Genomic DNA, 144,179 nt, shown 5'->3' on the forward strand with positions numbered 1-144,179 from the left:
ATTATGCATTCTAGTGAAACCCTGACTAAACATTTACACATCGAGTTGTGTGTTTTATCAATTACTTCCAGTTTATTTACTATAGTAAAGTAATAAACACAAAATGTTTATCATTGAAAGAAAAGGGAGGTATTAGATCTGTAGAGCTGGCTGGGCCCAGTGGTTCACACCTGTAATCCTAGTACTTCAGGAGGCCGAGACAGGTGGATCACTTGAGGTCAAGAGTTCAAGATTAGCCTGGCCAACATGGTGAAACCTCGTCTCTACTAAAAATACAAAAATTAGCTGGGCGTGGTGGTGCATACTTGTAATCCAAGCTACTCGGGAGGCTGAGGCAAGAGAATAGCTTGAACCCAAAAGGTGGAGGTTGCAGTGAGCTGAGATCGAGCCACGGCACTCCAGCCTGGGTGATAGAGCAAGACTCCGTCTCAAAGAAAAAAACAAAGATCTGTAGAGTCGAGACCCACTGGCCTAGAGTAACAATTTTTCACTTTGGGACCAATAGACCCCTTTCAGGATAGAATGAAAATTACTAACAATCCCATCTACACATAAGCATAAACCTTTGCATAAACAGTCTGTGCTGTATTTTATGCAAATAAGCCCACTCTTGGGGATAGTTGGAAGATGGGGTAATGAAGGAAGGCATGTAAATAGTTTAATAGCAGAAAACTGTTTTACTCTTTCTCAGTTTGTACATTTAAATCTTTTCTCTATAATTTTGTCCCGTCCCAGGACAAAATCTTAGGCATGTTTTGTAGTTTTTTTTTGCTGTCACTTTTAGATAAGAAAAAGGCCAGCCCAGTTGAATAATCCACATTCTAAACTGTCACCAATTCAAGTTCTCCTTCCCTCAAGCTCAAATATATTTCATGTTTTATTGGTTGGAAGGGAGGAAGCATAAATAAAGAACAGAAAGGTCTTACACAGTTATAATCTGGTATTGGTGTCCTCTAGATTGAGCGGATTTTAAATGCTGATTTTTTCCCCATAGAGAGCTTTTCTAGATACTGTCCCACTTTGAGAATTTCTTTGTAGAGATGAAGTCTCACTATGTTACCTAGTCTGGAGTGTAGTGGCTATTCAGAGATGGGATCCTGGTGTTCTACAGCCTCGAATTCCTGGGCTCAAGGTATACTCCTGCCTCAACCTCCCAAGTAGCTGGAATCTTCCTGCCTCAACCTCCCAAGTAGCTGGAATCCTCCTGCCTTAACCTCCCAAGTGGCTGTGGTGTCCTGGGTGTAGGACACCACACCCAGCCACTTTGAGAATTTCTAATGTTAAAAGCCTTTTTTTAGGCCAACGTGGTGGCTCACACCTGTAATCCCAGCACTTGGGAGGCCAAGGTGGGCGGATCACGAGGTCAACAGATTGAGACTATCCTGGCCAACATGGTGAAGCCCCGTGTCTACTAAAAATACAAAAATTAGCTGGGCACGCTAGTGCACGCCTGTAGTCCCACCTACTCAGGAGGCTGAGGCAGGAGAATCGCTTGAACCGGGGAGATGGGGGTTGCGGTGAGCTGAGATCATGCCATTGCACTTCAGCCTGGGCAACAAGAGCAAAACTCCATCTCAAAAACAAACAAACAAAGAAAAAACCTCTTTTTTATGTAAAGCAATGATTCTTCCAGCTGGCCATGTGTGGTCTTCCCTTGGCCCCTGGTTTCCAGGAGTTTCTAGTGATCCACCTCTCTGCTGGAGTTACCACATCCTTACAAGTGGTCTTCTTGGTACAAATCCATCTGCCTTACCCAAGTCCATATCTGGCTTTGGCTTATGAGTAACTCATGCATCCTCTACCCCACCAACCACTGGGTGCAGACCGTTTCCAACACAGTCCTCTCCCTTAGCTCTTTTGTCAGAAAAGCAGGTCAACACAGCCTTGCTGAGTCAGGTGCTGTGTGGCTTCCAAGCTTCAGGGGAAAATGTGAACCTAGCTCACTTGTTCTTCTAAAGCCCTTTAAACAGGAGGCTTAGCTTGAGAAGGGGCTAAGCTCTAGCCTCCCCTTGCCCATTGCCCAGGGCATTTGGCTAGTGGGGAGAAAGAACATCACCACACTAATATAGTGTGTGTCTGAGATTCATTTATTTCCTACTTAAAACCAAATTTTGACTTTTATAAACAGAGATAAGGCCATGGGTATCTTGCTCCTTGTTGCATCCTCAGCATTTAGCCCAGTTCCTAAGTCAGAGGAGGTTGTATGTGACTAATTGTTTAATGGACGAATTACTATGCCATTAGTAACTAAGTTTTCTGCATGTAAGTTAAAGCAAAAAACAACACACAAAATCTTAAGTAATTTTTCTGTTTTCATTTTCTTTTTCTGATCCTCCAATTTTACTTTTTCATTCCAATTCCACTTTTCTGTCAACCTTTGATTCACCAACTTTTTTTCCTCAAATTGATTGTCTTTTTTCACTTATTCATTTTACACTTCTAGAAGTTTGGCTGGATTCATCTTTTGCAGTAGAAAAGAATGCTGGCCGGGCGCGGTGGCTCAAGCCTGTAATCCCAGCACTTTGGGAGGCCGAGACGGGCGGATCACGAGGTCAGGAGATCGAGACCATCCTGGCTAACACGGTGAAACCCCATCTCTACTAAAAAATACAAAAAACTAGCCGGGCGAAGTGGCGGGCGCCTGTGGTCCCAGCTACTCGGGAGGCTGAGGCAGGAGAATGGCATAAACCCGGGAGGTGGAGCTTGCAGTGAGCTGAGATCCGGCCACTGCACTCCAGCCTGGGCGACAGAGCCAGACTCAGTCTCAAAAAAAAAAAAAAAGAAAAAAAAAAAGAAAAGAATGCTAACTGCAAGGAGACCTCCCAGAGTCTTTCTCAGATTGCCTTTCATTATGCTGATGTGAAAAGAGCCTCTGCTTTGGGTGATAGAGGAAAATTGGATAGGATAAATTGCTTCCTTTTCAATTATACTCCACAAAAGGGATCCTGCTTTTAAGGGAAACTTATTTATAGACAGAGCCAGTGAATCTGATTCTTCTTTGGGCTAGCCATGCTGTTGACACAAAAAGAAAGAAAAATACCACAATTGGGTTGTTTATGGGTTGTTTCAGATGGCCAGTTTATTTACCAAAAGCTGAAGGTCTTCCTCAATAGACTGGAGATCATGGATGAAAGAAAACACTGCATTGTATCAGTCACCTTACAGGACAAAGACCTTGAATTCATAGGTACTCCTTAGAATGAAAATGACAGAAATCCCATACAAACTGGTAAAGAAGTAAAGAAAATGTGTTTGCTTCCATTACTGTGAAGTCCAGAGATTGATCACTGCTTCAGAAAGGAAAGACTAGATTCAAGGACTAAAAAAAAATGTCAGGGCTCTGATTGTAATTGTTTCTGAGAGCTACATGGCAGACAGAATAGAAATCCCAGATTTTGTCCACTGGCAATCCCAGATTTACATCCTCTCAGTTTTAGTAACCCCAGTAGAAAGAGAATGTCTTTATGATAGCGTCTGTGGCAAAGTCCCAGACAAGGTTATAATTGGTTAAGCTTGAGTCACATCCTCAAATCGACACTTTGGCCCTGAAGACGGAATTTGTTTTTTGAGACGGAGTTTTACTCTGTCTCCCAGGCTGCAGTGCAGTGGTGCAATCTCAGCTCCCTGCAACATCCGCCTCCTGGGTTCAAGCAATTCTCCTGCCTCAGCCTCCCCAGTAGCTGGGATTACAGGTGTGAACCACCATATCCGGCTAATTTTTTTGTATTTTTAGTAGAGATGGGGTTTCACCATGCTGGCCAGGCTGGTCTCGAACTCCTGACCTCGTGATCCACTCACATCAGCCTCCCAAAATGCTCTTGTAACAGGCATGTGCCACGATGCCCAGTCGAAGATGGTATATTTTCATTAGGCAGGTCGAATACACACCTCAACATCTTGAATTGGAGTGGAAGTGGGAGAAATTGGTAGTCAGGTGGGGTCAGTCCCACTAATACACAGAATGGGTTCCCTCAGCATTCTGTTTTCAGAAGAAGCAAAGATGTACTGGTCAGTGCCCCCAATTTTTTTTTTTTTTTTTTTTTTTTGGTAAAGTCTCCACTTTAAACTTCTTCCAAGTTTGAGGATTTAAAAGATAGCAATTCCTCAGACTACTCTGGTACCCATTTTATTTTATTTTTATTTTTTATTTTTGAGATGGACTTTCGCTCTTGTTGCCCAGGCTGGAGTGCAATGGTGTGATATCGGGTCACTGCAACCTCCGCCTTCTGGATTCAAGCGATTCTCCTGCTTCAGCCTCCCAAGTAGCTGAGATTACAGGCATGTGCCACCACGCCCAGCTAAATTTATATATATATTTTTTTAGTAGAGACGGGGTTTCTCTATGTTGGTCAGGCTTGTCTCAGACTCCTGACCTCAAGTGATCCACCCGCCTTGGCCTCCCAAAGTGCTAGGATTACAGGCATGAGCCACTGCACCCAGCCTTATTTTAATATTTAATAAATTCCACTCTCTGTGGAGGTCTAGACCTTTGAGATGGCAAAAAAAAAAAAAAAGAAAAGAAAAAAAGAAAGGCAGGGCACAGTGGCTCATGCCTGTAATCCTAGCTATTCAGGAAGCTGAGGCAGGAGAATCACTTGAACTCAGGAGGCAGAGGTTGCAGTGAACTGAGATGGTGCCACTGCACTCCAGCCCAGGCGACAGAGTGACTCCGTCTCAAAAAATCAAAAAAAAAGGAAAAAAAATTTAAAAAATTCCCTTCTATCAGAAATCATCTCTGGGCCAGGCACGATGGCCCACATCTATAATCCCAGCACTTTGAGAGGAAGAATCACTTGATTCTTCCGTTTTGAGATGGACTCTCACTCTGTCATGCAGACTGGAGTACAGTGGCATGATAGTGGCTCACTGCAACCTCCACCTCCCAGGCTCAAGCAATCCTCCCACCTCAGCCTCCCAAGTAGCTGGGGCCACAGGCAAGCACCACCACACCCGGCTAACTTTTGTATTTTTCAGGGGTAGAGACAGGGTTTCACCATGTTGTCCAGACTGGTCTTGAACTCCTGAACTCAAGTGATCTGCCCACCTTGCCTCCCAAAGTGCTGGGATTACAGGTGTAAGTCACAGTGCCCCACCTAATTCTTCCATTTTTAAGGTGGAAGAATCACTTGGGCCAGGAGTTTGAGACCATCCTGGGCAACTTAGAAAGACCTCACCTCTACTAAAAATTGTTTTTAAAAAATTAGCTGGGCATGATGGTGTGCACCTGTAGTCCCAGACACTCAAGGGACTGAGGAAGGAGGATTGCTTGAACCTAGGAGCTCCAGGCTGCAGTAAGCTGTGATGGAAATACTGTACTCTTGAGACTCTGAATCAAAAAAGAAAGAAAGAGAGAGAGAAAGAAAAAAAGAAGAAAGAAAAAAAGCCAGCAAGAAAGATAATTTTTTTTTTTTTTCAAATTTTGAGATGGAATTTCACTCTTGTTGCCCAGGCTGGAGTACAATGGCACGATCTTGGCTCACCGCAACCTCCACCACCCGGGTTCAAGCAATTCTCCTGTGTCAGCCTCCCAAGTAGCTGGGATCACAGGCGCTTGCCACAAAACCCAGTTAATTTTTTGTATTTTTTAGTAGAGACGGGGTTTCACCATATTGGCCAGTCTGGTCTCGAACTCATGACCTCAGGTGATTCACCTGCCTTGGCCTCCCAAAGTGCTGGGATTACAGGCGTGAGCCACCGCACCCAGCCTAAAATTATCTTTTTATTTCTAGTAAAAATTACTAATACTCTGATTTGCAAGCACTTTTCAACTTTTTTATTTTTATTTTATTTTATTTTTTGAGATAGGATCTTGCTCTGTTGCCCAGGCTGGAGTGCAGTGGCAAGATCTCAGCTCACTTGTAGCCTCCACCTCCCAGATTCAAATGATTCTCCTGTCTCAGCCTCCCAAGTAGCTGGGACTACTTGGCACGTGCCACCACACCCGACTAACTTTTATATTTTTAGTAGAGACAGGGTTTCACCGTGTTGCCCAAGCTGGTCTTGAACGTCTGACCTCAAGTGATCCACCTGTGTTGGCCCCCCAAAATACTGGGATTACAGGTATCAGCCACCAAACCAGGCCTTATTTCTTTATTTCAGAGACAGTCTGTTTTGTTGCTTCGGTTGGAGTGCAGCAGTGGCATGATCTTGGCTCACTACAACCTCTACCTCCTGGGTTCAAGCAATTTTTTTTTGCCTCAACCTCTGGAGTAGCTGGGATTAAAGGCATGCACCACCATGCCCGGCTAATTTTTGTTTGTTTGTTTGTATTTTTAGTAGAAACGGGGTTTCAGCATGTTAGCCAGGCTGGTCTCGAACTCTCGACCTCAAGTGATCTGCCTGCCTCAGCTTCCCAAAATGCTGGGATTACAGGTGTGAATCACTGCACCCAGCTTACAAACACTTTTAAACATTTCCTTTTTTTGGAATTTTTTTTTTTTTTCTTTTTAGCTCAAGTGATTTTCCTACTTTGAGTCTCCCAAAGTGTTGGGATTACAGGCGTGAGTCACCATGCCCAGTCTGGAATCTTGATGGAGCTATCACACGGTTGTGACAAACTTTAGTAACTTTATGACTTGGAAAGACAGAAAACTAGAAAGCAAAAAGAAACAGGGAAGACACACAAATAAATCAGATACCAAGTAGCTGCAAAAATGAAGAAGTGACAATCGGTAGCCTTAGTTATCATTAGAGTAAGTGCCAGCAATGTAGGACGAAGACTTCCATAGTAACACTGAATAATACTGATGAGCAAAGGAAGCAATCCTTAATTACTCACTGGAACACCAAACCAGGAGTAGGAAATCCACAGATAATCCAAGCATTTCACTTTAATCATGCTTCCAGCTTTTTTCCCAAGTCTTTAATCAAAATTTTGATAAGCACTAAAAAAATTATATTTGAGTTTCAATTCCTGTTTTTTCCCTGCCAATTTTGAGACATAAGTGCTAATAAAAATTGAAATGTCTCAAATTAGGGTAGTATAAGACAAAACAAAGAAAAGCTAAGAACCTTTACTGTTCACTAAATGGATTGCTGCTGAAAAAAGAATAGGGCATATAGCTGGGGGAGGGTGAGATGACTATAAAAAGCTTTGAATAAAGTGGAGGTTTAGTGATCTATAGGTTATTTTATATATAATTAGGTAGTAGTGTTACATACAAGTTTTACTTTATTCTTTTTCTCTTCTTTTTCTTTTTTTTTTTTTTTTTTTTGAGATGGAGTTTCGCTCTTGTTGCCCAGGCTGGAGAGTAATCTCAGCTCACCACAACCTCCACTTCCTGGATTCAAGTGATTCTCATGCCTCAGCCTCTCAAGTAACTGGGATTTAACAGGCACGCACCATCACGCCTGGCTAATTTTTTTTTTTTTTTTTAAGACGGAGTCTCGCTCTGTCGCCCAGGCTGGAGTGCAGTGGCACGATCTCGGCTCACTGCAAGCTCCACCTCCTGGGTTCACGCCATTCTCCTGCCTCAGCCTCCCGAGTAGCTAGGACTACAGGCGTCCACCACTACATCCAGCTAATTTTTTGTATTTTTAGTAGAGACAGGGTTTCTCCATGTTGGTCAGGCTGGTCGTGAACTCCCGACCTCAGGTGATCTGCCCACCTATGCCTCCCAAAGTGCTGGGATTACAGGTGTGATTCACTGTGCCTGGCTTATTTTTCTTTTTTTGTAAAAGATTTAGGTATAAGGATATTCATCACAGTTTTAGCTTTAATTGCAAAAAATTAAAAACAACCTAAATGTCCATTGATATGAGATCAATTATTTAAATCAATATTGATGCAACTGTACCATTACAAGTAATAATGTAGATTTACAATTTTTTTTTTTTTTTTTTTTTTTGAGAAGGAGTCTCGCTCTGTCACCCAGGCTGGAGTACAGTGGTGCTATCTCGGCTCACTGCAACCTCCGCCTCCTGAGTTCAAGCGATTCTCCTGCCTCAGCCTCCCAAGTAGCTGAGATTACAGGTGTGTGCCACCACGACTAGGTAATTTTTGCATTTTTAGTAGAGATGGGGTTTCATCATGTTGGCCAAGCTAGTCTTGAACTCCTGACCTCAAGTGATCTGCCCAGCTCGGCCTCCCAAAGTGCTGGGATTACAGGTGTGAACCACCATGCCCTGCTTTATTTATTTATTTATTTTTTTATTTTTTTAGCCGGAGTCTAGCTCTGTTGCCTAGGCTAGGGTGTAGTGGTGCAATCTCGGCTCACTGCAACCTCTGCCTCCCAGGTTCAAGTGATTCTCCTGCCTCAGTCTCTTGAGTAGCTGGGATTACAGAGCATGCCACCATGCCTAGCAAATTTTTGAATTTTTAATAGAGATGGAGTTTCGTCATATTGGCTAGGCTGGTCTTGAATGCCTGGTCCCAAGTGATCCTCCCACCTCAGCCTCCCAAAGTGTTGGGATTACAGGTGTGAGCCACTATGCCTGGCCAGATTTACAATCATTAACCTGAAAAGATGGTAACAGTGTATTGCTAAGCAAAAAAAAAAATATATATATATATATATATATATGTAAAATTATTAGACCATAATCCCAATTTTATATCACCCATCTAGATGAGGGTTTCTTAATCTTACGCTACAGAACGTTTGGGATGAACAATTATCTGTTGTGCTGAACATTGTAGGATGTTTAGCAGTATCACTGGTGTCTACTCACCAGCATCCACCCAGTTGGCCAACCGAAAATGCCTCTAGACATCACCAAATACCCTCTGGGGGTCAAAATTGCCCAGGTTGACACCACTCATGTAGATGGATATATTTGTTAAGAAAGGAATCCCTGACTGGACTCTTATTTTTATTTATTTATTTATTATTATTTTTTAGACAGTCTTGCTGTGTCACCCAGGCTGGAGTGTAGTGGGATCTCGGCTCACTATGACCTCTGCCTCCCGGGTTCAAGCGATTCTCCTGCCTCAGTCCCCCGAGCAGCTGGGATTACAGGTGCACGCCACTATGCCCGGCTGATTTTTGTATTTTTAGTAAAGACTGGGTTTCACCATGTTGGCCAGTCTGGTCTCTAACTGCTGGCCTCAAGTGATCCGCCCACCTCAGCCTCCCGAAATACTGGGATTACAGGCATTAGCCACCGCACCCAGCCAGCTAGACTCTTTTGATAACCTTGTAAGCAGTCTCCCAGATTCCAGCCTCAGTTTTTTTCAATTCATCCTCCAATTTATTTCCAGAGTATTTTTATTAAATGTAAATCTGATCATGTCACTTTTCCATCTAAATTAACCAAAGGCATCTATCTGGGCACGGTGGCTCACACCTGTAATCCCAGCACTTTGGGAGGCCAAGGCGGGCAGATCACCTGAGGTCAGGAGTTCGAGACCATCTTGGTCAACATGGTGAAACCCCGTCTCTACTAAAAATATAAAAATTAGCTGGGCGCAGTGGTGGGCACCTGTAATCCCAGCTACTCAGGAGGCTGAGGCAGGAGAATTGCTTGAACCCAGGAGACAGAGGTTGCAGTGAGCCAAGATCGTGCCATTGCTCTCCAGCCTGGGCAATAAGAGCAAAACTCCTTCTCAAAAAAAAAAAAAAAAATTAATTTAATAACAATAAAAAAAATAAACAAAGGCAGACCAGGCTTGGTGGCTCCTGCCTAAAATCCTACCACTTTGGGAGGCCAAGGCAGGCAGATCACCTGAATTCAGGAGTTCAAGACCACTGGATAATACGGTGAAACCCTGTCTCTACTAAAAATACAAAAATTAGCTGGGCATGGTGGCACACACCTGTAATCCCAGCAACTCGGGAGGCTGAGGCAGGAGAATCGCTTGAACCCGGGAGGTGGAGGTTGCAGTGAGCTGAGATCAGGCCACTGAACCCCAGCCTGGACGATAGCGTGAGACTCTGCCTCAAAAAAGAAAAAAAATAATTAATTAACCAAAGGCTCCTTCTCTTATATAGAAAAAAGTCAAAATTACTTCTAATAGCATAAAGATCTGTTAAGACCAGGAGTCTCACCCACTCTGTTTTACCTTCCTATCTTTTATCCCCATCCATGTTGTAAGCTATTACTAATTGTGTCTCTCCTGTGTTCTTTCTCTCTGGATTCAACCTCTTATTGCTGTTCTCTCTTCCAAATTTTTCCATTGTATGTTATTGGAATCTTAATTTCCTGGGCCATTACGAAGGGAAGACTCAAGAGTGGAACTTTTTTGAGCCAATGATCAGCATTAATTCAGCATAAAGATCAGGTGCGGTGGCTGATGCCTGTAATCCCAGCACTTTGGGAGGCAGAAGTGGGTGGATCACTTGAGGTTGGGAGTTCAAGACCAGCCTGATCAACATGGAGAAACCCCATCTCTACTAAATATACAAAATTAGCCAGGTGTGGTGGCACATGCCTGTATTCCTAGCTACTCGGGAGGCTGAGGCAGGAGAATCATTTGAACCTGGGAGGTGGAGGTTGCAGTGAGCTGAGATCACACCATCGCACTCCAGTCTGGGCAACAAGAGTGAAACTTTGTCTCAGATAAATATGTATTCAGCATAAAGGTCTCTCAGCAGAAAAAAAAAAAAAAAAATCTCTCAGCAGATTCCAACGTTGACTCCCAGGTGACATGAAACCCTATCCTTCCCTGAATTATTAGCATACATAAGTTATCCATCTCCAAATAAGACAACTGGAGGCAAAGGGGAAACCTCCTAAATTGACTGAGGTTAATGCTAGATAGGGCTTATTGTGAAAATTTCACTGAGTTTCATTTCTTGCCAACTTGAGTTTGTGGTTTGAGATTCATACTACGTGTCTCCATAGATACAGAAAAAAAAGGTGTTTTTTCTGTTTTCTCACTCAACATTGACTAAAAACTTCTGTGACCTCTGATCATCAAGAAGTGTGTGGGGATTTCTCCCTACCAACAACCAATCAGTTCTGTGGTGGAATCTTCAGGGGACACCAGCATCCTTCAATTCAATTCGGATGCTATCTACCTGGTTGTTTTATCTGTGCTTCTGACTTCCTGGCTGGCTATAAATCTGAGTCCCCATGGCTCTCTCCTTGAGTTTGATTAATTTGCCAGAGTGGTTCACAGAACTCAGGGAAACACTTACGTTTACTGGTTTATTATAAAGGATATTACATGGGAATCAGTAACGGGGAAGAAGCTTCAGGGTCCTCTTTGTACATACCACCCTTCAGGAGCCTCTACATGTTAAGCTGTCCAGAAGCTTTTCCAAACTTGTCCTTTTGGATAAAACAAATAAAAACAGACAAACAAACAACAAAAAAACCCCTTGTCTTTTGGGTTTTTATGGAGGCCTCACTACACAGGCAATAATTAAATCATTGACTTTCGGGCCAGGTGCAGTGGCTCACGCCTGTAATGCCAGCACTTTGGAAGGTCGAGGCGGACTGGCTCACGCCTGTAATGCCAGCACTTTGGAAGGTCGAGGCGGACAGATCATCTGAGGTTGGGAGTTCAAGACCAGTCTGACCAATGTAAAAAGTAAAGTGGAGGTTCCTCTTCAAAGTCTTTCCTCCCCATCTAATTAGGAATAAATAGTAACTTCTCTTAGAAGAAAAATTTATTCAAAGACCTGTGCTAACATTCTTAGATATGTGCTAACTGTAATAAAGAAATCAATGTACTTTATGTTCTTAGCTCCCACAATTTAGCCTAAATATTTGCCCCGGCATGCTTATACTGGTCCAAGCAAGCATTAGGTCATAGCCTGTTTCTCTTCCTTATTTGAAGGTGTTTTTACCTTTCTCAGCATTCCACAAGTTATTTCCTTCTTCCTTTGTTCTTCTCTGCCTTTGCCTCTTTTAAAAAGTTCTTGGTGGCGGGTGCCTGTAGTTCCAACTACTCGGGAGGCTGAGGCAGGAGAATGGCGTGAACCCGGAAGGCGGAGCTTGCAGTGAGGCAAGATCGCGCCACTGCACTCCAGCCTGGGTGACAGAGCGAGACTCCATCTCGGAAAAAAAAAAAGAAAAAAAAAAAGTTCTAAATTGCTAGCCAATCAGGACAAATACAGAATGTAAGGTCCCGTTCCAGCCAATGGAAACTGGACACAGCAGTAGGGTGAACACATCAGGTTATAAATGACTCTGTCTCCTTTGTTGGAGAGTGGCAACTGCTGGAGAGTGTACCCTTTCTGCAGAAAGTGAAAAATGGCCTTGCTGAGGAAATTATATTTATGTTCAAGTGCTATTTCTTTACGGCACCAGGGAACAAGCATTTCTAACACCAACATGGAGAAACCCCGTCTCTACTAAAAATACAAAATTAGCCAGGCGTGGTAGTGCACGCCTGTAATCCCAGTTACTTGGGAGGCTGAGGCAGGGGAATCGCTTGAATTCACCAGGTGGAGGTTGTGGTAAGCCGAGATCAGGCCATTGCACTCCAGCCCGGGCAACAAGAGCGAAACTCCGTCTCACTGCTTTGGTGATCAACTTGACCTCTAGCCTCCCTGGAGGTTGGTGGGTGAGGCTGGAAAATCTCAACCTTCTAATCACAAGATTGGTTCTCCAGGCAACCAACCCTATCCTAAGGCTATCCAGGAATCCCCAGCCATCAGTCAATTTACTAGCATACAAAAAGACACTTATCAGTTTAGAGATGTCAAGGATTTTAAGAGTTGCATGCCAGGAAGCTGGGACAAGACCAAATATGTATTTCATAATATCACAAGGTCCCAAACTGAACTCATGATTTCCATCTTCCATCTAACTTGTTTTTGGGCCTCAGTTAACTCAGGGAATGCCATTAACAGCCACCCAAGTGCCTAAATTAGAAACTGGGTGTCATCGCTGACTTTTTTTTCTGCCTTGTCTACACAAACATTGAAACATCACATTTTCTGAGTTTTATATCCTATTCTTGAATCTGTTTATGTTGCTCCACCACTCTCTGCTCATTCATTTATTCACTCATTCAATTCCCCATGAAACTTAGAGTGCAGTGGGTGAGGCAGATATTGAATAATCTTATTTTTTAATTTTTTTTTTTTTTTTTTTTTTTTTTTGCGGCGGAGCTTCCTCTTGTTGCTCAAGCTGGAGTGTAATGGCTCAATCCGCCTCCCAGGTTCAAGCAATTCTCCTGCCTCAGTCTCCTGAGTAGCTGGGATTACAGGCACCCACAACCACACCCAGCTATATTTTGTATTTTTAGTAGAGACAGGGTTTCATCATGTTGGCCAGGCTGGTCTCTACTGGCCTCCGGTTATCTGCCCGCCTCGGCCTCCCAAAGTGCTGGGATTACAGGCGTGAGCCACTGCGCTAGGCGAAAAAAAAAATTTTTTTTTTGAGACAGGGTCTCGCTATGTTGAGCAAGCTGGTCTCTACTCCTGGCCTTGAGCAATCCTCCCGCCATGACCTCCCAAAGTGCCGGGTTACAGGCGTGAACCACCATGCCCAGCTAAATAAATTTATAAATTATTAATACCTTTAATTTATAATTATTAGTACCTTTAAATTATAATTAATTTTTAATTTAAATAATTATTTATAATTAAAAATTATAATTATGCAATAAGGGAGAGTAGGGAAACTAGGTAGGTAGTCAGTGCAGCTGTCTATAAAAGTAACATTTAGGCTGAGACTTAAAAGCTTGTAAGAGCTGGTAACAGAAAGTGGGAGAGCACACATGTTCCAGGCAGAAGAAACAGTTTGCGTAATGATTTTCATCAGGGAGAATCATAGTGTGTGGGAGAAATTGAAAGGAGGCCAGCGGAGTCCCAGCCACCATCATCTTTCTCCTATTTTACCGCAATAGGTTCATAGCTTCTTTATCTTCCTGTAGCCTCATTTCCTTATCTCTTTTTCACGGGATCACAAGAAGGCTCTTTTGAAAGCATGAATCCAATCATGCCTCTCTCCTGCTTAAAAGACTTTCCAAAGCCTCCAGGATAAACATCTAATCTTCCTAGCACAGTGCTGAGGCCCTTGTGATGCAATCTCAACCCTCTCTGGGTTCCCAGCAGCCTGGGTGGTAACAGTCATTTCTCTTTGCATCTTTGGAAATGCCTTGATGTGACTTTTTTTTTTTTTTTGACAGAGTCTCATTCTGTCGCCCAGGCTGGAGTGCAGTGGCATGATCTTGGCTCACTGTAACCTCCACCTCCTGGGTTCAAGTGATTCTCCTGACTCAGCCTCCAGAGTAGCTGGACTTATAGGAGTGCGTCACCATGACCAGCTAATTTTTGTATTTTTAGTGGAGATGGGGTTTTACCATGTTGGCCAGGTTGGTCTCCAACTCCTGACCTCAGGTGATCTGCCTGCCTCGGCCTCCCAAAGTGCTGGCATTTCAGGTGTGAGCCACCGCGCCTGGCCCCTTTGTGGCTTATTTTCATCCTTGTGCTTTTCTAGTTGTGCAACAGCATCTACCTGGAAGGCCCCTGCCTCCTGGAATTCTGTCCAATTTGCCAGACTCAGCTTTTAAAGCTTTTTCTTGAAAAGCCATCCCTCAGCACCCTGTACATGCTTCTAACATAGCACCCAGCAAAACGTTTTGAAATGTTTTCACTTGACAAATATTTATTGAATGGCTACTATTGCTAGGTACCGTAGGGTAGAGCAGTAAGTGTAGATATTATGTCAGTTTTATCCCTCAGATGGTAGGAATTTGGAGGCAGAAACTATATCCTAATCATTTCTGTATCTGCAACAGATAGCACAGCAACAGCACCTAATATGAAATAAATCTGAATTGAGCTAGGGTTCAAGCCTAGGTCTGTCTAACTCCAAAGCCCATGCTCTTTCCACTGCTATGTGAAAACCAGATGAATCTAAGTCTATTAAAGTGAAAATAGTAGCATTCTTAAGACAAACGGTAGGGTAGCATGGATCATATCTAATTTATTAAGCGGTGGGTCGCTTGAGCCCAGGAGTTTGAGACCAGCCTGGGCAACATGGTGAAACCCAGTCTTTATAAAAAATACAAAAATCACTCACAGCCTGGGTAAGAGTGAGACCCTGTCTCAAAATAATAATAATAATAATAATAAAGTTTAATTTTGAAGTAGAGTAGGACCTTACTTCTAACATATACTTTTGCTTGCATTTTTTTTTTTTTTTTGAGACAGGGTCTCGCTTTGTCACCCAAGCCGGAGTGCAGAGGCATGATTTCCACTCACTGCAGCTTCCTTGACCTCCAAAAGTTCAAGCAATCCTGCCTCTGTCCCCCAAGTAGCTGGGACTACAGGCATAGGCCACCACGCCATGTTAATTTTTGTATTTTGTGTAAAGACAGGGTTTCGCCATGTTGCCCAGGCTGGTCTCGAACTCCTGAGCTGAAGCCATCCGCCAGCCTCGGCCTCCCAAAGTGCTGGGATTACAGGCCTGAGCCACCACTCCTGGACTGGAGTTTTTAAAAAGCTGATTAGTGTGAAAACAGGTCCTAGTTTCACTAAAGCTGAAGTGATCTATGACTACTCTAGTTGTGAAATTTAAAAGCTCAATACTAGACACCAAAATGAGAAGTCTTTTTAAAAAAATGTTTATTAGAATAGAGATGGTATCTTATTATGTTGCCCAGGCTGGTCTCAAACTCCTAGGCTCAAGGGATTCTCCTGCCTCAGCCTCCCAAAGTGCTGGGATTATAGGTGTGAGCCACCCAGCCTAGCCCAAATGAGAAATCTTTAGTTTTACTTCTATCTCCATTTCCTTTGATTAGCTTTTGACCATGTCATTTAGCTTATCTGCATCCCTATATGCTCATTAGACAATTAGACTCAATATTATGAGAAATATTAATTCATTCAAGTAGAGTGTTTGGGAGGGTTGCCACTTAGTTACACTGGGAAACTACAGATTCAATCAAGTTTCGGAAAAATGTGATGGATTTCCTTTCCTAAAATGGGTAACCAGAGTTAAAAGTGGAGGATGCTATGCAAAAATGAACTTGGAAACAAACCTAAGAGGATAAATAATAGGGAAATTCCACGACCTGTGTTTGCCCTTCTCTTCGACCATTCATTGGCCATACTTCATTCCTTTCACTCCAGAGCATATTAGACAGGAACAGGAAGTTGGGTTTGCAGCATGTTACCATACCTAGAGGACATAACAAACAGAATACTCCTAACCACGGTCCCATCTGTTCATTGTACATAAGAATCAGGAAGGAGCAAAGTAGCCCAGCGCTGGACTGGGTTCCTTCTTGTGTCACCCAGTCTTTGACAAGGTTGCAGAGAATTGTAGTTGCAGGGAGTCAACTACACCTCCAGGGTTCCCTATATTCTTTTCCATTTCTAGAGACACAGGATACAACCTATTGAAACAGATCACTCTTTTGAAACACTACAAAATACATTCTTCACCTTACCTACAAGAATTTACATGTTTACATTCTTGCTGTAGGTTTAAAATAATAAATGCCATTTATAGAGGCAGCATTTTGAAAGTCACTTATTAGAAAGAAAAATTTAAAAATTTTGCTGTTAATTGTGATCATGTTGTATGTTCTTGTATACCTCCTAGTACAGAGGGAGAGGCAGAGAGGTGGAAGTGCCAATTAGGGAAACTGGGCCACCCATAACTGGAGCAGGGAGGAATATTTGTCAACCCATGCATCTCTTTGGATTAAGAAGCATGTAGTAAGTCTGGGTGTGGTGAGTCACGCCTTTAATCCTAGGATTTTGGGAGGCTGAGGCAGGAGGATTACTTGAGCTCAGGAGTTTGAGACCAGTCTGGGCAACAAGACCCTGTCTCTACAAAAATAAATAAATAAATAAATAAATAAATAAATAAATTAAATTAAATTAAAGGAAGCATGTAGTAAATTCTCCAGCAGTTAATATAAAAACTCCTAAAGGGATGGATGCAGTGGCTCACACCTATTATCCAAGCCCTTTGGGAGGCCAAGGCAGGAGGACAGCATGAGGCCAGGAGTTCCAGACCAGCCTGGCTAACAGAGAGAGACCTACATCTCTAAAAGAAAGAAAGAATTTGGCCAGACATGGTGGCTCATGACTGTAATTCCAGCACTTTGGGAGGCTGAGGTGGGTGGATTGCTTGAGCTCAGGAGTTTGAGACCAGCATGGGAAATATGGAAAAACTCATCTCTACCAAAAATACAAAAAAAATTTGCTGAGTGTGGTGGCATGTGTCTGTAGGCCCAGATAATCAGGAGACTGAGATAGGACGATCCCTTGAGCCTGGGAGGTGATGATTGCAGTGAGCTGAGATCACAACACTGCACTCCAGCCTGGGCAACAGAGTAAGACCCTATCTCAAAATAATAAATAAATAAAAATAAAAAGATAAAAATTTCAAAACTAAGCAGAACATGGTGACATCAACCCCTCAGCCCCCACCTGTTTTTGTTTGTTTTTTGTGTATTTTTAGACAAAGTCTCCCTCTGTAACCCAGACTGGAGTGCAGTGGCATGATCTCGGTTCCCTGAAACCTCCGCCTCCTGGGTTCGAGAGATTCTCCTGCCTCAGCCTGAGTAGCTGGGATTACAGGTGCACGCCACCATGCCCAGCTAATTTTTGTATTTTTATTAGAGACTGAGTTTCGCCATGTTGGTCAGGCTGGTCTCGAATTCCTGACTTTGTGATCTGCTCACCTCAGGCTCCCAAAGTGCTGGGATTATAGGCATGAGCCACCATGCCCTGCTGTAGTTTTTTTTCTTAAAATTTTTCTTAAAATTTTTTTTAAGTCCCCTCAGAGTGGGCACAGATGTAGCTTTTTTTTTTTTTTTCTTTTATAATTAGAAAAGTAGGCCGGGCACGGTGGCTTACGCCTGTAATCCCAGCACTTTGATAGGACGTGGTGGGTGGATCACCTGAGGTCAGGAGTTCAAGACCAGCCTGGCCAACACGGTGAAACCTGGTCTTTACCAAAAATACAAAAATTAGCCGGGCGTGGTGGTAGATGCCTGTAATCCCCACTACTCAGGAGTCTGAGGCAGGAGAATCTCTTGAATCCAGGAGGCAGAGGTTGCAGTGAGCTGAGATCCTGCCCCTGCACTCCAGCCTGGGTGATAGAAAGACTCCATCTCAAAGAAAAGTAATATATGCTCTTAGCAAGTATGAAGAATTAAGATCCTCTATTTGTCTGCCATGTAGAAATAAACATTGTTAACATTTTGTTTCTAGTCTGTCAAAACTTTTCATTTGATTATACTTTTTTATTTGACAAAAATGGGATATTACATATACATTTTTGTAATCTGCCTCTCATTTTCCTTTTCTTTTTTCTTTTTTTGAGACTGAGTCTCACTCTGTCACCCAGGCCGGAGTGCAGTGGCTCAATCTTGGCTCACTGCAACCTCTGCCTCCTGGGTTTAAGCTATTCTCCTCCCTCAGCCTGCTGAGTAGCTGGTATTACAGGTGCACACCACCACACCTGGTTAATTTTTGTATTTTCAGTAGAGATGGAGGTTCACTATATTGGTTAGGCTGGTCTCGAACTCCTGACCTTGTGATCCGCCTGCCTTGGCCTCCCAAAGTGCCCGGATTACAGGCATGAGCCACGGCGCCCAGCCCATTTTTCTTAACAGTATGCTGTGAGCATCTTTTCATGTGACCATCTTTTAATAAATATCATTGTTAATGGTTTCATATTCCACTCTATGGTTGTAATATAATTTACTTTGTCAATTTCTTTATTGTAGACATTTAGGTTGTTTCTCTTTTTTTGTGTGTGGTTTTCTTCTTTCATTTTCTTTTTTTTTTTTTTTAAGGCTAGTCAAGTGAAGCACTGGGGGTGGAGAAGGAACAAAGAAATCTGTAACCAGTTGTCATCAATTAGTTGAAAACATCACTGCATTTGGACCACCCTATTTTTTTTTTTTTTTTTTTTGAGACGGAGTCTCGCTCTGTCTCCCAGACTGGAGTGCAGTGGCATGATCTTGGCTCACTGCAACCTCCTCCTCCCAGGTTCACGCCATTCTCCTGCCTCAACCTCTCGAGTAGCTGGGACTACAAGCGCCCGCCACCATGCCCAGCTAATTTTTTATATTTTCAGTAGAGACGGGGTTTCACCGTGTTAGCCAGGATGGTCCCGATCTCCTCACCTCGTGATCCGCCCGCCTCGGCCTCCCAAAGTGCTGGGATTACAGGCGTCAGTCACCATGCCCGGCCTTTGGGCCAGCCTATTTTTTTGTGGGGGATTTTAAACAAGTTATCAATGAACAGCTTCATAAATTGTTGGATGCCTCTCCTATTATTATTATTTAAACACACCACTGCACTCGGACCAACCTATTTTTTGTGCGGAGTTTTAAACAAGTTATCAATGAACAGCTTCATAAATTGTTGGACACCTTTCCTATTATTATTATTATTATCTATTTTTCTTTGAGATGGAGACTTGCTCTGTCGCCCAGGCTGGAGTGCAGTGGCGTGATATCGACTCACTGCAACCTCTGCTGCCTGGGTTCAAGCGATTTGATTCACCTGCCTCAGCCTCCCAAGTAGCTGGGATTACAGGCGCCCACCACCACGCCTGGTTAATTTTTGTAGTTTATTTTTATGTTGTTTGTTTGTTTATTTATGTTTGTTTGTTTTTTGAGACAGTGTCTTGCTCTTGTTGCCCAGGCTGGAGTGCAATGGCTTGATCTCGGCTCACTGCAACCTCCACCTCCAGGGTTCAAGCGATTCTCCTGCCTCAGCCTCCCGAGCAGCTGGGATGACAGATGCCCACCACCACACCCGGCTAATTTTTTGTATTTTTAGTAGAGACGGGGTTTCACCATGTTGGCCAAGCTGGTCTTGAACTCCTGACCTAAGGTGATCCACCTGGCTCGGCCTCCCAAAGTGCTGGTATTACAGGCGTGAGCCACCGCCCCCGCGCTAATTTTTGTGGTTTTAGTAGAGATAGGGTTTCACCATCTTGGTCAGGCTGGTCTCCAACTCCCGACCTCGTGATCCACCCACCTTGGCCTCCCAAAGTGCTGGGATCACAGGCGTGAGCCACTGCTCCTGGCCTCCTATTATTTTATTAAAATAAATTCTAAGACATAAAATAACTGCTTAAAGGGTATCTTAAAGGCTTTTACATTTTTATGAAAGCCAAACTATCTTCCAGAAAGGCTTGCACATATGAAGTTTCATTCTTGATATGGTTAATGCAAATAAATGCCTATTCCTTATATCCTTTTTCTTTCTTTCTTTTTTTTTTGAGTCAGCGTTTCACTGCTGTTGCCCAGGCTAGAGTGCAGCGGCCCAGTCTCGGCTCACTGCAACCTTCGCCTCCTGGGTTCAAGCGATTCTCCTGCCTCAACCTCCGGAGTAGCTAGGATTACAGGTACCCGCCACCACGCCTGGCTAATTTTGTATTTTCAGTAGAGATGGTGTTTCACCATGCTGGTCAGGCTGGTCTCCAACTTCTGTCCTCAAATGATTCACTCACCTCGGCCTCCCCAAAGTGCTGGGATTATAGGTGTGAGCCACTACACCTGGCCGATTCCTTATATCCTCATCTAGGTTTTTGGTCTTTTTAAAATCTTTGTCAGTCTGCTATGTGAAACTGGTATATCACTGTTAATTTTATTTTCAGTTTTTCCGATTTCTAGTGAGGTGGGACATTTTTTCATAAAATTATTAAATCCCCCCATATGTTATGTATGTATACACACACACATGACTAGCTTGTCCATGCCCTCGACTTTTATTTATTTATTTTATTTGAGACAGAGTCTTGCTCTGCTGCCCAGGCTGGAGTGCAGTGACGCGATCTCGGCTCACTGCAACCTTCACCTTCGCTTCTCAGGTTCAAGCATTTCTCCTGCCTCAGCCTCCCAAATATCTGGGATTACAGGCACCCACCTCCATGCCCAGCTAATTTTTTGTATTTCTTTTTTTTTCCTCTGTCACCCAGGCTGGAGTGCAATTCCAGGATGGAGTACAATGGCGTGATTTCAGCTCACTGCAACCTCCATCTTCTGGGTTCAAGTGATTCTCCTGCGTCAGCCTCCCAAGTAGCTGGGATTATAGGCGCTCACCACCAAGCCTGGTAAATTTTGTATTTTTAGTAGAGACAGGGTTTCGCCAATGTTATGCAGGCTGATCTCGAACTCCTGACCTCAGGTGATCCATCTGCCTAGGCCTCTCAAAGTGCTGGGATTACACGCATGAGCCACCGCATCTGACCTAATTTTCTGTATTGTAGAGCCGGGGTTTCACCATGTTGGCCAGGCTGGTCTCAAACTCCTGACCTCAAGTGATCCGCCCGCCTCAGTCTCCCAAAGTGCTGGGATTACAGGCGTACACCACCAAGCCCAGCTATTTTTTGTATTTTTAGTAGCTATGGGGTTTCACCATGTTGGTCAAGCTGGTTTTGAACTCCTCACTTCAGGTGATGTGCCCGCCTGGGCCTCCCAAAGTGCTGGGACTAGAGGCCTGAGCCAGAGCCACCGCGCCCGGCCTTATTTATTTGAAATGGAGTTTCTGTCGCCCCGGCTGGAGTGCAGTGGCACGATCTCGGCTCACGGCAAGCTCCGCCTCCCGGGTTCACGCCTTTCTCCGGCCTCAGCCTCTCGAGTAGCTGGGACCACAGACTCCGCCACCACGCCCCGCTAATTTTTTTTGGATTTTTAGTAGGGACGGGGTTTCACCGTGTTAAACAGGATGGTCTCGATCTCCTGACCTTATGATCCGCCCGCCTCGGCCTCCCAAAGTGCTGGGATTACAGGTGTGAGCCACCGCACCCGGGTGATTTTTAATTTTTTTTGAGACAGGGTCTCACGCTGTCGCCCAGGCTTGAGTGCAGTGGCGCGATCTTGGCTCGCTGCAACTTCTCCCTCCTGGGTTCAAGCGATTCTCATACCTCACCCTCCCTAGTAGCTGGTACTAGGGATGCCCGCCACCACGCCCAGCTAATATTTGTATTTTTAGTAGAGAGGGGGTTTCCGCTGTGTTCATCCGACATCAGGTGATCCTCCAGCCTCAGCCTCCTGAAGTGTTGGGATTACAAGCATGAGTCACCACAGTCGGTCCGTCCTTAACTTTTTAAAAGAGTGGGTGTTATCTTTTTCTTAATAATTTGTAGAGCTCTTTATATTTTATTATGCAAATAAAACATACGCTAAAGATAGTAACCGAATATATATAAATATCAACTTGCTTGTAATTTATTACAATTGTTTCTCTGTTTCACTACTAGTTCTTCGACTTTATAGTGTCTTCTGTCACATGAAAGGCCCACATTGTGTTTCCAAGTTATCAGTTTTATCTTTTTTTTGTTTACTTTTTCTTCGTTTGATATCATGCTTACAAATAAAAGCACGAGCAGGTCCTCTCCCAATACATAAGTCGCTTATACGGAAACAACGTGGTGTAGAGAAAACAAAGTGGATCAAGCCCCTAATAGACTTGTTTAAATGTGGTACAGCCAAGTCGTGGTGCCCAACTTCCATATTCCGTACTGTTAAACACGTCAATCTCAACCTGTTTCCTTATCTGCAAAATGAGCACAATAGTACCCACCCCAAAGGGTGATACAAGCATTAAAATGCCTGGCAAGAGCAAGGCATCCAGCAAGTGTTAATTCCCTTTCCTTTGCCCCGCAGAGGGCCATTATTAATTGCTCAAAGTGGCCAATTCCCGATAAAGATTAAAACAAAAGGTTGGCGACGGTAAATTTTGGTGAGTTTACACTCCATCCGTTTTTCAGGTATCTTTTAGAAACATTCCATTAAACTAAAAACCCAGTAATGCATATACAAGTACCATAAAGTTTCTACGTTATGAAGTCCTTGTGGCTTAGGGGAGGGCGAAAAGCCAAATATTTTTATTTTCCAGACTTTCCCTTTTTGAGACAACCTCCCCCCACCCTCCCTCTAAACAAATGTGACTTTTTCCCCTGGAATGCCAACCTCCCAGGTGTTAAAGTGAGGCTACGATTATAAGGCGAAAAGGTGTCACAATTAGATAAACGACTGTGAACACCATAATACTGATTTTTTAAAATCTCGAATGGGCTCTGTGGTTCTGATACTCTGACTGTTGGAATAATTCACCTACTGTAAATTTAGTAGAAAGAAAAATAATTAGCACAATTATATCTAGTAGCCATTTCTACCCTCCGAGAGTCTGGGCTTGGCTCCCAGCACGTCTGCTTTCCTCCGCCGTAGGGCTCCCGTGTGCTCCTCTCACGCCCGACACAGTCCGCGTTCGCACGCCACGGTGGAGCATCCCCTCAGTCCACCCTATCGCTCCGGCGCCGGCTCGGCAGACGTTCCGCCTGCGCAGGGCTGGGCATAGGCGCGGTGTGAGCGCCGCTTCACCCAGGCCCGAGCGCGAAGCCCGAGCGGGGTACCCGGCGAAAGGCGCGCGCCGCGGCGTCTTCCGCAGCTTGAAGCTCGGAGAAGCTGCGGCGCGGCTTCGGGAGCTTAGAACTGGAGAAGACGCCGCGCCGCGCGCCACTCGAGCCTGCGCGGCCGCCTCCGGGCGCAGCACTCCTCTCTCGCCCTCCCCGCGGCCCCAACAGCCCGGACTCCGAAGCAGCCCAGGGCGGGGGAGTGCGGGAGGAGGGGCGCCTCACAGAGCGGCGGGGAATTCCCCCTTCCACCGAACGTTCCCGATTGTTCACCGTCCTCACGTCAGCAGCAGGGGGTAATCCCCGACTCCAGCTGCTCCTGACGTCACCGCGTGGAGCCACCGCCCCCCGCGCGCCCCTGCTCCGGGGCCTCCTCAAAGCCCCGCCCCCAGGCTTAGCCACGCCTTCTTCCCCCTCCCCCCAGGCGCCCGACGTAGAGGGCGGAGCTTTTTTGACCGCGGCGTGAGCGGTTGCTTGGGCCAGAAGGTTCTCTGGTGGAGGCGCTCTTCCTGGTGTCCCGCCCAGTAGGTTCGTTCGCACCGTTTCTTCCACACCCTTTCTCCCTCCTTCTCCTCGCCCCGCCTTCCCCTCTTCTCAACCCCTCTAGTTCCTTCCCCGCCTCGCCACTGTCCACGATCTCGCGAGACTTGGCCCAGAACATTGCGGATCGGGTCGGCGCCATTTTGGGACTGAGACTGGTTGTGGGGGAGGGAAAAGCGGCAAAAGGGGATTATTCAAAGTACCGAAAACCTTCTCCCGGGATCAGGCGCGTCGACACCCCCAGGCCAGGGGCACCTCTGGTGGGGCAGAAGGTAACACCGTCCTCTAGGCTCCACGCTCGAGTCCGGGGGAGAAGGGGAGTGCCCGTGTCCGTGTTGGGGTTTGAGGGGTCGGGAGCGGCGTTGGCGGCGCGAGGTGAGAGGCTGCCCGCGGACGGAGGGGCGGCGAGGGGCAAGGAGTGAGAGGGGAGGGAGGCGCGGATAGGCCCCTGTAGCTATTGACTCGGCCCGGGTGGAGCGGAGGTGGCGGTTGTGAGGAGGGGGTGGGTGGTTTAGCCCCGGCAGCTTGGTTGGGGGGTGTTTGCCGTTTGGCGGAGGCTGGGAGCGGGTCCGACGCCTTCCGTGCTCGGCCTTCCCCCGGCCTCTCGCACACACCCGCCTGCTTTTGCACCACTACCCCTCTCAGGGCTGAGGGAGTCGAGGCCGATTTGTGGCCTTCGGCGGTTTCTTCAGCAGCGCCTCAGCTTTCCCCGCCTCTCCCAGGTCCGTGGCACTTGCCGTGGACTGGGGCGAAGGCTACTTTGTTCCTCCGAGTCTTGTGGGGTCTGAGGGGACATGTGCTTTTTTGGGAGAGAACCATTCTCCCTGTGGTTTACGAAAAGGGCCCTGTACCTTCCACCCCCTCAGTTTTGGGAGAAAGCTGTTTTCTTAATTCGAGGAAGTGGAAACCTACACCTTCTAGCCCTCTGCTCCCTCAGAAGTGGGGAAGTCTCCTCGGGAGAATTTAAGGAGCGGGTTTGCCCTACTTCTAGTTCACCTTTCTGGCCTTACTGGGGGAATATGCTTCCTCTGGTAGACGTTCTAATTTGGAGGGAGCCTTCTTTTCTTTACATTTGTTATTCTCTGAGTTACATTTGCTAATGCTCCGTGGCAACACACCTGTCTTCGTTTTCCTTGGTACATCGAAGAGGGTTGGAGAAGATCTTTTGTAAGATTAAGTGACGGTTTCATAGTTTCAAATGTATTCAAGAAGTATAAGAGGGTTTGCTTATATAATTCCCCAATATTGGATCTGCACCCCTTCCCAGGTGAAATCTGCCCTTGCCCTCCATAATACCGTCACCTACCGTTTTTACCTCCCTCTACTCCGATGTCTTTTTCATTCAGTAGACTTTTATCGGGTGCTTGCTTGGGTAAAGCCGTTTTCCAGGCTCCTGTAAGGTTATACAGAAGTGATTTTCTCTCCAGAGGTTGACTTTTTAAGTTGGGGATTGATTTTTTTAGCTCAAAATCAAAACTCAGTATATAATTTTTTTTTTATAACTTTTACAGGTGAATGAATTACTCAGATATGAAGATCATCTTCTAGGTTTTGTGTAGAAGGCCCCGGATATTTTAAGTGGCCATTTTGGATTTACAATGTTTTTGGATAATTTTGCCCCAGAAGTTTATTAAAATTGGCAAGAATCGTCTATGAAGTGAATTGATAGTAGTGAACAATTCAGCAAGCTACTTAAAAAGAGACCCAGGCAGCATTTCTTCAGTATTTTGGTTCAAACGGATTATATAACTGGTTACAGTATTTCAGCTGGTGGTAATTTTTGCCTTCCCCCTCCCCCACCCCGTTGTTGGGGTTCTTCAGCCGAAACTGAGAGACGTTGATTTGTGTACTGAGTAGTTTCAGCAGTTTCAAATGACTGAGTATTGCTGAAGTTTCATGGCAGTTTATTTTTACCTTTATTGAAAGTTTTAGGAATTTTTGACTTCAGCTCTTTCGTGTTACAATGGGACACTTTTTCTAAATGAAGACATTGAAAGAATACCGAATTTTTTTCCTTTTATCTTTTATTTACGTAGAAATTTAAGATGTTGCAGTTTCCCGGCAGCATGGTAGTGTTGAGATAGCTATGTGTGTCTCTGTATATGCTGATATTTAGGAATGCTCTTCAGATGTGAAATTTTCTTTTTGTTTTTGCTTTTTGGCTCGTAAATTGGATATTTCATCTGGAGTGGACAAGTACAACAGTGGCAAGTACATGGAATAATAAAGAAGACTTTGATCTTAAATCTAAAGAACTTGGCTAATTCGGGAGATAGCCATATGAAAACTTTAAAACAGAAGTATGGGTAGCTGACTTGAAGTAACTCTATGTCAAATAGTCATAGGTTAAGTATCTTCAAAGAACTTCGATATTATTTCAGAGGATACAAAATAAAAATACAAACTGGAAAACAAAGATTACAAAGAAAAAACCAACACCTTCCTGTGCAGTCCTGTTGGAATTTGTAAGTACTTTTATGGTGAGCAAATCAAATGTTCGTTTGTAAACTGTAATGGGAGTCGAGTTTATCCTATGTTATTCTTGGAAGCCTTTCAGTTTCTTGCAGTAATAGTGCTTGGTTTCAGTTTCCTTGACAGTCTGAAAACAGCTATTAACCATTGTCTGAGTAAACTGAAATTCAGAAAAAACCTTTAAAGCTTAGGAATTTTTCAGATTCAAACAGTCCTGAGCTACAGGTTTTTGTGCTTTTTAAGTAAAAAGCTAAATTCGTCTGGCCAGTATGTATTGCTTTAGGCTTTGAGGATTCATTCATAGTGGTAGAAAGGTAGGAAAAAATGCAACAAATAATTCACCACGTGCCTTTTTAGCCAGTTTGCATTCTAAATGCATGTGCCTTGATAGCCAGTTTACTTTTCAAATGTGAGTTTAGACTGCATTCGAACTGCAGTTTAGTGTTGCATTTGGGGTTACATAGTTTGGTTATATTACAGGTAGTAGTTTTTAATGTATTTCATGAACGAGCTTGTTTTAAGGCATAACTGTTCCTAACATATTAATCCGTTATAGAAATTAAGTTTTTGAAATAGTTTTGTTGAAATGGTTTTGTATTTCAGATTATTTCTTAATTAAGACTTTACTTTCAAAAAAGGAGGGTATTACCAGGACCAGCAGCTCAGAGGAACTGAGCAAGCTGAATTAAGAATCTTTAAGTAACTTAAGAAAATATGAGTATACTTTTTTTTTTCACTCGATGTTATGCTGGCCTAAGTTTATAAATAAAGCTTTTTTTAAAAAAAATGTTGTGAATATTAATTGCTATAATAGAAATTGTTTTGACAGGTGGGAGAGTTATCTTTTAATGTTTGTATTTTTCAGGATTAAATGGTGTTTTTAGTTACCATTAGTTACTACGTTTAATTTTTCAGTGAATCACAGGCATTTAGTGTTTTTTAAAGAGATACACTAAAATTTAATTTTTTTCCTCTTTGACTACTGACAAAATTTAATTTTTAGGCAATTAATATTAGTGAACACATAAGTATAACTCAAATTAGAGGGTTATTTCAATTGTCTTTCTGAGACGAAAGACTAATTTTTTTTTTTTTTTTTTTTTTTTGAGACGGAGTCTCGCTTTGTGGTCCAGGCTGGAGTGCAGTGGCCGGATCTCAGCTCACTGCAAGCTCCGCCTCCCGGGTTTACGCCATTCTCCTGCCTCAGCCTCCCGAGTAGCTGGGACTACAGGCACCCGCCACCTCGCCCGGCTAGTTTTTTGTATTTTTTTTTTTTTTTTTTAGTAGAGACGGGGTTTCACCGTGTTCGCCAGGATGGTCTCGATCTCCTGACCTCGTGATCCGCCCGTCTCGGCCTCCCAAAGTGCTGGGATTACAGGCTTGAGCCACCGCGCCCGGCCAATTTTTTTTTTTTTTTTGAGACCGAGTTTTGCTCTTGTTGCCAAGGATGGAGTGCAATGGCATGGTCTTGGCTCACCGCAGCCTCCGCTTCCCGGGTTCAAGCGATTCTCCTGCCTCAGCCTCTCAAGTAGCTGGGATTATTCTGACACTACTGCTTAGGAATAACAATATCAGTAACGGCAATTTAGAAGCCCGCCACCAGGCTCGACTAATTTTTTGTTTTTGTTTTTATAGAGACGGGTTTTCACCATGTTGGTCAGGCTGGCCTCGAACCCCTGACCTCAGGTGATCCTTGTGCCTTGGCCTCCCAAAGTGCTGGGATTACAGGCCTGAGCCCATGTGCCAGGCCGAAATTGTAATTTTTGAACCCTTTACCAGAATGGCCTAACCTAATAACTTGTCAGTTGCTTATTTTGAACGAATTTTTTTTTTTTTTTTTTTTGCTTGAACTGTTGAATCCTGCTAGTCCCCATGGAGCAAAAGTGGTAGTAAAAAATACACAGTTTTTTTTTTCCCTGAAATTGATGTTAGAGAGTTCAGTAATTCCCTTTGTCATAGTAGATTAGGTTATATGTGTTTTCGGTCAGACCTGTGTGTAGTAGTTCTAATTGTCTACCTTGATTTATAAAATTGGTGAGAACATTCCACACCTTTTCACTTGGGAGAGCCTGTATTTTGTTCATTCCTCAATTCAGTGACTTCTCAAGTTACTTAAGAATATACATCTTAAATATGATTAAGAAGTTGAGCTGGAGTCAGACGATCATTATTCCTAGAAAACTGTATAATATTTATTCGTGATTATTTTTTTCTTTTTTTTTTTTTTTTTTGAGACAGTCTTGCTCTGTCATGTGCCCAGGCTGGAGTGCAGTGGCACAATCTCAGCTCACTGCAACCTCCGCTCCTGGGTTCAAGCGATTCTGCCTCAGCCTCCCAAGTAGCTTGGATTACAGGCGCCCACCACCACGCCCGGCTAATTTTTTGTATTTTTAGTAGGGACAGGGTTTCACCATGTTGGTCAGGCTGGCCTTGAACTCCTGCTGGAATTACAGGCATGAACCACTGCGTCCAGCCTTGTTTTCTTCTAAATTGCCGTTATTGGTATTGTTACCCCTAAGCAGTAGTGTCAGAATAAAGATTACTCCAGAGATCAGAGTTTTTAACAATTAACTTTAATCTGTGAATAGTCTTAACATTTGTGAACTTAGCTTACAGCAGTTCTTCAAGGATAGATTTACTTGAACATTTTGACAGATATTTTCAGTATTTTATTTTCTGGAGATTGAAATAAGTAATTCCACCCGTTGGTAATTGGAACTATTGCTGGACTGCTGATTTTCCCCAGAAGTTACACCACTTTTCCTTTTCTTTCTTACTCTTTATATTTTCCTTTTTTCTCCCTTTGTAAACTGTAGTTCTAAAAATAATAATCATAGTGGCTAACATTTATAGATGATGATGGTGTCATATGTTTTGCTGTGTAATTTATGTGGCATATTTTAGTTAATTCTTAATCCCGTAAGGAAAGTACTATTATAGTCACTGTGGTACTGATGAGAAAATTAGGATTTAGGGAGGCTGAGACTGGGAGAAAGTTACTTTGTTAGAATTGTAATCTTGACCAAATAAATGTTCAAGCAGTCTGACTCCAGAGCACATACTCAGCACTATGCCATACTTACACTGCTTTCTTGGGGATTTTACTTTGCTAATTCATTTATTTGAACATTATCTTTGATATTTTTGTTTTTCTTTTCATGTACTGCTTCTCTCTGGTTGATGTCGATTACAGACTACTGATGGAGTTTGGTAATAAACTAAGAGATACTACTGTTTTGCTATTTGCTAGTAACTATTTGAGTGATATCTTTGGTTAGCTAAAATTAAATTGTGTGTGTGTGTTTGAGACAGGGTCTTGCTCTCTCACCCAGATTGGAGTGTAATGGCGGGATTGTAGCTCAGGCAACCTCGAACTCCTGGGGTCAAGGGTTCCTCCTGTCTTGGCCTCCCAAAGTGCTGGGATTATAGGCGTGAGCCACAAGTGCCTGGCCTTGTATTTTTCTTTCACCCGTAACCTCTTTCCACAGGCATGGAGCTAAATGCATAGCTTTGTTTTACCTAGTCTTTTGTTTTTGTTTTTTGGGTATTTTTGAGACAGAGTTTTGTACTTGTTGCCCAGGCAGGAGTGCAATGGCATGAACTCGGCTCACTGCAACCTCTGCCTCCCCAGTTCAAGCGATTCTCCTGCCTCAGCCTCCTGAGTAGCTGGGATAACAGGCATGTGCCACCAGGCCTGGCTGATACTGTATTTTTAGAAGACAGGATTTCACCATGTTGGTCAGACTGTTCTCGAACTCCTGACCTCAGATGTCTGCTCGCCTCCCCCTCCCAAAGTGCTAGGATTATGGGAGTGAGCCACTGGGCCCAGCCCCTTGTCTTTGTTTTTGAATTAAAATAGTTACATGAATTTTTATGGTAGAAGCTGCTGATACATTAAAATTGAGGAAGGGAGAAGAGTAATGGAGAAAGAACAGGAAGAGTGAACAGAAAAAAAAATGGGGAGAGTTTCAAGAAAGGGATAATTGAGGAGGACTTCTAATCTGAAAGTAAAATAAGCAAGTGAGGATAGATCTTAAAACCAGACCAGATTATTTAACTTCTTTTTTTTTGAGAGAGAGTCTTGCTGTCACCCAGGCTGGAATGCAGTGGCACAATCTCTGCTCACTGTGACATCCACATCCCAGGTTCAAGTGATTCTTATGCCTCAGCCTCCCGAGTAACTGGGATTACAGGTCCCCACCGCAACGTCCAGCTAATTTTTTGTATTTTTAGTAGAGATGGGGTTTCGTCATGTTGGCCAGTCTGGTCTCGAACTCCTGACCTCAGGTGATCACCTGCCTCAGCCTTGGGAAGTGCTGGGATTATAGGCGTGAGCCACTGCACCTGGTCAGATTATTTAATTTTGTTTAACCAAACCATCTTTTTTGTTTCTTTTTTGATAAAAATGTTTAGATAACAGTTTTTAGATCTATCAATGTTTAGGTAACAATTTAGATCCAGGTAAGGTGGTGATGTAGAAAAAGGGTCATGGCTGAGACTTTGGAAGGGAACTTGGTTTAGGTTATGGAATATCTAGAAAAATGCCTGTGTGACTGTATGTTCACCTAACTTTTTTTGGCCATAGTTTCTTCATTAAACTGATGGAAATGTGTACGGAGGGTTTTTGTAATTTGTGAAGTGTAATACAGATGTAAAGATTTTTTTGTTTTTTTTTTTTTTTTGAGACAGTCTCGCTCTGTCGCTCATGCTGGAATGCAATGGCGCAGTCTTAGCTCACTGCAATCTCCGCTTCCTGGGTCCAAGCGATTCTCCTGCCTCTGCCTCTCAAGTAGCTGGGATTACAGGTGCCCACCACCATGCCCAGCTAATTTTTGTGTTTTTATTGGAGATGGGGTTTCCCCATGTTGGTCAGTGTGGTCTGCAAGGCTCCTGACCTCAGGTGATCCACCTACCTCGACAGAAATTTAAATATGGCTTTAAAGTATAATTTGAAAACTGAATTAAGAATTAAAGGGGGAGGCCGCAGTGTCTCATGCCTGTAATCCCAACAGTTTGGGAGGCCAAGGCAGGAGGAACATTTGAGACTAGGAGTTCGAGACTAGCCTGGGAAACGTAACAAGACTCTCTCTACAAAACATAAAAAAAATTAGCCAAGCATGGTGACATGTGCCTGTAGTCCCAGCTACTTGGGAGGCTGAGGCGGGAGGACCGCTTGAGCCCAGGAGGTCGAGATGCCAGAGAGCCGTGATTACACCACTGCACTCCAGCCTGGGTGGCAGAGTGACACCCTGTCTCTTAAATGAATAAGAATTAAAGAGAAGAGGCCAGGCGCCTCGGTGTTTTTCCTCGCCACTGCACTCCAGCCCGGGGCGACAGAACAAGACTATCTCAAAAAAACAAAAACCAAAAAAAACCTCTGACATATAAAATACTGTTTAAAAAAGGGGTGAGGGGGCAGGGCATGGTAGCTCATGCCTGTTATCCTAACACTTTGGGAGCCTGAGGCACAAGGCTCGCTGGAGCCCAGGAGTTTGAAACCAGCCTAGGGAACATAAAGAAAAAAAAAAAAATAAAAAGTTGGGGGTTGGGGGGGCCAGGGAATACATCTCTTTTCAAAATCCTGACCTCAGGTGAACCACCCACCTTGGCCTCCCAAAGTGCTGGAATTACAGATGTGAGCCACCATGCCAGGCCGAGACGGTGGTTTCTGAGAATTCTCAGAAATTGATACTTTTGTGGGCATTTCAGTGCATTTTTCTGGAAAGTAGGTCCATTACCTTCAACAGAAATGTTGAAAAACAAGATGTTCATAGTTACTGGTAAACTGTTTTGTGGTTGTGACTCTGTATTTCAGTTTTACCTGCTTGCTTTTCCCATTTTGTCAGCTGTCCCACCCATCAGAATAGTTAACAGATTTGCCGTATAACCCTGCAAATAATTGCTAGTTTCTGCATCTTTCTATGTACAAGGTATGTCATTTAGTTTCTTGTTCTTTAGTTATTCTTTTGTTCACAGCTTGGTGGGTGCAGTGTTTTTGGTCTTTCCATTTTCTTCCCTTTAATTATTTTATTTTTTGAAATGGAGTCTCCCTCTTGCCCAGGCTGGAGTGCAGTGGCTTGATATCAGCTCACTGCAACCTCTGCCTCCCAAGTTCAAGCGCTTCTTCTGCCTCAGCCTCCCTAGTAGCTGAGATTAGAGGCAACTGCCATCAGGCCTGGCCAAGTTTTGTATTTTTGTAGAGATGGGGTTTTACCATGTTGGCCAGGCTGGTCTCGAACTCCTGACCTGAAGCTGTCTGCCTGCTTCAGCCTCCCAAAGTGCTGGGATAACAGCCATGAGCCTCTGTGCCTGGCCTTTTTTTTTTTTTTTTTTTTTTTTTGGTGAGATGGAGTCTCACACTGTTGCCCAGGCTGGGGTGCAGTGGCTCCATCTCGGCTCACTGCAACCTCCAACTCCCAGGTTCGAGTGATTCTTCTGCCTCAGCCTCCCGAGTAGGTGGGATTACAGGTGCCCGGCACCATACCCAGCTGATTTTTGTATTTTTAGTAGAGATGAGGTTTTACCATGTTGGCCAGGCTGGTCTGAAACCCCTGACCTTGTGATCCACCCTCCTTGGCCTCCCAAAGTGCTGGGATTACAGGCATGAGCCACCGCATCCGGCTTCTTCTTTTTAATTCTTATTTTTGATACGGGGTGTGTGGACTTAAGTTTTAATTTCTCATATGAAAATCTCTAGCAGAACTGCCCGGGTCATGTGAATTGTGTGCCTTCCCACTAGCAATGGATGTTGTTATCACCAGCACTCTTTAAAATTTGTTTTGGCAACCATCTTTGGTCTTTTTTTTTTTTTTTTTTTTATGACAAGAGTCTTGCTCTTGTTACGCAGGCTGGAATGCAATGGCACGATCTCGGCTCACCGCAGCCTCCACCTACCGGGTTCAAGTGATTCTTCTGTCTCAGCGTCTGAGTAGCTCAGATTACAGGCACATGCCACCATGCCTGGCTAATTTTTGTATTTTTAGTAGAAACGGAGTTTCATCATATTGGTCAGGCTGGTCTGGGACTCCTGACCTCAGGTGATCCGCCCACCTCAGCCTCCCAAAGTGTTTAAATTACAGGCATGAGCCACTACGCCCGGCTGGTTATGTCTTTTAAATTTTAACCATTGTGTATAGTTGGAATTAGTATTGTGTCTTTAATTTGCATTTCCCTAATAATGATAGCATCTTTTCGTGTGTTTTGGTGAAGTGTCTGTTCAAATATTTTGCCTGTTTAAACAAAAACGGGGGCCCAAGCGCGGTCCTCATGCCTGTAATGCCAGCACTTTGGGAGGCCAAGGTGGGTGAATCGCTTGAGCCCAGGGATTTGAGACCAGCTTGGGCAACATGGTGGCACTACAAAAAGTGTTTCCAAAATCATAGAAGTAATATACTATAAAAAGTATAAAAGTAAGCCTGGCACAGTGGCATGCCCCCTGCAGTCCCAGCTACTCTGGAGGCTTGAGCCCAGGAGGTAGAGGTTGCAGTGAGTGGAGATGAAGCCATTACACTCCAGCCTGGGCAATGAGAGTGAACTTTGTCTTAAAAAAAAAAAAAAAAAAAATTGGGTTGTTTTAATGAATTGTAAGAATTCTTTATGTATTTTGGATCCATGTTTTGCAAATAATTTCTCTCAGACTGTGGTTTGTTTTCATTTTCTTAATACAGTGTCTTCTGAAGAGCAAAAATTTTAAATACTGAAATAAAATGCCTGGTAGCTCATGCCTTTAGTCTCAGTACTTCAGGAGGCTGAGACTGAAGAATCCTTTTATGCTGGAAGTTCAAGACCAGCCTGGGCAACATACTAAGATGCTTATTCTCCAAACAATTTAAATCAAGTGGGCATGGTGGCATACCTCAGCTACTTGAGAGACCGAGGTGGCAGGTTTGCTTGAGCCCAGGAGTTCAAGGCTGTAGTGAGCTATGATTGCGGCATTGTACCCTGGTCTGGGTGACAGAGCGGGACCTTGCCTCTTAAAAAAAAAAAAAAAATTTTTTTTTTTCTTTCATGGTTTGTGCTTTTGTGTCCTAAGAAATCATTGCCTAACCCAAGGTCATAGGGTTTTCTCCTATCTTGTAGAAGTTTTGTAATTTCGTTCTTAACGTTTTAGGTCTTTGATTCATTTTGAATTTTTTGCATGTGGTGTGATTAAAAAAATGTCCAATTTTTGGGGGGTGGGGTACACAGGATCTTGCTCTGTCGCCCAGACTGGAGTGCAGTGGCGTAATTACAGCTCCCTGCAACCTTGACTTCCTGGACTGGAACAATCCTCCTGCCTCAACGTCCTGAGTAGTTGAGACTACAGGTGTGTGCCACCACACCTGGCTAATTTTTAAATTTTTTTGTGGAAACGGAGTCGCACTGTGTTGCCCAGACTGGTCTCAAATTCCTGGACTCATGGGATCCTCCTGCATTGGCCTCCCGAAGTATTGGGATTACAGGCGAGAGCTACGGTGACCACCCCCCATTTTTTTTCCATATAAATGTCCAGTTGTGCAAGTTTCATTTGTTGAAAAGATTTTGTTTCCCATTGAATCACCTTGAAATTTCTATGATGAAAATCAAATTATGTGTGTCTATTTCTGGACTCATTGAGAGGGAGATGTGTGCGTGTGTGTGTGTATGTATTATGCTAATTCCATGGAATACTAGTCCATAAATAAAATAGTATTTGATTTTTCTTTCTGTTTTAACATTGGATGTCTTACATTTTTAAAAATCTTTTATAGGAAATTTAGAGTAATGAGGAAATTGTTTTTGTGGGTGTGTGAAGTAAAACCTGTTGCAAAATAATGACATCTTGAATTCGTGTATCAATCTTTTAAGTGGCTTGAAATGTTAGGTATCTAATTCATACTTGAGCATACTTAGAAAATGACAACATTTCTATACTGGAAATAAGAAAGTAGGATGTAAAAGTATCAACTTATTTACTATAATATATTATCTCAACAGTGGATTTGGGACTCTTCTCTCTTGAGTGCTAATTATGTGCTGGAGATTTCCTTTGCCTCAGGAAATGTTTGAATGCCTATGGTATCATTGGTGCTGGGATTTTCTAGTGAACAAGGCAAAAATGTAAGATTCCTCTGTCCATGTAGTTTGCTGTGAAGTTCTGTGAATACGGGATAAAAAGAGTCCTTGAATTTGAATTACGGTTTCATGCCATCTGTTACATTATATAATACCTATGTGATATTGACCAACATAGTCTTTATGACCTAATTCTTGCTGTATAAAATAGTGCCTCACAGAGTTGTTGCTATTAGTCAAGTGAAAAAATGAATGCTAAATGCTTTGAAATTGTAAAATATAGACAATGGTGGTGTGGCTGGTCACAGGTGGTAGTGGTTGAAGACCGTATGATCAACCAGGAGGGAGAGATTGTGAATTGGAGGACATAGGTAAGTATACATTGAAGGGACAGAAGAAGCAGAAATGAGATACACATATATATACACACAACAAAGATATATATGTATCTATGTACATATAATGTATTTGTGTGTATGTAATACATATGTGTATATATGACATTTAAAATTATTGAGGCTGGGCTCGGTGGCTCACGCCTGTAATCTCAGCACTTTGGGAGGCTGAGGCGGCTGGATCACTTGAGGTCAGGAGTTTGAAACCAGCCTGGTCAACATAGTGAAACCCCGTCTCTACCAAAAAGTACAAAAATTAGCCGGGCATGATTGTGCATGCCTGTAGTCCCAGCTACTCAGGAGGCTAAGGTGTGAGAGTCGCATGAACTCAGGAAGTGGACGTTGCAGTGAGCTGAGATTGCACCACTGCTCCAGCCTGGGCCACAGAGCGAGACTGTGTCTCAAAAAAAAAAAAAAAAAAAAAAAAAAAATTGTTGAAGCACATGCATTCCACTCTCGGGATAATATTTGTGTAATTTGTGATACGATATCATAGCTTTAAAAGGTATATTTATGCAAATGATCCCAAGTTTAAATTTCCAGTTCAGATCTTCTCCCGGTATTCTAGGCTTATAACTTAACTGCCACCTTGACTTCTCTACATGTCAAGTTTAACGTTCAAAGCTACACTCAGGCTGGACATGGAGGCACATGCCTGTAATCCAAGCACTTTGGAAAGCTGAGGCAGGTGGATGGCTTGGGAGTTTGAGACCAGCCTGGGCAGCATGGCAAAATTCTGTCTCTACTAAAAGAAATACAGAAATTAGCCGGGCATGGTGGTAGGTGCTTGTAATCCCCAGCTACTCAGGAGGCTGAGGCATGAGAATCGCTTAAACACGGCAGGCGGAGGTTGTAGTGAGCCAAGATTGTGGTACTGCACTCCAACCTGGGCAACTGAGCGAGACTCCGTCTCAAAAAATAAAAGGCAAACTGCAGTCTTACTTCCTAGCCTCATACTCTCTCTCTTTCTCATTTCAATATGGCTCCACCAGCTACCTATTTATTCAAGCTAAAATAATTTGTTATATGAGATTTTTGTCCACTAGATTCAAGACTGGCTTTGGATTTGCTATTAGCCTTTTTTTTCCCGAGACAAGGTCTTGCTCTGTCACCCAGGCTAGAGTGTGGTCCGTGATTACAGCTCACTGCAGCCTTGACCTCCTGGGCTCAAGCAGTCTTCCCGCTTCAGCCTTCCGAGTAGCTGGGACTACAGGTGCGTACCCCATCTCTGGCTAATTTTTGTATTTTTTTGGTAGAGACAGGGTTTTGCCATGTTGCCTAGACTGGTCTCGAACTCTGGGCTTCAAGTGATCTGCCCGCCTTGGCCTCCCCAAGTGCTGGGGTTACAGGTGTGAGCCATTGTGCCTGGCTGGTCTTAGCTGTTTTTTCTTTTTTTCTTTTCTTTTCTTTGTTTTTTTTTTTTTTTTGTGGCATTCTCACTTCGTCACCCAGGCTGGAGTGCAATGGCACGACCTTGGCTTACTGCAACCTCTGCCTTCTTGGTTCAAGTGATTCTTGTACCTCAACCTCCCAAGTAGCTGGAATTACAGGCACTTGCTGTCGTGACCAGCTAATTGAGCTAATTTTTGTATTTTTAGTAGAGGTGGGTTTCTCCATGTTGGCCAGGCTGGTCTCGAACTCTAGACCTCAAGTGGTCCGCCTGCTTCTGCTGTCCAAAGTGCTTAAATTACATGTGTGAGCTGCCGCGCCCACCCTTGCTCTTAGCTTTTTGAAGGGACTGCCTCATCTCATCAAGATTTGTTTACTATGACCCTTGCCTTTAAAAATTTCCCCAATTTTGAACTGTTGAGTCCGAAGGCTTGAAACCTAGGTTATTTTTGCTCTCAGGTTCAAAGAAACAAAATACATTTATCTTTAGGGGTTTATTTGTTTGAGACCGAGTGTCTCTCTGTCACCAGCCTGGAGTGCAGTAGTGTGATCTCGGCTCACTGCATCCTCCGGCTCCTGGGTTCAAGCGATTGAGCAGGCGCACACCACCACACCCAGCTAATTTTTGTATTTTTAGTAGAGATGGGGTTTCACCGTGTTGGCCAGGATGGTCTCAATCTCTTGACCTCGCGATCCGCCCGCCTCTGCCTCCCAAAGTGCTGGGATTACAGGTGTGAGCCACCACACCAGCCTATCTAGGTTTTAAGGAGTGGCTTTGAAATTTATGAGCAGAATTTAAGACTTCTCATTTTCAGAAATCAGGCCATGATAGTTCATTTGTAGTGTCTTTATTTGAGGAGGAAACTAATGCAGATAAATATCCACAGAACTTAAATTATTTTTGTCGGTACAAAGTTTACCTGTGTGATCTTGTTTTCGTTCTGTGTAAGAAAAGCATGTTAATAGATCCCTTGCAAGGACCTTGTTTACTAAAGCTCTTAGAAGGATGCTAAACTTGAGGCTGTTACAGGTGAGTATCCTCAGGAGAGTGATGAAATTGTTTCTGGAACACTGGCTTGAAAACTACTTGAAAAATGCACTCTTACCTGAGCAGGGTTCCTTAATTTTTTTCTTTTAACTTGACTGGTGGTTTCACATTTTTTACATGAATTATTCTTGTGTCTCTGGTTGAAATGAGTTCCTTTTGTAAGGACAAATGGAAATGGTGAAAAGTGAATGAAAATGTTTTCACTTTGGTTCTTCCTGTTCAGTACTTCGAGTACTTAATTTGCTGAGAGGACAGTAGTCTAGGGATAGCGCTAGATTGCAGTGATAGCTCAAACTGCTCATCTTTTACTTGTCTATGTGATCGAGATCTGTATTTTGTACTTTTTGACATAGCAGTAGTAAGACAGTGCCTGAGTAAAACTTAAAATTTAGGAGTTGGCTGGGCGTGGTGGCTCATGCCTGTAATCCCAGCACTTCGGGAGGTTGAGGTAGGTGGATCACCTAAGGTCGGGAGTTCAAGACCAGCTTGACCACCATGGGAAAGCTCCATCTCTACTAAAAATACAAAATTAGCCCAGCGTGATGGTGAATGCCTGTAAGCCCAGCTACTCAGGAGGCTGAGGCAGGAGAATCGCTTGAACCCAGGAGGCAGAGGTTGCGGTGAGCTGAGATCATGCCATAGCACTCCAGTCTGGGCAACAAGAGCGAAACTCCATCTCAAAAAAAAAAAAAAAAAAAAAAAAGGAGTTACTTATGTCTATTGTGAAGGCTAATGTTTTGTATTAGGTAAGATCTCTGCTTGATGTATCCTATGTTACTTATAGTATGTATGCGTATCCAGAGTGGTTAATTCAGCTACTACTGTCTAGTACTTGACCTTGGGAACTTTAAAATGGACTTCTCATCTATATGAACACTTATTTTTCTTGTTTTGAGAAGAAGGTAACACCAGCCTTCTGGGGATGGGATGAGGACTAAATGAGATGAAATCTAAAGAAACTGCTGGCCAGGCACGGTGTCTCATGGCCTGTAATCCCAGCACTTTGGGAGGTTAAAGCGGGTGGATCACCTAAGGTCAGGAGTTCAAGACCAGCCTGGCCAACATGGTGAAACCCTGTCTCGACTAAAAATACAAAAATTAGCTGGGCTTGGTGACGGGTGCCTGTAATCCCAGATACTCAGGAGGCTGAGGCAGGAGAATTGCTTGAACTGGGAGGCTGAGGTTGCAGTGAGCTGAGATCGAGCCATTGTGCTCTAGCCTGGGTGACAAGGGTGAAACTCCGCCTCAAAAAGAAACAGCCTGGGCCGAGTGCCATGGCTCACTCTGTAATCCAGCATTTTGGGAGGTCGAGGTAGGAGATCACTTGAGTTCAGGAATTTGAGACCAGCTTGGGCAACATGGTGAAACCCCATCTCCACAAAAAAATAGAAAAACTACCTGGGCATGGTGGCTTGCACCTGTAGTTCCACCTATTTGGGGGACTGAGGTGGGAAGATCGCTTGAGCCCAGGAGGTAGATGTTGCAGTAAGCCAAGATCATGCCACTGCACTCAAGCCTGGGCAATAGAGTGAGACCCTGTCTCAAAAAATATATATATATGGAAAGTATTCTTTGTTAGTGCTATCTGGTTCATAGGTTGGGCTCATTTAAAAAATTAATTTGTTGGAACTTGTTTCCTGTGCTTGGGATGATTGGTCTTCAGCCTAACTCAGTTTCAGGAAAAAAAAAAAAAAAATGGGTTAAGAGTTTAAGGATTTTTTTAAAAAAAAGTTTATTCAGGAAACAGTAAAATTGAGTCAGACTAAAAAAGATTTAAAATTGTTTTGAATTTATGCACACAAATTACAAAAGGTGTGTACCACAAGAGGTTTAGAGGAAAGTCACCCCTTTAATCCTGTTTCTCAGCAGTTCCCCTCTGGGGAAACCGCTGTTAGTTTCTTATGTATTTTAGAGATGTGTATAAAACCACATTCTTTTGCTTTCTAATACAAGGAGTAGCATCATGTCTACCCTGCTGTGCAGTCTTTTTTTACTTAATGAACTTAGAACATTATTGCATGTTAATATGTGTAAAGTTACCTCATTCTTTTTATTGGCTGCATGGTAGTATAACTAGACCTCTATTAATGTACATTAGGCTGTTTCTTGTTTTTGTTTCTTTTTTGCTATTATGAGTAGCACTAGTGAATAGTTCTCGTAAATATAAGGCAAATTCCTGTAAGTGAATTTCTGAGTGTAATTTGGGATAATGCCTAGTTGTTCTCCATATAGGTGTACCAATGTAAATTTCTAGTGTTAATGAGGTGTATCAGACTTTTTTCTTGGGCATTTTTGCCTTGTGTAAAAAAAATATATATTTCTGCTTATGGATACATAATAGTTACACTTATTTAAGGAGCTCATGATATTTTGGTACATACAGTGTGTAATGATCAAATCAGGGTAGTGGGAATATCACTTCAAGCATTTGTAATTTTTTGTCTTAGGAACATTCCAACTCCATTTTAGTTACTTTGAAATATATAATTATTGTTAACTGTGGTTGTGGTTGCCCTATTGTGCTACCAAATACTGGATTTTACTCCTCCTGTTTTTGTACCCACTAACTATCAGCTCTTTATCTCCCCAACCTTCCCACTCCCCAGCCTCTAGTAACCATCATTCTCCTTTATCTCTGTGAATTCATTTTAACCTCCCACACAAGAGAATGTGGCAGTATTTATTTTTCTGTTATTTCATTTAACATACTGTCCTCCGGTTCCATCCTTGTTGCAAACGACGGGATTTTGTTCTTTTTTTATGGCTGAATAATATTCCATAGCCATGTACATACCATGTTTTCTGTATCCATTCATCCATTGATTGACAGTAAGGTTGATTCCGTATCTTGGCTGTTGTGAATATTACTGCAGTAAACATACGAATACAGATATCTTTTCCATATACTGATTTCCTTTCTTTTGGATACATCCCCAGCAGTGGGCTTGCTGAATCATATGGTAGTTCTGGTTTTAGGTTTTTGAGGATGGGGTTTTTTTTTTTTTTTTTTTTTGCAATGAGAATAAAAATTTTCCATGTATAAGATTAGTTTCTTTGAACTTTGTTTATATCCTTTGCTGATTTTTCTATTGAGTTCTTTTTTCTTTTTGAGACAGAGTTTATTGCCCAGGCTAGAGTGCAGTGGCACAATCATAGCTCACTGCAGCTTTGACCTCCCGGGCCCAAGTGATCCTCCCATGTCAGCCTCTTAAGTAGCTGGGACTACAGGCACATGCCACCATGCCTGTATATTTTGTGGAGATGGGGTCTTCCTGTGTTGCCCAGGCTGGTCTCCAACTGGGGCGTAAATGGTCTTTCTGCCTTGACTTCCCAAAGTGTACCACGTCTGACCTAGAAATTTTATTCTTAACATTTTGTTTAATTATTTACTTTCTAATTCTAGGAAGTTGATTAGCCTGAAACATGCAAATTATAAAGCCTATTTTGTTGTAGTTACCGAAGTTACAGTTTTGAAACTGAATTCTGTACCATAATGTAGATGAAAAAACATTGGAGTAAGATGTATTTGCTTGTATTTGAAGCTCATTAGGAGCTAGCTGTGATGACTTAGGGACAACCTTTTTAAGCCCAAAGGTTTTTTATTTGTGAAATGAATATTAAAATAAGTTTTTTGGTTGGGTGCAGTGGCTCATGAGGACCTGTAATCCCAACACTTGGGGAGGCCGAGGCGGGCGAATCACCTGAGGTCAGGAGTTTGTGACCCTCCTGGCCAATGTGGTGAAATCTCGTCTCTACTAAAAATACAAAAATTAGCTGGGTATGGTGGCGTGCACCTGTAGTCCCAGCTACTTGGGAAGCTGAGGCAGAAGAGTCTCTTGAACCGGAGAGGTGGAGGTTGTAGTGAGCTGAGATTGCGCCAGTGCACTCCAGCCTGGGTGACAGAGCGAAACTCTATCTATTGCAGTGGTTAAGATATGTAAAAGTCAGTATGATATCTGCACATAGTCTCTCAGTATTTCCTTTTCCTTCTATATGATGGTTACTTTTTGTCAGCGTTTTCTATCTCTGCCTAGTTACTTTCAGTTTTTAAAGTCAAGATTTATTTTTTTATTTTCTTAATATTTTGTAGAGCCAAGGACTAGATTCTATTTGCCCAGGCTGGTCTGGAACTCCTGGCCTCAAGTGATCCTCCCATCTTGAGTTCCCCAAAAGTGTTGAGATTACAGGTGTAAGCCACCATGTGTGGCCTCAGAGTCAAGACTTCTTTTGACTGTTCTTTACTGATGTGGAGTTTCAACACAAAGTAACCAGATATGAAATTAATTTGTTATCAAATTAATAGTAGAGAAATTTAGTCTGGTGGATTTCACATTTGGTAATTTCAGGATAAGCATTACCTTAGTGCACCTTTGTTTTCCACCTATTTTGTGTTGTATAGCATCAGATGCTATAAATGGCAAATAACCACTGAACAAATTTGCTTTCATGGTGCTAGAAGAACTAGGATTTAAATGCAATTGTCATAATCTTTTTATTTATTTTTATTTTTGGAGACAAGGTCTCGCTCTGTTGCCCAGGCTGGAGTGGTACAGTGGAACAATCAGGGCTCACTGCAACCTCGACTTGCTGGGCTCAAGCCATTGTCCTGCCTCAGCCCACCCCCCCCCCCACCCCCCCCCCCCCCCCCGCAAGTAGCCGGTACCACAGGCATGTGCCACCAAGCCTGGCTAATTGTTTTGAATTTTATTTTATTATTTTATATATTTTTTTGAGACGGAATCTTGCTGTGTTGCCCATGCTGGAGTGCAGTGGCATGACATTGGCTCACTGCAACCTCTGCCTCCTGGGTTCATCCAGTTCTCCTGCCTCAGCTTCCCAAGTAGCTGGGATTACAGGTGTGCGCCACCACACCTGGCTAATTTTTTTTATTTTTAGTGGAGATGGGATTTCACCACGTTGGCTAGGCTAGTCTCAAGCTCCTGGCCTCAAGTGATTCACCTGCCTCAGCCTCCCACAGTGCTGGGATATAGGCGTGAACCACCACGTCTGGCCTGTTTTGAATTTTAGTAGAGACGGGGTTTCTCTATGTTGCCCGGGCTGATCTTAAATTCCTGACCTCAAGTGATCCTCCTGCCTGGCCATCACGCCTAGCCCGTTTTTTTTTTTTTTAAAGTAATTTATATAGTAGTTTACAGTTTACAAGACTTTCTTACATATTCTCCTCCTCCATTTGAGGAGAAGAATTGTTATAGAATCTTTATTTCCATGCTCAGAGCAGGAACTCTCCTGAAGCAGTCCCTAGGCTTCCCAGAATTGTAAAAGAAAATCTTTTGCTTCTTTTTTTTTTTTGACAGAGTCTTGCTCTGTCGCTCATGCTGGAGTGCAGTGGCACGACCTCAGCTCACTGCAACCTCCACCTCCTGGTTTAAGCAATTCTCCTGCCTCAGCCTCCCAAGTAACTGGGATTACAGTCGCCCACCACCATGCCCAGCTGTTTTTGTATTTTTAGTAGAGATGGGGTTGCCATGTTGGCCAGGCTGGTCTAGAACTCCTGACCTCAGGTGATCCACCCATGTCAGCCTCTCAAAGTCCTGGGATTACAGGCGTGAGCCATCACGCCCGGCCTGCTTCAGTTTTTTTTGCTTTAAAAATTTTTTTGCTTAATGTCTCATTTTTTTCTTCATTTGCAGGCAGGTATTGTTTTCCTTCTAGAAGTTGTTGTTTGTCCTTGGTTCTGAAAAATTCATTTATCTTGCTAGTTATTTCTTAAATTCTTTGTTTCCTTTTTGTTGATAGTTTTTTTAAATGATCTCTTTCACTTGCTACTTTGCTTAAAATGTTTGATGATTATTAGTTCATATTTAAGAATGAGGCAATAAAAAGTTGTTTGAGAGTTAATGTGTATGTTAGCAGTGCTTATTGAACAGCTGTCAATGTTGTAGGACCCTGAAAAGCCAAATATCTTTTGGTGCCAGAACCCATATTAGCTCCTTATTTGTGTTTGAGAGAATCTACCTTTCCTTTTTGTTTCGGTGTCATCGTTATGTTATTGTGTTTGCTTATATTCATGTAGACAATTGTGCATTCAGGTTTTTCAGCTACTTCTTTACAGTCCCATTTCCCGCTCTGCTCTCCTTTGTATCTGCAGTTTTGTAATCCTAAATCATTTCAGCATTCTGGGGAGCAGATCAGCTTCCCACTGTATTCTACCTTCCACATGTCTTCTAGGCCTTGGCTTTCATTGTCTTGTTTCATCAGTTATTATGCTTGCATTTATGTCATTCCAAAAATTTCATGAAGTGGCTCATGGCCTTTTCATTATCACAGTTTTATTCCTTTATTGTTCTTTAACTCCTTTGTTCTTTTTTGCCTTTTAAATAGGATCTTTGAAGTCATGATGCCATCATGAATTTGAAATTCTGTTGTATTTGTAATGGGTACTAATGAACAGAATAAACAAGTTCAGTATCTTGTTTAAATTGAGTATTTTTATATTTCTGTTATGGTAGTGATTATCATAGTTTCTTAGTTTTCTATTTAAATATTTAAGGCCGGGCGCGGTGGCTCAAGCCTGTAATCCCAGCACTTTGGGAGGCCGAGACGGGCGGATCACGAGGTCAGGAGATCGAGACCATCCTGGCGAACACGGTGAAACCCCGTCTCTACTAAAAAATACAAAAAAACTAGCCGGGCAAGGTGGCGGGCGCCTGTAGTCCCAGCTACTCCGGAGGCTGAGGCAGGAGAATGGCGTAAACCCGGGAGGCGGAGCTTGCAGTGAGCTGAGATCCGACCACTGCACTCCAGCCTGGGCGACAGAGCCAGACTCCATCTCAAAAAAAAAAAATAAATAAATAAATAAATAAATATTTATTAGGCCGGCCGTGGTCATGCCTGTATTCTCAGCACTTTGGGAGGCTGAGACAGGCAGTTTGCTTGAGGTCAGGAGTTCGAGACCAGCTGGCCAACATGGTACAACCTTTGTCTCTATTAAAAATACAAATATTAACCAGGTATGGTGGCACATGCCTGTAATCCAGCTACTCGAGAGGCTGAGGCAGGAGAATTGCTTGAACCTGGGAGGCGGAGGTTGCAGCCTGGGTGAAAGAGTGAGACTATCTCTAAATAAATGTTTATTAGTAATTATTTAACTTTTTGGTACTCCAAATGTCATTTGCTTCACATTTTGTTTTTTTCCAGTTATGAATATATTGTTTGGCTTTGCAGTTGCAATAATTTTATGCTTAAAATTATTTGTTTCTTTAGGTAATAGGCATCTGTTAAACAGGAAAAATCTTACTATATCTCATGATAAAGTGGGATTTAATATGAATTAATCATGATTTGGACTCCAATAAATATTTCTCAAACAAAATCAAAGAGTACATTTACAATGGCAGGGTACGCTTAGTACAGTTCTTTTCTGTGTTCTTTCAGAATACTATATCAATTCCACAATATTTATGTTCTTTTAACATACAAAATACTTGTATGTAATCATACTCCTGTGAAGTAAAACTAGTGATATTCCTGTTTGGTAGATACAACAAAAGTCAGCAGTGTCATAGTATTTAGTTTCTGACTTTTTTTTTTATAGTTTTTAACTTTCAGTTTTATATTACTAATATTAGAACTAGGGCTAGACATTGGGATATATGAACATTAGGGATGGGTGGAACCTGATGAGACTCAGGAGGAGTAGCCATAGGAATACAGGGGAAACCAGTAATGTGGTGTATTGGGTTAGCCCTGGAAAGGAAGGTGGCTGAAGGAGATAAGAATTGAAAGGTGACTCTTCCCCTTCCTTTTACACGTTGCTACGAGATTTATTTTCTGAAAGCATACTTCCAGACGTGTAATTGTCACTTTAAAACTTGCTTTTAATACTTCCCTTACCTGCTGGATTAAGTGCCGATTTCTCATACTGCTGTGTGCTGTTCAAGACCTCCTACTGTCCCCATACTACTTGAATTTAGGTGTACCTGGAATATATTAAGTGGTGTTTGGTCGACTAGACCTGGTGGTTCCAGATGTATTTGTAACAATTTTTTTTTTTTTTCTTTCTTTTGGAACTCTTGACTTCAAGTGATCTACCCACCGCAAAGTGCTGAGATTACAGGAGTGAGCCACTGCTCTCAGCCCTTACTTGAAATTCTTAAAGTGACTTTGTTGCCTTGCCTCCCCCTCACCCCACTTCCTTCCCTTTCCTTCCTCTCCTTCCTTTTCTTTCTTTCGTTTTAGAATTATGCTGCTGGCCAAGGCATGGATGCAGGCAGGGAGAAACTGATAAATTCCATGTTCTTTCTATGTTAGTGCTTGAGAAGGTAATTTCATTTTCTACGTAATTAAAACAAAATATAAAGCATTGTAGTGTTTGTGTCTTGAGTAAATAAGTTTTTTTTTTTTTTTTTTAAAGACAGAGTATCATACTGTCTCCCAGACTGGAGTGCAGTGGCACAATCTATGCTCACTGCCACCTCTGCCTCCTGGGTTCAAGTGATTCTCCTGCCTCAGCCTCCCGAGTAGCTGGGATTACAGGCATGCGCCACCATGACTGGCTAATTTTTTGTATCTTTAGTAGAGACGGGGTTTCACCAAGTTGGCCAGGCTGGCCTTGAACTCCTGACCTTGTGATTCGCCCACCTCGGCCTCCCAAAGTGCTGAGATTACAGGCGTGAGCCAGTGCGCCTGGCCCGAAAACTTTAAATAACAAAACCTACCTTTGTATTTTAAGGTATGGTACATTAGCAGCTCCTTGATAATTATTGATTCTAGTGTATGAAGCCTGTTTTTTGTTTTGTGTTTTTGAGACAGAGTCTCACTCTTGTTGCCCAACTGGAGTGCAGTGGCGTGATCTCGGCTCACTGCAGTCTCCACCCCCTGGGCTCAGGCTATTCTTCTCAACTTCCTGAGTAGCTGGGATTACAGGTGGCCACCACTGTTCCTGGCTAAGTTTTGTATTTTTAGTAGAGACGGGGTTTCACCATCTTGGCCAGGCTGGTCTCGAACTCCTGATCTCGGGTAATATTCCCTCCTTGGCTTCCCAAAGTGCTGGGATTACAGGCATGAGCCACTGCGCTTGGCCATGAACCTTATTTTTTTTTTTTTTTTTGAGACGGAGTCTAGCTCTGTCGCCCGGGCTGCAGTGCAGCGGCCAGATCTCAGCTCACTGCAAGCTCCGCCTCCCGGGTTTACGCCATTCTCCTGCCTCAGCCTCCTGAGTAGCTGGGACTACAGGCGCCCGCCACCTCGCCCGGCTAGCTTTTTGTATTTTTTAGTAGAGACGGGGTTTCACCGTGTTAGCCAGGATGGTCTCGATCTCCTGACCTCGTGATCCGCCCGTCTCGGCCTCCCAAAGTGCTGGGATTACAGGCTTGAGCCTCCGCGCCCGGCCGAACCTTATTTTTTAAAAAGTTAAATTCTGTATCATATGAGGTAATTGTCAGGTATTTCTCTCTTTTTTTGAGTCAGGGCCTTGTTCTGTTGCTCAGGCTCGCGATCCTTCTGCCTCAGCCCCCTGAGAAACTGGGACTACAAGTGTGTGCTACCATGTGCAGCTAATTTTTTCCCAGTAAAGACAGACTTTAATTGATGCATTGCTGCCCATGCCACGTGGGAGATGGAGTTATTACTCAAATCGATCTCCTAATTTAAAAAACTTTTTAGTAGAGATGATGTTTCACTGTGTCACCCAGGCTGGTCTTGAACTCCTAAGTGCTGGGATTACAGGCGTGAGCCACTGCATCTGGCCAGATAGTTCTTTTTGATAATACTGTAGTCATGTAGCCTTGTTTTTGTTCATGTTGGACTAAGCCATCTCTAGGATTTTACATAGTTCAGCAGTGTTTTTAAATATAAATTGCTTAAGAAACACCTAGGGTAGCCGACACCTAAGGTAGCCGCTTGCTGTAAGGTTATTTTACTTGACAGTAAACATTCTTTTTTATATTAAAACACATGGATATTGTAGTGCAATGCAGACCTTTCATTAACTTGTTAAACAGGTCTTGAAGACAGGTTATTTGGTTACTTTCTAAAAAATGTCTTAGGAGAATGGGTTTGTTAACATTCAATAATTGCTGTGGGAAAGTTAGCGATACTGTAGTGAAAGAGTGGGCTTTTGAGGCAGGGGCACCTGGGTTCACATTGCTTAGCTTCTGTCATTTATTGGCTCTTGTAGCCTAGGGGCAAATTACTTAAATCTTTTATAATTCTGCCTTTTTTTTCATGTAAGATAATCTGGCCTTTTTTTTTTTTTTTTTTTCTTTTTTTGAGATGGAGTGTCGGTTGCTTAGACTAGGGTGTAGTGGAGCGATCATTGCTCACTGTAGCCTTGACTTCCCAGGCTCAGGTGATCTTGCCACCTCAGCCTCCCTAGTAGCTGGGACTACTGGTGCATGCCACTACACTTGGCTAGTTTTTGTAGAGGCGAGGTTTCACCATGTTAACCAGGCTGATCTCAAACTTCTGGGCCTAAGCAGTCGGTCTGCCTTGGCCTCCCAAAGGGCGTGAACCACTGGGCCTGGCTCCAGCGTTGTTTTTGTTTTTGTTTTTTGAGTTGGAATTTCACTCTTGTCACCAGGCTGGAGTGCAAATGGCCTGATCTTGGCTCACTGCAACCTTCACCTCCCAGGTTGAAGTGATTCACCTGCCTCAGTGTCCTGAGTATAGCTGGGATTATAGGCGCATGCCACCACACTTGGCTAATTTTTATATTTTTAGTAGAGATGGGGTTTCACCATGTTGGCCAGGCTGGTCTCGAACTCCTGACCTGCAGTGATCAGCCTCCTCGGCCTCCCAAAGTGCTGAGATTGCAGGCGTGAGCCACCATGCCCAGCAGCATATTTTTTTTAAAAAAGCTTAGGCCGGGCGCGGTGGCTTAAGCCTGTAATCCCAGCACTTTGGGAGGCCGAGGCGGGCGGATCACAAGGTCAGGAGATCGAGACCACAGTGAAACCCCGTCTCTACTAAAAATACAAAAAATTAGCCGGGCGCGGTGGCGGGCGCCTGTAGTCCTAGCTACTCAGGAGGCTGAGGCAGGAGAATGGCGTGAACCCAGGAGGCGGAGCTTGCAGTGAGCCGAGATCGCGCCACCGCACTCCAGCCTGGGCAACAGCGTGAGACTCCGTCTCAAAAAAAAAAAAAAAAAAAAAAAAAAAGCTTATCTATCATTTGAACACTTGAAGTGATGACACTTTTTGGTAAATATTTCAGAGAAAAAATTGCTTGTGTCTACACTTCTAAGAGGATTTTGAGGCAGCAGCCTTGTATTACAGTTATTTGTTAATGCTATTAGATTGTAAGCTGTTAGAGGCAGGACTGCCCTCTCTTATGCCTCATATCTTCCAGTGCTTAGGCCATATTGCTCATATTATTAATAGCTGTTCAATAAATGAGTTGATTTAAATTAAATTTTATCCCAATGAGTTCATACTGTTTGCAATATATTTATAAATTAAAACTTGCCAATCTTTAAAACAAAAAAGGATTCCATAGGCTGTTAGAATAAATTTCAGTGATTACTCAGTTGGTTTCAGTTTGTGAGGAAAGAGAAGCTCAGTAAGTAGAAATTTGTTTACCTTATGGAGAGTAAAGCTTATTTTCTTGTGGTAGTGAAGTTTATATAAAAGTTCTTTGTAAGTTTTCAAGTTCAATTATATTTTGTGTGTTGCGTCTTTAATACGTCTCAAAAATTGAGAATTAAAAGCATCTTGTTTCCAGAATATAATGCTTTTTTCACCTTGTTTTTAGGAGGCTGAACGCACCATATTTATGTATATGTATGTACTTAAATACATGTATAGCAATTTTCATATGGAATAATTTAACAAATATAATTTTTATAACTTCCTGTTTTGATTTTTATGATAAAAATGCAAGTAAAGCATAGAAAGGGTCTGGCGCTGTGGCTCCCACCTGTACTCCTTGTACTTTGGGAGGCTGAGGCGGGCAGATCACTTGAGGGCAGAAGTTCGAGACCAGCCTGGGCAACATGGCAAAACCCTGTCTTTACTAAAAATACCAAAAAAAAAAAAAAAAAAAAAAAATTATCCAGGCCCACGTGGTGGTACACACCTGTAATCCCAGCTACTTGGGAGGCTGAGACATGAGAACTGCTTGAACCCAAGAGGGGGATGTTGCAGTGACCCAAGATTGTACCACTGTACTCCAGCCTAGGTGACAGAGCAAGATTCTGTCTCAACAACAACAAAAAAGAAAAAGCATTGAAAGGTGCTGACAGCTTAAGAGGTAAACTGAAGAGGATGGAGTCTAACAAATTTCAGATAAGAGGAACATTAAAATGGAAGTTTTCAAATGTTGGGACTTTCTAATCCAGATTTCTTAAAAATTTATGAATGCAGTTTCATGTTTCAGATCATCTGATCTGATCTGTAAACAGATAGCTTGATAACAGATAAGACATTGGATACTTCTTTCGGGACCAAACATCTAAAAAATAGGGAAGCGGCAATTTTTGCTACCTGTAGAGGCCATGTTCCTTAGGTGTTTTCTTCTTTGAGTAGTAGGGCATTTACCATCCTTATCTGATGACCCGTAACTCTTAGTATTTATTTAAAAGAGTTCTGTGCAATGCTTAAGTACCACTGAATGAGAATCAACAAGGGAAGTCTGTAGATGACTGTGCTTGCAGTAGATGTCTACTAAATATTAATAAAGTTTCGTTATGTTAAAACCTAAGCAAACAGTTCAGTGGAATAAAAATGTCATAGTTTTTTAAAGTTAAAACCATGACTCAAAAATATAATAAATATGTTTTACACCTTTTTTTTTTTTTTTTTTTTGGTCAGTCTGGCTCTGTTGCCCAGGCTGAAGTACAGTGGTTGAATCTTGAATCTTGGCTCACTGCAACTTCCACTTCCCAGGCCCAAACCATCCTCCCGCCTCAGCCTCCTGAGTAGCTGGGGCAACAGGCCTGCACCACCACACCTGGCTAATTTTTGTATTTTTTTGGTAGAGATTGGATTTTGCCACGTTGACCAGGCTGGTCTCACACTCCTGAGCTCAGGCGATCCCCCGACCTGGGCCTCCCAAAGTGCTGGGATTGTAGGCATGAGCCACTTTGCCTGACTTGATTGGTTTTTAAAAATTATTTTCCTTGAATTTAAACCTGACACTTTTGAAAATTTGGGGGCAGTTTTATTAGTATGTCTCTCAGGTTTGGCTTTTCTTGTGTTTAGATTCAGGTTATTTGGTCTAGAATATTACAGAAGTAAGTGGCGCTTGTTCAGGCATACAATATCAGTTCGTTCTGTCACTGATGTTGATGTGTCAATTAAGGGCACATTTGCCAGGCTATTTCACTGCAAAGCTGCAGTTAATTTTTTGGGGGGATGAGGTACTTAGGAATTATAGAAAAGCCTGTTTCTTAAATTTACATTCGTTTATTTGTATTTATCTGGACTTACGATTTTTTAATTTATTCAAGAGATTATAATATAGTACTCTACTTATTTTTATTAAAGTAAAAATAACATCACATAAAGTTAATCATTTAAAGTATACAATTCATTGGCATTTAGTACATTCATAGTGTTTTCAAACCTCCACCTCTGTCAAGTTCTGGAATGTTTTCATCAACCCGAAAGAGAACTGTCTCTAAGCAGTCACCCCCATTCCACTCTCCCAACAGTCTCTGGTAACACTAATCTGCTTTTTGCCTCTATGAATTTACCTGTTATGGATACTTCTTACAACTTGAGGCATACAACGTGATCTTTTGTGTCTGGCTTCTCTTTGTTTTTGATGTTTATACTCAGCATGTATTAGTAATTCATTCCTTTTTATCGTTACGATTTCATTGTATATGCCACATTTTGTTCATTTTCTATTGATGGACGTTTGGGGTGTTTCTTCCTTTTGGCTACTGTGAGTAGTGCTGTTTTGAACACTGGTGTACAAGAATTTGAGCACCCTTTTTCAGTTCTTCTGTATATATACCTAGTAATGGTATTGCTGAGTCATGTGGTAATCGTGTGTTTGACTTTTTAAGGAATTGCCAAACTTTTATAGTTGTTGAACCCTTTTACCTTCACGCCAACAATATACAGGGGTTCTAGTTTTTCCATGTCTTTGGTAACATTTATTTTCTGTTTTTTTCTTTTTTTGAGTATAGCCATTCTAGTGGGAGCAAAGTAGTATTTCATTGTGGTTTTGGTTTGCATTTCCCTAATGATATTCAGTATATTTTATGTGCTTATTGGTCATTTGTTTATCTTGGGAAAATATTCAAGTACTTTGCCCATTTTTATTTTGTTATTTATTTTATTTATTTATTTTTGAGACAGGATCTTGTTCTGCTCCCCAGGCTATAGTGCACTGGCACTATCAAGGCTCACTGTAGTCCTCACCTCCTGGTCACAGGCAGTCCTCCAATCTCAGCCTCTTGAGTGGCTGGGAATACAGGTGTGCCCCACCACACCTGGCTAAGTTTTAAAAAATTTTTTGTAGAGATGAGGACTCTGTTGCCCAGGTTAGTCTGAAACTCCTGGGTCAAGTGATCCTCCTGCCTTGGCCTCCCAAAGTGCTGGGATTACAGGCACAAGCCACTGCATTTGGTCCTTTGTACATTTTAAAATTGAGTTGTCTTTTTGTTGTTGAGTTGGAAGAATTCTTTATATATTCTGGATACTAGACCTTATTAGATATGAGGTGCATATATTTTCTTCTATTCTGTCAGTTGTCTTTTTACTTTATAGATAATATTCTTTGCACGTGTTTTAAATGTTCATGAAGTTTTTGTTTTTTTGTTTTTTTTTAATACTCTTGGTTTTGGTGTCATATTTAAGAATTCATTGCTAAATCCAAGGTCAAGAAGCTGTATCTCCCTGTTCTAAGAGTTTTATAGTTTTTGCTTTTATATTTAGGTATTTGATTTATTTTGAGTTTATTTTATTTATTTTTGAGACAGAGTCTTGCTCTGTTACCCAGGCTGGAGTGTAGTGGTGCGATTCCAGCTCATTGCAACCTCCGCCTCCTGGGTTCAAGCTATTGTCCTGCCTCAGCCTCCCAAGGAGCTGGGATTACAGGCACCTACCACCGTGCCATGTTGGATTTTGCCGTGTTGGCCAGGCTGGTCTTGAACTCCTGACCTCAAGCGATCCACTTGCTTTGGCCTCCCAAAGTGCTGAGATTACAGACGTGAGCTACTGCACCCAGCTGAGTTTATTTTTGTATGTGGTTTGGGTGGGGGGGTCCAGTGGGTATTTAGTTGTCCCAGTCTGTTTTTTGAAAAGACAGTTCCGTATTGAATGATCTTAGCAGTGTTGTTGAAAATAACTTGGGTATAGATGTGTGGGCTTATTTTTGGTTTATATGTCTGTTCTTAGGCCGTAGTACACTGCTTTGATCACTATGGCCGAGGTGGGAGGATTGTTTGATTCCAGGAGTTGGATACCAACCTGGGCAACATAGTGAGACCCCATCTCTATGAAAAATATTTTTAAAATTAGTTGGGTGTGTTGGGGCATGCCTATATTCCGAGCCACTTGGGAGGCTGAGGTGGTAGGGTTGTTTGCACCCAGGCGGTGGAGGCTGCATTGAGTCATGGTAGTGCCACTGTACTCCAGCCTGGGTGATAGAGTGAGACTTCGTCTCAAAAAATAAATAATCAGAATGGGCAAAGGACTTGAATATTTTTCCTAAGAAGATCTACAAATGGCCAGCTCACTATTACTTTGCAGTAAGTTTCGAAATAGGGAAGTGTGAGTTCTGTAACTTTATTCTTTTTTTTTTTTTTTTTTTTGAGACGGAGTCTCGCTCTCTGGCCCAGGCTGGAGTGCAGTGGCCGGATCTCAGCTCACTGCAAGCTCCGCCTCCTGGGTTCACGCCATTCTCCTGCCTCAGCCTCCCGAGTAGCTGGGACTATAGGCGCCCGCCACCTCGCCCGGCTAGTTTTTTGTATTTTTTAGTAGAGACGGGGTTTCACCATGTTAGCCAGGATGGTCTCGATCCCCTGACCTCGTGATCCGCCCGTCTCGGCCTCCCAAAGTGCTGGGATTACAGGCGTGAGCCACCGCGCCCGGCACTTTATTCTTTTTCTGCATTGTTTTTGGATGTTTAGGGCCCCTTGCACTTCCAAAGGAAATTGAGAATGGTCTTTTCTATTTCTGCACGAAAGAGTGTGTTGGACTTTTTCTTTTTTGAAATAGTGAAACTTATGGAAAAGTTCTCTTATCCCCCTTGCAGGGCGTGTGATAGGGGTGTGGCTTGCTGCTTTGGCACCCCGCTGCTCAAATCTCTATGCAGAGCATGCAGACAGGGCAGGCTGTGGGACTCCGACCCCACTACAGCACCTGGGGTGAATGTTTACAGTTCCTGAAGCCTCAGTGGGCATGTGTTACAGGGTGCCCTTTCAGTCTAGCCATCCGTAGGCGGCTTGTATTAGCTCAGTTAGATGCCCTGCTTTATCGCAAGGACAGAGGGCTTTCTTGCCTTGCTGTATGGGAAGAATCGAATCACACTTGGGCTTGGAGAATGAGTGCAAGGTTTTATTGAGTGGAAGTTTTCAGCAGATGGATGGGAAGCCAGGAGGGAGATGGAGTGGGAGGGTGGTTTTCCCCTGGAGTCCTGCAGCTCAGCGACCTGGGCTCTCCTCTGACTGCACCTGCCAAACTCAGCGAAACTTCGAGCCCTTCCACTGGTCGATGGCCTGCCAGCCCGCTCTCTGTCAGTGTGGTCTTCCACCGGCATGTGGTCTTCCACCGGCATGTGGTCTTCCACTGACGTGTGGTCTTCCACTGACGTGTGGTCTTCCACTGGCATGCTCCCCTCGACGTCCAGCTGTTTGTGTGTTCTTTTGCCGATATGTCTCTCTTAATGACGTCCAGCCACTTGTATGTCTGCCTACTAGTCTCGGAGGGTTTTATAGGCACACGTTGGGGGTGTGACTGGCAGAGTGGTCTTGGGAAATGCAGCATTTGGGCAGGAAAACAGAAGTGCCGTGGGCACAGACCCGGGGATGGAGCCCTAGCAAGGGACCATGCCCTTCCCTTTCCAGCACTTGTCTGCCCACTTCCATATCAATGTGGTCTTACTCTTTCTCAGGGGGGTGAAGCCCTAGCCAGGGATCTCATGGAGGTGGAGCCCTAGCCAGGGATCATGCCCTTTTCTTCCCAGCACTTCCTTTCCTCCTTCCGTATCAATAGGGTCTCACTTTGTCGCTCAGGCTGGAGTGCAGTGGTGTGATCTTGGCTCACTGCATCCTCTGCTTCCGGGCTCAAGCGATCCTTCCGCCTCATTGTCCGAAGTAGCTGGGACCACAGGTACGAGCCACCATGCCTGGCTAATTTTTTTATTTTTGGTAGAGACGAGGTTCGCCATGTTGCCCAGGCTAGTTCTGAGCCACTGAGCTCAAGCAGTCTCCTCCCCTCGTCCTCCCAAAGTGCTGGGATTATAGGCGTGAACCACTGTGCCTGGCTGAGTGTTGGAATTTTAATAGAGATTGCGTTGAATCTGTAGATGATGATTGGGTAGTATTGCTCTCTTAACAATGTTAAGTTTCCCATTCCTCAGGGCTGTCTGTCTTGTCTTTTTCTTTTTCTTTTTTTTTTGAGACGCAGAGTCTCGCTCTGTCTCCCAGGCTGGAGTGCAATGGCGTGATCTCGGCTCACTGCAACCGCCGCCTCCTGGGTTCTAGCGATTCTCCTACCTCAGCCTTCCAAGTAGCTGGGATTACAGGCGCCTGCGTCCACACCCAGCTAATTTTTTTGTTTGTTTGTTTTTTTTAGTAGAGATGGGGTTTCACCATGTTGGTCAGCCTTGTCTCAAACTCCTGATCTCACGTGACCCACCTGCCTCAGCCTCCCAAAGTGCTGGGATTACAGGCTTGAGCCACTGTGCCCGGCCAGGAATGTCTTTCTGTTTAGGTCTTTTAACATTTCTTTCAGCATTGTCTTAATAGTTTTTGGTGTACAAGTGTTACATTTTCTTCATTATGTTTATTATAGGTATTTTATGCTTTTGGATTTTACTGCAAATTGAGTTTTCTTAATTTCTTTTTTGGATTGTTAATAGTGTATATACACACAGCTGTTTTTGTGTGTTGGTCTTGTATCTTGCAGGTTTTCTGAATTTAATTAGCTCTAATACATATTTTTTGGACTCTTTAGAATTTGTATAAGATCATGTAATGTGTGAATAGGAATAATTTTACTTCTTCCTTCCAATTTGGATGCTTTTAAAAAAATTTGCACTGTCTCACTGTGTTCCCCAGGCTGCAGTGTAGTGCTTTTCACAGGTGCCGTTATAGCACTCTACAGCCTCGAACTGCGGGGCTCTAGCACTTCTCCTGTCCCAGGCTCCCACGTATCTGGGACTAAAGGTGCTTTGCACTGTGCTGGCTCAGGATGGCTTTCATTTCTCTTCTTGCCTAGTTACTATGGTTAGAACATCTGCTACAGTGTTGAATAGAGCTTGTGAAAGCAGGGCATTCTTGTCTTGTTCCTGATCTTAAGGGGAAAGCTTTCAGTCTTTCACAGTTGAGGATGCTTTGCTGTGGGTTTTTTTTTAATAGATGCTGTTTATCAGGTTGAGCAAGTTTCCTTCTTGTTTCCAGTTTGTTGAGTATTTTTATAATTAAAGGGTGCTAGATTTTGTCAAATGCTTTTTCTGCATCAATTAAGATGATCATTTGGTATTTTTCTTTCATGTTATTAGTGTGGTGTATTTTTGATTGATTTTTGTATGTTGAGTCACTCTTGCATTCCTGGGAAAATACTACTTTGTACGGTGTTTGATCCTTTTTATATGCTGCTAGATTTGGTTTACTGGTATTTTGTTGAGGATTTTTACTCTACTCTGGTTGTAGTTAGAATTCCTTAGCTATTGGTTGATTTTGGGTGTTTTTGATGGTCTTTGTGATTTTAAAGCTTAAAGTTTTCTGAAATCATTTTAAAGACTAAGTTTGTTATTCTGACGGAATCAATTTGAGTAAGTTTTTCTTTGGAAACAGCACAAATTTGGTAGGGTCAGAAATAAAACATAAAAAAGAGAAAAAGTTTCATCTATTTGTGTATTTTTTGCCAAAGTGTATTATTTTTCAGTCTGAAGAATAATCTTTTTTTAAAAAATTAAAGTCAGGCATGTGCACTTAAAGATGTACACTTAGGTTTTATTTTTTTCAGAACCAGCTTTCTCCTGGGGAAATTTGTATTCTACATGGATGTCGTGAATAAATTGTAAATTTGGTGACAGAGAAAAAAAAATTAGGATTTTCATACTAGCAGTGTTTGTGTATCTTTTTTTTTTTTTTTTTTTTTTTTTTGGAGACGGAGTCTTGCTCTGTAGCCCCGCTCTGTAGCCCAGGCTGGAGTGCAGTGGCGCAATCTCGGTTCACTGCAAGCTCCGCCTCCCAGGTTCACTCCATTCTCCTGCCTCGGCCGCTGGAGTAGCTGGGACTACGGGCGCTCACCACCACGCCCGGCTAATTTTTTTGTATTTTTAGTAGAGATGGGGTTTCACCATGTTAGCCAGGATGGTCTTGATATCCTGACCTCATGATCTGCCCGTCTCGGCCTCCCAAAGTGCTGGTATTACAGGCGGGATCTACCGTGCCAGACCTGTTTGTGTATCTTAAACTCTTTATGTCCACGTGGGACCTTCACATATAACAGAATCCAGTAGATTTCTTAAAAAATAGTTTTTTCTTAAGCCAGTCAAATTTACCAGTGGGGGGCCAGTGGAAGATTTCTAATGAGTTGTGGAATGCTGACTCCTGGATTGTTAGTAGGACTGTTGATTTGCCTTTTTTGTGGGGGAGGGTAGTTGTCTTCTGTATGTACTTGGTGGTTGTGTATGTGTAAAGGAAATAATACATAAACATTTTAGTTGGTCTATTTCTAAAGTTGTTTGTATTAGTTTACTACGGCTGCCATTAGTTTACTAGGGCATACTGCAGACTGGGTGGCTTAAACAACAGAAAATTATTTTCTCAGTTTTGGGAGTTCTAAGTTCAGGATAGAGGCATCAGCAGAGGGTTGATTGCTTCTGAGACCTCTCTCCTTGGTTTGCAAATGACTGTCTGCTTGCTGCCTCTTCACATGGTCCTTTTATCTGTGCATGTGTCCAAATTTCTTATAAGGGCACAGTCTTGTAGGAATAGAACCCACTCTAATTGCCTCATTTGCAGTTAGTCACTTCTTTAAAGACCTTATCTTCAAATATTGCTACATTTAAGGTATTGGGGGCTATGACTTCAACATACGTCTTATTGGTTGGGGGGACACAGTTCAACCCATAACATACACAGGGAAAAGAAGATGAGACAAAATCAGATGGCACAATGCAGTTAAGATGAGTGGTGTGGAACTTGTGAAACTTTAATTAACCTTTATATACTTGTGTAACTGCCATAACAATACTGCTTTTTTTTTTTTTTTTTAAAGCTTTTTTCAGAACATGAGTTAACTTCTATTTTTTAAGATAGGATCTTCTCTGTCACCTGGGCTGAAGTACAGTGGCATGATCATAGCTCACTGCAGCCTCAAACTTCTGGTCTCAAGCAATCCTCTTCCCTCAGGCTCCCTAGTAGCTGAAACTACAGGCATAGACCACCACACTCAGCTATTTTTAAAATTTTTTTGTAGGCGTGAGCCCTGCCAGTTTTTGGTTCAGTTCTCTGAAGTTTCTTACGAATTTTTATTTGGTACAAGCTTTTCATTCCCACTGAGTTACTGAAACTACAATTTTAAGAGTTTTCAACAGAGTTGTTGGAAAAGTGTGTATCACAAAGCACCATTTAGCATTTAACTTCATGTTAAAAGAAAAAATCTTTTATAAATTTTAAAACGTTAGTTTTCATTGTTATTCCACAAGACTTTGAAATTTAATGCAAATAGAAATAAATAGGATTCTGAATACCTGGATTTTTGTGATGTGCACTATATTTTGGTTAGACAGTCTCAAAACCTGTATTTTGTTTCATGAGTGTTTTATTGGAATTCCTCTTAAGGTTTTCAAGTTGTATCAGAGTTTTTCTCCCTCAGCCAATATGAGCATTTAAACATTTTCACTTACATTGTCAGTTTTAACTAGTTGTATTTGCTTTTTATATCTGGTTACTCTTAACCTTTCTTTTCTTTTCTTTTTTGAGACAGTTTTGCTTTTGTTGCACAGGCTGGAGTGCAGTGACTGTCTCGGCTCACTGCAATCTCTATCTCCCGGGCCAGGTTCAAGCAATTCTCTTGCCTCAGCCTCCTGAGCAGCTGGGATTACAGGCGCATGCCACCACACCTGGCTAATTTTTTTTTTGTATTTTTGGTAGAGACAGGTTTCTCTATGCTGGCCAGGCTGGTCTTGAACTCCTGACCTCAAGTGATCCACCTGCCCACCTCAGCACCACAAAGTGGTGGGATTATAGACGTGAGCCACTGTGCCAGGCCCATTCCCTGGTTTAAAAACAGTCCAGATGTATCATCAATTTAGTTGTAAAGATTTGAGTATATGTCTTTTTTATTTATTATTATTTTGAGAGGGAGCCTTGCTCTGTTGCCCGGGCTGGAGTGCAGTGGCGTGATCTCAGCTCACTGCAACCTCTGCCTCCCAGGTTCAAGTGATTTTTCCGCCTCAGCCTCTCAAGTAGCTGGGATTACAGGCACCCGCCATCATGCCCAGCTAATTTTTTATTTTAGTAGAGATGGGGTTTCACCATGTTGTCTAGGCTGGTTCCAAACTCCTGACTTCAGGTGATCTCCCACCTTGGCTTCCCAGAGTGCTGGGATGACAGGCATGAGCCACTGCGCCTGGCCTGTCTTCCTTCTAAAACATAACCACCATACCATTATCACATCTAAAGTGATTATTCGTTAGTGCCATTTAATAATATCCAGCTTGTGTTCAAAGTTTTGATTGTTTCATAATTTTCTTTCTTTCTTTTTTTTTAAGGTTGATTTGTTCACATAAAGGATTCTTAGTTCATCTGCCCATTAAAAGCCACTGTTTGTTGTAGAAACCAGCTCATTTAACCTTTAAATTATCCCATGATCTGGATTTGACTTATTACTTCCCCCAGATGTCCTTTAACTTGTTCTCCATCTTGAATGTCCTGCTAATTGGTAGTTAAATCAGATTTCTAATTTTATTTTAGGTGGGCACAAGACTGTGTCATAGATGGTACTCCGTATTTCATTTTGGGTTATGTCAGGAAACACTTGATGTCTAGTTATCTATTTGATTTTTTTTTAAAAAGCTATACTGAGGTATACTTTATGAAAAAATCAGTTTTAAGTTTATAATTTGAGGTTTGACAAATGTGTACTGTAGTAATAACCACCGTAATCAAGATAATACTCAGTTACCCAGAAAATTCCCTCTTGTTTCTTGCAGTCATCCCCCTTCCAAGTTGATCTATTTTCTATCACCGTAGTTTTGTCTTTTCTGGATTTTCATTATAAATAGAATCCTATAGTAGTAAGTAGTAAGATCATTGTAATATAAAGGCGATAAATTTTGGCCAGGAGCTGCAGGTCTAATTCCTTCCATTTTTATATGACAGGGACTTGCCATGAGGTGTTGAAGCCTTGTTTCACTGAGTTGGAGAGACTGGACCTAAATGGCGCAGCATGACTTTGCTCCAGCCTGGCTTAATTTCCCTACTCCACCATCATCAACAAAGGTATTCTTTCTGCATCTCTCTTTCTGTCTGCTTCTCTTGCATTCGTTTTTTACACAAATGTAATTAAGTCATGGAGAAGTAATAATATCTTTGCAGAGAAGTACATTTGTGGCCGGGCATGGTGGCTCACCCCTTGTAATCTCAGCACTTTGGGAGGCCGAGGTGGGTGGATCACCTGAGGTCGGGAGTTCGAGACCAGCCTGACCAACATGGAGAAACCCTGTCTCTACTGAAAATACAAAATTAGCTAGGCGTGGTAGTGCATGCCTGTAATCCCATTTACTCAAGAGACTGTGGCAGGAGAATTGCTTGAATCCACAATGCAATCCACAATTGCATTGTGGCAGGAGGTTGTGGTGAGCCAAGATCGCACCATTGCATTCCAGCCTGGGCAACAAGAGCAAAACTGTCTCAAAACTAAACAAAAACAAAAACCCAAAACATTTATATTACCATCTAAGTTATCTAATTTGTTGGCTGTATTAATTTTTTTTTTTTTTTTTTTTTGAGACGGAGCGTTGCTCTGTCACCCAGGCTGGATTGCAGTGGCATGATCTTGGCTTATTGTAGCCTACGCTTCCTGGGTTCAAGCGATTCTTCTGCCTCAGCCTCCTGAGTATTTGGGATTACAGGGGTGGGTCACTATGACTGACTAATTTCTATATTTTTATTAATAGTAGAGGTGAGGTTTTTGCCATGTTCGCTAGGATGGTCTCTAATGCCTGACGTCAAGTGATCTGCCTGCCTCGGTCTCCCAAATTGCTGGGATTACAGGCATGCGCCACCATGCCCTGCCTGTTCTATTAGTTAACAAGTCAGTTTTTATTATACCATCAGCGCACTAAGCCATTTATTTCAAAGTTGTCTTTTGTAGTAATCAGTTTCAAAAATTTTAATTCTTACTAGTCAGATATGTTGAACAGAGCATCTTTTTCTATACTGTTTTTTACTGTTACATAGGTTGACTTGTTCATAATGATACCCACCAGACATGGTATACTTCAGTTTGCAAAGTGCTTTTCTGAACATTATGTAATTTGTTCATAATTCCATGAATGTGGTGATTTAGAATTATTCTTAGTCCCTGCTGTACTCATTTTAAATATTGATCTCCTTTTTCTATGAGGGAAAGTAAAATCATTGAGGTGCAGAGAAAAGCGTTTGTGCACAGTCACTTTGGGATGAGGACGATTTATCTGAGTTCTCTGTGTCTTTCCCCATCTTTCTGTAAAACTGTTTGTCTCATTTGGTATCAAACCCATCTGTCAGGCTCCATTAATTCCCAGCTAATTGCTCTATTGTTTTCATTAATGCCTGTGGGGGCCTACATTATGATCCATGCTCTGATCCAATTTAGTTATGGCAGGTGTAGTTTTGAGGCCCAGCCTCCTGAGGTTGGTTCTGACCGTAGTAGGGCTCTCCTTAACGTATCTCTTTCTCAGATTCATTCAGAACTAACTGGCCTGTGATTCAGCTTATTGCTCTTCATGGAGAGGAGCTACCAGCCTCTTATTACTACCAGTATCTCCATTGTTTCTGAGAGGGCTGTTAGTGTTGAATAAAGTTAGTTCCTTTGAGAGATTGCTTCTTACCCTTGGCAAAATCTTTGAGTCATTACTCCTCATGCTAGGTGGAGCAATAGCCTGAATCTTCTCAATTTGTTTTTCCAGAGTGAAACTACTGCCCTGTTAGATAGCTGGAGCAAGAGCAATTAGGGCTCAGTTTTCTTGGGCTGATGAACCTGGGTTAGAGCCTTCATTCTGTGAGTGGGGGTTGGGTGGAATAAAGGAGCCTCAGATTTCTTGACTGGAGTTATCAGGAATTTAACTTCTTCAATTCGAGTTGGAGCGGGTGAGAAATGTTGGCAGTCTGCCTCTCCCAGTAAGGTGTACCCCTTGTTTAGGAGATGAGACGGGGGAAGAAACCTGTCTTCTCTTGATTATAGCTGCCCAGATTGGATGCAGGAGGGGTAGTTGGTTGCAGCTCAAGTGCTGCGGACTCTTAAATAATTGAGTTTTAGTTTGAACAAGTATAACTGGGAAAAACAATTAAAAAACAAAACACTGTGGCTGGGTGTGGTGGCTCACACCTGTAATCCCAGCACTTTGGGAGGCACAGGCGGGCAGATCACTTGAGGTCAAGAATTCAAGACCAGCCTAGCCAACATGGCCAAACCCCGTCTCTACTAAAAATACAAAAATTAGCCAGGTGGGGTGGCATGAGGTTGCAGGGAGCTGAGATCGCGCCACTGCAGTCCAGCCTGGGTGAAGGAGCGAGACTCTGTCTTAAAAACAAAACAAAACAAAACACTAAAAGTGTGAAAATTATTCTAAGGGCACATAGCAAATGAAGAAACATTTATTCAAGAAAATCTGAAAACTTTGTGTTTCTGTACTATTCTTCTGATAACCTGCTTTTTCCTTATAAACATTTTTTCAAAGCCTTTTCGTATATCTGGAACCCTTTTTTCCCCCACATAAATACGACTTTCGAATGGCTCATGACTAAAATTTCAGGAATAATGTGAACTTTGCAATATCATTATACATTAGGACTCACTAAGGAATGTTCATTTAACTTATATAAATAAAAATAGAATAGTTTTTTACAGATACATTTACAGACATTCAAGGAGATTGCAAATTATTAAAATTGTCTGTTTTTAAGATGTGCTAAGAATAAATTTTTGAAGCAGATGCTAGAAATGGGCTTTTTTGATAGATTATGTAAAAAAAAGATAGTGATTTAATAGTCTGCAAAGCGGAAAATAGCGGCATATTCTGACAAAAAGTCATAATACAATTTTTTTGGTCAAGTTATTTTGTTAGGGGAGCTTTTTGATGGGCCTTTCTTCCAGCACGATCTAGTGTGTAGACATAAAACAACTACGGCCCGGGTGCAGTGGCTCACGCCTACAATCCCAGCACTTTGGGAGGCTGAGGCAGGTGGATCCCCTGAGGTCAGGAGTTTGAGAGCAATCTGACCAACATGGAGAAACCCCGTCTTTACTAAAAATACAAAATTAGCAGGGTTTGGTGTTGCATGCCTTAATCCAGGCTGAGAATCGCTTGAACTGGGAGACGGAGGTTGTGCCGTTGCACTCCAGCCTGGGCAAGAACAGTGAAATGCTGTCTCAAAACACACACACACACACACAAAACTGTAAGTGGTCAAAGATCCACCTGTAACTGTCTAAATACTTGCCTCTAAATAATGAGACAATGCAAATGCAAAGAGCTGGTATAATTAAGAATATAACCATTTTCAGAAAAAGCACGTTGATTCTCTTGGGCCAGACGTGGTGGCTCACACCTGTAATCCCAGCACTATGGGGGCGCTGAGGCTGGAGAATCTCTTGAGGCCAGGAGTTTGAGAGCAGCCTGGGCAACATGGTGAAACCCTGCCTCTCTACAAAAGTAAATAAATAAATGAAAATTTTCACACAGATTTAAGAGTTTATTTAAAAATATCTTTCTCATGAATACTAGTTAATTTCTTATCACTTATGAAATTTTTTATAGTAATGTATACTTTTGGTTCAGCCAAGTTGTGTTCATTTTGATGGAAAGTAATTCCTTTAGGTGTTATGGCTTTTCTAGACTATAAGATCTGTGTAAAAGAAAACAAAACAAAACAAAAAACTATTTTTCCTTTCTACTCTCAACACAGAACACTTCTATAACCACATATTTTGGATTCTCCCCCTCAAAGCAGTTTTCTAGCAGACACTACCTGGGTATCCTATAATGCATTTCAGTTCTGACACTGTCTGCTTGGGATAGTGTCAGATCCCACAGGTTGAGTGTTCAGTCCCACAAGACTGCCTTCACTTCAGATGCCAATAGCCAGTCCCAGTCACCAGTACTTCTCACTGGTTACAAAGCAGGGTTTCTGCAACCACCCCCGTCGGGTCTGAACCATTTCCTAGGATGGCTCAAAGAATTCAGGGGAACACATTTGCTGATTTATTATAAAGGATACAGGTGAATAGATTGATAATGGTGAGGTATGGAGAGGTGGTGTGTGGAGCTTCGATGTCCTGTCTGGGTATACTACCCTCCCAGCAGTTTCATGTGTTCAGCAATTGTTGGTCTGTGGGTGGGGCTGAAAGTTCATACTCTCTAATCACTTGATTTTTGCTGTTGCCCTATGCTGAGACTGTTGGGGGTCCCCAGTCTAAGTGACCATTAACATAAACTTGAGTTATCACAGGGACCTGATAACTTGGTTTCACCTCAAGCGATCCGCCTGCCTCTACCTTCCAGAGTGCTGGGTAACAGGCATGAGCCACCACACTCGGCCCGGAAACAATTTTATAATTTGGAATTTTCTTCTCCCATAAGGACTTACCAGGTCTTAATAAATTTGCCATATGTGTTGAAAAAGATACATTGAAATTACAGAATTTTCCTATAGATTGTAATTTTGGGGTTTGAAGATGGATCTTAGTGATCATTTAAACCTTATACAGATTTTGGAAGGTTAGTTGAATTGCCTTCACATTGCTGATTAGTGTGAGCCTAGATTGGAATCCAGGATGCATCTGCTATTCTGCGGTCTTTCTATAGGACTCATTTTGGAATTCTGTAAAATGAGTAAAAATTTCATTGACTGTAAAAAAGGGACTTGAGGCCGGGTGTGGTGGCTCACGCCTATAATCTCAGCATTTTAGGAGGCCAAGGCTAGTGGTTCACCTGAGGTCAGGAGTTCGAGACCAGCCTGGCCAACATGGTGAAACCCCGTCTCTACTAAAAATACAAAAATTGGCCGAGTGTGGTAGCACGTACCTGTAGTCCCAGCTACTCAGGAGGCTGAGGGAGGAGAATCACTTGAACCCGGGAGGCAGAGGTTGCAGTGAGCCCAGATCCCACCACTACACTCCAGCCTGGGTGACAGAGTGAGACTCTGTCTCAAACAAACAAACAAACAAGGATGACAGAGTGAGACTCTGTCTCAAACACACACACACATACACACACAAAACAAATAATTAAAATAAAAAAAAAGGTACTTGAAATTGTTGGGGAATGGAGACCTCTATTGATTAAGCCACTGAAATCACTAGTTGTTACTGACTGCCACCTTCTCATTCTTGTGTGGGTCCCTGGAATTCATCCCAGCCGAGCTGCTCTCATTTGTCTTTTAAGTCAGCATTTTCCCCAGTCCTGCCTGGATGCATATGGGTTTCCTGCTTTTGTCTTTGTTTACTTTTCCTTTTTTTGTCATTTTCTCTGAAATAAATGTAAGACTTCTTGTAATTTTTAAGCGATTTCATAGCTAACATAAAGCACAGTAATAAAAATTAGCATCTGGGCCGGGTGCGGTGGCTCATGCCTGTAATCCCAGCACTTTGGGAGGCCGAAGCAGGCGGATCACCTGAGGTCAATTTGAGACCAGCCTGACTATTGTGGAAAAACCCCATCTCTACTAAAAATACAAAATTAGCTGGGCTTGGTGGCGCATGCCTGTAATCCTAGCTACTTGGGAGGCTTCAGGCAGAAGAATCGCTGGAAGGTGGAGGTTGTGGTGAGCTGAGATCGTGCCATTGCACTCCAGCCTGGGCAACAAGAGTGAGACCCTGTTTCAAAAAAAAAAAAAATCTGGAATAAACAAAACATTAAAAAAAAAAACTTGTAAATATTTTTTGTCTTCATTTAAATGTTAACTTGAAGTTAAGATTGGTACTTTAAAAAATTAAAAAAATAGAGACAGGGTCTCACTATCTCGCCCAGGCTGGTCTTGAACTGCTGAACTCAGGAGATCCTTCCGTCTTAGCCTCCCAAAATGTGATTACAGATGTGAGCCATTGAGCCTGGCTGATAATTGTTATCATGCATTGAAATTCTTAATGCTTTTTGGGACGTGACTCTGGATTAATTTGTATAGGCCCTCATAATGATGATGATTTTGATTTTTAGAATTTGGAATGCCAATTCTAAATTCTGAATTCTTCTAATTGAAAATTAGCTTTAGAAAATAGTTGACAATTTAAACTTTTTTTTTTTTTTTTTTTTTTTTGAGATGGAGTCTCACTCTGTCACCCAAGCTGGAATGCAGTCGTGTGATCTCTGCTCACTGCAACCCCCGCCTCCCGGGTTCAAACGATTCTCCTGCCTCAGCCTCCTGAGTAGTTGGGATTATAGGTTCCTGCCAACACACCCACCTGATTTTTGTATTTTTAGTGGAGATGGGGTTTCACCATATTGTCCAGGCTGGCCTCAAACTCCTGACCTCAGGTGATCCACCTGACTTGGCCTCCCAAAGTGCTGGGATTACAGGCATGAGCCACTGCACCCCACCCAATTTAAACTCTCACCTAGCAGTATTTGAGATTTGTTTCTTTGCCTATAGTGGTTTTGACAAACAAAATACCTTCTAGTGATACTTTTATTATACCTTCTCTGTCTTATTCTTCCCTCTGTCAGATCCTCATTTATGAATTCTATTTGTAATTAACCTCTTGTTTTCTGCCATTGTCTTTTGTTCACCCACATCATTTTTCTCTTTTTAATATTGTTCTGAGTAAGTGGAACATACATTTAGTATTGCATTCTCTATTTAAATTAAATGACAGTATTTATTTTTTGTTTGAAAAGATGACATGAAGATTTGAATTAAGGGTAAAAATGTTTTCAGAACTGTGTGGCAGTAGTTTTGAAATGTGTAGAACTTTAGCCCCATCATGTGGTAAAAATTTAAACTGCATGTGGCTGAGTATAACTCTCTTATTTAGGGCAGTGACTTTTGGAGTGTTAGTTGTGACCTGTAGTGAGAAGGATATTTTACACACTCTTTTCATTTCCACGTAGATATAACAAATAAATTTCATATATCTATGGTACACTAATGTTTTCTTCTGTAGTTTTCTGGTTTTTTAAAAATTCCATTTAAAAATGCTAATTGTGACTGATCTCATCATTTGTTAATAGGTCCTGACCAGCAGTTTGAAAGTATTACTGAATGAATGTTGAACAGATACTGAAAAATTTAGATAACTAGCAAATTCTGTTTGTTATGCTAGGAAGGATGACAAAATAATCCCTGTAAATAGGATGCTGTATTTTCGTAATTGTTTGATGAAAGATTTCAGGGCTGTGGTATTAAAAGGGTAGATGAATGGTATGAAATAGAAACAAAGTTGGAGAATTTTTTTCTTTTTAAACAAAATAAATGTGTTATGGTGGAACTTTACTATGATGAATACATTTTCATATCTGTATTCAATAATCTGTAGTTATCTCTATAACTAGTGTATAATAGTAATATTTTTTGATTCTTTTATGGCAGTGTTAAAAAGATTAGTATTACTGTACCAAAACTTTCCTTTGACAACGTAAGCAATGTCGGCTTGCGATGAAAATGTAGGCTATTTATACTTTTAGGCTGAAAGGATCAGAAAATTCAATCAGACTGCTAGTCGAGTTCATTGAAACTTTTATTTTGATTTTTGCTGTTCTGAAGGCACATAGGCAGAGTTCATTGAAACTTCTATGGAGAAGGTTTACTGTGTAGATTTTTTGGTTTATTGTTTATTTAGGTATTCTGGGATTTAGAGAAAATTTTAAATGAAACTTTTTAAAAAATTTTTTATTTTTATTTTTTTAATTTTTCTAGAGACAGGGTCTCACTATGTTGCCCAGGCTGGTCTTGAAATCAGTGCTGGGATTATAGGCTTGAGCGACTGTACCTGGCCTTAAAACTATTTTTAAAAACAGTCCAGAAAGAAAGGCAGTGTAAGAGGAAATGGATGGAGATGGGCTCTGCTTTACTTGTTGTAATAAAACACTTTATATAAAGGTAACAAAAATCTTAAGATGGTAGACACTCTTATCTCCCCCTGCCCCACCATTTACAGATGAGGGAACTCAGGTTGAGATTAATTTGCTGAGACGTACTAGAGCTGGAATAGGAAGCCGTATGTATCAGACTTTAAAATTCATCCATTTAATAACTTTCTTTTCGTGATTATTAGGATAGTAGACTAGGTTTCAGAAGAGAAATACTAGGATACTTTTATGCATACACCAAAATATATTTTTATCCCAGTTTGGAGAAACATGAAATAATTGTTTTTTCCCTTTTTTTCAAGGATACCATCTCTAGTATCTTTCTATAGTCAGTCATAGGAAATTCATCTCTTTTGGCTGTATAAACTTTTGTTGAGTGGATCTACGTGAATTATGTAATTACCTATTAATGGATTAGACTGTAGAAATACCTGGGCATTTCTTGAATATAATGGTAAGGTAAATTTCTAGCAGAATTGCTGGGTCAGAAGGTGTGTACATTTTGGTAGATAATGCCTAACTCCTCTCCAAAAAGTTCTCATCTACTTATAATCCCGTTACAGTTTTATGGGAAGGGAGGCAGCTTTTCAGTCTCGGAGATACTGGATGTTTTCATTTTTACGTTTTTGTGAAATTAGATGAAAAGATAATACTTTGTTTTGATTTGCATCACTTAATTACGATTGAGCATATTTTTATGTTAGAAATTTTTTCTCAGAATTGCTTATGTAGTCTATTTCTTAGTGACTTATAGCTCCTTTCATATTGGGTTATGTTTGACTATATTTTTTATTTAAAATTTTTTTTCGTATGGCACCCCAGAACTAAGCAGATGCCATTTATATTGCAAATGTTTTTCTACAGCTTGTTTGATATTTTAAAAATTTCCTTAAAATTTTTCCCCCTTAGAGACAGGGTCTCACTGTGTTGGCTGGTCTTGAACTCCTGGCCTCGAGTGATGCTCCTGCCTCAGCTTCCTGAGTAGCTGGGACTATAGGTGCACACTACTGTACCCAGTTGTACATAGTTCTACACTATGTAGAAGGTTTTAATGAAGTATTTAAATGTACAAAGAAGTAAGTAAACACTTACTAACCACCCTGGTAATTAAGTAGGCCAGGTGCAATGGTTCGCTTCTGTAATCTCAGTGCTTTGGGAGGCTGAGGTAGGAGGATCGCTTGAGGGTAGAAATTCAAGACCAGTCTTGGCAACCTGATGAGATCTCGTCTATACAAAATAATTAAAAATGATTTGCCAGGCATGGTGGCTTGCACCTGTAGTCCCAGCTACTCTGGAGGCTAAGGCAGTAGGATCACTTGAGCCCAGAAGTTGTTTGAGGCTGCATTGAGCTATGAGTGTGCTAGTAGAGCTGGACAACAGAGTAAAACCCTGTCTCAAACAAACAAACAAAAAAATTTAGGCCAGGTATGGTAGGTAGCTCATGCCTGTAATCCCAGCACTTTGGGAGGCTGAGGCAGGCGGATCAGCTGAGGTCAGGAGTTCAAGAGCAGCCTGGCCAACATGGTGAAACCCTGTCTCTACTAAAAATACAAAAATTAGCTGGGCATGATGGTACGTGCCTGTAAATCCCAGCTACTCAGGAGGCTGAGGCAGGAGAATCACTCAAACCCGGGAGGAAGAGATTGCAGTGAGCCAGAATCGTACCACTGCACTCCAGTCTGGGCAACAGAGCGAGACTCCGTCTCAAAAAAAAAAAATTTTACCACTCAACATAGTTATATCTTAAACATTTCACTATATTTGCTTTATATTTCTTTTTGGAAATAAGAGTATTACATATACAGAGTCCACTATTCACAATCCTGTTTCCATTTTAATTTTTTTCCCACGGGAATTCTCAATGCATATTCTTATTACTATATGTGTAAATGCCAATAGATAGTATTATATGTTTTAAAATTTACATAAATGATTATTTAAATGTCTACATGTTTTATATTCATTATGTCTGAAATTTTTTTCATGTTGATATCTATAGGTTTAGTGTAGTTATCTTGAACGTTGACTAATATTCTATTTTGTGTCCACTCACCACATTTTGTTTGTCTATTTAGCCTTAGATTGTTTATAACTTTTGGCTATGACAGTACTGCATTGAATGCTTTTGTAATTTCTCCTTGTCCATATGTGTAAGAATTTTTAAGGCTACTGCTTCTCAAAACTTTTTATAGGTATTAAGACAACCTGAGATTTTGTTAAAATTAAGTTTCTGATTCAGTAGGTCTTTGGTAGGGTCCCAAATTCTAATAAACCTCCAAGTGATGCTGATGCTGCCTGCCTGTGGACTACGTTATTAATAGCAGTACTCTAAGCTATAGTTGGAAGTAAAATTGCTGGGACTTGATTAGATATTGCCACATTCTTTCCCTTGTGGTGGTCTAATTTTTACTCCATATGCTATCTGTAACTATTTTCTTTTTTTCTTTTTCTTTTTTTTGAGACGGAGTCTCACTCTGTCGCCCAGGCTGGAGTGCAGTGGCACGATCTTGGCTCACTGCAACCTCTGCCTCCCAGGTTCAAGTGATTTTCCTGCCTTGGCTTCCTGAGTAGCCAGGACTACACTCGTGTGCCACCATGCCCAGCTAATTTTTTGTGTTTTTAGTAGAGACAGGTTTCACTGTGTTAGCCAGGATGGTCTCTGTCTCCTGACCTCCTGATCCTCCCACCTCGGCCTCCCAAAGTGCTGGGATTACAGGTGTGAGCCAACATGCCCGGCCTCTATAACTATTTTCTTTATACTCTTGCCAGAAGTTTGTCAGATGAGCTCCAATTCTTGGTGCTATCAATGGTACCTTACTATGATTGAAACTTTTTCAAGAATGCCTTGCAGGGTCAATATTCAGTATAATCAGTGGACATTCCATCCTCTCTACCATCCATAGACATCTGGTATTGTGAAGTACTAGAAGAACATCCTCAAAATTCAGCTCAAAACAAGTTAAAACTCTACCTTCCTTACCTCCTCACACCTCCATGAGGCTGTTTGGTCATTGAATACAGCATAACTAAAACCTCTTCATAGTCACTTCCTGGGTATAATTGGTATAAAATAAATGAGAAATTGTGAGAATGTAGACATTTTAATTATATATATATTTTTAAAATTACATTTTTAATTAAAATTTTTTTTTCTAGAGACAGGGTCTCAGACTATGGCCCAGGCTGGAGTACAGTGGCGTGATCATAGCTTGGTGCAACCTGGAACTCCTGGGCACAAGTGATCCTCTTTTTTTTTATTTTTGTTTTTTTTTTGAGACTAAGTCTCTCTCTCTTGCCCAGGCTGGAGTGCAGTGGCACAATCTCGGCTCACTGCAACCTTTGCCTCCCAGGTTCAAGCATTTCTGTTCCAACCTCCCAAGTAGCTGGGACTACAGTCACACGCCACCACGCCCCACTAATTTTTGTATTTTTAGTAGAGACGGGATTTCACCATATTGGTCAGGCTGATCTTGAGCTCCTGACCTCAGAGGATCCACCTGCCTCAGCCTCCCAAAGTGCTGGGATTACAGACATGAGCCACCGTGCCCGTCCTCAAGTGATCATCTCTAGTCAGCCTTCCAAGTAGCTGGGACTAAAGGTGCACACCACCATGCCCAGCTAGTTTTTTTGTAGAGATGGGGTCTTGCTATGTTGCCAAGACTGGTCTTGAACTCCTGGCCTCCCAAAGCACTGGGATTATAGGCAAGAGCCACCGTACCCAGTTTATAGTTTTAAAATTTGGGATTATGACCTGACCATCCTTGGACATGGCATTGCTTTCCTCTAAGAGTAAAGTCCGGGCCATACCCCAGGGTGATAACGTGGCCAAAATGGAATCTAAGTAATTCTAAATTATTAGATTCTCTTGGGTTGACATCCTAGATCATGCCAATAGATGCCAATGACCATTTGCTTGAGTAAACTGCTCACCTAGTCTCCCCCTACAGAATCCATTGAGGACCAAGGTAGGGGACACAGTGGATCACTACAAATTACATAAAAATGCCCCCATCTCATTAACATCTTACCCCCCCAGGTGAAAAGTCTAGGTTCAAGTAGGAGATTTTCTTTTTTTCTTAAGTGAAGTCACAGCTCTTGTACTTTAAAGACTGACATATAGCCAGCACGGTAAAATATGAGTAAGAAATACAGTAGTACTAAAAAGGAAGATAGAAAACTGGTATTATTTGGCCGGGAGCAGTGGCTTACACCTGTAATCCCAGCACTTTAGGAGGCTGAGGCAGATGGATCACGAGGTCAGGAGATCGAGACCATCCTGGCTAACATGGTGAAACCCTGTCTCTACTAAAAATACAAAAAATTAGCCAGGCGTGGTGGCGGGCGCCTGTACTCCCAGCTACTCAGGAGGCTGAGGCAGGAGAATGGCGTGAAGCCGGGAGGCGGAGCTTGCAGTGAGCAGAGATCGCTCCACTGCACTCCAGCCTGGGAGACAGCGAGACTCCGTCTCAAAAAAAAAAAAGGAAAGAAAACTGATGTCTGTGAACAATTAACTGTCCATAAAAAAAAAAAAAAACAAAAAAAAAACCCAACAGATCCTACAAAGTAAGAATTAAGATTGCTTAGACACAAGACTAACCAATTTCATGGCGGTGGAGGAGAGCAAACATACCCCAACACTTGAGGAACATGTTACCCAAGGAGGTGCAGAAAGGTGAACAATTAATGCCCTCTCTGTACGCTGAACCAGCATCATTGCCTGAGTCAAACAGTAGCTGGAGGCGTTGACACTGACACACTGCTAGATTTGCCACCTCTGTCCACATACTTTGAACTTGGAAAAATTCATGTGGACGTGGGCAGTCAACTATCCTGCTATTCCTGATGCCATCAATGGCAGCTCCTGAATCTGCATTTGAACACTCAGATCCATACAACCTTGTTTCATTATGATCGATAACAATTCATATGCTTATCCAGATACCTGAATAGTTATGACATGTGTAGCAACTGAGGCTGCAGTTACTTTGAGACATTGTTCATGTTTCTGAACTAAGCTATTAACAGTAATCCAAATCAAGTTTAACAGCAGATCTTGGAGTGACCTGTGTCCCTTGGGGTGGCTAGTTTTTATGTGAGAGAGAATGAGATACAGGAGGTCTCTATTGACAATGAGGGGTAACTTTTGGCCCATTTGTTGTCCCTGTAATTGTTAGAGTGACACCAACAATCAGGTCAGTTTAAATTCCTGTTAATGAACTGTAATGCATAATCATGGCCATAGACCATATTCTGGCAAAATTATTTATTGGTGGTCCCCAACATTCACCAGCGTTCCTTCTTCCAGGGTTTATTCAGTTGGCTGGGTCCTGACCTCACTTGAGATGTTGATAATAGACTTCATGAAATGCTGTATAAGACCAGTTAAATTAATTTGCTTCTAGTCTCTGTCAGGAAGATTAATATGAGTTACTGACAGTGGAATAATGATGGGAAAATTCAGATTCAGCCAAGAATGTATAGGGCTGATGTGTAGATCATTGAGAGAGGCAATTCATCCTGGGCTCTGAGCATTTTTGCTTTTTTTTTTTTTTTTTTTTTTTTTGGAGATTGAGTCTTGCTCTGTCAGGCCAGAGTGCAGTGGCGCGATCTCAGGTCACTGCAGCCTCTGCCTCCCGGGTTCAGGCAATTCTTATGCTTCAGCCTCCCAAATCACTGGGATTACAGGTGTGCACCACCACGCCTGGCTAATATATGTATATATTTTTTTGAGACAGAGTTTTGCTCTGTCGCCCACGCTAGAGTGCGGTGGCGCAATCTCTGCTCACTGCAAGTTCCGCCTCCTGGGTTCACGCCATTGTCCTGCCTCAACCTCCCAAGTAGCTGGGACTACAGGCGCCCACCACTGCACCCGGCTCATTTTTTGTATTTTTAGTAGAGACAGGGTTTTACCGTGTCAGCCAGGATGGTCTTGATCTCTTGACCTCGTGATCCTCCCGCCTTGGCCTCCCAAAATCCCAAAGTGCTGGGATTACAGGCGTGAGCCACCGCGCCTGGCCTGTATTCTTCTGAAATTATTCTTTAACTTTTGGAGATGGAGTCTCGTTCTGTTGCCCAGACTGGAGTCAGTGGTGCGATCTTGGCTCACCACAACCTCCACCTCCCAGGTTTAAGCAGTTCTCCTACCTCAGCCTCCTGAGTAGCTGGGATTACAGGCACCCGCCACCACACCCTGCTAATTTTTGTACTTTTAGTGAATTTAGTGTATTTAGTGAGCTATTTCACCATTTTGGCCAGGCTGATCTCGAACTCCTGACCTCAGGTGATCTGCCCACCTCACCCTCTCAAAGTACTGGGATTACAGGCGTAAACTGCCACGCCTGGACTAATTTTTGTATTTTTCGTAGAGTCGGAGTTTCACTGTATTGACCAGGCTGGTTTCGAGCTCCTGACCTCAAGTGATCCACCTGCCTCAACCTCCCAAAGTGCTGGGATTATGGCCATGAGCCACTGTACCCAGCCCCCTGCACCTTCTTGCTTGTATGCAAGATCTTGACTATGCTTTGCATGGGCCATTTCTTGATTGGTTGTAGTAAGCAACATTGAGGGACAAAGACCAAGCTCTTTATAAATGTGGTTGATTTGCCAAACTCAGTGCAAGGGCAGCATCCACCTAGGCCCCCTCCATGTCAAGCCCCAGAGGTCTTTGGGAGCTGTACAGAACCAGTGCTAACATCATGCTTATGCTGCTTGCTGTGCCATGAGTAGTAAAGTCTTTTTGTCTCATTTCTTTTGCCAGCATACATAAAACAGTATCCAGGCTAGCTCATAACTTGCAGAGATGATAAAATCCCAGACTCTTGAAAGACTCTGACATATAGCCAGCACAGTAAAGTACGAGTAAGAAATACAGGTAACAGGACTAAAGAGCAAGATAGAAAATTGGTATTATTTATGAACAGTAACTGTCCATATAAAATCCCAACAGATATGCTACAAAGTAAGAATTAAGGTTACTAGAAATAAAGTTGCTAGATAAAAGACTAAAACAAGATAGAATTGTAAGTGCAACAAAGACTTAAGAAGGCTTTAAAAAATATAATTTAAAATAGTAACAAGCACTTGGCCTGTTTATTTCTTTGTATGTTTAAATACTTCATTAAAACCACCAATATAGTCTTTTTAAGAATATCAAAGCTGGTTTGGTGCAGTGGCTCACGCCTGTAATCCCAGCACTTTGAGAACCCAAGGCGGGCAGATCACAAGGTTGGGAGTTCGAGACCAGCCTGGCCAATATGGTGAAAACCTGTCTCTACTGAAAATACAAAAATTAGCCAGGTGTGGTGGCGGGTGCCTGTAGTCCCAGCTACTCGGGAGGCTGAGGCAGGAGAATCACTTGAACCTTGGAGACAGAGGTTGCAGTGAGCTGAGATTGCACCATTGCACTCCAGCCTGGGTGACAGAGTGAGACTCTGTCTCAAAAAAAAAAAAAAAAAAACCAACTATATCTATATCTGTATCTCAAAGCTGGGCACAGTGGTGAACAGTCTCAGCTACTCAGGAGGCTGAGGCAGGAGCTTCATTTGAGGCCAGGAGTTCGAGTCTGGCTTGGGCAACATAGATCCTGTCTCTAAGGGGGAAAAAGATCCCCCCATTCTTTATTTTACCCAGATTTCAGTGGGGGAAATTTTTTTTTAAGGAAATTAAAAAAAAAATCAAGCTGTGGAAAAATATTTGCAGTATAAATGGCATCTGCTCAGTTCTGGGGCATAATACAAAAAAAGTTTAAAATACTGTAAGGTGCTGGAATAAATCTATTGAAATACATGCAAGACTAAAAAAAACTATAAAGACTTTAAAGATGACAAATATAAGTACAGATATACATGTGCATTTCTCTCCCTACTGAGATAAATAAGTAAGCATATATGTATGTGTATGTTTTCTAACCCAGTAATAAATAATTGTCTGGGCCAGGTGCAGTGGCTCACGCCTGTAATCTCAGCACTTTGGGAGGCCAAGGCAGGTGGATCACTTGAAGTCAGGAATTGAAAACCAGCCTGGCCAATATGGCCAAACCCTGTTTCTACTAAAATTATAAAAATTAACCGGGCATGGTGGTGGGTGCCTGTAATCCCAGCTGCTCACGAGGCTGAGGCAGGATAATCACTGGAACCCAGGAGGTGAAGGTTGCAGTGAGCCAGGATCGTGCCACTGCACTCCAGCCTGAGCAACAGAACGAGACTCCATCTCAAAAGAAAAAAGAAAAAAAAAAAGAGTTGTCTGTCTTCTCAACCCTTACTGTCATTATATTTTGGCCAATGGGCAAGAAGTGTCAACTTCATTCTAATCTTCCATTTTGATTACAAGAGAACCTGGCTGTGTTTTCATGTGATTTGTGGCTCTTCATGTTTTTGAGAACTGGCTTTTTGCTCATTTTTCCCCCATTGGGTTGTCCTTATTTATATTGACTTACAGAGCTCTATTTCTTTTTCTTTTTTCTTTTCTTTTTTTTTTTTTGAGACGCAGTCTCACTCTGTCTCGTCCAGGCTGGAGTACAGTTGTGTGATCTCAGCTCACTGCAACTGCAACCTCTGCCTCCCGAGTTCAAACAATTATCCTGACTCAGTCTCCCAAGTAGCTGGGACTACAGGCGTGTGCCACCACACACGGCTAATTTTGTATTTTTTGTAGAGATGGAGTTTCACTATATTGGCCAGGCTGGTCTCGAACTCCTGACCTCAGGTGATCTGCTCACCTCGGTACCCCAAAGTTCTGGGATTACAGGTGTGAACCACCATGCCTGGCCTTTTTCACCAAACATTTTTTGATAATTTTCATGCATTTTCTTTTTAGATTACTGAGACCACCTGTTAAAATTCTCTCCCCTCTCCCCTCTCCCCTCTCCCCTCTCCCCTCTCCCCTCTCCCCTCTCCCCTCTCCCCTCTCCCCTCTCCCCTCTCCCCTCTCCCCTCTCCCCTCTCCCCTCTCCCCTCTCTGCAGCCTTCACCTCCTGGGTTCAAGCGATTCTCTTACCTCAGCCTCCCGAATAGCTGGGATTACAAGCATGCGCCACCATGCCCGGCTAATTTTTTTGTATTTTTAGTAGAGACGGGGGTTTCTCCATGTTGGTCAGGCTGGTCTCGAACTCCCAACCTTAGATGATCCGCTTGCCTCAGCCTCTGAAAGTGCTGGAGATTACGGGTGTGAGCCACCACGCCTGGCCCAAAATTAAATTCTTTAAAAAAAACTGTTGGAAGTTTTGATTGTGGTTTTATCCGATTAGTAGATTAATATATTTGGGGCTAGTGACTTTTATACATTGTTAGAACTTTTCTGTGTTTCTAATTTTTTGGAATAGTTATTGTACATTCTTTTATTTTGATCTTTTAAAAAAACACTTGGTTTGGGGAAGAGGAATATGGAAATAAATTTAAGGGACTTAAAACTGAAGATTCATTTGACAGTTTTTCTCTGATGTAGAAGGAAACTTTGAGCTGTAGTGAAAACGTTTATATCAGGTAATGTATGATACAGACTTAATGTTTCATTATACAAGAAACATATCATATTTTAACTTGTTTTCCATACAATAGCACTTTACCTTTTATATTTTTTGGAAAAAAAGATGTTGAACTCTAAGAACGTGTGCTTGTTTCCATTAGATAGAAGAAAATGGACCATTGGTGAATCCATTATACATAGAGTTACCCAATTATCAAATACCTTGAAAAACCTTGAAAATAACTGCAATATGTGTTTCTTAACCATTTAAAATTATTGGGAATAAGTTGGAGTATTACTAGTTTTTAAGTTATATTTAGGTTTCATAAATATTTACCTGTATTTTTATAATTTGTTTCAGTCGTCATTGAATTTTGAGAAGCATTCTGAAACCTTTGCATGGACAGAGAATCGTTATGATGTGAATCGTCGACGACACAACTCTTCAGATGGCTTTGATTCTGCTATTGGACGTCCTAATGGAGGTAAAATTTGCTAAGGAATGGTGTTATGACTAATTTTCTTTATGATTTTTAAAGAATGTTTTGATGTGATTCGATTTTTAAGCCTAACTCTCTTCTTTTAATTTATATTACTTTACTATTATCAAATAAAGGTAACTTTGGAAGGAAAGAAAAAAATGGATGGCGTACGCATGGAAGAAATGGTACAGAAAACATAAATCATCGAGGTGGATACCATGGTGGAAGTTCCCGTTCTCGTAGCAGTATCTTCCATTCTGGAAAAAGCCAAGGACTACATGAAAACAACATACCTGACAATGAAACCGGGAGGAAAGAGGACAAGAGAGAACGTAAACAGTTTGAAGCTGAGGATTTTGTAAGTTTTTTATAACTTTTATACAAATGAAGCTTCTATAAGTGCTATTTTAAGTGATTCTCCTGCCTCAGCCTTCCCAGTAGCTGGGATTACAGGCACCCACCACCAGGCCCGGCTAATTTTTATATTTTTGTAGAGACTGGGTTTCACCACGTTGGCCAGGCTGGTTTGAACTCTTGACCTCAGGTAATCCGCCTGCCTCAGCCTCCCAAAGTGCTGGGATTACAGGTGTGAGCCACTGCGCCCGGCCAAAATACTGTATTTCTTAAATTACAGAAAAACTGACCTAGTGTACAGTCACATTTATCTAGTTCTTTTGATTCATTCTTGATAATTTAAAAGCTAGGTAGAATTTGTACTTTACTTTTTTATATATTCATTGTCAATTCTTATTCAGTATATATGAGTCACTGAGTCAGCTGGTGTTCTTGGCACACACAATACGTACTGGATTGAGATAGGCAAAGCCCTTACTCTTACCAAGTTTGTGTTCTCTAAGCAAGTAATATTTTGTAGTGAATTTAGATAGGAAGTGACATTTAATTTGGGACATACTTGATAAGGAGCGAACTTTTGTTAAGACTGAAAGGAAGAGAGGGAGAGCTCATGCCAAGATGCGATCATCCTTGGTTTATCTTATTTTTTTCATGTTCATGTGTATCAGGGTGGGGGTTGGTGGTGGTATTGAGACAGGGCCTCACTCTTTTGCCTAGACTGGAGTGCAGTTGCCCAATCATATCTCACTGCATCTTCAAACTTCTGGGCTCAGGCAGTCCTCTTTTGTCTCAGCCTCTTGAGTAGCTAGCTCTAGGACTACAGATGCACACCACCACACCCAGCTTACTATGTTGGCCTGGTTGGTCTTGAACTTCTGGCCTCAAGTAATCCTCCGACCTCAGCCTCCCGAAGGGCTGGGATTATAGGTGTAAAAAGTAAAGTAGAGGTTCTTCAAAGAGACTTTCTTCCTTGTCTAATTAAGAATAATTAGTAACTTCTCTTAGAAGCAGAATTTATTCAAACACTTGTGCTAACATTCTTAATTTATCTGCTAGCCGTAATAAATCAATGTACTTTATGTTCTTAGCTCCTACAATTTAGCCTAAATATTTGCCTTGGCATGCTTATACTAGTCCAAGCAGGCGTTAAGTCATAGCCTGTTCTTCCTTATTTGGAGGTGTTTTTACCTTTCTCAGCATTCCAGAAGTTACTTCCTCCTTCCTTTGTTCTCCTCTGCCTTTGCCTCTTTTAAAAAGTTTAAAAACTTTTAAAAAGTTTTAAGTTGCTAGCCAATCAGGACAAATACAGAATATGAAGTCCTGTTTCAGCCAGTAGAAACTGGACACAGCAGTAAAGTAGATGTGTCAAGTTATAAATGACTCTGTCTCCTTTGTTCAGTGTACTCTCGTGGCAAAACTGCTGGCGAGTGTACCCTTTCTGCAGAAAGTAAAAATTTCCTTGCTGAGGAAATTAAATTTATGTTCAAGTGCTATTTCTTTATGGCACCAAAGAACAAGCATTTCTAACATAGGCATGAGTCATCATACCCAACCAATCTTGTTATGTTTAAGGGATAAAAGTTAGGCTAGTATGGGTAAAGAGTAGTTAGTATTAGACAAGGTTAGAGAGAGAGGAAAGGATTTAAATCAAATGGAATTTTTGCAGGTCAAGTACAGAATTTTGGTTTAATTACAAGGTTAATGAGAAGCTTGTTTAGAGAGGAGTCATGTGATGCGATGTTAGTTTTTACACTTCTTAGGTCTTGAACGGGTTATAGCAAAAGAGAATAGTTCAGGAGAAAATGATGGCTTGAACTGGGTAGTTGAGATAAATGAAAATAGTTTTTGGATATCATATGGAAGTATTTTGGATGGAAGGTTTCAGTAAGAGGAAAACTTTGATAGATTGAATTTAGGGCAGGGAGTGGTGAGGGAAATAGAAAAATAAAAGATTACTCTTAGGTCCTGTTACCAAGTAACTTTGTAATTACTCTGTATTCTCATGTTGGTGATCTGTTTTTTCCACTTAATAATCATAACATTGAAATTTTACAGTATAGTTGACCCTTGAATAACACAGAGGTTAGTAGTACTGATCCCCCCTTGATGTCAAATTTGCTTATAACTTTTGACTCCCCCAAAAACTTAACTACTAGTAGCCTACTGCTGACCAAACTCTTGATGATAATATAAACAGTTAACACATATTTTGTATATGTATTGTATACTGTATTCTTACAATAAGCTAGAGAAAAACTGCTACTAAAGTCATAAGAGGAAATATATTTACTATTGATTAAGTGGAAGTGGGTCATCATAAAGGTCTTGATTCTTGTCTTCATGTTGAGTTGGCTGAAGAGGAAGAGAAGGAGTTGGTCTTGCTGTCTCAGGTGGCACAGATGGAAGAAAATCTAGATATAAGTGGATTTGCATAGTTGAAACCTGTGTTGTTCAAGGATCAACTGTATAAACAAACTCTGGGAATGGTAATAGTACTGTCATATCCCACCCCCATTCTCAAGATGTGGTTGTCATTGACTATGATAATCCTAGATTTGGCAGAGTATTATTTCTAATAGTATACTTTAAAGATGCTATGCACACGTAATCACTGCCAAAATCTTAATTCTGCTTAGTTTGTATCTCTGAAGGAATCATGGTGATATGCATGCATATTTGCTTTACAGTAATCTCAGTACAATGTTTTTTTTTTTTTTTTTGAGGCGGAGTCTCCCTCTGTCGGCCAGGCTGGAGTGCAGTGGCGCGATCTCGGCTCACTGCAAGCTCCGCCTCCCGGGTTCCCGCCATTCTCCTGCCTCAGCCTCCCGAGTAGCTGGGACTACAGGCGCCGCCACCACGCCTGGCTAATTTTTTTGTATTTTTAGTGGAGACGGGGTTTCATTGTGTTAGCCAGGATGGTCTCAATCTCCTGACCTCGTGATCCGCCCGTCTCGGCCTCCCAAAGTGCTGGGATTACAGGCTTGAGCCACCGCGCCCGGCCTACAATGTTAGTAATCATTCATTTTTTTAGGTGATTAAAATATTTATATTAAAATTCATTTTATTTAATATATATTAAGTACCTTCTTTAAATAAGGCAGTTTGTGTGCTAGGAATATGGAAAATACCTGAAAGAATACTGGAAATTTAGGATTTTAGAGGATAAATGCATCTACCAACATTAGCTTTAGAGTACTCATTCAATGCTTATCTCACTTTTGTTTTTAATAATCCTGAACATCACTTGTTGAAATACAGATTTGAACTTGGCTTTGATAGTGAGTGTGTTAACTAGTGATGACAACTTTAAGAATTGGAGGCTGGGTTCAGTGGCTTATGCCTGTTTTCCCAGCACTTTGGGAGGCTGAAGTGGGAGGTTCAAGTGAGGCCACGAATTTTGAGACCAACCTGGGCAACATAGCAAGACCCATTATTTACAGAGTTTTTATTAAAAAGTTAAAATTATTATTAGTCCAGATGTGATGTCTCACTCCTGTAATCCCAGCACTTTGGGAGGCTGAGGCAGGTGGATCACTTGAGGCCAAGAGTTCGAGATCAGCCAACATGGTGAAACTCCATCTCTACTAAAAATACAAAAATTAGCTGGTCATGGTGCTGCTCACCTGGAATCCCAGCTACTTGGGAGACTGAGACAGGAGAATCACTTGAACCCTGGAGACGGAGGTTCCAGTGAGCTGAGATCATACCACTTCACTCCAGCCTGGGTGATAGAGCAACACTGTATCTCAAAAAACAAAACAACAACAACAAAAAAGATTAAATTATTTTTTAAAAAATTAGTCTGATTTTCCTCTTCTCTGATCTCAACCTTATGCTAAGGAGGGATTATTTCTTAGATTGATGCAAAGACATTCTCTTGAGTTTTTCTTTGTTTTGTTTTAAATGAAAGCAAGTTTATTAAGAAAGTAAAGGAATAAGAGAATGACTACTCCATAGGCAGAGTAGCCTGTTTTTTAATCCTGATTTTTTTCTTAGTTATGGATAATGAAACTTAAACACACTCTTGTTTTCTCTGACCAGCAATTAGTATAGATAGTAACTATTTTAATGGCTAGCAGAGTAAGCTGAGAGTAAGGTTTATGAGTAATTCATCTTTAATACAGGCTCAATGTCCTTTATCTGAAATGCTTGGGACCAGAAGTGTTTTGGATTTTGGATTTTTCGGATTTTACATTTAGTAGTTCAGCATCCTTTTTCTGAAAATCCAAAATCCAAGTGCTTCAATGAGTAGACAGAGCGTTACACTGGCACTCAAAAAGTTTCAGATTTTATAGCTTTTCAGATTAGGGTTATTCAACCTGTAGCTAAGAGTTGGTCATATTTGATTCATCAGTTACAACATGTATGATTCTGAGATTGCTTTCAAAGGATTTATTTTTAAAATGTGAAATGTTTATTCCAACTTTCTTCCAGCCATCTTTAAATCCTGAATATGAGAGAGAACCAAACCACAATAAATCTTTAGCTGCAGGTGTGTGGGGTAAGTAATTTTTTATCTATATTTGAGGGGCACAAAAATGTTGATATTTATAGGTTTCACTTTTTGCGTTTTTTAAAATAGAGAGCAGGCTAGAATAAAACTTTCTTTTTAAAATATTTGTATTTGATGTACTTAGCTACAAAAAAGGTAACATTCATCTTTAAAAAGGAGTTTTGGAATAGAAGAGTTTGATTTGAAGTAGTTGATTTGCACATGCTAGTATCATTAAACATACTCAACTTGAATATGACTTAAATGGTAATAGTGTAATGAATTGAAACAATTTTGAGAGCAGCTGGATAATGTAAAGAAACAAAAACTGAGTTTAAATTAATTTTTAGTTGTTCAAAGTTAACTGTGAAAGTACTTCTGATCATAGTGTGACATGAAGTTAATATTTTTACCTATGAAAATGGTTATATATATATATACACACATATATGTGTAGACTGTCACAGATAATTGTATAAATTTGCTTGTGGAGCTAGTCTATATTTGAAATTACTTGTCTCTGATTTCTGATTTTCAAAGCTTAATGAGAGTTCTTCTAGTAATAACCCAGCCCCCATTTTTTTTTAAAAGACTGCTGACAGTTCAATTTGATAGAATTTTACAGAAGATTAAACTGAACTCATATAGTACAATTTAGACAGCTTTTTAAAGATTCAAGTGAAGTTTAAAATAATGGAAAATTTTATAATACTAAGATTTGACATCTGAAAAATAAATTTAATTATTTGATACTAAATTCAGAGGTGCTCAATCCATGTTGGAACTTAAACACATGTTCATTTGTATTTTTCTATTGAAAATCAACTCACTAAAACAAAAGGATTGTGGCTTATGACAGCATACTAGTCCTAACAGTAAAGGCATTATTTTAAACTTTGCCACTTCCTGTGCTGTATTGTATGTATGAGGTGAAATTCGGGAATTATTTTGTTTTCTTTTGATCTCCCTCTTTATTTAAGGGCTTTTTGAGGGTGGGGGTGGGGGTGGTCAGACACTTTTGTTAGAACCATGTGAATGGCATTGTTTTTTCTGTATTGCAAATTAGTATTTCTACCACTCTCCCCAGGCCTACACGCCCAGACACACACATACCCAACCAAAAAAATCTCCCAAGCTCCTCTCTTAGGTATGTTTCCTTATTATTCAGTTTTTCTGGGAACAACTGATTGCATAAGAATATAGAACCACCTGGAAGGTGTTAAATAGAATCTCTAAGAAGTTAGGAATAATTTGGATTTGATTAGAATGAAAGTAAATTTAAAAAGTCAAGAATGCCAGTGAGCGTTTGTCATATAAAACTATAGATACTATTGGTACTGATCCTGGGTTGATTTAATAATCTTAGAAATGATTTAGAGACAAAGACATATTTGAAAATAATGAGAGTAAAATGTATTAATATAAAGATTTTGGTTCTACTGTTTCAGGGTTGGTCTAAGGATTTTGAGTACTAGTTGAAAAGATGTTCAAAAGGAAGATGTACTCTTTACTGTGTTTAGGTAAACTAAGAAAATGTGTCTGCATAAACAAAAAAAGAAAATGGTTAATTGTGGAATGGTTAATTGTTAAATTCCCAGTACTTCCCATAGGAATACAATGAAACTCTCATTGTATCACACTTTACTATTCCTCTCTCACTTTCCCCCCTGGGTTCCCAAGTATTGTTTTCCCTATTGCAACACTTAAAATAGCTATGTTCCTGAGGAAGACAAGAGAATTTTAGGAAAGACTTCAATAGAACTTTTCTAGTGCTACTTCCTTCCAGGTAAGTAAAAATTTACTAACAAAAATATAATATTTATAAAAAGAAAAAGCAATTTGTCCCTGAAACTATAATTTTGTAGATCAAAAACTGGCAGACTTAAACATGATGCCCCAATTTGAGGGATACCCTGCGGGGAAGGTAATTAAGCCATTTGTAATATAACTACATAAATTGAATTCTGCTTAGAACCTAGTTGGCTTTACTGGAAACACCTTCTTGCAGCTTATATCTGTGACTTCAGTAGTGTTTTTATCTTAACCAGGATTGTAGCGGTTTGTTACGTGAAATTAATGGTTATTAAATATTCCATCTCCATGCTCTTAATAATTTAAAAGTAAAACAGGAATTCAAGCTGCCTGTGAGAATTTAAAAATAATACAATTGTTTGATTTCTTTGGTGAGTGAGGAAGAAAGAGTGGTGTATGTTCAAGTGTTAGTGTGCAATTGAGTTGAGTTGCATTAATAATTAGTGGCGACCAGGCACAATGGCTCATTCCTGTAATCCTAGCACTTTGGGAGGCCAGGGCGGGCGTATCACCTGAGGTTGGTAGTTCGAGACCAACCTGACCAACATGGAGAAACCCTGTCTCTACTAAATATAAAGAATTAGCCGGATGTGGTGGCGCATGGCTGTAATCCAGCTACTCGGGAGGCTGAGGCAGGAGAATTGCAGTGAGCCGAGGTCACGCCATTGCACTCTAGCCTGAGCAACAAAGAGTGAAACTCCGTCTCAAAAAATAAAAATAATAAAAAAGTTAGTGGCTACTGATCGTGTGTTTTCAGAAGTTCTAGGGAGGACTGTTTTTGTGTCAGTGACTATGTCAGCAACATATTATTGGCAGGGCTTAACATTTACTTAAGATATTAAATAATGAGAAATTTCAGTGACTAGTAATTAGCTTAAGCATGGTCTTCTTCCAACTCAGCATTTATATATTTTTTTCAGCTCCTTGGTATTTGATGAGCTTTCTTGATTTTAGCTCATAGTTGATATGCTACTTAAGAACATAAAGGTTCATTGCTCAGAGTTCTTTTGGTTCGTTGAGCATTCTAAATCGAAGCAAATTAGTGACCAGTTAATATAAATGGGTTGTTTTCTAGATAATTCCAATATTTGCCACAAGCATACAGGTTGACATCTTTGCATTCAGTGAGGTAAATTATGATGAAAGCCAACGGGATTGATTTTATTAATAGGAACTTTGATAAACAGAATTAAGGGAAGAGAAAATTCTTCATTGAATTTTTTTGACAGTATTCTGTTGATGAATTGCTTTGTATGTTGAAATGACTTTTGAGTATCTGTCTTACATGAAAACAGTTGTTAAAATTATAGTGTTTTAAGAAAAAAGTAGTGCGACATGTGTTCAAGGTTGAAAAGGGAAAATTAATAGGATTCGAGTAGACAGCTTGATACAGCTTGACCCAAGTACATTTTATTTGGTCTGAATTACTTGTTCACCATGGAAATTGTTGATATTTGTGAAGTGCGTATCTTTAAGCATGTTCTTTATATGAACAATGTTGAGAGCCCCCATTAAAGGGAAATACCATATCGATTGGTGTTGATATAAGTTATCACAGTTAGTGAAACTCATTTGACTAAAACTCGTAGTATTATAAACCGAAATAGATTTGTTAATAAAGATGTTAATCAGCTGGGTGTGGTTGCTCGTGCCTGTAATCCCAGCACTTTGGGAGGCCAAGGTGGGCTGATCATCAGAAGTCAGGAGTTCAAGACCAGCCTGGCCAACATGGTGAAACCTGTTTCTACTAAAAATACAAAAATTAGCTGGTCATGGTGCTGTGTGCCTGTAATCCCAGCTACTTGGGAGGCTGAGGCACAAGAATTTGCTTGAACCGGGGAGGCAGAGGTTGCAGTGAGCCAAGATCGCGCCACTGCACTCCAGCCTGGGCGACAAAGAGACACTGCATCTCCAAACAAACAAACATTAAAAACCAACAAAATTCAAACAGCACCAATTGTTATAAAAATGATCTTTAACATATTTTTTTGGTATTGAAATTAGTGTTCATAATAGGAATTTGTTGAAATTGCTGTGTTATAGAGTCTTTGCATTTGGTCTGTGTATATACTATTGTCTTAGTGATCAAAACTTAGTGTCAAGTTTTCTCTTCAAATTAATTGGAAAGCTTACTGGGTGCAGTGGCTCATGCCTGTAATCCCAGCATTTTTGGAGCATAGGATGCAGGGGTCACTTGAGGCCGGGAGCTCGCACAGAAGAGACCCTTGTCTCTACAAAAAAGTAAAAAATAAATAAACTGGACGTGGTTTTGTGCGCCTGTAGTCTTAGCTACTTGGGAAGCTGAGGTGGGAGGATTGCTTGAGCCCATGATTTCCAGGTTGCAGTGAGCTATGATTGTGCCACTGCACTTCAGCCTGGGCAGCAGAGCAAGACCCTTTCTCCAAAGAAAGAAACAAAAAGAAAACTTGATTAATAATTACCCTTCACTTGGCTACATGCTTTTGTTTATACATTAAATTTGCTTCTTCTGTCAAAATAATAGGAAACTAAATTATTAACTGGCATCAATGTGATGATGACTCTTGACGTCACTTGGTATAGTGCAGACTTGCAAGCCTCTTATCCCAACCATTCAGTGTAGGTTTACTATTGGAGTTGGATTGGTAAGCATTTTGAAAACCTGCCACGGGAACAATTTCCATTTGCTTCATTAAGATAATAGTGGGAGAGTATTGAGTTCAGAATCAGATGTGGCTCTAACATTAGATCTTTTGCTTATTGATTATTTAGATTTTGGGCAGATTTCTTAATCTGATTGAATTTATTCATTTGTGAGGTGAGGATGACCACAAAAATTATAATGAGAAAAGCACTGTTGGGCCGGGCACGGTGGCTCACACCTGTAATCCCAGCACTTTGGGAGGCCGAGGCAGGTGGATCACCTGAGGTGGGGAGTTCAAGACCAGCCTGACCAACATGGAGAAACCCTGTCTCTACTAAAAATACAAATTTAGCTGGGTGTGGTGGCGCATGCCTATAATTCCTGCTACTCAGGAGGCTGAGGCAGGCGGAGGTTGTGGTGAGCTAAAATCGCGCCATTGCACTCCAGCCTGGGCAACAAGAGCGAAACTCTGTCTACCCCGCAAAAAAACAAAGAAAAGCACTGTTAAGGTTAAATTGTCTACTGTGTAAAAATCTTTGGTCATGTCACAGGTGTTTAATAAATGTCAGCTAATTATGTTGTTCAAATCCAATAAATGAAGGAGATTCTCGTAGATTTGTTAGAAGGCAAAAATGAATTTCTAGGTAGTGGGCCAAAGAATGAAGTAGTTAAATGTAGTCATTGAGTCAGAAACTTCATGTATGTAGAAGGTAGCTATATGGAGATTGTAGTGAAAGAAAAGAGGTGAGGAATTGAAACGTCAGCTTTGAATTATCTGTGTGGCCAATTTACTTTGTATTATATGTGGCAGTATTTTGGTTCTAATTTGTCTTCCTGAGAATTGGGCCAGTTCCCCGTCATCACTGCATTTATAGAAGACTAGTTCTTACTTTCATAGGTATGGGGAGAGCATGAATAACAAGACAGTAAAAATGATAAAGTCAATTATAGGGCCAGGATTCGTGGCTCAGGTCTGTAATCCTAGCACTTTGGGAGGCTAAGGTGGCAAGATAACTTGAAGCCAAGGGATTGAGACCAGCCTGGGCAGCATAGTGAGACCTTGTCTCTACAAAAATAAAAAGGTCAGTTATTGTCAGGCTACAGTTATTTGCGAGGATAGAGGGAAATAATGTTAAGAAAATCCAAAGGTCATATTTGCCTTCAGTTGTTCTGAACTTAAATTTGAACATGAGAATACCTGTGTAGGTGAGGTTGAGGTAATAAGCACATGAAACTTACAGAAGGTAGTCACTTACTTTCTCATTCTTTTATATAGGTGTTAAGGTCTTTCGTCAATATATGTTTTCTCTTTTAAAAGGTAAATATTTGGGGTCTTCTTCATATAGTTAACCAAGTCACAAAGCAAACATTGGATAATGTTTGACTCTAAGAGCTTAACTACTTGGCAAGGTTTTCCTAGGAGAATTTGTGGATAAAATCTATGAATAGATGAGCCAATTTTTAAATAATATAAAATGGGGATACATGATGCAAATTAATTCTTGCCTTTTAGTGCCACTTCACTTCTTCCATTACTTAGAGGTTATAGTTACCATTAAGAACACTTCTTTTTCTTAAATGAGCAGGTTTATGTTGATTATTCAGAGTTGTTACACAGGACATAGATTGGTTTTATCATGTCTATCTTAAGTTTTTCTTTTTCTTACTCTTACATGTCAACCTAAAATTCTTTTTTCCCCCTGCTATCTAATTCCAGGTTAAGTAACCTGAAATTCTTGCAAAAGGGCACCTTTAATTTTGAATTGTAATTGGAATCCTATGCTAGTGACAGTGTATAGCTTTTCTGTATTTTTTTCTGGTAGTTATTTGAATATGAAACATTTCACAGTAAATCCCAGACGAGCTATTGTTTTTCATTTTATAGGTGACAGATTAAGTAACTTATATAAGATGATACAACTGGTAAGATTGAAACTAGTATTCAAATTCTGATAAATCTAGTACAAAAGTACATATTCTTGTGTAGTATTTAAATGTGAATTCTTTTTGTGGTTTTCGAGTCAGGGTCTTGCTCTGTCCCCCAGGCGTGAGTGCAGTGGTGCGATCATGGCTCATTGCAGCCGCAACCTCCTATGCTCAAGCAATCTTCCTGCCTCATTTTAAAATGTTTTCGTGGAGATGATGTCTCATTATGTTGCCCCACCTGGTCTTGAACTCCTGTGCTCAAGTGATCCATCCCACCTTGGCCTCTGAAAGTGCTGGGATTACAGGTTTGAGCCACAATGCCTGGCCTAAATATGAATTATTACTATTTTTTAAAAATGGAGCCTCACACTGTCACCTGGACTGGAGTGCAATGGCGTGATCTCATCTCACTGCAACCTCTGCCTCCCGGGTTCAAGTGATTCTCCTGCCTTGGCCTCCCGAGTAGCTGGGATTACAGGGGCCCGCCACCACACCTGCTAATTTTTTGTATTTTTAGTAAAGACAAGGTTTCACCATGTTGGCCAGGCTGGCCTTGAACTCCTGACCTCGTGATCCACCCACCTCGGCTTCCCAAAAATGCTGGGATTATAGGCATGAGTCACTGCGCCTGGCCTAATACGAATTCTTAGCACAATAACGGTATATCCCTCCCCTTCCCTCTCAGTCTCTCGTCTTTCTTCAAGGACTTTTGTCATCTCTTACTCTGTCACCTACTCTTTTGTGAGTGATTTCTTAGCTTTCACTTTTCTTCTTTTTAGGATATTTCATCATTCTTTGTACTGAAGACCTCATTGAGGAACTAGCCAGAATATTTCTTACTCCTAGGTGTCTAGGAATCCAGTTTTGGGAAAGGTGAAATTTGTACTCAGGAACTATATTGAGGCTTAAAGACAGTATATCTACTTGCCTATCTAGTTGTTATCTCTTCTGCTTCTTTGTTTTTGTTTTGAGACAGGGTCCTACTCTGTGGCCCAGACTGGAGTACAGTGGTGCCATCACAGCTCACTGCAGCCTCAACCTCCTGAGCTCAAGGGATCCTCCTATGTTAGCCCCCCAAGTAGCTGAGACTACAGGTGCTCATCACTATGTCTGACTAATTTAAAAAAAATTTTTTGTAGAGATGTAGTTTCACTCATTGTATTGCCCAGGCTGGTCTTGGACTCCTGGACTCAAGCAGTCCTCCCACCCTGGTCTTCCAAAGTGCTGGGATTACAGGCGTGAGCCACCATACCCAGCCTACTTCCTGGATCTGATACATTCATATTTATACAAATTTTTATTTCTTCTCATGTCTTCAGCCTTCCACATCGGATCATTTTCCGTCTGCCTAAAGTACATTCTTTAGAATTAGTAAGGATCTTTTCTTGAATTATTTTATTTTTATTTGTCAAAGTTGCATTTCTGCCCTCTGCCATATCTGGCATTTTCAAGTCCCGATCTCTTTGAGGCTCTACTTGGTAGATTAGGTCCTCCTCAGCTGTTAGGTTCTTTTGTGTACACTCTAAATTGAAACTTTTTATTTACTTCTCTAGAAATGTGTGTTGAAATCATTTTCTTGCTGATGACTCTACTCCTATTTTATATAGTTGTGTTTGATTTCCTCCCTTATAGTAATTTTAATGTAAGAATCTAGAAGAAGATAATAAACTTACGTGCTTAGTCAACCACATTGAACTAGAAGTCTCTGTTAGCCATGTTTAAACTTAGTTGTGGTATAGTGGTAGAACTGCCCTCTGCTTTAACACCTGGATTCCTCTCAGATGAGATTACCTTTTACATTTTGTAGCACTGATCATTCCTCAGATTCCTGGGCTTTACTTAACTTAGATTTCGAGTTATATGCTAAGATTTTCTCTGACATTTTATTAATAGCAAGAATCTTTTTTTTATCCTTTATCCATGCCATTATCATCTGCTTACCAAAAATAATTGGAAATCTTACATTGTTAGTACACTCCTAATATTATTTACTCTTCTTTGTTTGAGATCTTTTTTTTTTTTTCTTTGAGATGGAGTCTTGCTTTGTCACCCAGGCTGGAGTGCAGTGGCGTGATCTCGGCTTACTGCAACCTCTGCCTCCCGGGTTCAAGAGATTCTCCTGCCTCAGCCTCCCGAGTAGCTGGGATTATAGGCACGTGCCAACATGCCCGGCTAAGTTTTTTTGTATTTTTAGTAGAGACTGGGTTTCGCCATGCTGGCCAGGCTGGTCTTGAACTCCTGACCTCATGGTCTCTCCGCCTTGGCCTCCCAAAGTGCAGGGATTACAGGCTTAAGCCACCACGCCTGGCCTGTTTGAGATCTTTATTTGTTTTTGTTCTGTTACCTTTATTGTGTATCCTTTGGTGATAATACTTTGTGTGTTTTTGTGTGCCAGAAGGAAAAAAACCCATCATATTGGGCTTTTTTTAGACTGTCAGGAAGTTCGAATATTTACCCTACTTAAGTCAACGTGTTTAATTTTTGGAAAGATGAACCTTTTCTCAGATTATTGTAAGCCCTTGTTCTTTTTATCCTTTAGCATTTCAATAGGTGAAGCACCATACCGGCTTTATCTTTTGGAGAGCTTGAACCCTCCCATGAACTGAAGAGTCCCTCCAGGTTTCCCTAGGAGTCCATATTTAGTTTTGGGTTTTGAGATGATCCTTGAGGAAGCTTGATTTAGGTTTTGAGGAGGGAATCATTACAAATATCTACCCAACTCACTAATTCACATGATCTTATTTAATGTGCAGAACTCATTTTTATTTATTCTAAACTTTGCAGCTATGAAACTGATGTTTTCAAAGTTTTTGTAAGGATAGAAAGACTTCATTGCAATGTCTGTTTGATTATACACACACATTGATTATAGAAATAATATTTATTTTTAGCAGCTGTAGTAGTCTTGAGAAAAGTCTGCCCTTAGCAATTATTCGTAGTACTTATTTTCAGAAATCAGGATTGAGTTGGTTGTTCTGCATTCATATAATGCATTGAATGTAGATAAATGGTCAATAAATACATGAATTGATATTGTGAAATAGAATTCTTAGTCATAACTGAAGTATTTAGAAATAAAAGGAATGTAATTTCTTATTGGTAATAATTTTGTAAGTGGAGTAAAATGAAAAAATTGAAATTTTAATTCTCTTTTCAAACGGATAAGGGAAAATAGAAGTGTATTTTATATTCTATATCTTAAGAGTCATTAGGTTGAAATTTGCAATTTTTTATAGTTAATGCAAGACATGTTAGAATATAATTTGTCTTGGTTTTAACATTCAGAGCCACTGTCTAGCAAAATTTATCTGTGTTACTTGACATTGCCCAGTTCTTTCTATATTCTGTGGGGTAATGTTTTAGCTTTACTTCTTAAGTTGGGATATAGTTTATACTTACTTAGTTTAGTTATTTTACCCAGGAGGTAGCTGTTAGTTTAAAAAAAAAAAGTTTGGAATATACTGTTCTTTTGGTGGTTTTATTCTATACTAAAATTTGAAATTGTGAGTGACTGTTGTTCGTGCTTTATTTATGCAGAATATCCTCCGAATCCTAAATCTAGAGCCCCAAGGATGCTGGTCATTAAGAAAGGTAATACAAAAGACTTACAGCTATCTGGATTCCCAGTAGTAGGAAATCTTCCGTCGCAGCCAGTTAAGAATGGAACTGGTCCAAGTGTTTATAAAGGTTTAGTCCCTAAACCTGCTGCTCCACCTACAAAAGTAAGTTCTAAATTACCACAAATGTAAATTTTGAGTTGATAACCAATTTATATACTGTGGGGGAAAATGTTAAAGAATTTAAAATGTGTATGAAGGTACTTCATGGGGTGCCGAGTTCTAGGTGGCAAGAATTGACCCATATGTGCTCTTAATTATCTTTGATGTGGTGTGTGCGTTTGTGTGGTTTTATTGTTTTAGCAGTAGTAAGTGAAACCTACAAATTTTTTTTTTTTTTTTTTGCTAGATGTATTTGTGATATATTTGCTTAATGATAATATATAATGCTGTTTTACCTGGTGCTCAGTTTTGGGTTTTGGAAACTTACATGTTTTCTTATTCTCAAGTGAAAGAAACCCAACTTTATGTAACTTTGGAAAAATAGCAGATTAGTTAGATACCTAAATGCTCAGTTTTGATTTTATTTGTAGAAAAAGGAACAGAGAACTGTGTAGGAATAATGCAGTGTGATACAAAAATAGTTGTTTTTATGAGCCTAGTGTAGTCTTTTTTGTTTTATAATATTGATGGTTTTTGTCTTTCTCCTATAACCGGTTTTTGATAGCCATTAATGTTTGTGTGTTTTTCTTTAGCCTACACAATGGAAAAGCCAAACAAAAGAAAATAAAGTTGGAACTTCTTTCCCTCATGAGTCCACATATGGTGTTGGCAACTTTAATGCTTTTAAATCAACTGCCAAGAATTTTAGTCCATCAACAAATTCAGTGAAAGAGGTATGACATTAAAAATTACTCTTGAGGAATGTAACATTTTAATTTTGATAATTTAACAGTGAATAAAAGGTAGACATTCATTAAATGAATACGTTAAAATGAGTTTCATTCCTTCAGAAAACTGGATTCATATACTTCATTTGTTAACCAGTTTTGCACTTTGGGAAAGTAGGAATCATTTAAAATATTTTAAATGAAAATTCCCAGCTGGGTGTGGTAGCTCATGCCTATAATCCCAGTACTTTGGGAAGTGGGACAGGAGGATCACTTGAGCCCAGGAATTTCAGACCAGCCTGGGCAATATGTGAAACCCTGTCTCTACTTTAAAAAAAAAAAAAAAATATATATATATATATATATATATATATAGCTGGGCATGGTGGTATGTGCCTGTGATCCCAGATCTTGGGAGGCTAAGGTGGGAGGAACACCCGGGCCTGGGAGTGTCAAGGCTGCAGCAAGCTGTGATTGTGCCACCGCACTCAAGCCTGGGCAACAGAGTGAGACCCTGTCTCAAAAGTGGTGGTGGCAGGTTGGAGATGGGGGCGGGGAATTCCAAACATCCTAAAAAACAAAGAATAATTTTTTGGGGGGTGGTGGGAGGGACAGGGTCTCTGTTGCTCAGGCTGGAGTACAGTGGCTCATTTGTGGCTCACTGCAGCCTTGACCTCCTGGGCTCAAGCAATCCTCCCATCTTAGTCTCCTGATTGTCTAGGACTACAGCTACAGGTGCTTGCCACTGGGCCAGCTAATTTTTTATTTTTTGTAGAGATGAGGATCTCGTTATGTTGTCCAGGCTGGTCTCAAACTCCTGGCATCAAGTGATCCTCTCTCCTCAGCTTCCCACAGTTCCTGGGATTACAGGCATGAGCCACCACACCTGGACCAAGAGTAATTTTTAAGAAAATAATTATGAAAATTGCATTGTTATTTGATACTTGTGATAATTACGTTGTAGTATTGAACTTAACTAATGAGGATTTGTATTGTATAATGTCTTCTTTTGGGGATGGTGGACATTTTATTACTGTTAATACTGAGTGGGGCGAAAGGAGGAACAAGAGAGAAAGGTATGTATTGTTACTGTACTGACTGTGAGTACCTGGTAGTTCAGGTATTTCTTTTTTTTTTTTTTTTTTTTTTTTTTTTTTTTTTTTGAGACGGAGTCTCGCTCTGTCGCCCGGGCTGGATTGCAGTGGCCGGATGTCGGCTCACTGCAAGCTCTGCTTCCCGGGTTCACGCCATTCTCCTGCCTCAGCCTCCCGAGTAGCTGGGACTACAGGCGCCCGCCACCTCGCCCAGCTAGTTTTTTGTATTTTTTAGTAGAGACGGGGTTTCACCGGGTTAGCCAGGATGGTAGTTCAGGTATTTCTTTCTCATTTGATCGAGGTTTTGAAACTCCCAGAACAGGGAGTTCTCTGACCAGTCTAGTGTCAGAGGACACCCATAACACTTATTATACCTGAAACTGCTTTGTGTACTGTATTGGAACCCCTCATATACTATTATTTATGATCTCAGACACAGAATTTTTGAACTTTGAGGGAAGGACTAGCATTCCTAGCTGGTTAATTCTGCTAAGATTAGCTATACAAACATTAATGCCAACAAGTAAGCATTATTATGGTTTGTTTCCATGACTGATAATCCATATGACACAGAGTTTTAACATTCTGTTTTATGTTCCACTGTCAAAACACCAAAGAACCAAAAACAAAAGGATTCTTTCTCCTCTCCTCCCTGCTGTCTCTCAAACATTTCCCGGGTGAAATTCACTCAGATAAACCTTACGTATGTGTATAAATAATTATAAAATAGATCTTACTGGAGCTGTTACTGAACTGTAGAGCTCTGTGTAACACGGTTTGAAAAGCTGCTCTTCTGTGTATTATAGAAAAGTTTAAACAATCCTAGGATGCATTTATAAAATAATATTTAGACGCCTAATTTAGAATCGTAGTTCTGAGTATTATTAGACCTTCATTGTTTGTGGGACAAGAAAAATCTTTTGTTGACTCATTGAGTAGGGGAAAATACAGGGATAGAGAGAACTAGACTTTAACATAGACATTGTGATCAATTTTGTTTTCTGTAAATAAAGGTAAAATAGGAAGCTGTGGTAGTAATGAATTTTATGTTGACATTGATTCCTTGGCTACATATTTATCAGTATTTCTGAATTTCCTCTTAGTGTAATCGCTCAAATTCCTCTTCTCCTGTTGACAAACTTAATCAGCAGCCTCGTCTAACCAAACTGACACGAATGCGCACTGATAAGAAGAGTGAATTTTTGAAAGCATTGAAAAGAGACAGAGTAGAAGAGGAACATGAAGATGAAAGCCGTGCTGGCTCAGAGAAGGTAATTGAATAGCAATAATTAATTTGACATTGGTGTGTCATTGAAATATTTGAGCATGTGTTAGGACCTTGGAATACATTTGAATCATCTCCTTGGAAAGTAACTTGGAAAGCCATGTGTATAAATAATAACTTCTCTGTTCTCCCCTCCCCTTCCTCCTCCTCTTCCCCCTCCTCTTCCCCCTCCTCTTCTCTCCTCCTCCTCTCTCCTCCTCTTCTCTCCTTCTCTTCTCTCCTCCTCTTCTCTCCTCCTATTCCCCCCTCCTCTTCCCCCTCCTCTTCTCTTCTCTTCTCTCCTTCTCTTCCCCCTCCTCTTCTCTCCTCCTCTTCCCCCTCCTCTTCTCTCCTCCTCTTCCCCCTCCTCTTCTCTCCTTCTCTCCCCCCTCCTCTTCTCTCCTCCTCTTCCCCCTCCTCTTCTCTCCTTCTCTTCCCCCTCCTCTTCTCTCCTTCCCCCCATCCCTCCTCCCTCCTCCCTTTGTTTGAGATGAAGTCTCTTTCTGTCACCCAAGCTGGAGTGCCATGGCATCATCTTGGGCTGCTGCAACCTCCACTTCCCAGGTTCAAGCGATTCTTGTTCCTCAGCCTTCCTAGTAGCTGGACTATCGGTGTGTGCCACCACACCTGGCTAATTATTGTATTTTTGTACGTCTAGCTAATTTTTTCATTTTTTGTAGAGACGGGGTTTCACCATGTTGGCCAGACTGGTCTTGAACTCCTGACTTCAGGTGATCCGCCTGCCTTGGCCTCCCAAAGTGTTGGGATTACAGGCTTGAGCTACTGTGCCCAGCCATGACTTCATTTCTAAAGTAGACTTACTTCATTCTGTAGTTCCTGTGGAAAAATACATTTAAAAAGCGTTCTTGTTTATATCTGCTTTCTTGTGCTTCTCCCATTTTGCCTGACTTCATGCTTTTAGTTTTACCTTTGTTGTATAGATAGGAATAATTAGGGTAAGAAAGCTTTGGATATCCATCCAAAATTAGGAATGAAAAATATGAAAAATTAATTTTTCATTCCTAATTTAATAAGTATTACATTTATGGTTGTTGGTTTTTTTGAGATAAGAGTTTTGCTCTTGTCTGGAGTACAATGGCATGATCTCGGCTCACTGCAACCTTCGCCTCCTAGGTTCAAGCGATCCTCCTGCCACAGCCTCCCAAGCAGCTGGGACTACAGGCGTGTATCACCACGCACAGCTAATTTTTTTGTATTTTTAGTAGAGACAGGGTTTCACCAATTTGGCCAGGTGGGTCTGGAACTCCTGACCTTAGATGATCCGCCTGCCTTGGCCTTCCAAAGTGCTGGGATTACAGGGGTGAGCCACTGCGCCCGGCCACATTGATGTATTTTCAGTGGAAGCTTAGTTAGGATCTATTAAAAGTTTTTAATAACTGTATTCTTTAGAACTCAATCTTTTTTTTTTTTTAACTCTCTGAAAATCAGGATGACGACTCATTTAATTTACATAACAGCAATAGTACTCACCAAGAAAGGGATATAAACCGAAACTTCGATGAAAATGAAATTCCTCAAGAGAATGGCAATGCCTCGGTGATTTCCCAGCAGATCATTCGGTCTTCAACCTTCCCACAAACTGATGTTCTTTCAAGTTCACTTGAGGCAGAACACAGGCTAGTATTTGTTTTTACTTTTTCCTCAGCATTTTCTGTATTCAAGATTTCAATACTATAGAGTTTTTGTGTGATTTAACAGGTTTGAGATACAACTAATGCCATAAATTTCACCCATTATGATATACAGATGATTTTTAATATATTCAAAGTAGCCCTTTGTTCATTTGCATTTACTTTTCATTTGCACTCTGTCCTAGGCAGCTACTATTCTTTCTATAGATTTGCCTTGTGTAGGTATTTTATATAAGTGGAATAATACAGTATGTGATTTTTGATGTCTAACTTCTTTCACTAAGTATAATATTTTCAAGGTTTATTGGCATTGTAAGCACATGTCAGTACTTTATTCCTTTTTTAGTGCTGAATAGTACACTATGTGACTATACTGCTTTTTTGTTCATCAGTTGATGAATATTAGTTGTTTGTACCTCTTTTTTTTTTTTTTTTTTTTTTTAAACAGTAGGCTCTAGTCCAGTCTACTTTTTGACTGTTTTGGATAATGCTGCTGTGAACATTCATATATAAGTTATTGTGTGGATATGTTTTTATTTCTGTTGGGTAGATACCTAGGAGTTGAATTGCTGGGACATATGATAGCTCTGTGTGTCACATTTTTAGAAACTGTCAAACTATTTTCCAAAATGACTATGTCATTTTACTTCCTCATCAGCAATATAGAAGGTTCTAGTTTCTCCATATTCTTACCAACACTTGGTGCCATCTATCTTTGATTAGTCATTCTAGTGTGTTTGAAGTATGATTTCTTTTTGTGGTATGATTTACCAATACTTGGTACCATCTCTCTTTGATTAAGTCATTCTAGTGGGTGTGAAGTATGATTTCCCTAATGACTAATAGTGTTGAGTGTCTTTTTATGTGCTTATTGGCCATTTATCCTCTTTGGAGAGAAATAACTGTATAAATACTTTACTCTTTTAAAATTACATTTTCTTACTAAGTTGTAACAGTTCTTTATATATTTGTGTATAAGTCTGTTGTATATGATTGGCAGATAATTTCTCCTGTGAGTTTTTTCATTCTCTCAGTAGTACAGCCACCTCCCACCCACCTCTGCCCTGCCCCCACCGCCACCCCACAGGCACCTTTTGAGATGAGGTCTTTCTGTGTTGCCCAGACTGGTCTCAAGTGATCCTACTGAGTAGCTGGGATTACAGGCTTGCACCACCACGCACGGCGTCAGTGGTACCTATTGAAGGGCAGAAAGTTTTAATTTTGATGAAGTCTGGTTCATCTAGTTCATTTTTTTCCTCTCGTGGTTTATGCAGGTTTTCTGGATGATGTGAGGTAGGAGTCCAAATTCATCCTTTCCCACATGGATAGCGGATTGTCCCAATATGTGATTTATTTTTTGAGACAGTATCTCACACTGTCACCCAGGCTAGAGTGCAGTGGTGCGATACTAGCTCACTGTAACCTCTGTCTCCCAGGCTCAAGTGATCCCCCCACTTCAGCCTACCAAGTAGCTGGGACCACAGGTGTGCACCACCATACCCAGCTAATTTTTGTATTTTTTATAGAGATGAAGGTTTACTATGTTGCATACGCTAGTCTCAAATACCTGAGCTGAAGTGATTCTCCTGCCTCGCCCTCCCAAAGTGCTAGGAGTACAGGCATGAGCCACAGTGCCTAGCCTGTAATTTAGTTTTTATTGTAAAATTTTTTTTTGGACAGGTCTCGCTTTGTCGCCCAGGCTGGAGTGCAGTGGTGCGATCTTGGCTCACTGCCACCTCACCTCCTGGGTTCCAGAGATTCGTGTGCCTTCTCAGTAGTTGAGAATACAGGCACATGCCACCACACCTGGCTAATTTTTGTCTTTTAGTGGAAATGGGGTTTCACCATGTTGGCCAGGCTGGTCTCGAATTCCTAACCTCAAGTGATCCACCTGCCTCAGCCTCCCAAAGTGTTAGGATTAACAGGTGTGAGCCACTGCTCCGAGCCTGTTGTAAACTTTAACAGCACTTTTTGCTTCCGTCAGTATAGTCTTAAGCATTTTAAAAAATAGTAACCTCTTAAGTGGTTTAGTCTTAGAATTGAAGAGTCTTTATATCTAGAATTTACTTTTGTTTTTTGTTGTTAAAAGCAGGTGTTTTTGCAGAAATGACACACCCTTACTGTATTCCTTAAATAACCACATGGTTCGGCATAACTAAAGGATTTAAAAACTACAAAAGCAAAGAAAGTTAATAGTTTATACTCTTAGATTATATTATTATTCTGTAATTGCTTTGTATAAACTGAATTTTTTTTTTAACTTAAAAATACCTTCTAAGACAAGCTTAGGGCTAAGTTACGTTTATTAACAGCCCAGTTGATTGACTTTACTTTTTCCCAGTTTCTTCTAGAACCTCATTTAATTCTAAGACAGTGGAAAACTGGGTTATCTCTCCTCTTGAATAACTTTTGTAGAATTTATTTATAATTTCAACTTCTATTTCAATTAAGAACATAAGCTACATGAGGCCAAACGTTTTGTCCATTTTGTTCACTATTGTATCTAGCACCTAGAATGGTGCTTGGCACATTACTTTGCTTGAATTTGTCGAATGAGTGAGTGAAGTAAATATTGCAGTATTTTTCTGTTTTGTAAATCTGTACTTATTTTGAGGAATACTTTAATTTTTTTATTTCTAATTTTTTCAGATGTTTAATAGTTTAGTTTATATTTCTCCTGCCAAAGGTTATACCCGCCCCCTTAAAACAAGAAAAACGTAGAGATGAGCTCTCACTATGTCAGTGTGTTTCCCAGGCTTTTCTTAAACTCCTGGACTCAAGTGATACTCCTGCCTTGGCCTCCCAGAGTGCTGGGAGTAGACGCGTGAGCCACCACACCTGGCTGGATTGTCTTTTGTTCTTTTCTTTCTTTTTTTGAGGCAGGGTCTTATTCCATTGTCCAGCCTGGAGTGTAGTGGCACAGTGACAGTTCACTGATAGCACTCCGGTGATGCTCCTGCCTCAGCCACGGGTGCATACCACCGTGCCTGGCTAACTTTTGTATTTTTTTGTAGAGATGGGGTTTTGCCGTGTTGCCCAGGCTGGTCTCAAACTCTTGGGCTTCAAGCGATCCTCCTGTCTCGGCCTCCCGAAGTGCTGGGATTACAGCCGCCATGCCCAGCCTTGCCCGATGCCCCCCGCTTTTTTTCCCTTAGATTGCTCCTTCAGAATAAATCTTTATCTTTCTGTCTTTAATCATACATTATTATTTTATCTTCGTGATTATTTTTGTTTCCCTTCTCCAAATCATGTCCTGTGTTGCTTCTTAAATGTGGCTGTAACTATTGTATGTGAATGTGTAGGCATTTAATTTTGTAGGCTGGGCGTGGTGGCTCATGCCTGTAATCCCAGCACCTTGGAAGGCCAAGGTGAGTGGGTCACTTGAGGTCAGGAATGGAAGACCAGCTTGGCCAACATGGTGAAACCCTGTCTCTACTGAAGATACAAAAATTAGCCGGGCATGGTGGTGCCTGCCTGTAATCCCAGCTATTCGGATGGCTGAGGCATGAGAATCACTTGAGTCCAGGAGGCAGAGGTTGCAGTGAGCCAAGATCGTGCCACTGCACTCCAGCCTGGGCGACAGAGCGAGACTGTCAAAAAAAAAAAACAAAAAAACAAAAACCACACACAAAAAACCCCAGTAATTTTTGTATTTGTACCTAACTTTCTTCTAAAATAATTTATTGGGCTGATAATTGCATTTGAGAATTTAGCTAGATTAATTTATAACTAATTTAGCCAGATAATATCTTTAAATTCACTTGTTTAGACAAAATATAATTTATTGTACATTTAATGTGAATGGATGAATAAGTCACCACACTCTTTTTATTGCCTCCCAAATTGTGGAATTTCACGCTATACGGTTTACAACTTGTGACTGATAGGCTTGAGTGATGGCTGAAATGGCAAATATAGAAAAAATTTAGCAAACATGAATTCTTTTTAAAAAAGATGAACGTAAATAGATATTTCAGGATTTTTTCCCATCATTCTAATGAATCACCTTGTTTTTCCCCTGCTGCCATTTGAAGCCACTATTCTATAGTATGGATATAAATTGTGAAACTATTTTCCTATGATCCAGATTTATGTGTGTTCACATCCCCTCTCTCTTTTGTCTCCCCTTCTCTTTCCCTTTCTCTACCCTTTCCTCTACTCCCTTCTTCCTCTCCTTTCCTCTTCCCCCCCTTATTCCAAATAATGCTGTTATCAGCATCCTTGTATTTATATTCTTAAATATTTGTATAAATGTGTAGGTAACAGATTACCAGGAGTGAATTTGATTGGTCAGATGCCATACATATTTAAAATAATCAGCTACTGCCATGTTATCCCAAAACATTCTGGTAATTTACACTCTCACCAATAATGATTGAAATATTTCTAGTCACACAATTGGTAGAAAAGGAAAAGGCCTGTGTGTAGAAAGGAGAATAATGACACAAACATATCAGATATTCTAATGATTGTAAAAGATGAGTTACCTCTTAAAGAGAGAGAGCATAGGCAGTAAAAGAATACAGATAAAAGATTTTTTAACTCACAGAATCTATTCATTAAGGCCATAGTGAGAAATGGCCATAGTGAGAAAGTTGTCACCTAATATCTTGTCATCCGATTTCCCTTCAGTACTTTAGTAGCAAAAAAAAAAAAGTTGGCCCATACCTTTAGAAAGTATTTCTTATAACCCCTAACAGACATATTGAATGTTTTAACTATTTTATTTTTTAATCTGCAGAGCAGATATTTAGTGCAGGAAGCATTTTGGTGGCTTCTTGTTCCATTTAGGAAGACTTACGAAAGAGAGACTTTCGTTTCATAACTTGACAGAATTTGGTTCTCTGTGACTACTAACAGGAGAAAATGGAGAGGATGAGATTTAGAAACTAAGGCAAATCAAGATGAAAACATTCGGCTGGGGACAGGGACTCACGCCTGTAATCCCAGCAGTTTGGGAGGCTGAGGCAGGTGGGTCACTTGAGGCCAGGAGTTTGAGACCAGCCTGGCCAACATGGCGAAACCCCATCTCTACTAAAAATACAAAAATTAGGCAGGCGTGGTGGCATGTGCCTGTATTCTCAACTGCTGAGGAGGCTGAAGCACAAGAATCTCTGGAACCCAGGAGGTGAGGTGGCAGTGAGCTGAGATCGCACCACTGCACTCTAGCCTGGATGACAGAGCAAGACTCCATCTCAAAAAGTAAAAAATAAAAAATACAAAAACATCCTAAATTGGAGTAAGCTGTAGAGGGAGGGAAAGAAAAAACCCGATACTACATGAAGAGATCGTATCAGTGAATGATTGATGATTACTACTTGAATGATTAGTATATATGTTTTAATTTTTTTTGAGACTTTATAGATTACATTGTGTTTGTCTTTTTAAAACAATGGATACTTTTCTTTTATATTTAGGTTACTGTAAAAGTTTTAACCAATTTTTTTCCCCTAAACCATATAGTTTAAACTATAAAGAGAATTAGTTTTGCATAGGAATACCATTTTCTAGTGTGGACATGAAGGTGAAGGGGGCAAACAATAAGAACATTTTGTTATTTGCAAAGAATATGATAAAATTGTGGATTCAAGATACCAGATTTGGTAGCAGCTAGTTGGAATGGAGGGATAGTTTTATAGAAATGTTGCACAAGGCAAAAAAGATCCTAAGACAGAAAAGGGAAGAAGAGTAAAGGTGCTATTTGATATGGAACTTTTTTATTTAAATTTCTTAGCTTCAGTTTTCTTGACTGTTTAAGTAGAATATGTGTTTGTAAATTTTTCAAAGACATATATCAATACCCTTTTCCCCATTCTAAGCTAAGAGAGTTAATGGCTTCTTTCAGATTTTAGGGTTATTTTTTCCTGTCAAAGTGGAATGATACTTCTTTTCCATTGCTTCATATTTTTTGTAAACTTTGTGACTTCTTAAGTTTTATACATATAAATACTCATATTAGTTGAATTTAATAATCACAGGGCAGTGATAGTTTTGTATGTGGTTTTTTTTTTTTTTTTTTGAGATGGAGTTTCACTCTTGTCACACAGGCTGGAGTACAGTGGCGTGACCTCTGCTCACTGGAACTTCCACCTCCCGGATTCAAGTGATTCTCCTGCCTCGGCCTCCCAGAATAGCTGGGATTACAGGCACCCGCCACAACGCCGGGCTAATTTTTTGTATTTTTAGTAGAGATGGGGTTTCACCATGTTGGCCAGGCTGGTCTCGAACTCCTGACCTCAGGTGAACCACTGCCTTGGCCTCCCAAAGTGCTGGGATTACAGGCGTGAGCCACTGCGCCTGGCCAGTGATAGGTTTTTTAATAATACTTTTCAAATATTAAAATAAGAAATATTAAATACTCAGGCACGTAAATCATTCTTAGTTGTCAAGTTTTAGCAACTTTATCAGAGTATTGAGGGTAGCCTCAACATCAAAGGGATACAGTTGTCAACTTATTTAAGCAAGCACCAAATGAATTAGTGGAAGTAAATGCCAAAGAAATTCAGAGGGTTTGGGGATGGAGATCATTGTGACTTGGGTACCAGTCAAAGGTTTCTTTTTCTTTTCCTTTCCTTTTCCTTTTCCTTTCCTTTCCTTTCTTTTTAAAATAGTTATTTGTATAAAAATTTATTTTTTAGAGACATGGTCTCACTATATCCCAGGCTGGTCTTGAAATCCTAGCTGGCCTATTGAATTGGTGAGATTACAGGCATGAACCATCACGCCTGGCCCTAGTCAGGAAGTTTTAATTGGGACCTAAATTAAATCTTGAAAGGGTTAGACATAAATAAGGGCAAGCGTGCTAGGTAGTAGTTTGGAAAAAGAAGGGATGTAAAGACATGGTTAGAATGGTGTATATACCTAGTTTGTTTTAAGGGTGTTCAGTGGAATATTTTGACAGGAATGGGAAATTTACTCCCTGAAGTTAACGATCATATTGAAAAGGCAGGACTTTAGAGATGTCTTATACTTGGTTTGTGATAAAGTAGGAACTGTGACCCAGGTCTTCTAACTTCTAATCCTAGATTTCCTCTACTGAGGAATTTGAATTTGTGACTATGGCACAAACACAGTTAAGGAGTTTGTTCTTTAGAAAGTGAGAAACCACCGAAAATATTTATCAGAGATGGTAATTGTGAAACTGGTATCAGGATGATGTGGCAATAGTTTGAAGGAGAGTGGGAAGGAATAATTTAAATGAAAATGCAAAGTACAGGTGAGGGTTACGGTAATACAGTCAGTCATGCTTTGCTTAATGACAGGGATATATTCTGAGAAATGTGTCGTTAGGTGATTTTGTCATGGCGTGAAACTCAGAGTGTACTTACACAAACTAGATGGTATAACCTGCTACCTACCTAGGCTGTATGGTATAGACTCTTATTTTTAGGCTAGAAACCTATATAGCATATTACTGTACTGAATATTGTACAGTATTTGTAATTATAATACAGTGGTATGTATTTGTATATCTAAGCATATCTAAACATATACAAAGGTACAGTAAGAAAATGGTATTACAGTCTCATGGGATTATGCATCAGTTATCTGACCAAAATATAGTTATGTGGCACATGTTTGTATGTTTATGAGGGAAAGGGAAACACAGATTGTTTTTATTTTTCTTATTATTTTTTGTAGAAATGGGGTCTCACTTTGTTGCCCAGCCTGGCCTTACTCCTGGGCTCAAGTGATCCTCCCACCTCGGTCTCTCAAAGTGCTGGAATTACAGGCATGAGCTACCACGCCCGACTAGATTATTTTGAAAGCTATTTCAAGAACAGTTAAAAGCTACAGCCTCTGGTGGAGAAGTAGAAATACTTGCCTTCTGTTATATTCTCTTTCATAATAGTTGATAGTTTTTTCCACCTGCATTGCTTAGTTACGATTCAGTTTTTAAAAGTAAAACAGGTAAAAGTTTAGATCCAGCAAAAGAGCAGTCAGATTGTTTTGCTGGTCTAGATTTAATAGCCTCTGTATTAGGTGACATTGAATGGTAAAAGTGAGTGGAAATGCTATTTCAAAAGGCGGCCATCCAAATTAAAGAGTAAAGACAGTGCATTGGAAGAAGTCGTGGCTAAAAGGAATGAAAGAAGAAATGATGAATGCTGACTGTGACGTTTTTGTTCAAAAGCAGCAAGGTGCTGTGCAATACATACTGATTTGGGAGACAGAAAACCAAAATTCTATTTGTCTTTGCCATCAAGTAAGCAAGTTACTTTACTTATGTGATCTTTATTGTTCATCTGCAAAATGTGGATATCATATTAATGTTTTATTCAAGGTCTCAGATATTCTGTGAGACTCTTTGAAAAAAGGTCTAAAAGTCTATAAGCAGCTAATGTGTAGCAGGCGCAAGTTAAAGATGAGTAGGTGTAAATGAGAGGGGACTTAAAAGTTTGTGGAACAATATAATTAAATGATAAAAACTGTTAACTCTGCTTTTCAACATAACTACATCAAGTTCAAGACCCTTTTGTAAGCAGTGATACCAGTCATTTTAGACCATCCCTGAAGAACTGAGGGCCCTGGCAGTTTAACCGTATCAGTGCTGTCTTTTTTACAATAACTGAAGAAAAATGGGCCCACTCTAAAATTTAAGGTTAGGAAATGAGGAATTCGGAAGGAGCCAAATCAGGACTGAAAGGTGGATGCCTAATGATTTCCCATTGAAACTTTGCAAAAGTGCCCTTGTTTGATGAGAGGAATGAGCAGGAGTATTGTTGTGTTTTAAGGACTCTCTGGTGAAGCTTTCTCAGACATTTTTCCGCTAAAGCTTTAGGTTGCCTTCTCAAAACACTCATAATAAGCAGTTGTTACTGTTCTTTATCCCTTCCAAACAACTGTTGCCGTGACCTTTGCTCTTGTCTGGTCCTCTTTTGCTTTGAGCGGATCACTTCCACTTATTGGTAGCTAGTGCTTTGATTGTGATTTGTCTTCTGGATCATACTGGTAAAGCCATGTGCAGTTCTTTGAAGAAATGCTTCAGAATCTTGATCCCACTTGTTTAAACTTTCCATTGAAAGCTCTGTTTTTGTCTGCAGATGATCTGGGCACACATTGAGTGGAAAGTTTATTCAGCTTTATTTTTCATACAGAATTAAGTAAGCTGAACCAAGTGTGATGTCTGTGATGTTGGCTGTTTCTGTTGTTAATTGTCAGTCCTCTTCAGTTAGGGCACTAACAGGATTAATTTTTTCCTTGTCAATTGATGGGGATGGTCTGCTGCTGCTTCTGTGAGGGCTTCATCTTCAGAATCACCTCATCTCTTCTTAAAATGAGTTATCTATTTGAAATTGTTGGTTTCCATTGGGTATTGTCCCCATAAACTTTTCGTAAAGCATCAGTGATTTCATTATTCTTCCAAGTTTCACTATAAATTTGGTATTTGTTCTTGCTCCAATTTTAGCAGAATTCATGTTGATCTGATACGGGCTTTTCCCAAATCTTACCCTTTGTGGTGCCTTAAACAAGATTCTGTTGAAACATGTTATCACAAGTTAGCACAAGTTTATTTTGGTGCAGAGTTTTTTTTCTTGAAATTCTTGCATAGTTTTTCCATGATATACATTTTTTTATGAACTTTTTGAAGACTCCTTGTAGGAGTAACAGAGGTACTTAGGGGTTTCATTTTGTAAAAACCCTTTCATATCAATACAAGATACGTGGCCATATAAGAAACAAGCTTGGAGATTTCCCAATGAAATTCTGTAGCTATTGCTACAGTGTTTATGATTGCCCAAGTAGAAAACCTAATGAGTAGTCAGAAATATGGTGGTACTGAAGAAAAAGAGGAGTGATATTGCTGTTACTTTTAGTATAAGAATTTAGCAGATTTGCTTCACGTCTGTTAAAAGTTTCCAGCCTGAAGAGCCTTTGACACCAAAGATTAAGCAGTCAAGGAGTTCATTCTAATTTTAATATCAGTCTGTTAATCTTACCTGTTTATTCATTTTCAGAAAGATATTCAAAGCCTGAGCTCAAAAATCCTTTTGATGTATCTTGGGGTCTTTGTATAATGGATCCTAGATCATGTTTTCTTATACATAATAAAAATGAAACTGTCCTGCACAGGGTAAGCTTTAAATTAAACTTCCTTTCCTCTCCTTTTCAGATTGTTAAAGGAAATGGGCTGGCAGGAAGACAGTGAAAATGATGAAACATGTGCTCCCTTAACTGAGGATGAAATGAGAGAATTCCAAGTTATTAGTGAACAGGTGAGAAAACCTGAATCACACAACTTCACTTTTAAATTGCCCTTATTTAGAACAATATAATTATATGCAAGCATGGAATGGGGGAGATTTTAAAAGTTTTATTTAGGAATTTATCACGATAGGTCAGAATTGCTTTTAAAACAAACAAAAAAAGAGAGAGGGAGACAGGCTTTTGCTGTGTTGTCCAGCTGGCCTCTAGAACTCCTGGGTTCCAAGTGGTCCTCCAACCTTCGCCTCTGGAATAACTGGGACTACAGGCAGGAACCACTGCACCTGGTTGAATTGACTTTGTAGAAATCTGCAATAGTGGCTTCTTTAAACTATTGGGTGTGCAATAGTTAGGAATTAGTGTAAGTGATGTCTATGATTAGTCATTTTCTGGACCTTTTTTGTTTTTTTTTTTGACTTTTTTGGGGGAGGAGCAAGAGTGATAAGTAGAGAGTGTTAGTAGATTCATAAGTAACTTCACCTTTTATCCTTTTCTTGCACAAGAGTATTTCATATTCTAAAACATCTTGCTTAATGTCTCCCTAGTTACCTTTCTGAAAGAGTATTAGGGAATTTTTGTTAGAGCATCGGAAAGTTGAGATGCTTTTTTCAAATCCATTATTTGTTTATTTAAAGAGTTGGGGTCTCACTCTGTCATCCAGACTGGAGTGCAGTGGCCACTTACAATTCACTGCATCCCCAAATCTCTGGGCTCAAGCAATAGTCTTGTCTCAGCTTCCTGAGCAGCTGGGACTACTGGCTTGTGCCACTACACTGGGCTTATTTTCTGTCTTTACATTGTTTCTAATTTGGGCCAACTATCTTTTTTCTTCTTTGATGATCTTTTGACCCAATTCTTATTTATTACCAACTAACCTTTTAGTTATGATTTCTCATTTTCAGAAATAGACAACTATATTTTTTCTAGTATCTTCATCTCTGGTTAAGCAAGCGATTTGTAACTTTATATACCTCATTCTACTTTACAAACTATGAACAAAGCAGACTGTGGGGGAGTGTATTAATTTAGGTTAGAATAATAAAAATAACAGATATAGGTTAATAGTTTCTGATTATATTCTGGGAAGTCCCTGAAGGTATTTATCACAGTTGTCACTTGAGGCAGTAAAAATGTGGAAAAGTTTAGTACCTTAATCAATGTGACAATTATTACTCATATCTACTTTGTCCGGATCCAGGATTTTTTCAGACATATTACTTGTGGAGTTTTGGGGATAAGATACAATTTTATTATATTCATGCTTATATTTATTACAGTAGGTTTGTAACTCTTGAGGGATAATTTATTTATTTTGCCTTTAACATTTTAGTTACAGAAGAATGGTCTGAGAAAAAATGGTATTTTGAAAAACGGCCTGATCTGTGACTTCAAGTTTGGACCTTGGAAGAACAGCACTTTCAAACCCACAACTGAGAATGATGACACAGAGACAAGTAGCAGTGACACATCAGATGATGACGATGTGTGAAGGATTTCCTAACAGCTTTAGAAATCTTAGTGTGATACATCTCTCATACAGTTTGGGGTGAATTGTAAAAATGAAGAACTATAATTTATGTAGTGAAATACCCCATTTAGAAGAGGATTTTTTGGGGGACTTCAATACGAAGAAAACCAAGAATGTTTTGTTGGGCTGTGTTGAACATTATTTCTTTGTAAATGAATGTTGTAGGAATGAAGACTTGGGTTGGTCCAACATTGACTTTCTTCATCACTGCAACATTTCTCTGACTAGCAATGTGACGATGTAACAAATGAGATTTTCTCATTTAATAATAAAAAATTGTGTAATGTTTTGCAAAGCTTCTGTCTTAAAATGTCCAGGTCTTAAGAAAAAAGGCAGCTTACACTGTTTTGCTTGCAGAGTCATATCTTTTTCGTACAATGGAAATCCTTAAGTCCACTTTGTGCGGTCCCCCTCTCCTCCCCCCAAAAAACAAACAAAAAAACCAAAAAGGAAAATGTAGCATGTTGGCTAAAACTGGAGCAAAGTGCACTAAAACAATTTCCTGAACTCAGCTGTTGTACTATTCACCTTTTAAAACATAAATTGCTCTTTAGCCATTTGTAGTGCAGTAAATGTTACAGGAAAAGACTTGCCACATTTTCTTCCAAATTTTAAGAGGTGATTTTCAAAAGCTTTATTGGGGTATGTTGTCAGACCAGGGTTTTCAGAGTTGATGGAAGAGAGTCTTGTGGGAAAACTTATTTTGATAAATTATTACACACGCAGAAAAACTGATCACACTGACTGGATCTGTCCACAACATGGAAAATAAACTGGATTTTCAGAATATTGTTGTTTTCTGTAGTGTTCAAGGTATTGTTTCTAAACATAAACATACTCTAAACATGCTTTATTCACTTGTTAAAGTCATACTTTTAAAAGTAATACCTTACTAAAGATGATGATTACTTTCCGAGGTGAGAAAAGGAAAGCTAAGCCTTTTCATTATCAAATACACAAGCTTATTAAATGAATGACTGTTAACTACTTTATTTTCATTTGCACATTAACTTTGGAATTGTTTCTGTTTTGCTGCTGACTGAAAGTATTTTGGCTCTGTGTATATTTGTATTTTGATTTTTCTGGTTTTGTTTACCCCCATTTCCTTTTAGCTCCCCCTCATGTTTAAATATATTCTAACTGTAAAGAGCATAATCTTAGAGCAAAAATATTTGGGGTTTTATGTCAGATCTATTCCTAAGTGTTTGTTGTTTTTTAAAACGGTATTTTCTCAGATGGCTGCAGTATTTTGCTATTTCTACATAAATACCCTACCCGGACTCCCTAGCTTTCACCGGAAACTGTATTTTTTTTGTTCCCACTGAGACTGGTGGTGATGGGGAAATTAAAAACAACACACTAGCACACTCCCACAAAACTTGAGGAAGTTAGAATGGTAATAAAATATTAAATAGACCTTATACTTAAAATGAGGTTTTACTATATGATTTGTCACAATTCAATCTAATCAGCTAAAGTTAAATGTAGTTAGAATTAGCCACAGGAGAATGTAAAGCATGCTTTGACAAAGCTATCGGTATCACATATTGATGTCTTTGAGACTCTTAGATTGTACTATTTGCTTAATAGATTAATGAAATCTGTCAGATGCAACCTGTATTTTCAAAAACAAGCTAGAAGGAACTTGAGGAACGTGGTTTACATTTGAGATCTACCTTACTGTGTTTTCTACTTTCAAAAAAGATTCTGTAATTTTGGTTTTTTGGCATCTGTCTTATACTCAGACAATTTTTTCTGCCTTAATTCCCATTTACCAGCAGTTAACTCATGTTTATTGTGCTTTAATGCATTGTGATATGGAATGTGTTTAGTAATTTACTCTTTATAAAAATGGTAAAGTACAGTGGTATGGTTATTGTATGCATTAAGTTAATGACATTAATAAGCTTGGTTATGAGGGGTTGGAGCCATACACATAATTTAAGAGAACAGTTATAAAGTTTAACATAGTTTTAGCTTGCTGTCTAAATAACAGGCAGCTGGTAAACAGCTTGGACCATATTGTTGTAAAGACAGCCTACAAACACAGACACTAGTTACAGATCTAAGGTGGAATTGCTGAACTCAGAACTAGGCTATGGAAGTCTGAAAAGCAAATTTGGCCATTTCAAACTCATTTTTTCTGCAGCTTTTTTATATTTTTTTTAACACTTTATTGAGGTATAAATTGACTTGAACACACAGGTAAAGCATACAGTTTACAGTGTCTTGACCTACAACTAAGTGAACATAATCTATTCCCCCGAATTTCTTGGTTCCTTTTAAGTCCCTGTCACTACTAATTCTCTACCCCCCCCCCTTATTTTATTTTGTTATAAAATGTAATTCATGAGCAAAATTCTTAAGGTGGTGATTTAAAATAGCATTTCAAAAACTATTTGCTTGATTTTGGTATAAGGATAAATAGTGTGTTAATCTAAAAACCAGATTGACAATAAAATCAGATTCATATAGACAAAATTCAGTATGTTAAAGGATCTGGTTCCCCCCAAAATACTTTGTCCTTTTTTGCTAGTGTTTATGTATACTGTTAAAATGTGGTTATATAAACCTTTTAGGAATCTGTTAACTTGTTCTAACACCCCATCCGTCATCATCCCTAATCTGATATTAGATTCTACATACATGCTCCATAATCATGCAAACTAAGTTGAATCTAGGTGATGAGGGTAGGCTGGGTGCGGTAGCTCCTACCTGTAATCCCAGGACTTTGGGAGGCCAAGGCCAGTGGATCACCTGAGGTCAGGAGACCAGCCTGGCCAACGTGGTGAAACCCTGTCTGTACTTAAAAAAAAAAAAAAAAAAAAAAAAAGTACAAACATAAGCCAGGTGTGGTGGCGTACACATGTAATCCCAGCTACTCTCAGGATACTGAGGCAGGAGAATCGCTTGAACCCAGGAGTCGGAGGTTGCAGTAAGTTGAGATCGTGCCACTGTGCTCCAGCCTGGGCAACAGAGTGAGACTACGTCTCAAAAAAAAATAAAATAAAAGGAATAGATAACTAGGGTAGAAAGGAAAAAAGGATACACACTTGTGAAATAATTCTATAAAGTGAGATTTTTGTTTTGGCTTACACAATAAGGGATGTGTTACTAGAGCTTTTAAATGATTATCACTAAGAGTTGGATATTTTAACTTTCAGATATGTTTCCCGAGGTTATAAAAGTGATTTGGCTGTTAGGGGAATGACAGGACATTTCAAGCAATAGAAAAATCGCTGAAAGCCTCCAGATGCTGCAGAGATGCTTCAGATGCTGGTGTTTGTTTTTTATTTCCTTTCTTTAGGCAGGGCTGAATGCTTGAACTTAATATTTAACTGGGGGGCCGGGCATGGTGGCTCACGCCTGTAATCCCAGCACTTTGGGAGGCTGAGGCGGGAGGATCACCTAAGGTCAGGAGTTGAAGACCACCCTGACCAACATGGTGAAACCCCATCTGACCCACTCTGTACTAAAAATACAAAAATTAGCTAGGTGTGGTGGTGTATGCCTCTGATCCCAGCTACTCGGGAGGCTGAGACAGGAGAATTGCTTGAACCTGGGAGGCAGAGGCCGTGAGCCAAGATTGTATCACTGCACTCCAGCCTGGGCGACAGAGCGAGAGTCTTGTCTCTCAAAAAAATATATATGTATATGTGTATACATATGCACACATATATACATATTTATACATATATACATTTTATATATATATATATAATTATGGGACACGTGGACCTGAAAAACTTGTAGTTCAGGACTTGAGAATGTCTTGTAATTATCTAGTTTAAGAGGTTTTGTAATTGTGAATTTTTGTTCACTTGTACAGTTAACTTACTTTAAATTCATTCTGCCTACCCTTCTGGAATATTTGTTTTGTAGAACTATGGCACAATGATTGGAGGTACAGTGTATTACATCATTAGGTCTGGTTGAAGGATACTGCTGAAGCATGTTCAATGCAGCAGTGTCCTAACTGGCAATATATAAGAGCATGTGTAGTGGTGGGGCCCAAACTTACCTACACCATTGGTATCATTGGGGAGCTTCCCAAATGTGTCAACCATCCCCCGCCCCCACCAACACCCCAGATTGTGGTTTAATTGGACTGGGGCATGGCCTGGGCTTTAGAATATTTTAAAAATCCTGCCCCCCAAAACCCTTTTTCTTTTTTTTGGGAGATGGAGCCTTACTCTGTCACCCAGGCTGGAGTATAAGTGGTGTGATCTTGGCTCACTGCAACCTCTGCCTCCTGGGTTCCAGTGATTCTCATGCCTCAGCCTCCCAAGTAGCTGGGGTTACAGGTGCACACCACCATGCCCAGCTAAATTTCATATTTTTAGAGATGGAGTTTCGCCACGTTGGACAGGTTGGTCTCGAACTCCTGACCTCAAGTGATCCGCCCGCCTAGGCCTCCCCTAGTGCTAGGACTTACAGGCATGAGACACCGCGCCCAGCAACCAGTTATAATGTATTAACATACAGTATGGTGGAAGTAGTCACACCTGGGTTTGAAACTACACTTTGCCCCTTTTCAGTTGTGCCTTTTTAAATTTTATTTTTATTTTTTAAAGACACGGGTTTGCTCTGTCACCCAGGCTAGAGTGCAGTGGCGCGATCTCTGCTCACTGCAACCTCTGCTTCGTAGGTTCAAGCGATTCTCATGCTTCAGCCTTTCAAGTAGCTGGGATTATAGGAGCCACCACCACGCCCAGGTAAGTTTTGTATTTTTAGTAGAGATGGGGTTTCGCCATGTTGGCCTGGTTGGTTTCAAACTTGGCCTCACATGATCCGCCGTCCTTGGCCTCTCAAAGTGCTGGGATTAGTCATGAGCTGCCATGCACAGCTTTAGCTGTGACTTTAATCCAGGTAGGCAACCTCATAGGTATTGGATAGTGTTATCGTGAGGATGAAAACAATAATGAAAACCACCTGGTGTAAATCCTGGTTCACAGTAGGTGTTCCATAAATTTAGCTGTTAATTCACTACTAGTGATAATTCAAGTGGACCTTTCCCAGTAGCAGGCAGTACCTATTTTAAAAAAATTAACTATTGTTAAATAGGCAGGTACTATTCTAAGTGGTTGTAAATAGTGTGAAACATCTGAGTTCTCACAGCAAATTACAACTGTTTTATCTCTGCTTTATTTGGTGTTATGTTCAGTCATGACCTAAGCTTGATTTTTTTCAGCCGTTATATCTGAAATGTAATCATTGAACTTTAATGGTAAGTCATAGTCCTGTGAACTACTTGCAAGAACGGGTTTCCATGCTTTCAAATCTTTCAAAATAGAATTGCCTTTGTTAGTCATACCACTTTATGCTTTTTGTGGAAATAAGGTAGGTAAGCACATAATTAAGCAAGAGTTTAACTTGATACTTGCACTCCATTTCTCTCAAGGTTTTCCCTCATTTTCTGGAATGCTAAAGGTGAACGATAATGGACTGGAGAATTTTGACAACAGTATATAACTGTTTCCTCTCACTTTTTAATTTTATTAAAGAGATGGGGTCTTGCTATGTTGCCCAGGCTGGTCTCAGACTCTCCTGGGCTCAAGCGATCCTCCTGTCTCAGCATCCCTCCTGTCTCAGCATCCCAAAATGCTGGGATTACAGGCGTGAGCCACCGTATCTGGCAAGAATATATAACTCTTTTGCCTTACTTCGGTTACTTAACCTTTTTAAAATTGGGCACTTGATATCCTAAAACTAGTTGTCTGGTAGACATTGATATCTTGAGAAAATGAAATTGTATGTTTGTGTCAGCTTTTGTGTAAGAGGTTTATAATTATGTATGTAATTTTTTCTTAGATGCCAGGATGTACCTTTCCTAAGTAGGGAATATAATTTTGTTGTAGTCTTAATGCAATCTGAATTTTTTTTTTTTTTTTTTTTTTTTGAGATAGTTTTACTCTGTTGCTCAGGCTGGAGCACACTGGCATGAATGTGGCTCACTGCAACCTCCACCTCCCGGGTTCAAGCGATTCTTATTCCTCAGCCTCCTGAGTAGCTGGGATTACAGGCATCTGCCACCACACCTGGCTAACTTTTGTATTTTTAATAGAGATGAGGGTATTGCCATGTTGGCCAGGCTGGTCTCGAACTCCTGGCCTCAAGTGATCCGTCCACCTCAGCCTCCCAAAGTGCTAAGATTACAGACGTGAGCCACCGCGCTTGACCCTAATGTGGTTTTCTTTAATGGCTGGAGAGACGCAGAAACTAGCAGAAGGGAAAACAATGAAATGTCAGTTAATCTGGATACTGTAATAAGCAGGTACAGTTGCGTTATGAGAAGTTGGTGAGGTGAAGAGATACTTATTTTCCCCCTCAAATCTGGACTTAATGTCCTGACATTGTTTAGCTTTTAAAAGCTATTTGGTTTATTGAATATTAGAGTGAGTCATTTTACAGAATGAGAAGAACCTGGCTACTGAGAAGTGAGTCTAGGAAATTCTGTATCCCCAGATAGAGACATAGAGGCTCATGCCATCTATTAAGACATCTGCAAATTTCTTTTTTGAAGATTATTTTCTAAATTGAGTGTTGGCAAACTTTTTCTGTAAAGCGCTATAGGGTAAATATTTTAGACCATGTGATTTTTGTTCCAGTTACTCAACTAATAGTACCAGTGCAGCCACAGACAGTAAACAGCTAGGTGTGTCTTTTCCAATAAAACCAGCTGGGTAGGGACAGTAGTTTGCTGGTCCTCGTTATAAATATTAAAAACTAGGCCTTTGGAAACTTAAGGAAAGTGAAAGTTGGGTTGTCATATTTGATCTTTACACCATTACCTGTGTGATTTTTTCAGTCTTGCAAAATGCTTCCCCCTGTCCTGCCCCGTTCTGGGGCAATATTTGAAAGCCTAACCTTTTTTTTTCTTTTAACACAGACATTCTGAATATACAGAGCTTAACTTTTAAGACAATTATTTCCCGCTTGTAAAACATGATTGTAATGTGTCCACACAGGATAAAATATAGTATGTCCTAAATCACAAGGAAAGAAGTGCAAATTTATCAGTGCAATATAGAGACTTTTACAAAGAGTGGGAAAACTTGTGAAACATGGAGATAATTTTCAAAGGACAGACCTGCTTCCCTTTCTCCTCCAAAAGTGAGGTAATTTCTTCTGTCACTCTGCCAGCATTCTCTGCTTTGAGTATCTTTGAGTATGAAGATAAAAACTCTTTTTTCCTTGATTGGATTGTGCCAACAATAATAAGGACCGTTTATTTTAACAGAAGACCCTTGCCTTCCTTTGGTGGAAATTATAGCTTATTTTTCTCCAAAGTGGAGACATTGTTGGCGAAGAGTATTTCATCACTTTGTTATGAACATGAATTGAGAACTAGAGGCATCACTTTACCAGCAACAGGAAATCATAAAATAGGATAAGAGCTTTGAAACAAGAGGCCAAGGTTTGGTATTGAAGTTGCTGTGATAAGGCATCAGGTTGCCATAATTTTGGGGTTTGTACTAAAGTTGAGTAGATGCTGGTGAGACATAATAGCTCAGCAGAAAGCTATAGGTGATGAAGTTAGTATCTTATCAGTAACACATGCTTCAGACTAACAACTAGGCACAGAGGGCAATACTCAAATTCTTTCTAGGGTGGAGATGAGGGAAAGATTTCTGTGATGGGGCAAAGATGTGAAGTCAGTGTACTGGACCTGAAATCTAGGAATTAGGAAACACTGTCCTCAGCCAGTGAAACCACCCCAGAGGTACCACATGATATCTAAATCCATAGAAAAGAATAAAGAACGAGTTGCTGCAGGAAGCACTGAGAACCCTCCTAGACCTAGCTAGAGGCAGGGCTAAAGGAAGTTCAAATAGCCCAGTCTATCTAACCTCCACAAGAAGGGACCTGATCCATGATGATGAGTAAGTAGAGAAGGACTTCACTAGTTACATTAAAATGTGATCAATGATTTCTTTGGTAGTAAATATTTCTTGTAACTGCAACTTTCCAGATTAAAACGATATTCTGCTTTCTCTTTAGATTGTATAATTCTTTCTCCTTTTACCAAATTAAAGCAATAAAGTCAGTAAATAGGGGCCTGCTAAGCTAGGCCTTGTACTGAGGGTACAAAGAATAAAGATAACCCTTGTGCTGAAATTGATCACAACCTTGTAGGACAGACTACTGCAAATGAGTTTTTCAGTATGTGCTGTGTGCAGAGCACAGAGCATAGTAGGAGAGCTCAGGGAAAGCTTTCCAGAGGATGTCATCGTTTGGTTTTAACAATTGATTAACAATAGGCACACTATAGCCTGTTGGGTTCAGGAAACCTTTCGGAGTTCAGTATAGGTGTAAGGGGAGGAAAGGGAAATGAGTCTGGTGACACAGCAGGAGCCAGGTCATGAATGACCCTCTACCATTTTGACCAAATTTTGATTTTATCCTGCAAGCAGTGGGGAGCCATCAAAGATGTTAAAACTGGAATACCAGACTTAATGTTTCTTCTGTTTAAAGACCCTTAAGTAACACTAAGATCCATACATATGATTGCTTAAAACTGCAGGGTAAAGGAGGAGGGAAAACTTGTAAATACTTCATTCAGGTGTCACTTTAAGTGAGGAGTCATCTAGAGGAGGACATGTTAGTAATGAAAGAGGCAAACTTCCTGGCATGTTGGGATGGGGGAAAGGTTGACCAAGGATCTGACCTGAATTAGAGAAATGGTCTAAGGCAGTCCCTCAATAATAGTCTATCACATAATTTTAGATCTCACAAATAAAGATGAGTTTCTAATAAGTAATTTCTACTCTTTTAATAAGCCTATTCTCTATTCCCTGTCCAAAGTAATTTTTACTGAAAATTAATTGAGTAATTACTATAAACAAAATGTAGTGCTAGTGGTGGAAGAGACCCAAAAATGTAAAAAATGTGGTCCTACCTCAAGAAACGTTCTCTATTTTATCTACATCTGTTTCCATATATAACTAAATCCAGGGAAGACAAGCCTTGGATTTTTCTGTATAGCTAGGCACATTCTCAGTACCTGAAAATTTGTGTCCAGAAAAACAGAATACTTCTTTTTGAATAGGTGCTTTTGGCATTTCTAAAAATGTAATCAATTTATATGTTTAATGTAGTTTTCTGTGGTTTGTTTCACAACGGGAGAAAATTAATTTTACAATTTGCTAAGCTATGTCCTCTAAGGCCAAGAACTGCTACTATTAAAGATATTTAAGATATAACAAAAGAAAAAAATAATAAACTAAAAACCCAAAAAACAAACAAGATGCTTAAAATATGTTTTGACTTCAGAAGACACATCAGAAGAATAATTCCAAAAATGCTGTAAGCAATGGCAGCATTACCAGAACAATTCCTACATTGACTGAATGCCTTCTGTGTGCCTGGTACTATGATGGGTGTTATTAAATAAGTGCAGAGTCACCAAAGTGACTACTATGAAGGTAGTCATCCAATAGTCATTTGGATGATCCAGTTTTTGTGTGTGAAAAAATAAAAATCACATTTGTTTATTATGACATGACATTAGTGAGAAATAAACACTCTAACACTGAGGCTGGGTGCAGCAGCTCATGCCTGTAATCCCAGGAATTTGGGAGGCTGAGGTGGGTGGATCACCTGAGGTCAGGAGTTTGAGACCAGCCTGGCCAATAGAGTGAAACCCTGCCTCTACTAAAAATACAAAAATTAGCTGGGCGTGGTGGCAGGTGCCTGTAGTCCCACCTACTTGGGAGGCTGAGGCAGGAGAATCGCTTGAACCTGGGAGGCGGAGGTTGCAGTGAGCCGAGATTGTGCCACTGCATTCCAGCCTGGGCGACAGAGTGAGACTCCAAAAAAAAAAAAAAAAAAAAAAAAGTAACACTGGTTGTTAGCCTTGGGATTTAGCTATTTGGTGTACAAGTGTTCTGCTGAAATTGCAGTTGCTAACTTTGACAAATTTTCAAGCCGTTCTTTTTGACTTGGAGTTAGTTATGAAGAGAGGTTAGATTCTCCTAGCGTATTTCTCAATGCAGGCTGGGTTGCATTTACTTCACAGATGTTTGTCTTGCTGAACCTGATTAGCATAGGCATCCTTGGGTCTCAAAAGGTCCAGTGACCAATTGACTCCAGGATTCTGAGCCAGGCCTCTGGCCAGGCTCTTCTGAGCAAAAGACAAATGTGTATGCAGGGATCCCCAGAGATAAAGCAAGTAGACAGTAGGTAGGAAAGCTGTCTTCCAGTATTTGAAGGGCTGTTAGGAAAAGAGGAACTAACTAGGTTGTTTTTGTGTGGCTTGGGTTAAGTTACCTGGCTTGTATGTGCCTCAATTTCCTTAGGTATAAAATGGTATACTATTTTTGAGCTATGCCATTAAATTGTTTGAAAGAATTTTTTATAAAAGGAGTGAAACCATGAATGAGACATTGGCACATAGTCAATGTTCAGCAATAGTAGCTTCTTATTTATTTATTTATGTTTTATTTTTTTGAGACTGAGTCTCGCTGTGTCGCCCAAGCTGGAGTGCAGTGGTGCGATCTTGGCTCGCTGCAACCTCCGCCTCCTGGGTTCAAGCGATTCTCCTGTCTCGCCTACCTGAGTAGCTGGGACTACAGGTGCCTGCCACCACACCCGGCTGATTTTTTTTAGTTTTAGTAGAGACGGGGTATCACCATGTTAGCCAGGATGGTCTCGATCTACTGACCTCATGATCCGCCCACCTCGGCCTCCCAAAGTGCTGGGATTACAGGCGTGAGCCACTGCGCCCAGCAATAGTAGCTCTTTAAAATTCTGTATGGCTCCATGGAAAGAAATCTAGCAAGGTGTGTTTCTAAATAAATGTATGTTGCATGGATGAACACTATTTTTGTGTTTACCTAGAAGTTTTAAACATATTCTCCAGTGATCTTTGCACCAACTGCTGGGGGGTGGTTGAAAGAATTATTCTTCTCTATTTTCATAAACTGAAACTCAAGGAAGTTAGTAATTTGCTCAAAGTTACCTTGCAGGTGTGAGTGCACTGGAACTTGAATGAGGTCTAATTTCTCAATTCAGTGTTTGTCTTAGTCCATTCAGTCTGCTATAACAAAAATTCTGTAACGTCTGTGTCTTATAAACAACAGAACTTTATTTCTCACAGTTCTGGAGGCTGGGAAGTCTAATATCAAGATGCCAGCAGATTTAGCATCTGAAGAAGACTCACTTGCTAGACTCCAAAGTCTCCTTTATTAAAAAGGCACTAATCCCTCTCAAAGTGATTAGTCACCTAATCACCTCTCAAAGGCTCTGCTTCCAAATATAGCAATGTTCTATAGCAATGTTCTTTCCACTGTATCAAATCGAGAAGTTCTGACTTGGAGGTTGTTATAGGGAGAAGTTACATTCTCTGCATATCTCTCAAAGCAGGGTGGGTTGCATTGAAGAGGAATGCAATGAGGGCTGATCCAAGCATGTTGAAAGGATGCAGATTCTACTTCACTGAGGGAAAAATAATCTTCCTACCAGAATTCTTAAAAAAAAAAATGATTTTCTTAAAAGGGAATGAGTAGTGATGGGGTTTGAGCAGGAGATGTGTGACCAATCTTCCTAGATATGGTGGAGGATCTTGCACTTGGGAAAATTTTGACCAAGATGACTGTAATGGCCTTTTAAATTTTGGTTTTATAGTTTTAAGTACATGAAATTTGTTGACTCATACTTTTTTTTTTTTTTTTTTTTTTTTTTTTTGAGACAGGGTCTTGCTCTGTCACCCAGACTGGAGTGCAGTGGCATGATCTCAGCTCACTGCAACCTCCACCTCCTGGGTTCAAGCAATCCTTGTGCCTCAGCCTCCTGAGTAGCTGGGATTACAGGTGTGTGCCACCACACCCAGCTAATTTTTATGTGTTTTTAGTAGGGATGAGGTCTCACCACATTGGCCAGGCTGGTCTCCAACTCCTGGCCCCAGGTGATCCGCCTGCCTTGGCCTCCCAAAGTGCTGGGATTATAGGTGTGAGAGACTGTGCCTGGTTATGTTGACTCATACTTTTAAGATTGTCATAAAATGTCACAAGTCACGTAAACTACTTCTCCCTTAGATGTTCTAGTGTAATTTATTTGCTTCATGCTTTCTAAATAGCAAAATATGAGTAATATGACCTGCAATATTTAGCTTTAGGTGTATGTCCCATTGTATCACACAGAATATGAAAAAGATGTTCTCAAGGTTTGAAACTTAATAAAATTAATAATTTTTACTGTTTTATACAGAACATCTGTAAGTGAAGCTGGCATTTTTTCCCCTTTACTATTAAATACCTGGTCACTAAGAAATACAATGACTACTAATATTCTTTGGTACCATCATGAATATTCTTGATTCATGTTAAGACACCAGCAGTTTTATCATTTCTTGTGCACATCAGTGCAAATGTTTGACACAATTGTTTCAGTAAAACACCGTGTAATTCAAAAAAGGTTATTTAGTGCTTTGACTATTTAAGCATCACTTATGTATGTTGGCAAGTATTCACATAAAAGAAGATATTCTTTGATAATTGGTTGGTGCTGACATCACATGAATACAAGTAAAACAGCAAGTTCAGCCACATATGTAGATTTGCCCATTTGTAAAGCAAGTACAATTCTGCAGATGAGCTATTGAGTCTTCATGTTTGCAACTAAATTTTTAATTTGACAAGTTATCTAAAATTGACCATCACAATAACTTTCCTCACACTTTTTTTTATTTATAGTTTTGCCCAGTTTATTTGAAGTAAATTCCCTTTTTCCATGAGTTAGAAAACACTTTGGTGTCAATTTCATTCTTTGAACATTTTTAGATATTGATGGCGCAGCTATTGATTGAGAAAACAAGTCTTCTTCTTTTTTTGACATAGAGTTTCGGTCCTGTTGCCCAGGCTGGAGTGCAATGGTGTGATCTCAGCTTACCGCGAACTCCGCCTCCTGAGTTCAAGCAATTCTCCTGCCTTAGCCTCCCGAGTAGCTGGGATTACAGGCCTGCACCACCATGCCTGGACAATTTTGTATTTTCTGTAGAGATGGGGTTTCTCCATGTTGGTCAGGGTGGTCTTGAACTCCCAACCTCAGGTGATCCACCCACCTCGGCCTCCCAAAGTGCTGGGATTACAGGCGTGAGCCACTGTGTCCAGCCTCTTCTTCTAATCTTTATTTTTAGCTAACTTATCTTCTTAACTATAATAAAAATAAAAATCTATTTTTGCTAATTAACTTTTTATTTATTTTTTTTTGAGATGGAGTCTTGTTCTGTCACCCAGGCTGGAGTGCAGTGGCACAATCTTGGCTCACTGCAACCTCCACCTTCCAGGTTCAAGCGATTCTTCTGCCTCAGCCTCCCGAGTAGCTGGAACTACAGGTACATGCCACCATGCCCAGCTAAGTTTTGTATTTTTAACAGAGATGGGTTTCATCATGTGGGCCAGGCTGGTCCTGAACTCCTGACCTCAAGTGATCCACCTGCCTTGGCCTCTCAAAGTGCTGGGACTACAGGTATAAGCCACTGCACCTGGCTGCTAATTTTAGTATAAAATATTAAACTGAAATATTTTAGGTAAAAATTAAAAATTTAGAAAAGTTCTAAAGAATTTTAAAATTTTGCAAAATAAGACATCAAAGTATATTAAATAGTGTATTTCTACAGAAACTCAGAAAAATTTCTGAGTTTCAAAATAACAATTTGTTGGACAAAAAGGTTATAGAGATCATAGTGATATTACTAAAGATAGTTTGTAAGAGCCCTATGGAAGTACAGAAAGCAAACTGAGTTAATCTCTGAAAGTGCACAAATTTATATGCTAAACTTACTCTCTTGGAGATTTCTTTAAAAACACAATTTAGAAGCATACATTCCATTAGTCAGCTGTATTAGTCTGTTCTCAGGCTGCTGTGAAGAAATACCAAAGACTGGGTAATTTATAAACAAAAGAGGTTGAATTGACTCAGTTCCGCATGGCTGGGGAAGCCTCAGGAAACTTACAATCATGGCAGAAGGCACCTTTTCACAGGGCGGCAACAGAATCAGTGCCTAGCAAAGGGGGAAGCCCCTTATAAAATCATCAGATCTCATGAGAACTCACTCACTATCACAAGAACAGCATGGCGGGAAACTGCCCCCATGATTCAATTACCTCCCACCAGATCCCTTCCATGACACGTGGGGATTACAAGATTACAATTCAAGATGAGATTTGGGTGGGGACACAAAGTCAAACCATATCATCAGCATAGCAACGACATTGTCACATGTCATATAGCCTTTGGAAAATACCACTCTACATGCATTAAAAAAATGAAAGCAAAAACATTTTACTATTATAATGAATTTTTTTTTTTTTGACCTTAACCCCAAGAGGATCTGAGAGACTCCTAGGAGTCTGGGCCCTACTTAGAGAACCACTGTCAATGACGTTGGATGTGCTTATACCTGACGACAATAAGTAACCCAAACCATGACATTCTCCTCTGTAGCACTAAGCCACCCCCTTCACATGTTGAGCTCACTGACCAAGGCCAGTGATCATGTTTCATTTATCTCTGTGTCCTTATTACAGATCCTTGTCCATGAAGCATATAACAGTGGCTGGGTGCAATGTCTCATGCCTTTAATCCCAGCTTTTTGGGAAGCTGAGGCAGGAGGATTACTTGAGGTCAGGAGTTCATGACCAGTCTGGGCAACATAGCGAGACCTTGTTTCTACAAAACCAAAAAACTTATAACTGCTTTAAAAAGGTTCATTGAAAGAATTTGAACTTTTCATGTCAGCAGAAAATATGGAAAAAATATTTTTAATGCTTTGGTGCCCTCAGGTGGCATTATATTGCAAAGCAACTTAGAAAAAACTGCATGTGTTAGTTAAAAATCTTGAGCCCAGTTTGGATTTTGGTTGCCATTCTGTATTAAAAACCCTTTTCTTCTGATTCAAATTATCTTGCACATGTCAAACAAATTATTTGGATTAATTCCATCTCCATCTCCTATTTTATTTTGATACAGGTTGAAATTGTTCTATTCATTATATAATTTTTCACTAGATTCATTGAGCTGACCAATCAATCATAGTCTTTCATTTCTTTCACATTGCCATAAAATGTTGAGTGCTTCTCATTATTAGTTAGTTTTTAGATAAGAGAAATGAGTTATATACCTGGCAGGGTTCTCGAGCTAGCTCCAGCCTTTAACTCAAGTCTTTACATACTTTACTTCCTTATGGATCTGCATTTCTTTTGAGAGCAGATACTTATTTCGTATTAGGAATGTCAAGCATATTTTTATATTTTCTATTTTCATTTAGTTTTACTTTTTCTTGTAATGCCTCTTCCAAAATACATGAATTTTTTTTTCTTACTTTGTGAATTTGTAGGTGCATGTACTTGTAATTAAAAGAGTGAGGGTGGCCATATTCAAAGGGAACTCTGAGATATATGAAAAATGTGGGTGCTCTTCCAAATTATGATTAGGAATTTGGCAAATTGGATGACATACTGCAGATGTATTGAGTTCCTTTTACTCTCCAAACTGTTAAAAGTCTTTCAGGCCGGGCATGGTGGCTCACGTCTGTAATTCCAGCACTTTGGGAAGCTGAGAAAGGCAGACCACTTGAAGTCAGGAGTTTAAGACCAGCCTGGCCATCATGGTGAAACCCTGTTTCTACTAAAAATACAAAAATTAGCTGGGCATGGTGGTGGGCACCTGTAATACCAGGTACTTGGGAAGCTGAGGCAGGAGAATCATTTGAACCTGGTAGGTGAAGGTTGCAGTGAGTCAAGATTGTCACACTGCAGTTCAGCCTAGGTGACAGAGTAAGACTGTCTCAAAAAAAAAAAAAAAAAAAGTCTTTCAGATCAATCAATGGCCACTATATTGGAATGAACCATGAGTGAGACACTTGCTTTAGGGATGTTTGATTCAGGTTCAAGGATATGTGAAGAACCTGGATATATATGTGTTTGTATATATATGTGTGTATATACACACATATATATGTATTTTAGAGGTTCATCAAACTGAAGGTTGGGAGGACTAAAATTCTGTAACCAAGGAAAAGTCCGGGGTAGAGACATCCACCAAGGAAGTACATTTACAATATGGCCACCTTCCATTATTTAAACGTTTATTCATTTGCTCAACCAATAGTTACAGACTCTAATACGTAATTTCAACTGTTGTGTATCTGGGAATATTTTTGTATTTGGAAATACAGATATTAAAAAAGGAGGCCTATCCTTCACGAAGCTCTTCCTCTAGTAAGGAGACAGCGAAGTTAACTAGGCAGCATCATGAGCGCTATGACAAGCATAAAAGCAAGTTAATAGAAGAATCTGATTCAAGCTGGTACAGTGGCATGCACTTGTCATCCCAGCTACGTAGGAGGCTGAGAGGATTGCTTGAGTTACAGGCTACAGTAAGCTATTGTGTCTGGAATTGGTTCCTTCCAGTGGGTTCTTGGTCTCGCTGACTTCAAGTATGAAGCTGCGGACTCTCATGCTGAGTGTTACAGTTCTTAAAGATGGTGTGTCTGGAGTTCGTTCCTTCAGATATTCAGATGTGTCTGGAGTTTCTTCTTTCCGGTGGGTTCATGGCCTTGCTGACTTCAGGAGTGAAGCCACAGACTTTTCGCAGTGAGTATTACAGTCCTTAAAGGAGGCGCATCCAGAATTGTTTGTTCCCCGGGTCTCGCTGACTTCAGCCCGGAAGCCTCAGACCTTCATAGTGAGTGTTACAGTTCGTAAAGCTAGTGCAGACCCAAAGACTAAGCAGCAATAAAATTTATTGTGAAGAGCAAAAGAACAAAACTCCCACAGCAGGAAGGAGACCCGATTGAGTTGTCGCTGGTTGCTGTGGTGGCCAGCTTTTATTCCCTTATTTGGCCCCACCCACATCCTGCTGATTGGTTCGTTTTACAGAGTGCTGATTGGTCCATTTTACAGAGTGTTTACAGAGTGCTGATTGGTCCGTTTTTACAGCGTGCTGATTGGTGTGTTTACAAACCTTTAGCTAGACACAGAGTGCTGATTGGTGTGTTTTTACAGAGTGCTGGTTGGTATGTTTACAAACGTTTAGCTAGACACAGAGCCCTGATTGGTGCATTTACAATCCTTTAGTTAGACAGAAAACTCCAAGTCCCCACCTGACCCAGAAGCCCAGCTGGCTTCACCTCTCACTATGATTGCACCGCTGCACTCCAACCTGGGTAATAGAGTGAGACCCTGTCTTAAAAACAAAAAAGGAAAGGAAAGGAAAATAATCCGATCTTTGTTTTGAAGAACAATTAGGTGTTAGCTGTATGGTGGAAAAAAAGGTGTTTCAATAGAGGGGCTAGTGTGTGAACGACATTGGAGGAGTGCATGTGGAGGAGTAGATGAAGGCTAGAAAGGCTGGTTGCGTTGGCTCACACCTGTAATCCTAACACTTTGGGAGGCCAAGGTGAGAGAATCACTTGAGGCCAGCAGTTCAAGACTAGCCTGGCCAACATGGCGAAATCATGTCTCTACTGAAAATGCAATTATTAGCTAGGCATGGTGGCACAGGCCTGTAGCCCCAGCTACTCAGGAGGCTGAGGCATAAGAATTGAACCCTGGGAGCAGAGGTTACAGTGAGCTGAGATTGCACCCCTGCACTCTAGCCTGGGTGACAGAGCGAAACTCTGTCTCAAAAAACAAAACAAAACAAAAAATATAGAATAAAAAAAAGGCTAGAAAGGCAGGTAGAAATCTTGAGACTCTAACTAAACATCTGGAATGCTTTCCTGGAGGCCAAGGAAATACTGCAGGTTACACTTTGGCCACAGTATAAAGAAAAGATTGGGCCGGGCACAGTGGCTAACACATGTATTTCTAGCACTTTGGGAGGTCAAAGTGGGGGGACTGCTTGAGGCCAAGAGTTCAAGACCAACCTGGCCAACATAGCAAGACCCCATCTCTATTATTTTTAAAAATTAAAAAATTAAAAAAGGAAAAGATTGGAAGGGGTAAACTAAGAAATATGGAGGCAGTTAAAATGTTGCAATGCTACTAGAAAGGAATGAAAAAGAAGTAAGGTCATTGTAGTGGGAGTAAATTGAGATGTTAAGGAGACAGATCAATAGGGTTTGGTTGGTAAGGGAGTGAAGATGATAAGGATGCCTGCGCCGTACTTGGCTTATATGGTTGTGCCATCCATTATGATGAGAAATTCAAAAAGAAGAGTGTATTTTTGAGGGGCAGGGGAAAAGAGTTCAGCTTTGAATGTTGAATTTAAGACATTCAAATTGCAGTTTGTCATACAGTTTGAGAAGTCACAAGTGGTGTACTGGAGGGAGACCACCCAGCAAAATCAGGCAGGGAGTTAGCCCTGGAAGAAATGAATGGCATTGGCTGAGTTTCCTCTTTTCATGGCCTTTAAGTCAAGCCTTAATCAGGAACAGCTAAAACTCCAACAGAAAACCTGCAATCTTTTTGGCTTAAAGAAGCACAGAACAGACCTTGAGGCAACCACAGTTGCTGGAACTTTACTGGAAGACTTCTAGAAATAAGAAACCTACAGATGAGGAGGTTCATTTTCAATGTCCTTTCTTGATATCCATGGGAGATTGGTTCCAGGACCCCCACGGATACCAAGATCCAAAGATGCTCAAGTAACTAATGTAAAATGGCGTAGGATTTGCATATAACATATATAATCCTCCCATATACTTTATATCACCTCTGGATTACTTGTAATACTTAATACAATATAAATGCTATGTAAATAGTTATATTTTTAACTTATATTATTTTTAATTGTTTCTTCATTGGTTTTTAAATAATATTTTTGATCCATGGTTGGCTGAGTTAGCAGATGCAGAACCCAAGGATATAGAGGGCCAACTGTATAAACTCTGCCAACATCCATTGGGAAGACTTAGGTTTGAGCCTTAGTAGATGACCTGGGGCAAGGTACTTCACCCTTTAGTTTCCTCATTTTTAAAATGCAAAAATAATATTTTTCAGAGTAGTTATGAGCAGTAAAAACAAGTACTTGTAAGATATTTAACACAGTCTTGCCACATAGCTGACTCTCAATAAATGACTGCTGTATTAATCAGTACCCCGCTAGTGGCAAGTGACAGGAACTGAACTCCAGCTTGCTTAAGTGGCAAAGGAAGTTGATCAATGGCAAGGTAGAACAGGAGGCAGAGTCAGGGTCTCAGTGTCATCAGGTCTCTCTCTCACCCAGTCACACCTTGCCTTATCTCCTGAAGTTTATCTTTCACTTCTGTGGATGGCCTCCTCCTTTGGGAATGGGTGTGGGTACAAGTGTGGGTGTGGGTGTGGAGATGCCTGATCCAGGATTACACCCTCAATGATAGGCAGAAGAAAAGCCCCCAAATAAGCTAATTTCTTAATCTCAGAAACCTGTAAATATGTTTCCTTCATAGCAAAAGGGAATTAAGACTGCAGATGAAATTAAAATGGTTAACCAACTGATTTTAAAATAGAGAATTTATCCTGGATTAGCTAGGTTGGCTAAATGTTATCACTAGGGTCCTTAGAAGCAGAAGAGGGAGGCAGGAGAGAGTCAGAGGGAAGTATGACCACAGAAGGCCAGAGTGATATGATGTGAGGACTCGACTGCTGTGGCTCGCTTTGAAGATGGAGAAAGGGGCCATGAGCCAAGGAATGGGGGAAACCTCTAGAATCTGGAAAAAGCAAGGAAACCAATTTTCCTCTAGAGCCTCCGGAAGGAATGCAGCCCTGCCACTAATTTTAGCCTAGTGAGACCCATGTCGGACTTTTGATCTACACAACTATGAGACAATACATACGTATTGTTTAAGCCTCTAAGTTGTGGTAGTTTGTTAAAGCAACTATATAAAACGAATATGCCATCCCAGTTTTGTTGGGGTGATATGTGTTTTGTGGAGCCTAAAATGTATGCATTTTGGGGGTCTCTCTTTAAGGAAAATTCAAAATCACAAAATAAAGAGAATATTTAGAATGAGAAAGATCACAAAAAATTGCAAAATTTAAAAAGATGACAGGCAAGAACGCAGAATAGATGGCTCCACCTATCATTCCCCCAACAAGGGCAACAGTTTAACAACTGTCTATGTAAAAAAACGCCTTCATAAGAACAAAAAATTAGGTGAGCACTCACAATACCTGGTTTTAACTTATCACTGAAAGAAGCACTGAAGACATAGAAAAAACCGTCTTGAATCATTAATGCCACTGATATTAGTGGCATCTGTGTGCCAACCCAAATCTCATGTTGAATTGTAATCCGCAGTGTTGGAGGTGGGGCCTGGTGAAAGGTGATTGGATTATGAGGGTGGTTTCTAATGATTTAGCATCATTCCACTAGTGCTGTTTTGGATAGAGTTCTTATGGTATTTGGTTGTTTAAAAGTGTGTAGCAGGCCAGGCGCGGTGGCTCAAGCCTGTAATCCCAGCACTTCGGGAGGCTGAGGTGGGCAAATCATCTGAGGCTGGGAGTTTGAGATCAGCCTGACCAACATAGAGAAACCCTGTCTCTACTAAAAATACAAAATTAGCCGGGCATAGAGGCGCATGCCTGTAATCCCAGCTACTCAGGAGGCTGAGGCAGGAGAATCGCTTGAACCTGGGAGGCCGAGGTTGTGGTGAGCCGAGATTGTGCCATTGCACGCCAGCCTGGGCAAGAAGAGCGAAACTCCATCTCAAAAAAAAAAAAAAAAAAAAAGTGTGTAGCACCTCCCCCTTCACTCTCTTCCTCCTCTTTTGGCATGTAAAATGTGTCTGCTTCTCCTTTTCCTTCCACCATGATTGTAAGTTTCCTGAGGCCTCCCCAGTCATACTTCCTGTACAGCCTGCAGAACCTTTTAAGTCAATTAAACATTTTTTCTTATAAATTACCCAGTCTCAGGTAGTTCTTCATAGCAATGCAAGAACAGACACTCCTCCTCCAACCCCTGGAAGTGGTGGCATGGTGTGGCAAGTGTTTTGATGTTCTCAGGTAGTTCTTCATAGCAATGCAAGTACAGCCACTCCTCCCCCAACCTCTGGAAGTGGTGGCATGGTGTGGCAAGTGTTTTGATGTTCTTGGGAGAGAGAGATTGCAGCATTTGTGAGGCATTGAACTCAGTGCTGCCCTATTATAACAGAAAACAAAACTGGACCAAACTCAGCTGATGTCCACCACAGAGGCAGAATTTAAATCAGACATAACCAGAGGGGAATTGCTGATCCCAGTGATCTGAACTTGAGTTCCTGCAAGCCTTGCCACTGTGGGCTAAAGTGTTCTGGGGCCCTAAATAAACTTGAAAGGCAGTCTAGGCCACAAGGACCGAAACTCCTAGGTGAGTTCTAGTGCTGAACTGGGCCGAGACAGTGGACTAAGGGGGCATGTGACCTACTGAGACCCCAACCTGGGCAGCCAAGGGAGTGTTGGTCTCACCCCTACCCTAACCCCAGACTGCACAGTTTGCAGTTCCAAAAGCGACTACTTCCCTCCACTTGAGGAAAGGAGAGGGGAGAATGGGGAGGACTCTGTCTTGCATCGTGGATACCAGCTCAGCCACAGGAGGATAGGGTACCAGTCAGAACTGTGAGGTCTCCTTTCCAGACCTTAGTTCCTGGATGACATTTCTAGACACATCCTGGGCTAGAAGGGAACCTGTTGCCTTGAAGAGGACGACCTAGTCCTGGAAGGATTTATCACCTGCTAACTGAAGAGCTGTTGGGCCCTGAATTACCAGCAGCAATACCCAGATACTATGTCAAGGGCCTTGGGTGAGCCTCTGAGACTTGCTGACTTCAGGCAAGACTGAGCAACACTCCCCGCTATGGTTGCTGCAGGGCAAGATTCCTTCCACTTGAGAAAAGTGTAGGGAAAAGCAAAGGGGAGGTTGTCTTGCAGCTTACATACCAGCTCAGCCATGGGAGAGTAGAACACAAACGAGCTCTTGGAGGTCTCTGATTCCAGGACTTGACCCTTGGATGGCATTTCTAGAACTGCCCTTGACCAGAGAGGAGCCACTGCCATGAAGGTGAGTCCCAGGCCAGGCAGCATTCACCACGAGCTGACTGAATGGCACTTGGACCTTAAGGGGACATTGGTGGTGGCCTGGCAGTATTCCCTGTGGGCCAGTGTTGGTGGTAATCATTGGGGGAGGTTCCCTTACCTTTGGAAAGGGGAGGGAAGGGAAGAAATAACTGCATCTTGTGGTTTGAGTGCCAGCTCAGCCACAGGACAGTAAAATACCAGGTAGACACCTAAAGTTTTTGACTGTAGTCCCTGGCTCCCGGATGGGACCTCTGGACCTACTTGGGGCCTGAAGGAATTCGCTGCCTTGAAGAGAGCATAGGCCTGTCTGGCTTTGCCATCTGCTGATTGTAGAGCCCTAGGGCCTTGAGCTCCAGGGCTCTGAACATGGGCCATAGCCAGGAAGTGGTTACAGCAGGCCTTGGGTGAGACCTAGCTGTCTTTAGGTCTGACCCAGTGCAGTACCTGTGGTGGTGGCCACAGGGGTGTTGTGTCACATCACCCCCAGCTGCAGGTGGCTCAGAGAAAAGGAGAGATATTCTATTCATTTGGAAGAAAGCAAGATAACAGAATAAGAGTCTCTGTTTGGTAATCCAGATAATTATTCTGGATCTTTTCCAAGACTATCAAGGCAGTACCTCTATGAATCTGCAAGAACCACAGTGTTACTGGGCGTGGGGTGCCCCCTAAAGCAGATACAGCTTAGATCACAACACTCAAGTCCTTTAGAATACCTGGAGAGCCTTGCTAAGAAGGACAGGTACAAACAAGCCCAGACTACAAAGACTACAATAAATACCTAACTCTTCAATGCCAAGACACTGAAGAACATCTACCAGCATCAACACCACCCAGGAAAATATGATCCCCTCACCAAGTGAACTAAATAAGGCACCAGGGACCAATCCTGGAGAAACAGAGATATGTGATCTTTCAGGCAGAGAATTCAAAATAGCTGTGTTGAGGAAACTCAAACAAATTCAAGATAACATAGAGAAGTAATTAATTCAGAATGTTATCAGGTACATTTAATAAAGAGATTGAAATAATTAAAAATAATTGGCTGGGCACGGTGGCTCATGCCTCAGCACTTTGGGAGGCCGAGGCAGGTGGATCACCTGAGGTCGGCAGTTTGAGACCAGCGTGACCAACATGGAGAAACCCCGTCTCTACTAAAAATACAAAATTAGCTGGGCATGGTGGTACATGCCTGTAATCCCAGCTACTCAGGAGGCTGAGGCAGGAGAATTGCTTGAACCTGAGAGGCAGAGGTTGCAGTGAGCTGAGATTGTGCCATTGCATTATAACCTGGGCAACAAGAGCGAAACTCCGTCTAAAAAAAAAAAAAAATTAATAATAATCAAACAAAAATTCTGTAGCTGAAAAATGCAATTGGCATACTGAAGAATGCATCAGAATATCTTAACAGCAGAATTGATCAAGCAGAAGAAGGAGTTAGCTTGAAGACAGGCTATTTAAAAAAACACAGTCAGAGAAGATGAAAGAAAAAAGAATAAAAAAAAAAGCATGCCTACAGGATCTAAAAAATAGCCTCGAAAGGGCAAATCTAAGAGTTATTGACTTTAAAGAGGAGGTAGAGAAAGAGATAGGGGTAGAAAGTTTATTTAAAAATATAGTAACAGAGAACCTTCCAAACATAGAGAAAAATATCAATATTCAAGTACAAGAAGGTTATAGAACACCAAACAGATTTAACACAAGGAAGACTACCTTCATTTAAAAATGAAACTCCCAAAGGTCAAGGATAAAGAAAGGATTCTAAAAGCAAGAAGGGAAAAGAAACAAATAACATAAAATCAAACTCCAATATGTCTGATGGCAGACTTTTCAGTGGAAAACTTACAGGCCAGGAGAGAGTGGCATGACATATTCAAAGTGCTGAAGGAAAAAAAGCCTTTTATCCTAGAATAGTATATCTGGGGAAAATATCCTTCAAACATGAAGGAGAAATAAAGACTTTCCCAGATAAACAAAAGCTGAGAGATTGGATCAACACCAGACCTGTCCTACAAGAAATGCTAAAGGGAGTACTTCAATCAGAAAGAAAGACATACTAATGATCAATAAGAAATCCTCTGAAGGTACTAAACTCAGAGGTAATTGTGACTACACAGAAAAACACATAATATTATAATACTGTAATTGTGGTGTATAAACTACACTTAGGTAGAAAGACTGAACAATGAACCAACCAAAAATAACTACAGCAATTGTTCAATATAGGCAGTACAATAAGATGTAAATACAAACAACAAAAAAAGGTGGGATGATGAAGTGAAGGCATCAGTCTTTATTAGTTTTCTTTTTGCTTGCTTGTTTGTTTATGCAAACAGTGTTAAGCTGTTAGCTTAAAAATAATTGTTTATAAGATAGTATTTGCAAGCCTCTTGGTAACCTTAAGCCAAAAAACATACAACGGAGACACAAAAAATAAAAAGCAGGAAACTAAATCATATCACCAGAGAAAATCACCTTCACTAAAAGGAAGACAGAAAGCAAAGAAAAAAGGAAGAGAAGACTGCAAAACAACCACAAGACAAACAACAAAATGGCAGGAGTAAGTCCTTACTTATCAATAATAACATTGCATGTAAATGGACTGAACTCAACAATTAAAAGACTTAGAATAGCTGAATTGATATAAAAAAAAGACCCAGTGATCTCTTGCTTACAAGAAACACACTTTACCTATAAAGACACAAATAGCCTGAAATAAAGGAATGTAAAAAGATATTCCATGCCAATGGAAATCAAAAAAGAGAAAGAGCAGCTATACATACTTCAGATAAAACAGATTTTAAGGCAAAATTAGAAGAAGAGACAAAGAAGGTCACTATATAATGATAAAGAGGTGAATTTAGCAAGAGGATGTAACAATTTTAAATCTATATGCACTGAACGCTGGGCACCCAGATATATAAAGCAAATATTATTAGAGCTAAAGACAGAGATAGGCCCCATTACAATAATAGCTGGAGACTTCAACTCCCCACTTTCAGCATTGGATACATCTTCCAGACAGAAAATCAACAAACATTGGACTTAATCTGCACTATGGACCAAATGGATCTAATAGTTACTTACAAAATATTTCATCCAATTGCTGCAGAATACACTTTCTTTTCCTAAGCACATGAATCATTCCCAAGGATAGACCATATATTAGGCCACAAAACAATTTTTTTTTTTTTTTTTTTTGAGACGGAGTCTCACCCTGTCACCCAGGCTGGAGTGCAGTGGTGCGAACTTGGCTCACTGCAACCTCCACCTCCTGGGTTCAAGCGATTCTCCTGCCTCAGCGTCCCAAGTAGCTGGGACTACAGGCATATGCCACCATGCTTGGCTAATTTTTGTACTTTTAGTAGAGATGAGTTTCACCATGTTGGCCAGGCTGGTCTCAAACTCCTGACCTCAAGTCATCCGCCTGCCTCAGCCTCCCACAGTGTTAGGATTACAGGCACTAGCCACTGTGCCTGGCACAAAACAAGTCTTAAAACATCCAAGGAAATTAAGCTAATTTTTTTTTTTTTTTTTTTTTTTTTGAGACGGAGTCTTCTCTGTTGTCCAGGCTGGAGTGCAATGGCACGATCTCAGCTTACTGCAACCTCTACCTCTCAGGTTCAAGTGATTCTCCCTGCGTCAGCCCCAAGTAACTGGGATTATAGGTGCCTGCCACCACACCCAGCTAATTTTTTGTATTTTTGGTTGAGGCAGGGTTTCATCACGTTGGCCAGGCTGGTCTTGAACTCCTGACCTCAGGCAATCCGCCCACCTTGACCTCTCAAAGTGCTGGGATTACGGGCGTGAGCCGCTGTGCCCAGCCAAAATTAAACTAATTTTAAGCATTTTCTCTCTGACCACAATGGAATAAAACTAGAAATTAATGACAAGAGGAATTTTGAGAACTATACAAACACATGGAAATTAAACAATATGCTCCTAATGACCAGTGGGTCAAGTAACAAATTAAGAAGGAAATTGGAAAATTTCTTGAAACAAATGATAATGGAAACACAACATGCCAATATCTATAGGATATATAGCACGGCAGAAGCAGTGCTAAGAAGTTACTAAGGGGGCCATTTATAGCTATTTAAATACCTACATCAAAAAAGAAGAAAAACTTCAAATAAACGATCTAACAATGCATCTTAAAGAACTAAAAAGCAAGAACAAAGAAAACTCCAAATTAGTAGAAGAAAAGAAGTAATAAAGAATAGAGCAGAGATAAATGACATTGAAATGAAGAAAATACAAAAGATCAATGAAACAAACAGTTGGTTTTTTGAAAGTTAAACAAAATTGACAAACTTTTAGCCCAACTAACTAAAAAAAAGAGAGAAGATCCAAATAAATAAAGTCAGAGATGAAAAAGAAGACATTACAACCAATAGTGCAGAAATTCAAAGGATCGTTATTGTCTACCATGTGCAACTATCTGCCAATTGGAAAATTGGAAAATCTAGAAGAAATGGACAAATTTCTAGACACATACGACCTACCAAGATTGAACCATGAAGAAATCCAAAAGCTGAACAGACCAATAACAAGTAACAAGATGGAAGCTGTAAAAAAAGTCTCCCAGTAAAGAAAAGCCTGTGACCTGATGGCTTCACTGCTGAGTTTCACCAAACATTTAAATAAAAAATAATACTAATCCTACTCAAACTATTCTGAAAAACAGAGGAGGAAGGAACACTTCCAAACTCATTCTACAAGGCCAGGGTTACCCTGATACCAAACCCAGACAAAGACATAACAACAACAACAACGACAACAAAACTACAGGCTGATATCTTTGATGAATATTGATACAAAAATCCTCAACAAAGTACTAGAAAACTGAATTTAATAATACACTTAAAGATCATTTATTATGACCAAGTGGGGTTTATCTCTGGGATACGAGGATGGTTAAACATACACACATCAATCAGTGCAATACATCATATCAACAGAATGAAGGACAAAAACCATATGATCATTTCGATAGATGCTAAAAGAACCATTTGATAAAATTCAACATCCTTTTAAATCCTCAAAATTTAAATCCTCAAAAAACTGAGTATAGACTAAGAATATCTTAACATAATAAAAGCCATATATGACAGACCCACAGTTAGTATCATACTGAATGGGGGAAAACTGAAAGCCTTTCCTTTAAGATCTGGAACATGACAAGGATGCCCATTTTTACCACTGTTATTCAACAGTACTGGAAGTCCTAGCTAGAGAAATCAGAAAGGGGAAAGAAATAAAGTATATCCAAATTAGAAAAGAAGAAGTAAAATTATCCTTGTTTGCAGATGATATGATCTTATATTTGGGGAAACCTAAACACTCTGCTAAAAAACTAATTCAGTAAAGTTGCAGGATACAAAATCAACATATGAAAATCAGTAGCATTAAAAAAGAAGTAGTCCCATTTGCAGTAGCCATAAATAAAATTCGATACCTAGAAATTAACCAAAGTAAAAGAGTACTATAATGAAAACTATAAAACACTACTACTAATACAAGAAATTGAAGAATACATGAAGAAAGGAAAAGCTATTCCACGTTCATGGATTGGAAGAATCAACATTGTTAAAATGTTCATACTACCCATAGCCGTCTCCAGATTCAGTGCAATTCTTATAAAAATACTGATGACATTCTTCACAGAATTAAAAAAAATCCTAAAATTTATATGGATCAACAAAAGTCCCAGAGTAGCCAAAGCTATCCTAAGCAAAAAGAACAAAACTGGAGGAATCACATTACCTAACATCAAATTATATTACAGAGCTATAGTCACCAAAACAGCATGGTACTGGCATAAAAACAGACACATAGACCAATGGAACAGAATAGGGAACCCAGAAACAAATACACACAGCTACAGTGAACTCATTTTCAACAAAGGTGCTAATAACACATGCTGGGGAAAAGACAGTCTCTTCAATACATAGTGTTGGGAAAACTGGATATCCATATGTAAAAGAATGAAACTAGTCCCCTATCACCATATACAAAAATCAAATCAAAATGGGCTAAAGACCTAAATCTAAGACCTCATACTGTGAAACTATTACAGAAAAACATTGTGGAAACTCTCCAAAAACTTTTTGAGCTAGTACCTCACAAGCACAGGCAATCAAACCAAAAATGGACAAATGGGATCACATCAAATTAAAAGGCTTCTGCACACTAAAGGAAGCAATCAACAAAGTGAAGAAACAACCCAGAGAATGGAAGAAAATGTTTGCAAACTACCCATCTGACAAGGGATTAATAACCAGAATATATAAGGAGTTCAAACAATTCTATAGGAAAAAATCTAATAATCGGATTAAAAAATGGGCAAAAGGTCTGAATTTCTCAAAAGAAGATATACAAACGGCAAATAGGCATATGAAAAGGTTCTCAACATCACTGATCATCAGAGAAATGCAAATCAAAACTATAATGAGATATCATCTCATCCCAATTAAAATGGCTTATATCCAAAAGACAGGCAATAATAAATGCCAGCAAGGATGTGGAGAAAAGGGAACCCTTGTAAATGGCTGGTGAGAATGTAAATTAGTACAGCCACTATGGAGAACAGTTCAGAGGTTCCTCAAAAAACTAAAAAGAGGGCCAGGTGCGGTGGCTCATGCCTGTAATCCCAGCACTTGGGAGGCTGAGGTGGGTGGATCACCTAAGGTCAGGAGTTCGAGACCAGCCTGGTCAACATGCTAAAACCCTGTCTCTACTAGTAATACAACAGTTAACTGGTGGTGGTGGTGCATGCCTATAATCCCAGCTACTCGGGAGGCTGAGGCAGGAGAATCGTTTGAATCCAAGAGGCAGAGGTTGCAATGAGCCAAGATCATGCCATTGGACTCCAGCCTGGGCAACAAGAGCAAAACTCCATCTCAAACAACCAAACAAAACCCCTGAAAATAGAACTATCATGTGATCCAGCAATTCTACTGCTAGGTATATACTCCAAAGAAAAGAAATCAGCGTATTGAAGAGACATCAACATTCCCATGATTGTTGCAGCACAATAGCCAAGGTTTGGAAGCAACCTAAGTGTCTATCATCATATGAATAAAGAAACTGTGGTAGTGCTTATATACAATGAAGTACTATTCAGCCACAAAAAAGAATGAGATTCTGTCATTTGCAACAACATGGATGGGACTGGGGGTCATTATGCTAAGTGAAATAAGCCAGGCACAGAAAGACAAACATCACATATTCTCACTTATTTGTGGCATCTGAAAATCAAAACAATTGAACTCATGGGGCTAGAGAGCAGAAGGATGGTTACCAGGGCTGGGAAGGGTAGTGGGATGGGGGAGAGGAGTGGGATGGTTAATGCATATAAAAAAATACTTAGAATGAATAAAACCTAGTGTTTTTTAAATAGAGAGAATAAAAAGATAATCCACTCTTCCCTCTTTAATTATTGATAGTTAAGAAAAGTTTCTCTTGGTTTAATGACTTGTAAACTTTTAGAACAGTTAACTTTGAGATACCCTCTATCAAGTGTGTTTCACATATAAGTGAGCTGTTAGGCATTTAAAGTTTTCTTGTTCAGTTACTAATGTTAAATAATCTTTGAAATGATGACACTTATTAACCAGTTTATTGCCAATGTTCTTGTAGGAATATGTTCTAAATTATGTATTTTCTTTAAGTAGGTATTTCATTTTTAAAATCAGCAATAAATTAACAAGAAATGTATAGATGGGATCGGGCAGAGGAGGAGCCTGTGCAGAGGGGTGGGCTGGCAAAACAGGGGCTACAGGGGGCCTGAGAAGAGTGAACATGCAGGGCAGCAGGTGGGTAATGAGACCAAAAAAGTATATTGGAGCCAGGTGCTGTTTGTGCTGAAGAGAGATCATGTTTTAAGTTAAACAACCCAAAGCCCAAGATGGACTCCTAACCAGTTGAAGAACATCATGGAAATATTAAGGTCATTAACAGCAGAGTTGGAAAAACTCTGGTCTGAATCCTGACCCTGTCACTTACTAACCTATGGCAGCAGGAATAACTTGCTAGCAGTAACTTTCCTATATACATAACTGGCAGTGAATAACATAAATATGTCCCTTAAACCCAAACTAACATAACTATGTCCCACTACAACCTAAACCCAAACTAAATGTGTCCCTGATTCAACTTCTCCTTCACCAGGTTTCAAAAGTGCCTGTGGCTGTTTCACATGCCAAGCACGCATTGTTTCATTTAAAAGGAGAGCTCCCCAGTCCTTTATGTTGTGCTGTGTTTGTTGATCTCTCTCCCAAGAGACAGAGAGCTCACAGAAGTCAGGGACTGGAAGCTCTTCATCTTTACACTTCCCAGCGCTTGGCATAGTGCCTGCACATAGGGGGTACTCATGCTCTATTTGTATATTGAGGGACTCCACTCCACGCAAGCATTATGGCGTGTTTGGTTTGATGTGAGGATATCTGTATGGGCCTCAACGCTGGTCTAACTGTACTTCTGATAAAGTCGGTATTCTCTAGCCTGACCCAGAATAAGGAAACCCTTTAGAGCAAGGGTTGCCAAACGTTTTCTGTAAAGGACCAAATACTAAATATTTCTGGCTTTGTGGGCCATTTGATCTCTGTTGCAGTGAATTGACTTTACCTTTGTAGTGAGAAAGCAGCCATAGGCAATATATAAACAAGTAGGTATGGATATGCTTGAATAAAACTTTATTTATAAAAACAAGTGGTCACCCTTGCTGTGGATCACCAGGCTGATAACTGGTTCATGTTATGAACCAGCCATTTGGCTCAGCCTCCCAGGTAGCTGGGATTACAGACATACCACAATGCCTGGCTAATTTTGTATTTTAGTAGAGATGGGGTTTTACCATGTTGGCCAAGCTGGTCTCGAACTCCTGACCTCAAGGTGATCCTCGGCCTCCCAAAGTGCTAGGATTACAGGCATGAGCCACTGCGCCCAGCCATAATATGAACTTTCTTTCCAGGGTCAGAACAAAGAGCCAGAGGTACTATTCATCCTGGTATTTATTTATCTCTAAATGACCTGCATAATCTTGAAAATTTCTACAGAACATTGTACTTTTAGAATATGCTTATATCTTACCAACTATGCATTCAATTTTTTTTTTTTCCTGTCAAACTTAAATTCATTCTGCTTTTAACTTAAACATGATCCTTCTTATTCTACTCAAGGAAAGGAGTCCACCAGCCTGGGAACCTGGGTATTACTTTATCAAATAGTTACTTCTCTTATGCTTTCAGGTAGTTCTTTGTTTTGTATAGTTTTCTAGCATATCAATGTATTTAAAAACAACTTGCCACGTGTGGGGACTCATGCCTGTAATCCCAGTGCTTTGGGAGGCCAAAGTGAGGTGATTGTTTGAGCCTAGGAATTCAAAAAACAAAAACAGCCTGGGCAATACAGGAGACCTCGTCCCTACAAAAAAAAAAAAAAAAAAAAAAAAAAAAAAATTAGCCAGGTGTGGTGGTATGTACATATCATGCCAGCTACTTGGGAGGCTGAGGTGGGAGGACCACTTAAACTGGGAGGTTGAGGCTGCAGTGAGCCGTGATCACACCATTGCCCTCCAGCCTGAGCAACAGAGTGAGAGATTGCTTCCAAAAAACATAGTAAGGCTGGGCGCAGTGGCTCACGTGTGTAATCCCAGTACTTTGGGATGCTGAGATGGGCGGATCACCTGAGGTCAGGAGCTCGAGACCAGCCTGGCCAACACAGCGAAGCCCTGTCTCTACTAAAATACAAAAATTAGCTGGGTGTGGTGGTGAGTGCCTGTAATCCCAGCTACTCAGGAGGCTGAGGCAAGAGAATCACTTGAACCCGGGAGGCGGAGGTTTCAGTGAGCTGAGGTGGCGCCACTGCACTCCAACCTGGGCGACAGAGCAAGACTCCATCTCAAAACGAAATAAAACTTAAAATGATCTTCAGAAAGAATCATAACGACGAAAGCACATGACTGGGAATTTGTTGAATTAAAAATTTTTTAGGCTACAAATGATAAAAAAACAAGCTGAAATTGTCTTCACATTCAGATGGATCGAATTCTAAAATAACATGTAGGGGAGGGGCCTGTTTCTGCCTTCTCTCAGCTCTGTCCATTTCTGTATCACTCTGTTCTCAGACAGGGTGTCCACTCATGGTGGCCCCAGGCAGCCCCAAGCTTACATTTTTGCCAGTAAAGCCCAGTGAAAAATAGAAATTCCGTTTTCCAGTTAGTTCCAATACAAGTTCTGAGTCTGACTTTCATGGGTCAATACTGAAGATCTTCCAATCATAGAGGCCTGAGATGGTGTATGTATGCTGATCACCAGAGCCTGGGCCATTTGCCCCAGGCTGACTTTTCTGTAGTCCTCATCCAAGCTACAGAGATGGGAGTGGGCAGGGGTGTTCCCTCCCATGTTAGTTTCTTATTGCTGCTGTAACTATTTACCACCAACTGAGTGGCTTAAAACAACACAGATTGGTTAATCTTACAGTTCTGGAGGTCGGAATTCTGAAATGGCTTCTACCGGACAAAAATCAAGGTGTTGGCAGGGCTGTGCTCTTTCAGGAGGCTCTCAGGACAGTCTGTTTCTTTGCCTTCTGTGGCTTCTAGAGGCCACGAGCATTTCTTGGCTCATGGCTTTCTTCTCCCTGGGAAGCCAGCAGTCACTTCGCTCCAATCTTTGCTTCTGCCCTCACCTCTCCTCCCCCTGACTCCTCCTCCTCTTTCACTTATTAGGATCCTTGTGATTACATTGAGCTCACCTGGATAATCTCCCTGTTCCAAGACCCTTAATCACATCTGAAAAGTCCTTTTGTCATGTAAGGTGGCATATTCAGATTCCAGCCATTTGGAAGTGGGCATCTTTAGGGGGTCATGATTCTGCCTTCCACATCCCTTAAATCAGGTAGCTGTTACTAGGTGAAAGGGGGATCAGATTCTTAGGCAGGTGAACCTGCAGGCTAGTTTCCAATTCAATTATTTTGGTAGCTGCATGATTTAGGTAGATAACTTAATCATTTTAGGTCTTAGCTTTCCCACTTGTAAAACAAGGAAGTTGTAATGGGAAATCTTGCTTAGACTCCCTTCCACATCTCACATTTGGTAATAGATGGGTAGCATCCAAAGCTGGTGAGTGTGTGGTGGAATGAGGACTTCATGCACTGTTGGTGGGAACGTGCATCTGTTGGGAATATAGCCTCGTTATCTAATCAAATCATAAATTTGTACACCTTTGATCCAGCACCCCCAGAAAAAACTGCCAGAATATAAAGATAATTAGTTCTATTTTTTCTTTTTGCTGTTTCATATAAGTATATATTTCTATATATACATCTGAATCTTTGCAGCCATGTTATGTATATATGACACATGTATGTCACAGTAGCTCACATCTGTAATTCCAGCACTTTGGGAGGCTGAGTAAGGAGGATCATTGAAGCCCAGGAATTCAACCTGGGCAACAGAGTGAGACTCTGTCTTTAAAAAAAAAATTAGCTTGGCATGGTGGCATGCGCTTGTGGTCCCAGTTAGTTGGTAGGCTGAGGTGGGCAGATCATTTGAGCCAGGGAGCTCAAGGCTGCAGTGAGCCATGCCATGGCACTCTAGCCTGGGTGACAAAGTGAGACCCTGTCTCAACCAAAAAAAAAAAAAAAAGACACGTATATGTATCATATACATGTATCATGGTAGCAAAAAAATCACTTGTTTCTTCAGTTGTTTCTACAATGGAAAGGTTCAAAAATAAGGAAATTTAGAATAAATTATGATATATCTGGCTGGGCGCAGTGGCTCACACCTGTAATCCCAGTACTTTGGGAGGCTGTGGTGGGCAGATCACTTGAGGTCAGGAGTTTGAGACCACCCTGGCCAATGTGGTGAAACCCTGTCTCTACTAAAAATACAAAAATTAGCTGGGTGTGGTGGCTTGTGCTCGTAGTCCCAGCTACTTGGGAGGCTGAGGCAGGAGAATCACTTGAACCTGGGAGGCAGAGGATGCAGTGAGCTGAGATCATGTCATTGCACTCCAGCCTGGGCGATAGAGGGAGACTCCATCTGAAAAGCAAAAATCAAAAAACAAAAGAATCCAATATGTCTATATATTAGTTCAAATTACTTTGAAATTTTATTAGGTAAATAAAGAAAATTGTAGAATATTATGTATAGTCTGATCCTATTTTAGAAAATTAAAAAACAGAAGAGAAAAAAGTATATGTGCATATGTTAGGGTAGGTAGCTAGGCAGACATGAGCAGGGCAAGAGAGCCTCCCAAAAGGAATGTCAGGTGACCATCACGTGATTACCAGGTGGTTGTTAAACTGTCTTTCTGCAATAATTGATCACAGCGGTGCCAGGGGAAGGCAATCTCCAACAGATAGAAAATACCTG

The 144,179-nt window shown here is 40.8% G+C and overlaps 2 protein-coding genes across 25 annotated transcripts; both read left to right on the plus strand.

Annotated features, from left to right (window-relative positions):
• Positions 1-23,674: 23,674 nt before the first annotated feature.
• GPBP1 (GC-rich promoter binding protein 1) lies at positions 23,675-110,613 on the plus strand. 24 transcript variants are annotated; one of them, XM_005556938.5, is made up of 13 exons: positions 23,675-23,760; positions 25,284-26,237; positions 60,578-60,697; positions 78,308-78,431; positions 78,563-78,786; positions 83,217-83,283; positions 84,362-84,421; positions 93,173-93,357; positions 93,948-94,088; positions 96,280-96,447; positions 97,890-98,077; positions 108,207-108,309; positions 109,629-110,613. In XM_005556938.5, exons 3-13 carry the CDS (start codon positions 60,635-60,637, stop codon positions 109,785-109,787), a joined length of 1,482 nt encoding a protein of 493 aa, XP_005556995.1. In that variant the 5' UTR covers positions 23,675-23,760; positions 25,284-26,237; positions 60,578-60,634; the 3' UTR covers positions 109,788-110,613. The 24 variants fall into 24 exon arrangements, 19 of the variants coding, with proteins under 19 accessions (XP_005556995.1, XP_005556998.1, XP_073849570.1 ...); XM_005556937.5 differs by lacking the exon at positions 23,675-23,760 and adding an exon at positions 23,918-24,147; XM_073993465.1 differs by lacking the exon at positions 23,675-23,760 and adding an exon at positions 23,918-24,147 and having other exon boundaries at positions 96,325-96,447.
• Positions 42,820-59,909, plus strand: LOC135971511 (putative uncharacterized protein encoded by LINC00596; the record flags this gene model as incomplete). The annotated part of the gene is made up of 3 exons (XM_065547194.2): positions 42,820-42,934; positions 51,719-51,724; positions 59,654-59,909. Coding segments are annotated over 3 exons (240 nt in total), but the record flags the coding sequence as incomplete, so codon positions are not given.
• Positions 110,614-144,179: the final 33,566 nt, after the last annotated feature.

The sequence above is a fragment of the Macaca fascicularis genome, chromosome 6 (genome assembly GCF_037993035.2).
Source record: "Macaca fascicularis isolate 582-1 chromosome 6, T2T-MFA8v1.1".
Lineage (NCBI taxonomy): Eukaryota > Metazoa > Chordata > Mammalia > Primates > Cercopithecidae > Macaca > Macaca fascicularis.

Bases quoted from the DNA above. Each gene is read 5' to 3' on its own strand.
- GPBP1 (XM_005556938.5), top strand. From the start codon at position 60,635: ATGGCGCAGCATGACTTTGCTCCAGCCTGGCTTAATTTCCCTACTCCA. The intron at 78,432-78,562 runs GTAAAATTTGCT...TATCAAATAAAG, and splicing joins TATTGGACGTCCTAATGGAG to GTAACTTTGGAAGGAAAGAA. The intron at 108,310-109,628 runs GTGAGAAAACCT...TTAACATTTTAG, and splicing joins TCCAAGTTATTAGTGAACAG to TTACAGAAGAATGGTCTGAG.